The following is a 119,924-nucleotide window of genomic DNA, read 5'->3' on the forward strand; positions in this document are numbered from 1 at the left end:
GCAAGTGCAACCCGATTTCATGTTTATCAACAAAAGTGGTTCAAACTTCATTTAGACACAAAATATCACACTCATCATATAGTATATGCTAACCGGTTCATCATTGTGCATATTAGAATCATCATAAACATCAAGAACAACATGTAATCTCTAACCATAAACATCATCTTATTCATGCATCACAAAACACAACAAAAATCAACCATAAACATGATAGATACTAACCGGTTGGTGATGTGTGTGTGTGTGTCGATCCAAAGTTCCAAATCCGAGAGTTCTTGTGCCAACCGAGTGGATCCGAGAGTCTTGGAAATGTGTTTGTGTTCTTAAGGCTTAGAGAGAAAAGTAGGAGAGTGTGTGTGTGTAATGTTCAACAAATGGCAAGAACTAACTAAGGCATGGTATATATAGTCAAGTTCCAAGAGTGTGCACCCTTAGTGGGTTTCGAGTGGGGGTTCACGGCCCAATGGCCCAACCGGCCACAAGGTTCTCGGCCCAAAGGCCTATTCGGTCACTATTCACTCGAGACCTCTTGGTCTCGAGTCGGGTCCGTTGTTTCGTGTCGGGTTCTCGGTTCACATATAACACGTACACACATATATATATATACAATACACGCGTAACAAAGCACTTATCACATAAAAAGATTCACGTTATCATTTTAACTAGTCACATAACGTACAAGTAAGTTACAACGAAAGGTTCTAAATTTCGAGTTGTCACATCATCCCCAAGTTGAAAGAAATTTCGTCCCGAAATTTGATGGCACTCACTGAGGAAGCTAGTCAAGTTGCAAGGTTTTCCCGGTTTTCCTGGGGTGTCACATCCACCCCCCGTTGATCTGGAATTTCGTCCCGAAATTCCGTAGCTTCAGCCTCAGTAGCGTTTGTACTGTTCTCAAACAGTTGGGGATACTTTTGTTTCATCCGATCTTCGCGCTCCCAGGTGAACTCTGGACCGCGACGTGAGTTCCAACGAACTCGAACGAGAGGTATTCTAGTGCTCTTGAGGACCTTAACATCCCGGTCCGTGATCTCGACAGGTTCTTCGACGAATTTCAACTGTTCGTCGATCGTGAGTTCCTTCAGAGGAACTACGTGCGTCTCATCTGACAGACACTTCTTCAGATTCGACACATGGAAAACGTTGTGAACTGCACCGAGTTCTGCTGGTAATTTCAGTCTGTAAGCCACCTTGCCTATTTTCTCAAGGATTTCGAAAGGTCCAACGTATCGTGGGTTGAGTTTGCCGCGTTTACCAAAACGAACCACACCCTTCCAGGGTGAAACTTTGAGTAATACCCGCTCCCCAACCTGGAGCTCAAGTGGTTTCCTGCCCTTATCGGCGTATGCCTTCTGACGGTCACGAGCGGCCGCCATGCGTTGTCGTATTTGAGCAATCCGCTCAGTAGTGTCTACTACATGTTCTGGACCAGTGATCTGACTATCCCCCACCTCTGCCCAACAGAGGGGTGACCGGCATTTACGTCCGTACAATGCCTCAAACGGAGCAGCTTTAATGCTGGTGTGGTAGCTGTTATTATACGAGAATTCCACGAGTGGCAGATGCCTTTCCCAGCTGTTGCCAAAGTCGATTACACAAGCGCGAAGCATGTCTTCTAGTGTTTGGATAGTACGCTCGGACTGCCCGTCCGTCTGCGGGTGATATGCTGTGCTCATATCAAGACGTGAGCCAAAAGACTTGTGCATTGCTTGCCACAGTTCCGAAGTAAAACGTGCATCTCGATCAGAGATGATAGAGGTGGGCACCCCGTGCCTCGAAACAACTTCCTTGAGGTATATCTCCGCTAGAGTGGAGAACTTATCCGTTTCCTTGATTGCCAAAAAGTGTGCGGATTTCGTGAGTCGATCCACGATCACCCAGATAGTATCGTTTCCGCGCTGTGATCTAGGTAGGCCAGTAACGAAATCCATGGAAATTTGCTCCCATTTCCATTGTGGTATCTCTGGTTGCTGAAGTAGGCCTGAGGGTTTCTGATATTCCGTCTTGACTCGCGCACAAGTCAAACACTTGCTGACATACGTTGCTATGTGGGCCTTCATGCTAGGCCACCAATACGTGGTTTTAATATCGTGGTACATCTTGTCCGAACCAGGGTGTACCGAGTAGCGAGATTTGTGCGCTTCATCCATCACAAGTTCTCGTAAATCGCCATAGAGTGGGACCCAAATGCGTCCTGTTACATAATAAGCACCGTCTTCCTTCTGTTCTAAGCGTTGCCTTGACCCACGTAGGGCTTCAGCTCTAACGTTCTCTGGTTTCAGTGCTTCTATCTGAGCAGCTCGTATCTGCGAAGGTAGACTAGAATGGATCGTGAGTTGTAAAGCTCTTACACGCTTAGGCGTAGTGTCCTTTCGACTGAGGGCGTCTGCCACAACATTGGCCTTGCCCGGGTGATACCTGATAGAGCACTCGTAATCATTCAGCAGTTCGACCCATCGTCGCTGCCGCATATTCAGTTCCTTCTGCTTGAATATGTGTTCTAAACTTCTGTGGTCGGTGTAGATGGCGCACTTGGTTCCGTACAGGTAATGCCGCCATAGTTTAAGTGCGAAAACAACAGCTCCCAGCTCTAAATCATGTGTCGTGTAGTTCTTCTCGTGAACTTTAAGTTGTCGTGAGGCGTAAGCTATGACTTTATCTCGTTGCATCAATACACAACCAAGACCTTGAATTGATGCATCACAGTAAACCACAAAATCATCTGTGCCCTCTGGCAGTGAAAGGATAGGTGCACTACAAAGTCTATCCTTTAGATGTTGAAAAGCTAACTCTTGTGCATTTCCCCAATGATAAACAACGCCTTTCTGCGTTAGTAAGGTGAGAGGCTGCGCGATCTTAGAAAAATCCTTAATGAATCTCCTGTAGTAACCTGCCAATCCCAAGAATTGGCGAATCTCCTTTGGTGTACGAGGCGCAGGCCAGTTCTTAATAGATTCCACTTTGGATGGATCAACGTGAATCCCATCCTTGTTCACCACATGCCCTAGGAAATGGACTTCACGAAGCCAGAAGTCGCATTTCGAGAATTTTGCGTAAAGCTGTTCCTTCCGAAGGAGTTCCAGAATAAGTCGTAGATGTTGTTCGTGTTCCTCTTTGCTCTTAGAATAGATCAGGATGTCGTCGATAAAGACTATAACAAACTTGTCCAGATACGGTTTGCACACTCGATTCATCAAATCCATAAAAACTGCCGGTGCGTTCGTCAGCCCAAACGGCATGACCAGAAACTCATAGTGCCCATATCGAGTCCTAAAGGCCGTCTTAGAGACATCCTCTTCCCGAACTCTCAGCTGGTGATATCCCGATCTCAGATCGATCTTTGAATAGTAGCTCGACCCCTGCAACTGGTCGAACAAGTCGTCAATACGCGGTAGAGGATAACGATTCTTCACAGTCACCTTGTTGAGTTCGCGATAGTCGATACACATTCTGAAGGTACCGTCCTTCTTCTTCACAAATAACACTGGAGCTCCCCAAGGCGATGAGCTAGGACGAATAAAACCCTTATCCAAGAGTTCTTGTAGTTGCGTGGAGAGTTCTTCCAACTCTGATGGAGCTAAACGATAAGGTGCACGGGCTACAGGCGCGGCTCCAGGAGCTAGATCAATCTGAAACTCGACTTGGCGATGGGGCGGAAGACCAGGTAATTCCTCAGGGAATACCTCAGGATAGTCGCGTACAACGGGAAAATCTTCTAACTTCTTCTCCTTCTCTGTGGTGTCAGTAACTAGAGCCAAAATCGCAGTGTGGCCCTTTCGTAAGCATTTCTGGGCCTTAAGAAGAGAGATGATGTTCTCAACAGCACTTCTCTTGTCGCCACGAATCATGAGAGGTTCACCACCTAAACCAGGAATACGAACGACCTTCTCGTTACAAAGAATCTCTGCTCGGTGTTGGGATAACCAATCCATCCCAATGACAACGTCGAAACTACCCAAGACAATAGGGATAAGATCGATAGAGAAGGTCTGGTTAGCGAGAATAAGCTGGCAACCCTTGACTACGTGTGAGGCTTCCAAACTCTTACCATTAGCTAGCTCTACTGTGTGCTTGTCGCTCAGGGGTGTAGGAATACGCTTAAGCATCTTACTAACTTCTAGTGATACATAGCTAGTGTCGGCACCCGAATCAAATAAGACTGTAACATAAAAGTCGTCGAGAAGGAACTTACCCGTCACCACGTTGGGATCATTCCTCGCTTCACCTTGACCAATCACGAACACTCGTCCCCTAGCACCATTGTTGTTGTTCCCATTGTTACCATTCCCCTGATTGTTGTTGTTGTTCTGATTCAATTGGGGACAATCCTTCTTGAAGTGGCCTTCAGCTCCACACTGAAAGCACCCTTTGTTGTTACCCTGCTGCTGTCGCTGGTTCTGCTGAGGTTGCTGACGATTCTGGTTGACGGGGTATGCGCTTCTGCAATCCTTTGCAACATGACCAGGCTTGTTGCATCGATGACAGTTGCCCCTGGTGCATGGCCCACTGTGGTGTAGGCTACAACGATTGCACTTGGGGTGATTCCCCTTGTATCCACCGTGACTTTGACCACCAGACGACTGCTGACTGGGGCTCTTGTGATCGTCCGTCTTTCTCTGCTGAGACTGAGTTTGCACTGAAGTTGAACCCCTGCTTGAAGTTCCATCCCATTTCCGTTTATCCCCACTAGAAGCACCAGAAGTAGTTGCAGCACCTATTCGCTTCGGTAACTTGTTCTGCTCCACCGCTTGGTCGGTGAGACGGTGAGCCAACTGTACAACCTGCTGGATAGTAGTCAGCCTCGCTGAAGTCACATGACTTTGGATTTCTGGCACCAAGCCCTTGAGATAGAGTTCAATTCGCTTATATGGAGGGTCCACCATAGTAGGACACAACAAAGCAAGCTCATGCGATCTCTTAGTGTATGCCTCAATCTCCGACCCCGACATCTTAAGATTGTAGAACTCATCTTCCAGTTTGTGAATGTCGTCACGACTGCAGTATTCCTCCCTGATCATTTCCTTGAAGTTTTCCCATGGGGTGGCGTTGGCAGCAACCAACCCTAACATCTGCACTTGAGCATTCCACCACGTGAGAGCCAAACCCTCGAGAGTACCAGTAGCATACTTCACCCTGCGCGCTTCAGGGCATTCGCACATTTCGAACACAGACTCCAGTTTCTCAAACCAGTGTAGGAGACCTACTGCTCCTTCAGTGCCGCTAAAAGTTGTGGGTCGACAGTCCATAAAGGTCTTAAAAGTGCACACCGGTGCCTGAGCATACTGACCTAAGGTAGGTGAAAGAAAAGACAGAGTTTAACACACAAAGGTTGGTTCACGAGAGTAGGATCCAAACGATCCTAGAACAATTTCGGACTGCAGGATATACCTCCTGCGCGTGCAGCTGCGAGCGCTGCGTCAATTCGCTCGTTGATCAAAGCCGTCAACTGGGCTTGTGTCATGTTAACGCGTCCAGACATGGTTCTTCATAATAAAAGCAATACGTGTGAGAGAGGTTCGCGAAAGCACGATAGTAGGACAGAGTAAGTACGCATGTGTTCAAACAACAGTAGTTATACTAATCAAGCATACCATGAGCAATGTACTACGCAACTAACAAGTAGGCAATATACATACATCATATTACCTAGAACGTCGAGCCTTGCATGAGGAGCGAAGTGTCGTTGTGGACCGTTGAGCACTAAACCGGTTATAGTCTGGTTTTAACAAAAACGTTTCTCCTTTATTAAAACCAAGTTCACTATAACCAATGGCTCTGATACCAATCTGTCACACCCCCAAAATCCCACCTGCGGAGTACCACCGCTTGGAGGCGTGACTGACCAGGACCCAGCCACCAATCATACTGAACAAGCATATAAGTAATTATAAAAGTTTAACCATCCCGATTGGTGTTTCAAAACATATAAGTTTAAGTTGCAAGCGGAAGCATAAGTTTAAAGTTATAACATAAGTTCCAAAAGTTTCAAGTTTATCATGGCCTTGTAGCAATCCATGTCCCACAACGATCCTCCTCCATGCAAGCTCCAGCTAAGTACCTATGGTCCTGCAAAGCATGTAGTAACGAGTCAACAACTAGTTGAGTGAGTTCACGGGTGGGCGTTCGTTTTAGTTGTTTCGAAAACAGTTTACTTTATCTGGCATCCAGCCGTGGGGGTTACCCCATAGTTTTAAAAACGTGACCAGTTCGTTCCCAGTTACTCCGGCACTCCGGCCGTGGGGGCTACCCCATATAGTTATCAGGCATTTCGGCCGTGGGGGCTACCCCATGTACATCATCTGGCTCTCCAGCCGTGGGGGCTACCCCATGTGTATACTAGACTCGTTACCGTATCGATTGCTGACTGTAGTCATGTTTATGTGCCCTGAAAAACATCAATGTCTATCATCATTGACGTGCCCCAGATCCATTAGTTCACGCCCGTCCTCTGCGGCACGGTGTGAGGCTTGTCAGACCTAAATAGCGCTATCTAACTAATGACCCGCTCGCCATTGGCCCGGCGATTAGTCGATACAAAAAGGAGGGACTTCGTGATAGAGTTTTAGTCTAGTACGTTTATCCGTCCATCCGGACGAGGAATCACATTCCTGAACCACTGACGTCCTACCCAAGGTAGACGAGGAACCCACGTTCCTTAACCCCGTTCCCAACCCAGGGAATCCCATGCTTTGTAAAGGGTGTGAACTCACCTTGGTTTGCTCGGCAGTCAAACACAGAAAGTCAATCAAGTCGCAAGTAGTCAATAACGTCCTAACACGGATATCACGTATAATCAGATTCGAACCAAGTAGTGCACAAATGTTCAACACGTTTGGCAAGCACGTTTAGCAGTAACAGTTAACAGTCAACCGTAGCACATACGGTTCACAAGTTCAGCCCAACTACTTAGGCCCAAACACGTAAAAGCAGTTAACACAGAAGCCCATCAGTCTGGCCCATTAACTAAGGCCCAAAAAGTGTGGTCTCGAGTCGCAACCGGACTCGCAAGCATGGTCTCGAGTCATGCTGTGTGTTGATCATGGATGGTTGCGAGTCGCAACCGGTGTCGCAACCGTAGTCTCGGTTCATCATGCTAAGGTCTCGAGTCGCAACCGGACTCGTAACCTGCGGTCTCGGCTTGTCCTGTTATGGTTGCGAGTCGCAACCGCGTGGTCTCGAGTCATCACGCTGTGGTTGCGAGTCGCAACCAGGTGATTGCGAGTCGGTAGCAGTCGTTTTCAAGTTCACGTGTTGATGCAGATGTAGTCAGATTAGTGGTACAATATAATCAGGCCCAAATCCGGAAATAACCAATAGAATCCCACTAACATATTTCCTAATCAGGCTATTAGTCAAAGATGGATCAAAATCACAAGGGTTTTCAATCTTCAACTATCATTCAAAGTGTTCTTCAATATTCAAACCCATATTCAACAAGTTCATAACATATTAATCACTTATTCACCCAAAACTATGAACAAGCATCAAAACACTAAACATAACACACAACTCGGTTTTCATATATGTCCGATTTCATGGCAAGTGCAACCCGATTTCATGTTTATCAACAAAAGTGGTTCAAACTTCATTTAGACACAAAATATCACACTCATCATATAGTATATGCTAACCGGTTCATCATTGTGCATATTAGAATCATCATAAACATCAAGAACAACATGTAATCTCTAACCATAAACATCATCTTATTCATGCATCACAAAACACAACAAAAATCAACCATAAACATGATAGATACTAACCGGTTGGTGATGTGTGTGTGTGTGTCGATCCAAAGTTCCAAATCCGAGAGTTCTTGTGCCAACCGAGTGGATCCGAGAGTCTTGGAAATGTGTTTGTGTTCTTAAGGCTTAGAGAGAAAAGTAGGAGAGTGTGTGTGTGTAATGTTCAACAAATGGCAAGAACTAACTAAGGCATGGTATATATAGTCAAGTTCCAAGAGTGTGCACCCTTAGTGGGTTTCGAGTGGGGGTTCACGGCCCAATGGCCCAACCGGCCACAAGGTTCTCGGCCCAAAGGCCTATTCGGTCACTATTCACTCGAGACCTCTTGGTCTCGAGTCGGGTCCGTTGTTTCGTGTCGGGTTCTCGGTTCACATATAACACGTACACACATATATATATATACAATACACGCGTAACAAAGCACTTATCACATAAAAAGATTCACGTTATCATTTTAACTAGTCACATAACGTACAAGTAAGTTACAACGAAAGGTTCTAAATTTCGAGTTGTCACAATTTATTCATCACATTGTTTTTCAACCACTTTGTAAAATCTAACATTTGTAATTTTTTCACAAAAACATTTTTTATAGAATGATGCCGATTCCTTCTCCACGATTACCAACTTGGGAACTCCGGCAAGTCAGGTTTTTTTAGTTAAAGAGATTCACCCAAGCCTGACGGTCCTTGGGTGATTCCGAATCATCTTCACTCGGTTTTTGAACATATCTTTTTGATTTATAAAAATCTTTCACTCCTTTTACCTTCCCATCAGCTATTTTCCCAAAAATATGTAACACTTTTCCATTAAAAGCTTTTTCAGCATCAAATTCTTTCTCATCAGAGAAGAATTGATCTGAAATCTCAACCTTACCACTTTTGACTTCAATTTTCCGTTTGACAATGGTGGAAAATTTTCATCATCCATTGTTAGAACGGAATTTTCTCTGATTGGCTCAACTTGTGGGCAATTCCATCTTTAAAATTGACTCTTCTTTTGTAAAAACGTTTTGAACTTTCACCAACTTCGAAAGTCGAATTTTCAAACTTCTTAAATTTCTCTGTTGGTTGTTCCTTTTTATCAACACATTTTTCTTTCAATTTTGCGTTAGAAGAAACTCCCTGTTTTGTGTTGGTTAGCTTTGGGCAATTCCAAGCGATATGTCCAACTTCTTGAGATTTGAAACAGGTTCTTCGTTCAACTCTCTGTTCAGATTTCATCATCATATTCTTTTTCTTTTCAGCGAGAAACTCTTTGTTTGACTGTCTCCAGAATGGTTTCTCATTCTCTTCTTCCGAACTTCCTCCTGAAACAAATTTAGTTTTTGGTTTATAATTTTTCTCATTTTTATGATTTTCTAGTGAAATAAAACCTAAGCCTTTCTTTTTGAAATTACTGTTATGGTTTGGTTTCTTTCGATAATCCGAATCACAACTGTAACCCTTTTTCTTGGTTAATCTTTGTTGAACTCTTAAAGTGTATTTTTTAGGTTTTTCAGTAAGATTTACATCTTTTATTTCAGAAATATTAATTTATGTTAATTTGAAAACCTTGTTAATCATTTCAGTTTTAACACTTCTTATTAGAAATTGCTCATCAGAAAATAATTTGTCAGAATCATTCAAAGTATATGCTACTTTAAATGTTTCGTCATTCAAATTATTTTTCGACACCAGAAAATCTTTATTGTAAACCCTTTTGACCGGTGATTTCAAGCTTTTCTCTGACGAACTCGACTTTTCAGAATTAGAATCTGACTTCGACTCTTCATCCATATCCAACACCTGATCGACCACTTTCTTTAACAACTCAGACTCATGATCAGTGTCAGACGATGTGAATGTAACGTCAATGTTGTCTGGTAACTCATCAGTTGTTTCAGACTTTAACTTTATATTGACTGCCTTTTTGACTTCATCCGTAATAGATTTTCTGGGAGAATAACCTTCCCAGATCGGAGGCGGACACCTTTTATAATTTGCACTTTGTTTCTTACCAGTATCCGTATCTTCCGACTTCTTATCTTGAAAAGCTTCAAAACCTGCAACAGTTGGATAAATTCTATCAATCAAGTAATCAGAACTTGAATAACTCTGCAACAATAGTCTGATTCTTTCGTTTTCAATCTTTTCAGTCTCCAACTCCTGCTTCAACTTTGCACACTCTTCAATATAATGATTGATGGCTTTCTGTTTACTGATCACCGTTGAATTCATCATTGTCAAAGCATCTTCTACTTCTAAGTTTGTCTTTTCCAATTGGTTAACTGTTCTGTTCAGCACATCATAAGATTCTTTCACATACTTAACATCAAACAACAATTTTTCTTTCATCTTGTCTAGCTTAATATACTTCTTATCTTTCTCTTCACAATGTTTGCAAGATTCCAAACATTTCAGACAAGATTTTTCAACCTCTACTATCTTTTCAACTTCAACTATTTTCTTGACTTCAATTATTTTTTCAACTTCGATTATTTTCTCCACTTCAACAATTTTTTCAACTATTTTTTCCTCCACCTTTTCAATCACAATCGGTTCTTTATCAAATTCTATCTTCACTTCATCCTCTTCAACCTCGACTTTCTGTGTCAGTTTTTCTACAACTTTTGCCTTATCAGCTTCCATCTGAAATTTATTCTGTTCTTCAGCTACCGTTCTTGCTTCAATTTCTTCTTCAACAACCCTTCTTGCTTCCAATTCTCTCTTCAGTCTAGCAGCCCTTTTCTCTTTCAACATCTTGATTTTATCTGCAAAAAACAAATTAAAACTATAAGAATCCAATTGTCTTCTATCTTTATAAATATACTCTTCCTCATCATCAGTGTCTGCATCACTTCCTAATTCCTTAGAAATCGGTATTCTTCTCGGTCTGTTCTTCTTAGAGTTGACTGATTCTTCTCCTGAGGTTGAGTCTTCATAGATTCGAGCAACAAATGTTGTTTTTTCCCAAGTTCTGTTAGGATCCCACTTATCCCAACTAAATCCTTCTGGAAGCCTTTCATCTTCTTGGTCTATGAGACCACCATTTGGAAGTTTTTCATCTTCTTTGTCTATCAGACCATAACAAGCTCTCTTCTTTCCATCTTCAATTTTGATAGTGTTTGAGCTTGAAGATTGTTGTTGATATGGTTGTTGAGCAACCTGATGATAAATTGCTTTTCGATGATAATCATTGTTTCCAAATGGATCTTGTCTTCCGATTGCTTCTCTGTTTATACACTCTCGTTTAAAATGCCCTTTTTCTCAGCAACGAAAACAAGTAACCTTTGATTTGTCAAAACCTAGCTGAGATGTAGCAGCATCACGAAGATCATCTCTACCGGTGATTTGTTTGAATTTTTCTGCTCTTCTTAAAACACTGGCTAAACACCTCTTGATGTCCATCAACTCAAGTTCCTCAGAATCAATCTGATCATAATCCTCTTTAGTAAGCATCGGATTTTCGATTCTTCCAGCAACTAAACTTTCATACGACTCTAACACAGTAACAAGAGATGCCATGTGTTGCTTTGAAATATCTGGAGAGAAATTTTTACCATTTTGAATGTTTAATGTCACATTGCATTGCAAATTTGTTGAACTCTGTTGTCGAGAACTTGGTGTCGAGAAATTTGGATCAAAACTTGAATAAGACGAAGAATATCCACCACTCTGAGTTGTAGTGCTAACATTTGTTCCGGAAGTACCATCAGCACTAAAAGCAGTCTGAATCTTCGGACTCTAAATAGTCTCAAATTTTCTTCCTCTATAGTATAGACTAACATCTTGTTGCGCACCCGGATTCTTCATGATAGCAGTTTTCTGAACATCTAATTCATGTTCTTCAAGCTTCTGAATGAACTTACACAAATTCATATTTTCAGATTTTCGCATATGTTTTAAAATCAACAGATATGTTCCCCATTTATTCTGCGGTAGCGCATCGGCTAACTTATCAACCCATTCATCATCTTCTTTCTTGATGTCCAATCTTTTCATCTCTTGGACAAGATGACAATATCTCTCAATAGTCGTTCTTGTTGTTTCACCTTCAAAAGCTGTAAACATATCAAACGATTTTTTTAGTAATGCACATTTATTTTTTATCATATCAGCACTTCCCTTAAACTTTTGAATCAACGCTAACCAAATTGATCTAGCAGTTCCCTCATGTTGAAGCAACACGTAAATATCTTCATTTATAGCTTGTTGGAGAAGACTAATCATCATCTTTTCACTAGTGTATCTTAATTTTTCATTCGCTGTAAATTCACTTAATGGTTTTTCATTTTCAAGATTATCTTTCGGTCTAACATATTCTTTCTATATCGAAACCCATGCATCAAACTTATTTCCTTGCACCCAGTTTTCAAAACGATTTTGCCATCCTTTAAAATCCTCAATGTACATAAGCTTTGGAGGCTTTTGGAAAGTTCCCGTTTCATTTTCGATTTCAACAGTTTCGGCAACTGTAACTCGGGCAGTTGGAGCAGTAGCAAAGGCGTTGTAAAACTCGTTATCCATGTTTCGGTGTAGAAAATTCACAAATACTGATTGTTCAAACGGACTGATCAAAGTTTCAAATGATCTGAACACAATACCAAATGAACTGGACTACTTTTCAAGCGAACTGGTTCTCTAAATGACCACTTCGTGCGAAGTAATGTAATCTTGGTGTGACCTGATTCTCTAAATGACCACTTCGTGCGAAGTGATGTGATTTTGGTGGGAGCTGATTCTCTAAATGACCACTTCGTGTGAAGTGATGTAATCTTGGTGCGACCTAATTCTATTCCATGCGAACTGATCCAAATTTCATGCGAAGTGAAGGAATTTCATGCGAATTGGATGACCTCTCAATCACTTCATGCGAACTGAAAGTCACTTTCAAACGACCTGACTAAAACTCACACGAACCGGGGGTTTTTCACGCGAATTTGGACCAAAAATTCATGATTTTATCAAGTTTAATTCGAATTAAGTTCTGATTTCTTCAAGGATTGTTTAAAACTATGTTTTACGTGTTATATGTGAAAATCAAGTCATTTTAACCGTGAAAGATTTGATGAAAACGAGTAGAAGAATGAGTAGAAATCAGAATTTTAAGTTGAAAACAAGCTGAAATGGTAAGAACTCTTCCTCCTGAGCTCTGATACCACTTGTAGGATCAAGAATCGACCTAAACGAGACGATCAGAAGAGTTCTAATCCAAACCAAAGGCGGAATTCAATGATTCGGACTTGATTACAGCTTGATTCACACTAGGATTCACTTTAAATGTCTTGTATATTGATTTAAAAGCTTTACAGACCAATTGACACTTCAGCAGCACCTCTGCTCTGGAATTAGCAACATTACAAATGAAATCACAAGAGCCCTATTTATAGTTGTAGCCACTTCGCATGAACATGTATCACCGGTTCGCACGAACTGGACAACCCAGTTCATGCAACTGGTCAGTTCGTGTGAATTGGCTGATTCATGACTATTTCCAGATTTTCTCGAACTACGTGACTCGATCTAACAATTCTATTACAAGACTCGATACAAGACGAAGTCGACAGACATATGCACCAACAATAATGAATGTTAAAGTAAAAACAAAAAAAGTTAGCTAATTTTTTAGTTGCTTAAGTGGATTAATCATATAGTAATATTAATGGTATATTGTATTAACTTGTAGCTTTTAATCACATTCTCACATAAGCATTACAACATGTACTCCTCTTGATTAGATTGGTTTTTGTTTACGCATGAATACATTTCACGATTTAAACTCATGTGTGTCTACGACTCAACATTTATGGCTCGAAAGATGGAATTTGATCTAATGACCCATGCTTCATTCGCCACAAAATCCTTTCAACATTACTTCTATAAGGATCTTCCTCTCGTTTCTCTAACAAATAAGCTATGTTCTTTTCAACATCACTTTTTATCTGCAAATATAACTCTTGCAAATAATCATTGTCATTTAACATATCTTCTTTCCCTTTTGTTCGTATAGGCTTCCCGAACTTAAAGTAAAGTCGACCTGGTGGCTTCGGCAGCCATAGTGGCATATGAAATTGTTGCTTCGCAATCTCTCCTCCAACCCCCTCCCTGTCATGTAAACAAATAAATCCATAGGTAAAATATGTCATTCAATACTGCAAAATCAACCATTTGTGAAGCAAAAACCGTCACAAATTAAAGAAGACTAATGTAGATTGTTGACAAAAGTTTAAGAACATTTTTTCTTACACGGTACGACTTTTTGTTTTTCTTTTAACAAAAACATTGACCAAACTTTCGTCGCAGTTCCCTTGCTAATTTTATTGCAAATTCATCATTACTTTTGCCACTGGTTTTTTACTTTTGCCACTGGTTTTTTACTTTTGCCACTGGTTTTTTCAGACACAATACTAGCAACAAACAGTTTCGGTCATAAATACTCAGTTATGTTGTAGTGATTAGCCTAGCGGAATTTGCATTTAAGGTGGTCCTCAACCATAATGGGGTAGTCACAGTTACCGATGCAAACGTCAAATTTGGTGACGTGACTATTATGGGCCAAAAAAATTATATTTATTTCCGCATGTGAAAAATTATTTTGTTCCCGGGATTCGTAAATGCTCGAAAGCATTTTGTTAGTTGTCATATTCTCGCATTTGGTAACGATTAAAGGAACCTGGAGAGCCAAGACCAGTCCTAACGACTTCACAAAGTCGAAGAGTTATGCCTATGATGGAAGTTTTCGGATTAGGTTTTAGCAGCACTCTGGGGGATACTAGTCGGATCCTACGGGCCAGGGGACTTTCCTTATCAACTAGAATATGCAAAGAAGAAAGCAGCTTTCGTGATCTATCGAATAACCGAGAAAATTGAAAAATTATGCTTTGTGGAGGGAATTTGTTCAGTAAACGACAACATTTCTACTCCGATGAGGGAATTTGTTAAGGTTCGGAGAATTCACCAAAGAAATGGGGGATAAAAAATTTCATATGTTTTGGAATTCTTCGGTAAATTTCTAAACTCAATCATAGGTGGTAAAGTTCGTGATTTTCTGGTGATACCAAAGGGTCTGCGTGGAATGTTTTGCACAAACATATAATTGAGGATTTTAATTAATTCTCCCGCCAGCGTGAAGGGTTCTCCCGCCAGCGTGAAGGGTTATGCACGGAAACATACATGTATTAAAAGCCAACATTTGTTTCAAAACGCTGTTCACTGATGACCTGGGGAATCTTTATGAGAGCTGATAGTTCAAGGCTGGCAAGTGTAGATTCCGACTCTATCATATACCGGTTAGGTTTTTGGATCGAAAGGATCAAAGCAATGACACCTTGTAGAGGGAGATTGCTGAACTTAACGCGGATGAAGTTACAGTTGAGGGGGAATTTGAAGGATTCGGTTTTGGGTTTGATGTTTTCATTGGGATTTTACAGGGATCTGGGTGTAATTCAACTCGTTGAGTTTGCAAACGATGTGCTTGGTCAAGTTGACATCCTAAGTACTGATGTTGAAGATCCGTAGTACATTATGTGGTCGACTTCACAAAAGCGAGACAATGAGATCCGGATGTAGTTCAACTAAGCGTGCTAGTTGAGCTTGCAAATGATATACTCGGTTTAGCTGACTGTAAATGCACTTTGGGTGATAAGTTCAGGCTCTCAAATCTTCAAGGGTCTTTTATGCAAATTGTTAAAACTTTATGTTATGGTCCGAATTTTTTTTGAAGTTATTGGTCAGGACTTTGTTCCTCTTCTATAGTCCAAATTTAGGCATTTGTTAGTCAGGGTTTGTATTGTTTTGGGCTTTGGGCCTTTCTCTGTCCTGACTTTAGTAGTCAAGACTTCCCATTGTATATAAACTCTTAGTGATATGTTATACTCGGCGATTTCTTTTGTGAAAAGTTTGTTCTTCAAGAAACCCTAATCATTGTCATTGTGTGTGAATTGACGGCTACTATAACAACCCAAATGTAAACCGACACCCTCATAATAATTTTGACACCCTAATATATTTAAAATGTCTCAATATGTTTTTATATGCACCCCGTATGTGAAAACCGAGCCCAAAGTACAATATAACATATAAAATAAATTAAAAACCTTAAATATTAAGTTGAGGCGGGCCGCATAGACCCACCCCAATCACCTACGCGGGCCGTGTGAGTGTGTAACCAGACTCCGCTGAAATCCTTAGTTCATGTGGGCCACGTATGGTTCCGTTTAAGTTCATGCGGGCCGCGAGCGTCCTAAAATCTGGCAAAGCCCGGTGCGGCCACGTGGCCCAACACAGGGCAGGTCTATACGCTGACCCAGCCAAACTACGCGTTGACCCAGCATTGACGCGGGCCGCGTAAGCTTGGCATGTTCTTCACGCGGGCCGCGTGGAGACGCGATTACAGCCCTATATAAAGAGGGCAACGGGCCTTCAGTCTGTTTGTTCATTTCTTTTCTTTCAATCTCAATTTCTGTAGTAGTGTTACTATACCCGGGCATTATACCCCCTAAAATAGCGAGGTTCTGCTACGATGTACGTATTATAACCCCTAGAGACGTATTAGATACGCTGCCCGATTGATCTAGGGTTCCGTAACGGCTGTCGTGGTTCTGCCCGACGTAGTCGTTGGAATGCCGTCTCGGGGAGGGTATTACTAATGTTAAAATGGGTTAGTATACTAACACACGTGCATTTGTGTAAATTATAGATATTCACCAGGAAACCCTAAAGAATAACCTAAGACAGCAATGTGAGTCGATCCACTTTTTGTAAATATTTTGTTAATTGTTTTTACAAAACCTTACATACTTTTCCATGCGAATAATAGTTATTGAGTATTTGTAAGAATACAATTATCGTGGGTATGTTGGGTTTTTGTATACAAAATTTGTTACAACCTGGTTAAGGAGTAACATTTCCACAAGTCGGGTTCGACAGTACCAACTCGTGATAATTGATATAACTTGGAAACAAATGTAATTGCGGGATCGCCCTCAATACTGTTCACTGTGAAATTATTTTATTTAAACCTGATTAAAATGGGATTCACTCACCAGTATTTTCCACTGACAAAATGTTTTTAAAAACGCGTTTCAGGTAACAAAATGTGAAAGCCAAGTAGAAGCCAGCTGGACAGCACTGAAGGCTTGGAAAAGTGGCAATAAAGTTACCTAAGAATAAAATGGATGTTTTTATTAAATAAATAGGATTTATTCCTATAAAATGTGTGTACTGAAAACTTGGGTTTTACCCATATGTTTAATATTATTAAACGAGGTGGTTTACTCTGATTAAATATTTCCTAACTACGGTCCTGATGAAAATTTCCGCTGCCAAATTGGATATATAAAAGTGATACCACCGAAACTGGCTCACGGCCGCCCGTTCCCGGGAACTAGGGATCGGGGGCTGTGACAGCTACTGTGTGTGACGTCATTCATCATTCTCATCATTCTTGTTCTACACTTTCTTGATCCAATACCATACAATGGTGATTGCTAGGTGGATTCCACACACCTGGTGATTGTTGTCTGAGTGAGATCCTTGGGTAGGAGACCTTACACTGACTTCCTGAGTTTTGATGCTGATGATCAAAGTGCATTACTTGGTCGATTCCACAAAGATGGTTTACAGAAGATAGTTCACCAGAAAACTTTTCCAATGCAGTATGCTTTGAATGAAATAGAGTTTTTATGACAAGATCAAGACTTGATGCAGCTTTAAAGAACGGAACCCTTATCAAACGCCGGTTTGAGTATTGGAAGATCAATAGAGGATCAGTCAATGTTGCCTTGCAAGGACATTGCACAACACTCAACGCGGATATGCGTACTTTGAGGGGGAAATATGATACACGAAGCTTCATGGATTCGATGTTGTTGTGAAGACTCAAGTCAAGACTCTGCGTACCTGGATTTTCGGTAAAGGGGTGATGTAGACTAGAAAACGGGATAGAAAATCGGACCTGTTGATTCTCATAGAATACCAGGAACGGTTCTTCCAAGATTCGTTGATTTACGAAGAATACCGAAAATTGGGATTTTCACACACAAAACACACACTAGTGAATTGGGAGAGAAAAATGATTGTTCATATATTCCAAAACTGATTTGTTTTCACCCATTACATCCATATAAATAACAATGTAAATTGAAAACGGGCCTCAAAAACCACTTGGGCCAAAAGCTAGAATGAAATAAAAGTCCACCAAAAGCAATAAAAACATAAAACAATATATAACTCATAGAAATAATCGTTTTTTGGGCCCGAACGATGACCCAAACCGGACTCCCTTAGCCCAAGTTAGAGCCATTTTAGTGAATCACCTTTTGTCACACGATCTTGGGCCTCCAAATATAAGATGGCCTGCTCCTCCACACTTGGGCCCACATCAGGGGGTCTGTTAACACAGAGAAGTTGACATCAACAGATACTTACTTGACTGAAGATCGATTGCAGTTGCATTTTCAGCATTTGACACCAACGGACAAAGGGGAATTTGTTGGTGCAGTTTTTGTGTCCGATGTTGTTCAAATAGATTAGATTACATTTTATTCTAATTATGTAATAGTTAGTGGAACGGTCAAACGAATGTGTTTTGACCCGTTCGTTTGAAGTGGTCAAACGAAAGGGTTATTCGTTTGATCGTGTACGTTTGCAAGTGACCTTCCACATGAAGGTGGATTTCCATGGGAAGGTGGTGTGACTATATATACCACCCTTAGGTCATTTGCAAGCTTTTAAGGTTTTAGATTGGGGGAGATGTATGCTCTTTCGGTATATTTTGGATAGCTTAATATTGTGCTAATTTTAACGTTATGCTGCCCAAATTTATACAAGAAAGTTGTTTATCCGTCTCTAATCTTCTGTCATTGAACCTAATCATGGTTTTCGATCCGAAACACGAACTTACAGATAATATTATCTAATACCAAAATCTAAGCAGGAACACATTTCCAACACACATTGGTAACGCTAGGCTACAAGACCTTTGTTACCCTAACACAGATACAACTTAAACATTGGTAATGCTAGGCTACAAGACCTTTGTTACCCTAACACAATACAACTTAAACAAAGGTAAATGAAAATCATAAGAATTTGAAGTTCACCTCAAGTTTGTTCTCCCTTGATTAATTGTGTTCACCATGTGATTAAGAAGAGGGTTTCTCTTCATGTCGTTATAATCAACAAGTAGCTGGCAACAAAGTAGATTATACATCAACAGGTGAACATGAACGTGTAACTAATTATTTCTACAGTAAAATTCAAGTTGAATTAAGTACGTAAAGAGAATGGGCGTGTTCGATTTTACTTCTAATATGTCATCTTCCCCAACTCCTCCAAATGGTATAATGGTGGCCCCAAACTTCACTGCCATTCTTACAAATTCTTGTTTATCCGGCCAAAACAACTTGCCAGCCTCACCCTTTTAACAACAAAAGAAAGTGATTTACAATTTTGGAAGAAAAAAACTCATTTCAAGAGTCATTAATTATATGTAGTAAACTAATAATGTTGTACAAGCTAACCAATGTATCTAAGATGTGCCACATTTTTTTGGTGAAAAGGAACATTGCATCACCCTAACATATGTTACACAGTCGATTAACTAAAGATAATGTCTATCCAACGTATAAATAACATTACACCAAGTGTAATATTGAATCCCTTTATAATGATTTTCCTTTTTCCAAGAGAAATAAGAAGAAGGTGCCCGCCCCTTGAATTCCCTATTTATGAATTTGGTTTTGTTTATAATTCACCACTTGTGACTAAACCAAAAATGTTTTAAATACGACCAAATGACACTTTGCCAAACTATAAATTTGTGATGGATAATAATTTATATTGACACTGTGATCACCAATGACACTTTGCTAAGGCAATCCCAATCTAAGGGAAAGATAACTCCAATTGTCCATAACTATCATTTATGTCGTTTCATAACAATGTAGAACAATATAATTGGGATAGATATCAATTAGTTGTTCACTAGGAGCGCATACAGAGTTAGTTTTCCATTAAACTATACTTGCCCTTTGCAACGAAAGTGAGAGTAAGAGTTTCATTTGTCATATTGGCAATATGGATTATTATCAGCCAATGAATCATAGTTTGGATATATAAAAAGGTAGAGTTTTCAAGTGAAATGTGAGCATGTGTAATTTACCTTACGATGGAGACCCTCCCGTAAACCACCAGGGTAGAGTAATACGTGCGACTTTTTCGCTAACAATTTGAAGAAGTTTCTTCCAGAAACCGGAATCGAGCCACCTACCCTTAGTACATCGGCTAAGGGAATTATATAGTATTCACGTTCGACATCTATGTTAAAAAATTCCGGGTGTGTTAGACCATGAAGCGTGATTTTCTTTTCCCTCATAAACTCTGAGACAATTGGAAACACATCAAACGCCATTAGCATGTGATTACCAACAATCAACACAGGTCCTTCGTCTGGAATCCCTTCAAGACCTCTCACTATTTTCCCATTCTCCATGGTTGAGAAAATTACCGCATCTATATAAAGATGGTACCACCTGCATATGCTTCAATTTTCAGTATCACGAGAATAGATCTTGATTCTAGTAAAGCTATATGTCAAATTACCAAGTCTCTACAGGTAGGTTTTTGAACTCTGTTATACTAATAGGCAAAAAGTCTTTCAAGATATCATGCTTTGAAGAACGTCGATACATGTAAGTGGTTTTAATAGCAGTAAGAACATTAACACCACTCTCCTGCACCAACAACAAAGAAGTGAATTATTACTTTATCTTCAATGTTTTCATAACTGGAAAGCTCATCGAACTGGTCAACTTACTGGTTCAAAGGTCGGACCAATCTCGGATGACGATATAACTAATTTAAAGGTAGTTAAATATTGCATAAAGTTTACATACTATGCTAAAAGGTTATTACAACTATGTTGTAGTTATGTTACTTATATTTAAAAAAAATACAAAAATATATATTTTTTCAATTTATATACATACATATATATATATATATATATATATATATATATATATATATATATATATATATAGGATGGATTATAAGAAAACTAGTTTAAATGAGAAAACCAAAAAACTAACTAAAAAAAGCATAAAAAACATACTATTTTTTTTTGTTTTTTAATTTTTTTATATAAAAAATCGCTAGCTTTTATATATGGAAAAAAATTTTCAAAAAAAAATTAAAAAAATAACTTTTTTTGTTGTATTACACATGTGCACTATTACACATGTGTAGTACACATATAATAACATATAATGCACATTGCAGTATAACAAAAAAAAAAATTGAAAATTTTTTTATATATAAAAAGTAGCGATTTTTTTATAAAAAATTGTAAAAAAAAATTGGTATGTTTTTTAGCTTTTTTAAGTTAGTTTTCTAGTTTTCTCATTTAGATGTAGTTTTCTCATGATCCTCTCCCTATATATATATATATATATATATATATATATATAGAGGTAACACCTCTTTGTGAGAAAACTCAAAAAACTCTATCTAACTGTTACTAAACCAAAAACTATAAACCCTAAGAAATAAACTCTAAACCCCGAAAAAACTAAACCCTAGAGGCTACGTTTAAAAACTAAAAACTAAACGTTAAAGCTAAACCCTAACCTCTATAAAATAAACCATAAACCTAAGAAAAATCCAACACAAACTTTAACCCTTTGATAGAGTTTTCTAGAATTTCCTCTCCATATATTTATATATACATATATACATATATATACATATATATAATGTAAGTATCTATAGAAAACCCACTTTAATTTAGAAAACCCGGGAAACTCAAAGCTCCCGATGTTTTTTTTTTTTGAAAAAAATTACACATGTTATATACATGTTTTTAAGGGTTTTGGGCAAAAAAAATCAAAAAAGCGCCGAGTAGATATTTTAAAAAAAAAAATAAACAAGTTTTGGTGTAACACATGTTCCAAATATGTCAGATGAATGTAACATGTGTTACACCAAAACTTGTTTATTTTTTTTTAAATATCTACACGGTGCTTTTTTGATTTTTTTTTTGTCCAAAACCCCTAAAAACATGTATATAACATGTGTAAATTTTTTAAGAAAAAAAAAACATCGGGAGCTTTGAGTTTCCTGGGTTTTCTAAATTAAAGTGGGTTTTCTATACATCCTTCCCCTATATATATATATATATATATATATATATATATATATATATATATATATATATATATATATATATATATATATATATATATATATATATATATATATATATATATATATATATATATATATATAGGGTTGGGCTATATAGAAAACCCTATCTATATAAAAACACCCTAGAAAACCCAACCTCCCGACATTTTTTTTTTTGGAAAAAAATAACACATGTAATATACATGTTTTTAAGATTTTTGGGCCAAAAAAATCAAAAAAGCGCCAAGGGATAATTTTAAAAAAAATCAGCAATTTCTGACTTTTTTGCCTAACACATGTTAGGCACTGAAATTTGTTTATTTTTTTTTTTAAAAATCCCTTCGGCGCTTTTTTGTTTTTTTGGCCCAAAACACTCTAAAACATGTATATTACACGTGTTATTTTTTTCAAAAAAAAATGTGGGGAGGTTGGGTAAAAATGGGTGGAGATTTGGGTTTTCCAGAGTTTTCTACCTAAATGAGAGTTTTCTGTCTAGCATTGTCCTATATATATATATATATATATATATATATATATATATATATATATATATATATATATATATATAAAAAGTGAAAACATTTTTTAGAAGAAAGAAGAGGTTAAATTATGTGAAATAGAACTAGTTAATCTATAGAAATAACACATAAACCTCTTCTAAGAAGAGTTAGCAAACAATATAAATCATTTACATAAATAGTTTGGGCAGGATAGTCACTTAAATATTCCCACGCAAGATGGGCATTCTCGAGATGAGTCCAGCCTTAGAGAGTAAAGAAGTTAGTTGAGGTTGCACAAGGAGTTTTATGAGGGCATATGCTAATTAATCATCACATGTGATCTGAGTTAGTCTTAGTGAACCATCTCTCTCGTAAAAAATGGAATTCCGAAGCTAAATGTTTCATGCAAAAGTGGAATACTAGGTTAGCTAAGTAGGTAGTGGCGCCCAAATTGTCACAGTAGATGGTTGGTGTAATAGTTGAATGAAAACCAAGTTCTATGAGAACAAAATTGATCAATTGTATTTTTGTTGTGGTGCATGCAACGACCTGGAATTCGGCTTTGATGGTACTTCAAGCTAGTGTACTTTGACGTTTAGAGGTCCAAGATATAGGGTTGGAACCGATGAGAACAATGTAGTCAATCGTACTACCATAGTTGTCTTTATCGCCGACAACAAAATTGATCCATTGTATTTTTGTTGTGGTAGATGCAACGGCCCGGAATTTGGCTTCGATGGTACTTCAAGCTAGTGTACTTTGACGTTTGGAGCTCCAAGATATAGGGTTGGGACCAAGGAAAACAATGTAGTTGATGGTACTGTAATAGTTGTCTTTATCACCAGCCCTAATGACATCAGTGAAAGCATGCAAATTAAGGGGTGAGTTATGGCATACAAGAATACCATGATGCATTGTTCCATGAAGATACCTTAACATACATTTTAAAGTTGTCCGGTGGGAAGATGTTAGGGCATGAATGAATTGAGAGAGGCGGTTGACAGTGAGCTATACATCCGGTCATTTAAGGGAAAGGAATTGGAGCGCTCTTACAATTTTATGGTATTCAGTGGGGGGATAAGGCAAAGCACCATGTAATGTGAGAGGTTTAGAGCATGTTATCGGTGTGGAATTGGTTTACAGTTGACACTACAAGAAAAGGAGGCAACAACGGCGACACCAATAGTAGCGATAGGCAATATGCCGCCGCTATTGGTCGATCCGGAACACGGTGTCCCACAAGTAACCCAGCCACTCATTCCTATTCTTGATCCAACGGTTGGGGTATGTTAACGGCAATAGCGGCGACACTAGCAATAATAGTGGCGACGGTAGCACCAATAGCGGTGAATTTGGTCGCCTCTAAAACCCTAATATACAGTTGGACCTGAATCATGGAGTACAAAGACATCACATCATTATTTGTCGTTGCTATCGCCCCTTGTCGTCGCTATTGGTATCACTGCTAGTAGTCGATCCGTGTGAACCTGAACCTGAAAAAAGGCTGATCTTGGCCCTCGATGAGAAGATGATCCAACGACATTGCCTCTTTCCTAATTTTCCTCCCTCAAACAAACGCAATCTTCATCTTAAACCCACTTTCTTCAACATACACTCCATCTTCTCCAACCTTCAACTATACCAACAACCACCTCCACCGTCACCATGAAGCTATCACCGTGAATCTACCACCACCATAACCGCCACCACCAAACTGCCACTTGCACCACCACCGGACCGCCACCACTATCAAGATGCACCACCACCACCTTTCAAGCTCCATCAACCACCATTGTACATACACCGACGACAAGCTCCGTCAAGCACCATAACGTCAACAAGCTAAAGCTTCGGCCAGTTCTGTTTTATTATCTAGAAAATGTATAGTGTAACTTTAGGTAGAATCCATTTTATAAGATTTGAATGTTTTGATATGAGATATGAATGAAAGTTACGTATTCTTCAAATTATTAGTTGGAAATGTGTGATGTAATCTCCGTGAGAATCCTTGGTTTGAGTTTCTGATAAACAATTTATTAGTTGTAAATGTGTTGTGTAATCTACGGCGAACTTTGCTGCAAATTTTCTGGTCAACCACCAATAGCAATAGCGACGACTTAATTCCAGTGACATATGTCGCCGCTATTGGGTTATATCAATAGCGGCGACATGAAGCAGTAGTGGCGACACCAGGACCGTTACAACCAACCTTTACCGGCGACCCTTTAGCGGCGACGTGTCGTCACTATTAACAACAGCGGCGCAGATCAAGGTCTTTAACGGCGACATAGTCTCCGCTATTACCCCGTTTTCTTGTAGTGTGACCATATTGACTCGTGAGAGAACTTCATTGATGTATTTCTTTTGAGAAAGGAGAAAACCTTGAGGATGGGGTAAAACTTTAATTTCAAGAAAATTGGAAAGATTTCCAAGGTCTTTGAGAGAGAATTTAGCGGCTAGACCGTTAATAAATTGAGTAAGAAAGGAAAGAGGACTCTTGAAATAGAACTAGAAAAAAGATTTTTAGAAAAAAAAAAGATGAGTTTAAACTATGTGAAATAGAACTAGTTAATCTATAGAAATAACACATAAACCTCTTCTAAGAAGAGTTAGCAAACAATATAAATCATTTACATAAATAGTTTGGGAGGGATAGTCACTTAAATATTCCCACGCAAGATGGGCATTCCCAAGATGAGTTTAGCCTTAGAGAGTAAAGAAGTCAGTTGAGGTTGCACAAGGGGTTTTATGTTAATTAATCATCACATGTGATGTGAGTTAGTCTTAGTGAACCAACTTGGAATTTCTCTTAGGCAAAATGGAATTCCAAAGCAAAATGTTTCATACGAAAGTGGAATACTAGGTTAGCTAAGTAGGTTGTGGCGCCCAAATTGTCACAATAGATGGTTGCTTTAATAGTTGAATTAAAACCAAGTTCTATGAGAACAAAATTGATCAATTGTATTTTTGTTGTGGTGGATGCAACGGGCTGGAATTAGGCTTTGATGGTACTTCAAGCTAGTGTACTTTGACGCTTAGAGGTCCAAGATATAGGGTTGGAACCAAGGAGAACAATGTCGTCGATGGTACTACCGTAGTTGTCTTTATCGCCGGCAACAAAATTGATCCATTGTAATTTTGTTGTGGTGGATGCAACGGCCCGGAATTTGGCTTCGATGGTACTTTGACATTTAGAGCTCCAAGATATAGGGTTGGAACCAAGGAAAACAATGTAGTCGATGGTACTGCGATAGTTGTCTTTATCGCCGGCCCAAATGACATCAGTGAAAGCATGAAAATTAAGGGGTGAGTCATGGCATACAAGAATACCATGATGCACAGTTCCATGAAGATACCTTAACATACTTTTTAAAGTTGTCCGGTGGGCAGATGTTAGGGCATGAATGAATTGAGAGAGGCGGTTGACGGTGAGCGATACATCCGGTCATGTAAGGGAAAGGAATTGGAGAGCTCCTACAATGTTGTGGTATTCAGTGGGGGGATAAGGCGAAGCACCATGTAATGTGAGAGGTTTGGAGCATGTTATCGGTGTGGAATTGGTTTACAGTTGACACTACAAGAAAAGGAGGCAACAGCGGCAACACAAATAGCAGCGATAGGCAATACGTCGCCGCTATTGGTCGATCCAGAAAACGGTGTCCCACAACTGACCCCAGCCACTCATTCCTTGTCTTGATCCAATGGCTTGGGTATGTTAACGGTAATAGCGACGACAGTAGCACCAATAGCGGTGACATTAGCACCAATAGCGGCGAATATTGTCGCCTCTAAAGCCCTAAAATACAGCTGGACCTAAATCATGGAGTACAAAGACATCACATCATTGCGTTTTGCTGCTATTGCCCCTTGTCGTCGCTATTGTTGTCGCTGCTAATAGTCGATCCATGTGAAGCTGAAAAAGGCTGATCTTGGCCCTCGATGAGAAGATGATCCGACGACATTGCCTCTTTCCTGATTTTCCTTTCTCAAACAAACACAATCTTCATCTTAAACCCACTTTCTTCAACATACACTCCATCTTCTCCAACCTTCAACCATACCAACAACAACCTCCACCATCACCTTGAAGCTACCACCGTGAATCTACCACCACCATCACCGCCACCACCAAACTGCCACCGTCACCACCACCGGACCGCCACCACTGTCAAGATGCACCACCACCACCGTCAAGCTCCGTCAACCACCATTGTACATACGCCGACGACAAGCTCCGTCAAGCACCATAACGTCAACAAGCTAAAGCTTCGGCCAGTTCTGCTTTATTATTTAGAAAATGTATAGTGTAACTTTAGGTAGAATCCATTTTTTATAAGATTTGAATGTTTTGAGATGAGATATGAATGAAAGTTATGTATTTCAAATTATTAGTTGGAAATGTGTTGTGTAATCTCCGTGAGAATCCTTGGTTTGAGTTTCTGATAAACAATTTATTAGTGTAAATGTGTTGTGTAATCTCCGGTGAACTTTGCTGCAAATTTTTCGGTCAACCACCAATAGCAATAGCGGCGACTTAATTCCAGTGACATATGTCACCGCTATTGGGTTATATCAATAGCGGCGACATGAAGCAGTAGCGGCGACACCAGGACCTTTACCGTCCAACCTTTACCGGCGACCCTTTAGCGGTGACATGTTGCCGCTATTAACAATAGCGGCGCAGATCAGGGTATTTAGCGGCGACATATGTCGCTGCTATTACCCCATTTTCTTGTAGTGTGACCATATTGACTCGTGAGAGAACTTCATTGATGTATTTCTTTTGAGAAAGGAGAAAACCTTGAGGATGGGGTAAAACTTTGATTTCAAGAAAATTGGAAAGATTTCCAAGGTCTTTGAGAGATAATTTAATGGCTAGATTGTTAATAAATTGAGTAAGAAAGGAAAGAGGACTCTTGATGTTACAGACTTTATACCTTTGCAGACTAGCTTTTTGTTATGAATTGAGGATCCAATGTTGCTGGCTTGTGACACGAGATGACTAAGTTTCCATGTGAAGTCATCGATAGTATCTAAGTCTTTCATCTTCAAGGGTTCATTCAGGTGTTTCTAATTTAGCCTCTTTAACCAAGCCAGCTCCCACCAATCGAGCCTTTAAGTCTTCCCATATATATTTTGCTTTCTTATAATGAGCAACCTGAGTTCTTCGGACATTGCTTGAAGAGATACGTGATAGCCATTCTGTTTTCTTCGCATCTACTTCACCTTCTGATTCGAGCACTTCCGTGATTCCATAAACATCAAATATCGTTGTGATCTTTACCGCCCAACTTGTAATATGTGTTAACTTCAAGATCGGGCATTGAAGTGTCATTGATGCCCCCCCCCCTTTCTTTAAACCGACATGGATTCGGTGTTCTTGCTTTTGTCAGCAATTGATCTTATCTTCTTCCTCCAACTCTAATATGATTATCACACTACTATTAGAATTCTACATTTACTTAGTGGGATCGTATTTTGTTGGTGCACTTGTGTCTGTACTTTGTCTGTATTCTGTATGATATAAGACGATGTCCTTTGTTAGTCTTGTAAGTTTGACCAAGTCAACCATCCTCCTGGTTTGACTTGGACAAACAGTTGGTACATGATTGTAACATGTCTGTGTCGAAGGATGACTCATCGAAGGATAGTTTAGATCCTTCGATGAGCTCGAAAGATAAACCTTCGATGGATGATGATGGACCTCGATAGATCATCCTTCGAGATATATTTAGATCCTTCGACAGGTTTAAGGTTGATAGATGATCCTTCGATCAGTCTACCTGATCCTTCGGACAGACAATCTGTGTTGGGTATATATACCCATGTAGTGTGTTCACTTCACGAGAGACTGGTGAAGAGACAAGCAAGATAGCACAGACAGATAGAACACACACACACTGTTTTAGAGGGTTTTCAAAACACATTTGTAAACATAGCTTTGTAACCGAACCTTTCATACGTATTAATACAAGTGGTGTTAATCGGTGAATATTGTGTGTCTTGTGTTTGCGCTTGTTTCATCTCGGTTTGCACTCTAGCTTGGATTCCGCACTTGCTAGTGTGTTTCACATAACAAGGTTAAGGTTTGACCTCATCCTCCGAGGGACCTACAAGTGGTATCAGAGCTTTGGCTCTTTTCCTTGTTAAAACCGAGTTTATACAAGACTTTGGAGTGTTTGGGCACATGGTTTAGCACTCGTTTTTAGTGTTTTTCTCGCATTTCTTGACGTAAAAACATGTTCTAAACTAACCGGGTGTATTAAAGGACGGGTTGGGTAACTTAAAAACTTGTTTTTAAGAAACTTGGTGATTTCCGGCCAAATTCCGGCTTACTCCGGTGACCGGTTTCTGGATAAGGACCTTCCATTTTAAGCATATTTTATTGGTCAAATCTGGTTTGGTAGAAAAAGTATGGTCTGAACATACCTTTCTGCCGAAAGATTTCTACCAACCCATCACCTTTTCACCAACCTGTCACTTTTCGTGTCAGCTGTGTCAGTTGAGATCGAAGGATATCCTTCGAAGTCGAAAGATCATCTTTCGATCAAAGGAGGTTCGACAGATAATCATCCTTCGAACATCCTTCGAAGTCTGTGACTTATCTTTCGATCCAAGGAATATTTTCGAAGGATATATTGTTCGATCTACAGTTCATATTCGAAAGATAAGGATCCTTCGCATTGGAGAATCTTTCGAAATCAATTGTTCGAAATTCAACAGTGATCTTTCGAACACTGTTGATCCTTCGAACAAGTGTTGATCCTTCGAACAAGTGTTGATCCTTCGATCTTGGTCTGTTTAGATTTAACAAGTTGTGTTTTTCAGGTCTTTCGATCAAGGATTGGATTCTTCGGCTGGCTGTTATCATTCGAGATATTCATATAGAATTTATTTTTCTTATCAAACATGAATCCGAGTTGGTGGGGAACTCCGGCTCCAGATAGTGGAAAATATACAAGTACGGGTTCAACCCCCTCATGGTGGGGTACACCGGCTCCAGATAGTGGAAAGTACACAAATACAAGTCTATCTCCTTCATGGGCCGAATCTCCGGTGTCAACATCTTCGCAAGCAAATGCCATATCGACAGGTCAATGGGCATTAGTATCAAATCAAACTCCGAGTATTCAAAGTATCTTATTGAGCGAGAGCGAAACCGGAAGTTTGAATCGACCTCCTAAGTTGATGCACTTAAACGAGTATCCGAGTTGGGTTGATAGATTTCGTACATACGTTCTTGGTCAAAATACCGAACTGTGGATACGTTTCACTACAGATTTCGATCAAGCTATAGAGGTTGCTGCTTCGGATACTGCTACGTTTGCCGATCTTCCTGAAGATCAAAAGAAAACGTATGATCTGGAAAAGAAAGCATACGCCATTCTCACTCAGGCGTTAAGCAAAGATATCTACCACCAGTTTGTCAGTTTCAAGACAACGAAGAAGTTGTGGGACGGGTTGAAAACCAGAGGAGTAGGGAATGAAGCAACACGCCAATTGCGTCATGATCTTCTCAAGAAAGAATTTGACGGTTTCACGTGCATGCATAAGGAGTCTTTGGGAGACATGACAAGCCGGTTTTATCACTTGCTTACAGAGTTGAACAATTTTGGAGTAGCGACAACTACAGCAGAGGTGGTGAAGAAGTTTGCTGATGCATTGCCTCCACAATGGAATAGTTTCTTGGAAATCTTGAAGTATAACGGAGTTTTGAGAACTACAAACATCAACGACTTCGTGCAGCTTTTGGAAAACAAGGATCATGAGGAAACCTTAAAGGCAAAAAGAGTTCCAGTGCCACAAAATCCAGAAATGTATTATGGAACTTCCAATTCTTCGTCTGCAAGAACCGGTCCACATGCTCCACTTCAAACGGCATTTGTCACAAGCACGGATATGTATGGCAATCCAGTACAAGTTCCTGTTAAGCCAGCTCCCACCACAGACATGTATGGAAATCCAATACAACCACCTCCTCCTCCTCCTGCTCAACAACAAGCGTGTTATGGAGGGACATCATCTGCTGGTCAGCAATCAAAACCCAATACAGTACAGCTCGACACTTCAAGCTTCTCTAAGGTCAGTGTAGAAGTAGCAAGGGAACACATGGAGCTGCTTAACACTATAGTGAGCGCGTACTGTGGGTTAGTGGAAGGTCAGATTGGCAACATTAATCTGACCCAAGAAGACTATCGGCAGATTGATAAGGAAGAGATGGACTTGATGGATATCAAGTGGGCCTTCGCTAGTGCTGTAAGAAGGGCAAAGGATTTCATGGAAAGTACTGGCAGAACCAGCTTGGAAAGCAAGAAAGACACCAAGTATGGGTTCGATAAACAGGCAGTAAAGTGCTTCAACTGTGGTGAACGGGGTCACTTTAAAAGGGAATGTACAAAGCCAACACAGCATGGGAACCAGAATCCCTTCAGAAACCAAGGCAACCAGCAGAACCAGAACAGGAACAATGAACGTACATTGATACCTGTCAACAACCAGAGTCAAGCTGGAACATCAAATGCCAACAGGGCACTTGTGGTTCAAGTGGATGAAGGTTGTGACTGGTCAATCCAGTTGAGTGGTGATGCTCCAGATGGAACAGCATGTTTTGCTGAAGTGGTTAAGAATTTAGTTCACACCAGTGGTGGAGAATCTTCCGCCAATGGTGGTGAATCTTCTGAGGATGAAGACTCTTCGGGATATAGCAGGAGTTCAGATGAAGAATCCTCAAGTTCAGGCGATGATCATGTGGGTGAGACATCAAATGCATCAATCGATGCAGATATTGATGAACTTTTGGATGAAGCTGAAGCAGGAACCCGAAGAAGATCTATCTTGGTGGATCAAGCTGCTTATTCTTCGTCTTCTCTCCATTCAGCCTTTATGGCTAATGTCGACAGTTCATCAAGTCAGGTATGTGTCAATGAACCCACTGCTATTAATTGTGATAATTGTGATAGTTTGCATGTTAAATGTGCTGATTTAGAGGCAAACATGTCTGAGTTGCAAGGCAAACATGATGCTTTACAAGCTAGTTTGTTTGACTTGCAAGACAAACATGTTTCTTTGAATGCCAAGTGGTGTGAATTGCAAAGCAAACACGAAGCTTTGCAAGAGAAGTATGATGTGACATTCATCCACAATCAAAAGTTGACCGTGGAACTTTCAAAATGCACTGAAGCCAATATGTTCTATGAAAACCATGAAAAGGAGTTTAAATCGGTAATTGAAAAGTTAAAGAAATATAAAACCGAGCTAACTAAAATGGTTTCCAGAAAACAAACTGACATAAATTTGTATATATCTCGCCTTGAGACTATGCAAAAAGAGATGGCTTGTGTGAAAACCGAAAGTGAGGCGATCCAACTTAAGCTAGACAGTTATTTGAGCTCTAGCTATGTGTTGGATCACATCATTGATGTTCAGAAAGAGAAACGGGATGTCACATGCATAGGTTATAAGAAATGTCCACCACCAGTGAGACACAATTATGATGCAATGCCTGACGAGGAGGATAGAGTGTTCTTTGAACCATCTGTTCCTCTAGATGTAAAGGAGTTTGCTACAGGGCTCGGATACAAGAAAGAAGTATCATCAGATTCAGATGTATCAGCAGATACATGTGTGTCTTCTGCTGAACTGAATCAGGATCCTCCAGTCATTACTGAGGATGCTGATTCTTCTGATGATGAATCTGATGATGCTGTCCCAGCAAAGTCTGATGCGGTAGTCAAAAATGAGGACATACCTCTCGAGAATCACATTCTATGTGAGCCTTCTACCAAACCCGCTAAGACTGTTGCAATCGAGTCCTCGTCTGAAAAAGAGTCAGAGAGTGTGAGTTTGCTGTACACTCTTGTTGGTGATGATAAAATCTACTCTGACAAAGATTTTCCTATTAAGAATGTTAATCAATCTTTAATAAGTAAAGTCTTTGAAAATTCGACAAGTAAGTTTTTAGGAAAGACAGGACCACGTGTTACAGTTACACAATGTCCTCCTATTCCAAAGGCCGAAATTCGAAAACAATATGGCAATAAGAAACTACCAACAGTGCAAAAACAGCAAAATCACACCAAGCCAAAAGGAAAATCACCGGCTCAAGCACAAAAGAAGCCGAATCAAAAGAGGAACAAAAATGTAAACTTTGTGAAATCGACGGGAACGGACAAAATCGAAACGTTTGAAAACAAATCTAACTTAGATTTTGTTAAGAAAGCAAATGTACAGAAAAGAAATGAACCAGGTAGTTCAAAACCTAGTACCTCAGGATCACAAAGTTCCTCATCATCGGCTAGACAATCACATGATACTTCGGGGTTTGTTGAACGAAGATCATGTTTTGAGTGTGGAACAATTGGACATATAATTCGAAACTGTCCATATCTTCATAAACAAAAAGGCAAAGTTGATGTTCCCCATGGCCAAACTGACCGTAAGCAATCTGTTTCTGCAAAACAAGATCCCCGACTTGTAAAAGAAAGGGAAATGAAACAGAGACGCCAACAGGTCAAGAAAATTGAAAAGGCGATTAAAACCGATGTGGTTAACAAAACAGCTGTTTCTGTAAAACCAGACAATTCAAAAACTTCAGACACAACAATGAAGTTAAAATTTTAAAGAACAACACTGGTAAAACAAAACAGACCTGGAAACCAAAAACGGTTACTGAATCAGGGGGACCATCACAATTTACCAATCATCAAAGACAAGAAGTTATTGTTATTGATGAAAATGGAAGACCCAAGACCACAATGGCTTGGGTCCCCATCTCCAACTAATTGATTGAGTTCATGTGCAGGGTGTTCCAGGAGGAACTATCAGTAGTCATTGGATTGTTGATAGTGGGGCATCCAGGCACATGACAGGCGACATGAAGCTTCTCTACGACGTCAAATCTATTAGAGGAGGTTATGTTGCATTTGCTGGAGATAAGGGTGGTTATATTACGGGTGAAGGAATGATATCCAACGGGATTGTCAGCTTTGACAAGATCAACTTTGTGCAACAACTTGATCACAATCTTCTTAGTGTTTCTCAAATTTGTGACAAGCAATTCTCAGTACACTTTGATGCTAATGGATGTTATGTGCTGAAACCCGGCTTCAAAATTCCAAAAGAATGGATTCTCTTGTCAGCTCCAAGGATAAATGATTTGTACGTCCTTGATATGAGCCAAGCTATTACTACGTCTGCACAAGCAACTTGTTTCGTTTCCAAAGCCACAGAAAAAGACTCTATCTCTTGGCACAGACGAATGGGTCACATTCACTTACGCAAAATGAATCATTTGGTTTCAAATGAATTGGTGAATGGTGTTCCTCTTAAAAACTTCCATCTTCAAGACGTCTGTGTTTCGTGACAGAAAGGAAAACAGACGAAGAAACGACATCCTACTAAGAAGATCAACACGGTGGCAGTTCCTCTTGAACGTTTGCACATGGATTTGTTCGGTCCTGTCAAGCACAAGAGTATTCGGAATGATCAATACTGCCTCGTGATTACTGATGATTATTCAAGATTTTCTTGGGTGGCGTTCATGGCACACAAGAGTGAAACCTTTGGTATTATCAAAAACTTGATCATTCAGATTGAGAATTTGTATAAGTTGAAGGTTAGGGGGATACGTAGCGACAATGGTACTGAATTTAAAAATCATGCCATGGCGGAGTTTTGCACTTCAAAGGGTATTCTTCATGAGTTTAGTGCAGCTTATACTCCTCAACAGAATGGCGTCGCTGAACGTAAGAACCGCACATTGATCGAGACTGCTGGGACAATGTTGGTAGAGTCGCAGTTGCCCATTCCATTCTGGACTGAAGCTGTGGCCTCTGCATGTTACACATTGAACCGAGTCCTTACAGTCAAAAGGCATAATAAGACCTGCTTTGAGCTTCTTCAAAAATGGAAACCAGATTTGTCTTATCTTGAACCGTTTGGAGCTCCATGTACAATCATCGATCCTAATGGAAAGTTTGGGGCAAAAGCAATTGATGGATACTTTCTTGGGTATGCCACCCCTAACTTACGAGTCTGGAATCTAGAGACTAAAAGGGTCGAGGAATGGTCTGAGGTCAGAGTACAAAGGCAAATGTCCTGGTCAACCTTGGATGTTTGAGTACGATGACTTTTTCAATTCGATCAATGTTGAAGCCGTTGAAGAAAGTGTTGCGGCAAGGATGTTTTTCGAGAGTGATAACGCAACAGTTTCACCGGTGGTTCGTCCAATTCTTGTCAATCAAGGACCATCTTCGGTGAACAATAATACTCTCGACAATGAGGATTTTCATGATGCAACCGAGTTGAACGAATCTTCAGAGGATGATGAATTTCTAGATGCAGATCAAGAAGCTCCAACAACAGCAGTTCATGGTACTTCAGAGGGTACTCCTCCAATGGATGCCCCTAGAACAGATGAAGCTACTGCATCATCCTCTTCGTCAATTCCGGGCATTGATTTAGTTGTTGATCTTAATTTCAACAATCTGGGTATAAATATTCCAGTTCTAGATAATCCAGAAACAAGGATTCATAATACCCATCCTCAACAAAACATCATCGGAAATGTGCAAAGTGGCATTCAAACAAGAAACATGTTGCAAAACAACAACAATGCAGGCCTGTATGCAGCTATTCGAGAATCTGGGCAACAAAACGATTGGTCTTTCGCGTGTTATGTCTCACAGGAAGAGCCAAGAACTTGGAAAGAAGCCATGAAAGATAACTCTTGGGTTGAAGCAATGCAGGAAGAACTGCAACAATTCCAGAAGCTTGGTGTCTGGAAACTCGTAGAGAAACCTGCTGGATACAAGAAGATTGGTACCCGTTGGGTTTTTAAATGCAAAAAGGATGACCGCGGAGTTGTTATCCGGAACAAAGCACGTTTAGTCGTTCAAGGTTTTCGTCAGATAGAAGGAATCGACTACAACGAAGTCTATGCACCTGTTGCACGTCTGGAAGCAATTCGGATCTTTCTGGCTTATGCCTCATTCAAAGGATTCAAGGTTTACCAGATGGACGTCAAAAGTGCATTCTTACATGGTGTGGTTGAAGAAGAGGTGTACGTCGAACAGCCTCCAGGTTTTGAAGATCCTATCCATCCCGATCGGGTTTGGTTGCTCAACAAAGCTCTCTATGGTCTACATCAAGCACCACGAGCTTGGTATGCAACCTTATCTAACTATCTGCTGGAGAACGGTTTTCGAAGAGGTCTTATTGACTGTACTCTTTTCATCAAAGAACAAGATGGAGATCTTCTTCTGGTACAGGTATATGTTGATGATATTATTTTTGGTTCTACTAATGATGTCTTGTGTAGGAATTTCGAGCGCATTATGCAGGATAAATTCGAGATGAGTGCTATGGGGGAAATGACCTTCTTCTTGGGCCTACAAGTACAACAAACTGAGTCTGGGATATTCATCCATCAGACTAAATATGTTGGTGACATCTTGAGCCGGTTCCAGATGTCTGATGCAACGCCCATTGGTACCCCACTGCCACTAAATCACGGAATTACTCCAGACTTGAAGGGTGAAGCTGTTAGTCCCTCATACTACCGCGCAATGATCGGATCTCTTATGTACCTCACAGCATCAAGGCCAGACATAATGTACCCAACGTGCCTGCTTGCCAGATATCAAGTCAACCCGAAGGCCTCACATCTTGCAGCTGTAAAAAGGATTTTTCGTTATTTGAAGGGTTGCCCTGACACCGGTCTATGGTACCCTAGGGATAATAACTTTGACTTGATCGCATTCAGTGATTCTGATTTTGGTGGATGCAAAATCGACGGCAAATCCACAACGGCTGGATGTCAGTTTTTAGGAAATCGCCTAGTCACATGGCAGTGCAAGAAGCAGACTTGTGTCGCTACATCAACATGCGAAGCTGAATACATTGCTGCCTCAAGTTGTTGCTCCCAAGTTCTTTGGATCCAACAACAATTACGCGACTATGGTTTTGAATTCCTAACTACTCCTATTTACGTTGATAATTCTGCTGCATTACAGATCACTAGAAATCCTGTGCAGCACTCAAAGACCAAACACATCGAAATCAAATATCACTTCATACGTGATTGCTTTGAGAAAAGGCTAATCGATGTTGTTAAGGTCCACACCGATGACCAACGTGCCGACCTTTTTACCAAAGCATTTGACAAATCAAGATTTGACTTTTTATTATTGGTAAACGGCATTAAGGTCAAGCAAGAGTAAACCAACATCGGAAAATCATTTTTGTAAATACCTCTGTGTTTTTAAATTTTATCTTAGTTTATTGATTTTAGGGGGAGTAAATCCAAAAATCTGAAAATCCAAAAACATCGAAAAATTTCAAAACACAAAAACAATAGAAAAGCAAAAATGAGTTTCCTGGCGAGCAAAAGAGAAAATGATAGTACATCAGTGGTCTATCCAAACCTCTTTAAACCTTAAATGAAAAACGATAAGCAGCTCTATATAAGATGTATCGGTAGGCTCACAATCATTTTAAAGTGTGCAGGGTGATATAAATCTTAAATCGACTGAAGACCAGGTGGGAACCATTCATTGGCATATGGTCTTAGTACCGAAATTTCGTTTGATAGATTGCCGAGGTTCTGAGATATTCGGTCTTTATGCTGCTTATCATCTGGGTATCATGGTTGTATCTTTTACCGAAAAATAACGGGGACGCAAGTCTAGATCTTCCATGATACTATACATACGTGTACATATTGCATTCGACCTCAATAAGTGATAAACAATCACATGTCCATATCAAATAAGTGATAAAATATCACATTTATCCGGGAGTCAAGTTCGTCTCTCTGCTGTACGGAAGTACTGACCTGTTCACGGACTTACTCCTGTGCCCTCATGTATATGAAAATCAAGTTCCTCATCAATAAGTGATTATATCACATAGGGCTTGTTTTCAAATCAAAATAAGTGAGAATCTCACATCATATACGGTCAAACAGATGATAATCGGTATACTCACCGGTAAGATGAACCCTCGTGCATACCTTGATACGGGAATGTGTCGTGATGTGGATGAACACCGGTCGGTAAGTATAAATCATACCTTAATGTATCCCCTCGCCATGATTACATCTGATAAGTTGAGCTTAAGTGGACAACAATACCGATAATCGTTATAGAATGCTTATCTTAATGTTAACTAATTGAACAACAAGAGCGTTTTGGCATGACCGTACACTGATATGATTCTCTTACCCTCGAAACTCGCAAAAAGAATGTCTGTATATATTTATTTACTGCTTTCAGTCTTTAAATTTCAGATATTCAAAAATACCAAAAAGATTTTAGATGTGTTTTAATATAAACTTTATAAAAGCCAAAAAGATTTTATTTCTTCTTTATTTTCGATCGTACGATGTTGGATCTCAAGTCTTCGTTACCTGAAACCTGACTGAAAACCGAATTGACTAAATCTTCATAAACGGTCGAAATTTGCAAGTTTTGAAAGTTAGAAACTAAAATTGATAAATTCGTTAAACTTTCAAACTGTCGGACGATGTTTGATTGAGACATGGTCATACGTGTGTCATTTGTTTATGCTAACTATATTTCAAGCAGTTGTTCTCATTACGCGTTTAGATTTCTTGCATGTGCAGATTCTAAAGGCAAGGAGAACATAGTCGACGACAAGCTTCGGAATGAAGACATGACGTGAAGGCACTCAAATGATGAAGATGATCGAGTTGCCGCTGACCATCATCAACACCACAAGGATCTCAAGCATTAATGATCAAGTCTTTCGCGAGCATAACTCAAGGGGGAGCTTATGTTAAGGGGGAGTTTGTCAACACACTTCCTACATGATACGGGTAGTTTGTTGATACACTTTCTGCTTTCAAGACGTGAAGACTTTGAAGATCCTCCGACATTGATGACTTGAAAGGACGTCAAAGACTTGAAGACACAAAGATCGAGACAAAGCTACAGCCAAGGGGGAGTTTGTTGGTGCACTTGTGTCTGTACTTTGTCTGTATTCTGTATGATATAAGACGATGTCCTTTGTTAGTCTTGTAAGTTTGACCAAGTCAACCATCCTCCTGGTTTGACTTGGACAAACAGTTGGTACATGATTGTAACATGTCTGTGTCGAAGGATGACTCATCGAAGGATAGTTTAGATCCTTCGATGAGCTCGAAAGATAAACCTTCGATGGATGATGATGGACCTCAATAGATCATCCTTCGAGATTGTTGGTGCACTTGTGTCTGTACTTTGTCTGTATTCGGTCTGTATGTAAACGATGTCCTAAATCAGTCTGTAAGTTGACCAAGTTAACTATCCTCCTAGTTTGACTTGGACAACATGATGTTTGTCTGGATCGAAGGATAGCCTCGAAGGATACAACTGATCCTTCGAGGTGCTCGAAAGATATGGTTCGACCATGGTTCGACCATTAGGCATCGAAGGATGATCCTTCGATGTCCATGCTGATCTTTCGGACACATTGTCATCGACAGATGATCCTTCGGACCATCTATCGATCCTTCGACCAAGACCTGCTATGTATGGGTATAAATACCCATGCAGTGTGTTAGTGTTAGAAGAGACGCACATTTGGAGAGTTAGAGAAACTCTGCTGGAAAACACACACACACACACTTTAGAGAGTTTGCAAACAGATTGTAAACCTTGTGCTTGTAACCGTAAACCTTCATACGTATTAATACAGTGGTGTTAATCGGTGAACTTTGTGTGTTCTTGTGTTTGTTCTTGCTTCATCCCGGTTTGCCTATTAGCTTGGATTCCGCACTCGCTAGTGGGTTAGTATAACAAGGTTTAGGTTTGTTCTCGATCCTCCGAGAAAAGGGACCTACAAGTGGTATCAGAGCCTCGCTCTTTACCTTGTTTAAAACCGGTTTGTTCAAGTTCTTGGTGTGTTTGGACACTTGGTTTAGCACCCGTTTTTGGTAGTTTTCTGCATAAAAACGCATACTAAACCTATCGGGAGTGTTCGGGGTCGGTTTGGGTAACATAAAAATCGTTTTTGTGAAACCTTGATTTTTCCGGCTATATCTCCGGTGTGTTTCCGGTGACCAGTTCTTGAAGATAAGGTTGCTTATTTTGGCAAAAATTTTTGAAAGTCAATTGTTTGGTGAAAAGTTGTTGCAGAACCATCCTTTCTGCCGAAAGTTGGTACATCAACACATCACCTTTTTCACCAACCCGTCGTACTTTGTGTCAGGTGTGTCAGAGGATTCGAAAGATATCCTTCGACATCGAAAGATATCCTTCGACATCTTTCGATTGGAGACAGCTCGAAAGATTAGCATCCTTCGAGTAGTCTTTCGAAGTCTAAGGGTTATCCTTCGTTGTTGGAATCTTTTCGAAAGTTGGTTGTCCGAAAGATAAGGATTCATCTCGAAAGATAAGGATCTTTCATTGTGAATCTTTCGAGATCAGTATTCGAAAGATATAGATCTTTCGAACTGTGAATCTTTCGTGATAATCAGTCGAAAGATAAGGATCTTTCATTGAGAATCTTTCGAAGACTTTGCTCGAAACTCAACAGTAATCTTTCGATCACTGTTGATCCTTCGAACAAGTCTTGATCTTTCGATCAGATTGTATCTTTCAATTGTTGTCTGTTTGTTGTTAACAGTTTGTGGTGTGTAGGTTATTTGTTGATTTTTGATCAAAATGAGCTGTACAAGTCCATGGGATTGGAGTTTGGACTCACGAACCAATCAAAAGTTAGTCACTGCTGCAGATTGGGCAAAGAGTATGATTCCACAGCCTTCAATCAGTGCAAGTCAATGGGCTTTGGTGTCAAAGCAAAATCAAGACATGCAGAATTTTGTGGCGGAAAGAGGAGAAGGATATGCAGCTACTACTAAGATACGCCAGGATCAGTTGAAGAAGAAATTTAAATCATTTCGTTTCTTAGAGAATGAAACACTAAATGATATAACGAATCGTTATTATCATTTAATGTGTGAAATGCGTGCTTTTGGTGTTCCTACATCTCAACAGGAAATGGTGGCACGGTTTGCTGATGCTCTACCACCAAAGTGGGGTTCATTCATTGAGCAGCTGAAGCATACGGGTACTCTGAATACAGTCAACATCTATGAATTCATTGAGAAGCTGGAACACAAGAATGACCAAGAAATCCGGAAAGCTCAGCGAGCTCTTGTTCCTAAAAACACAGAAATGTATTTGCCTGGTTTTGGTCCTTCAGCTAGTTCTAGTTCTGTTCAGCAACCGAAGCTTCAAACTGCTTTTGTGTCCAATACGAGTTCCTTTTCATTTCCTCAGTCAATAGCTGCTCCACAACCTCAATTCGATCCGAGGTCGTACATTCCTGTCCCAACACAGCCACAACCACAACCTCAAGTTTCCACAACAAAACCTCAATTTGAGCAAAGCGTCGATTGTGGTACGGACATACAGTTGGGAAATGATGATCAAACAAGAACTGCATTCTATGCTGAAATTGTCAAAAATGTCAATGATGGTGAATCTTCGGAAGATGATAACAGTTCAGGATACAGTGGCAGTTCAGATGAAGAATCCAATCTGAATGAAAGAATTGATTCTGAAGCTAATAATTTGTCGGATGATGCCAAGGAGACAAAAGATCAAAAATCTGACTTGATCGAGAAAGCTGATGCTGCATCGAAAGAAATGGAGAAGATTCTCACTGAGGATAGATCTTTCTCTTCTCAAACTGTCTCTATGACTAATGTCACAGCTTCTTCAAGTAAGGTAAAGGTTGAAACTTCTAGCATATGTAGTGAATGTGCTAAGATGAAGCATGAATGTGATGAATTGAGACGTGAATCTGAAACGATTCATAGTCACAATCAAAATTTGGTTATTGAACTGTCCAAATGCAAAGAGGCAAACATGGCGTTAACTCAAAACGAAAAAGATTTTAAATCTGTAATTGAGAGCCTAAAGAAAAGTGTTTCCGAATTGAACAAAGTTGTTTATCATAAACAAGTTAGTATTAACGATTATATTAATCTTGTTGAGGAAACCAAAAGGGAGTTAGCCATTGCCAAATGCGAGCATGATGCTATCAAGCAAAAATTGGAGAGTTATTCTAACTCCCGATTTGTGCTTGATCACATCATAGACGTTCAACAACTGAAAGGTAACGTGAAAGGTGTAGGGTATAAGGCGTGTCCACCCCCTTTGATGGACAACTATACCAAGATGCCCGATGAAGAGGAAATGCCTCGGTATGAACCCAGTGTACCTCTTGATGTTGAGGAATTTGCCACTGGGCTAGGGTTCAAACCGGACAATTCATCAGAGGGCTCATCTGATAACAAAGGAAAATCATCATGTGCTTCAAATCAAAGTCCTCCAACCATTGAGGACTGTGATTCTTCAGATGATGAATCAGATGTGAATGAACAGGATGAATCACTTGATGAGACGAAGGGAGTAGAAATTCCAATTGAGAATCATATTCTTTGTGATCCTCCTACTCCTGTCGTGCAACCTGCTGTCAAGCAAGTGATAGATCCTGTCAAAGATGTCAAGAATGATAAGAAAAGTATGTCTGCTGTTAAAAGCAATGACTTGTTGTATACTTTAATCGGTGATAGTAAAATTTATTCTGACAAAGACTTTCCAATCAAAAATGTCAATCAATCTTTGATTGACAAAGTGTTTGAAGACAATACAAACAAATTTTTGGGAAAAACACTTCCGGGAATTGCTGTAACTCAATGTGATCCAATTCCAAAGGCTGAAATCAGAAAACAATTTGGAAATCAGAAATCACCGACAAAGCAACAACCAATTGCTTTTAAGGGTAAACAACAACAACGAGCTCCAAAGCCAAAGGCTAAGGTTGAAACAAAAGGAGCTCGTTATCAAAAGAAGAGCAAAGATGTTAAATTTGTAGCATCAAAGGGTACGGATAAAATTGAGATTTTTGAAAACAAATCAAACACCGATTTTGTACAAAAAGTCAAGATTTTGAAGCGTAACAGCGATAACAATTACACCCAACACACAAACGGGTGTGATGAACGAGCAAGTACCTCAGGTTCTACAGGTTCAACATCTGCCAGCCGAACAAATTCTCCTAAGTTTGGTGAAAGGAGAACTTGTTTCAAATGTGGGAAGTCTGGGCACATCATTAAAGATTGCACAAACTTGCCCAAACCAAATTTTGTTGAAAGAACCCCCTCTGAACAAGGTCACTCACAACGTCGTCCTGTCTCTCCAAAACGTGATAAACGCACAATTAACGAGCAAGAAACAAAACAACGACGTAAAAATGTAAAGGTGATCGAAAAGGCCTTAAAACCGGAAACTGTTAAAAGGAAACCTAGTTTGTCACAACCATTAAAACCAGAAAATGTACATAATACACACTCTGGTAAACAAAAACAAACTTGGAAACCTAAAACAGGTAAAGGTTCAAGGGGAGGTGTTGTGCTTGAAAATTATCAAGAGGTTGAAATTACATTTTTTGATTCTCAGGGGCAACCCAAGTCTATGAAGGCTTGGGTCCCCCTCTCCAACTAATCTCTGAGTGAGTGTGCAGGAAGTTCCAGGAGGAACTATCGATAGTCATAGGATTATTGATAGTGGAATGTCCTTGCACAAGATAGGCGACAGAAGAAATTGTTGCCTTTGATGGAGAGAAAGAAAAGAAGAAGAAAATGTGATTGAATGATGGTGCAAAATTCGACCAAATGAAGAACGTGCCGAAAATTTGGTCATTCTGGTTCTTGATCGGGTCCGCAGGAACGAATGAAGTGAAATGTGTGTCGATGCCTTGGAGTGCATTGAATATCCGCACACCATTTCTGAAAGAGAAAGTCACAGACCTTCGCTGGTGCAATATGGAAGACCAGCCGGACCCGGAGGTTTACGACCTTGTTGCTGTCAAGAGATTAGTCAGTAGCTACAAAATCGACTTTGAAGTCCACACCGGGTGGATATCAAGTTTGGGAGAACACTTAGATTCCTTGCAATGCATGAAACGGTTGCAGGATACGGTTTTTGAATTTCTAAATCTCTCCTATGCTTGTCGATATTTAAGCTACTTTGTGAATTATTATTATCTCGAACAGCACTCTTTGACCTGACACGTTGATCTCGAATATCATCTCACACGTGATTGTTTCTTTGTGAAACTCGTCAATGTTGTCATGGTCCGCACCGCTTACCGACATGCCAATTCACTTTTCCAAAATTTGTTAAATCTTTTCGGATAAAACTTAATTTTGGTAAACGGCATTAAGGTCAAGCAAGAGTAAACCAACATCGGAAAATCATTTTTGTAAATATCTTTGTGTGTTTTTAAATTTGTCTTAGTTTGTTGATTTTAGGGGGAGTAAATCCAAAAATCGGAAAATACAAAAACATCGAAAAATTTCAAAAACACAAAAACAGTAGAAAATCAAAAATGAGTTTCCTGGCGAGCAAAAGAGAAAATGATAGTACATCAGTGGTCTATCTAAACCTCTTTAAACCTTAAATGAAAAGCGATAAGCAGCTCTATATAAGATGTATCGGTAGGCTCACAATCATTTTAAAGTGTGCAGGGTGATATAAATCTTAATCGACTGAAGACCAGGTGGGAACCATTCATTGGCATATGGTCTTAGTACCGAAATTTCGTTTGATAGATTGCCGAGGTTCTGAGATATTCGGTCTTTATGCTGCTTATCATCTGGGTATCATGGTTGTATCTTTTACCGAAAAATAACGGGGACGCAAGTCTAGATCTTCCATGATACTATACATACGTGTACATATTGCATACTGCATTCGACCTCAATAAGTGATAAACAATCACATGTCCAAATCAAATAAGTGATAAAATATCACATTTATCCGGGTGTCAAGTTCGTCTCTCTGCTGTACGGAAGTACTGACCTGTTCACGGACTTGCACCTGTGCCCTCATGCATACGAAAATCAAGTTCCTCATCAATAAGTGATTATATCACATAGGACTTGTTTTCAAATCAAAATAAGTGAGTATCTCACAATTTATACGGTCAAACAGATGATAATCGGTATACTCACCGGTAAGATGAACTCTCGTGCATACCTTGATACGGGAATGTGTCGTGATGTGGATGAACACCGGTTGGTAAGTATAAACCATACATTAACGTATCCTCTAAACATGATTACATCTGATAAGTTGAGCTTAAGTGGATAACAATACCGATAATTGTTATAGGATGCTTATCTTAATGTTAACTAACTGAACAACAAGAGTGTTTTGGCATGACCGTACACTGATATGATTCTCTTACCCTCGAAACTCGCAAAAAGAATGTCTGTATATATTTATTTACTGCTTAACTTTTATTGTTTTTCTTTTAAACAGTTTCGTCGTTTGGTGCATATCAGCACGACATTAGCGGTGATGTCGTTTGATAACACTCAAAGGATATTAAAATTGTTGTCTTTTAATTTCAAAAACACACCTAAAATCTGTGTTTTAATATAAACTTTATAAAAGCCAAAAAGATTTTATTTCTGCTTTATTTTCGATCGTACGATGTTGGAGCTCAAGTCTTCGTTGCCTGAAACCTGAACGAAAACCAAACTGACTAAATCTTCATAAACGGTCGAAATTTGCATGTTTTGAAAGTTAGAATTTAAAATTTGAAAAATTTATTAAACTTTCAAACTGTCGGACGGTGCTTGATTGTGACATGGTCATTCGTGTGTCATTTGCTTATACTATGTTCCAAGCAGTCGTTCTCATTACGCGTTTAGATTTCTTGCATGTGCAGATTCTAAAGGCTAGGAGAACATGGTCGATGACAAGCTTTGGAATGAAGACACGACGAGAAGGCACTCAAAAGATGAAGATGATTGAGTTGCCGCTGGCTATCATCAACACCACAAGGATCTCACTTCATAAAGTTAAAGTATTTCACGAGCATAACTCAAGGGGGAGCTTATGTTAAGGGGGAGTTTGTTAACACACTGCCTACATGATACGGGTAGTTTGTTGATACACTCTCTGCTTTCAAGACGTGAAGACTTTGAAGATCCTCCGACCATGAAGACTTGAAAGGACATCAGAGTTTTGGAAACTCGAAGACCAAAGACTGTCGAAGTTCGAGACAAGTCTACATCTATAGAAGATAAAGACAAGATAAAGACAAAGCTACAGCCAAGGGGGAGTTTGTTGGTGCACTTGTGTCTGTACTTTGTCTGTATTCGGTCTGTATGTAAACGATGTCCTAAATCAGTCTGTAAGTTGACCAAGTTAACTATCCTCCTAGTTTGACTTGGACAACATGATGTTTGTCTGGATCGAAGGATAGCCTCGAAGGATACAACTGATCCTTCGAGGTGCTCGAAAGATATGGTTCGACCATGGTTCGACCATTAGGCATCGAAGGATGATCCTTCGATGTCCATGCTGATCTTTCGGACACATTGTCATCGACAGATGATCCTTCGGACCATCTATCGATCCTTCGACCAAGACCTGCTATGTATGGGTATAAATACCCATGCAGTGTGTTAGTGTTAGAAGAGACGCACATTTGGAGAGTTAGAGAAACTCTGCTGGAAAACACACACACACACACTTTAGAGAGTTTGCAAACAGATTGTAAACCTTGTGCTTGTAACCGTAAACCTTCATACGTATTAATACAGTGGTGTTAATCGGTGAACTTTGTGTGTTCTTGTGTTTGTTCTTGCTTCATCCCGGTTTGCCTATTAGCTTGGATTCCGCACTCGCTAGTGGGTTAGTATAACAAGGTTTAGGTTTGTTCTCGATCCTCCGAGAAAAGGGACCTACAGAGATATATTTAGATCCTTCGACAGGTTTAAGGTCGATAGATGATCCTTCGATCAGTCTACCTGATCCTTCGGACAGACAATCTGTGTTGGGTATATATACCCATGTAGTGTGTTCACTTCACGAGAGACTGGTGAAGAGACAAGCAAGATAGCATAGACAGATAGAACACACACACACTGTTTTAGAGGGTTTGCAAAACACATTTGTAAACATAGCTTTGTAACCGAACCTTTCATACGTATTAATACAAGTGGTGTTAATCGGTGAATATTGTGTGTCTTGTGTTTGCGCTTGTTTCATCTCGGTTTGCACTCTAGCTTGGATTCCGCACTTGCTAGTGTATTTCACATAACAAGGTTAACGTTTGACCTCATCCTCCGAGGGACCTACATATTTGTTGGCCTATAAACGTTGACATCAAAAAGAAAACAGTTTATTATTTAGTATTTATTGATATATTGGGTCAGTTGTGTAAATAATTCTAAAGTCTAGGGGTATTATGTTTGTATATGTAACATATGTATGTGTTAGTACGTAAAATTCTCTGAACATATATATTCATTCAGTGTGTGCAAGTGTGTGTTTATCGAATTCTATCAGTATTCACTTGCAAGAACAACCCATTGATCTTTTGGTCACCACTTGATTTGATAAGTCCTCTTCCAAACTGCTATTGACCAATTTCTTCCTGGATCAAAAAATTGACCTCCTGTTACTTGCTAGAAACAACCCTCTAGTTTTTTTTGGATTTGACCAAAACCTCTACTAAAGAACTGCTTTTGATCAGCTACTTAAATTTACATCCTCCTGTTTCTTGACCGGTTTCTCATTTATCCGTTAATAAATATTTTTTTTTGGAACTTAATTTTTTTCACCAAGTTTTTCTTTAATTAAAATATTTTTTTCCTTTTTTAAAACTTGGATATGATATTCTTTTACATACAAAACTTTCCAGCTTAAATCCTTTAAATTTTAATGATTTTACTTTTCCTCTAAAATCCCTATAATCCCCATATGACTTTTGGTCAAGGATTCAAAATCAAAGCAAACTTCTCGTTATCCTTTCTTTGTTTCCTTTCTGTCACAAGTAATTTCTACCGTCGCCTAAATTTGCTCACAGCCAACTTTTGATTTCCTTCAACTTTCGTCTTCGTTTCTTCCTTGGATCCAAACTAACTACACTAACATAGGTTTCTAACTAAGTTTAACTAAACTAACAAGATCAAATATTAAACAATAGTATTCAGTAATTGGGAGATGAACTTGTAGTTTTCTAGATAGATTTTTTGTGCAACAAGTTAGGCACAATAAACATCTTTTCTGCAAATTGAGGACTTGTGCAATTAGATATGTTAGTCCAATCTAATAGGTTGATTTGGTTTGACTCAGTTCCCATCTTGAGCTTTTGCTTTATCTGCTTCTTATTCTTAGCCTAGTATTTTATGAAAACAAAGGTCATTACTTGATAAGAAACACGCATAATTTTTCCTAACACGTATTCACTATCATTAAATCGTTACTCTTTTAATGTCAAGAGGTGCAAGAATAAGTGTTAATACCAATAGGATTGTATGCCCATTTTCCTCGAAGACACGCACATCGCAGTGTTTCAATATTCTAAAAAGCCTCTGGGCCTCATTTTTACTTGGCAATATGTTGTCCCTGCCACTGAAATGCAAATAGTGTAGAAATATTAAATTTCATAACTCATACGAATTCATAAATGCCTAGAGAATACAACTTTAAGACAGGGTCTTGGCAATTGTGAATTGTCAATTATTAGGCTCATAAATGTATAATGAAGAGGATCAACTATGATATCAGCATAAGAAAAAAACCTAGCAAGCACAAGTACTTGAGATGTAATAGCATGGAGACGAGAATTAGCATAGGCAGCAGCTGACTGAACAAGCTTCAACCTCCATGTGAGAGTGTCTTTGGGTAATATTTTGAGCATCACCTAGCAGGAGAATTATAAAGATAGGAACTGGATGGAGAAATATTTATTATCTATAGTAATTCAAACAAAGTAAAGAAACACAAGATAAAACAAACCATATTAGATGATCAAATGGGTCAACTTTACTAGATAACTATTTACTTTCAAGAGGTAGACCAACTCCCCCGACGATGCTCACTCAAACAATTGTTGTTCATAATGAAATAAGCATGCCTATTACATTCTCAAACTCTTCTATATGATAGTTAATAATAATCCCAAAACTATAGTTCCGTGACTAAGGGTCAAGTTATTCTACAAAGTCTTCTAATTGTAAGAAGTGTAAGAAGGATTTATAGAGTGACAAGTGTCTAATAACCTAAAACTAAACCCACTACATCACCACCAAAAACCTAAACACCCACCCCCCACCCCCACCCCCCCCCCGGCAAAAAAAAAACAAAAAAAAAAACTATACCTCACAAAAAAACCCCCAAAAAACCTAAACCCCCCCCCACCCCCCAAAAACCTAAAAAAAACCTAACCCCCCCCCCCCACCCAAAAAAAAAAACCTAAAAAAACCTAACCCCCCCCCCACCCCCCAAAAACCTAAAAAGAAATCTAAAAAAAAACTAAGCACCCACACCCACCCCCACCCAAAAACCTAAACCCCCACCCCCTCGGCAAAAAAAAAAAAAAAATTAGGGTGGGTGATGGGGGGGGGGGTTTAGGTTTTTGGTGGTGGTGGATGTTTAAGGTTTTTTTTTTTTTTGTAGTGGGTTTTTTTGTGTAGTGGGTTTTTTTAGGTTATTGGACACTTATCACTCTATAAATCCTTCTTACACTTCTTACAATTAGGATCCTTTGTATTTGATCCTAATCCCCGTGACTAATATAGCACCTAAACAGTAGACCTGACCAAGATTCACACTCCTATAAGCCAAAGAAAAAAATGAGTGATATATGGTTCCAACAAGAAGAAACAAGGCATCCACGCTAGGTTTTACATGGTATAAAAGTAGCAACGACAATTGCTATGATCAAACAGAAGCAACAATAATTTAGAGTATTATGTAACAACTGACTCCTCATAGCAATCAATATTGTCCTTTTCTCAAGTCCTACCCCCGCGCGCACGGGGGGAGCAAAAAATTGACTTTCGAAACTGCAATTTGATTGAACTCGTGCGTGCCCGCATGTCCTGCGGACACGAATGCGGCTCCAAAACCCGGGCCCGCGTGAGGCCAGTTTTTGCTCAGACTCGTAACTGTTATTCCTCGTTTTAATGATCATCATTATTTTCAGTTTTAAACTGTTATGATTTTGCTGCAATGATAATGAGAATACAGTTACCGTTTTATGGCTATAAAACCGAACCAAATGATTCATTTCAAATACACTACAACAGTTTCTCCTCTCTTAATCTCTGCAACATTGTTTCTTCTGTTTATTTTCAGGCAAGTGATAAGTCCGGCAGTACGCTGCTTCGAACCGGCGTACCCTGGGAACAAATGGCGAATCTGTTTAAGGAAATTGTGTCAAACACAAGCCCGGTTCACTCATCTGTTATTGTTTTCCTTCCTGTTTCAGTTTCTGTCAAATTCTATTTGTGCCTTTTTACTAACAAACTCAAACAGACTTATTTTACTAATTGTTTCTGCATTCTGTTTATTTTCATAATGGAATCCCAGCCCATGTCTACTGTTGTTTCTGCAGTCATGACTGTTGTCATGACTTCCGCTGTTGCTGTCACAACCGGCCTGGTTGCACCGCTGCCTAACGCAGTCTCGCATGCTGAGAAACCTGAGAAATTCAATGGTGTGAATTTCAAACAATGGCAGCAAAAGATGTTCTTTTATCTGACCACGTTGAACCTAGCAAGGTTCTTGACTGAAACTAATCCCATGTTGATGAAGGGGATATGGATACTCAATCTGTGAGTGCGATTCACGCTTGGATTTTTTTAGGATTTCCAGTGCCGCAACTTTATTTTGAATGGTTTGGTGGACACATTGTATCATGTGTATTGCAAAGCCAAGACTGCCAAAGAATTGTGGGAGGCTTTGGATCGCAAATACAAAATAGAAGATGCGGGCACTAAGAAATTCATGGTGGCTAAGTTCTTGGACTTTAAAATGATAGACTCTAAAACTGTCATGAGCCAAGTCCAAGAATTGCAGGTTATCCTTCATGATATTCATGCGGAAGGAATGATGCTCAGCGAGACATTCCAAGTTGCTGCAATGATCAAAAAATTGCCACCAAGTTGGGTTGATTTCAAGAACTATATCAAGCATAAGCGAAAGGAGATGACCATTGAAGATCTTGTTGTTCGTCTTCGGATTGAAGAAGATAACAAAGTGGCCCTAAAAAAGATTGATGGCCCTGAAACTGTGAAGTCCAATCTTGTTGAACATGGCCAATCTTCAAAGGGAAAAAACAGTGGAAAGGGTGGAAAGAAAAGTCATGGGAAACACTCCAACCTTGGTCCTAAGGGAGGAGTTGGGAAAAAGAAGTTCCAAGGAACTTGTTATAATTGTCAAAAGCAAGGCCACAAAGCCAGCGAATGCAAGCTTCCTAAGAAGGAAAATGCTCGACAAGTGAACATGGTTCATGAAGTCGACAACCTTGTTGCCATGGTCACGGATCTCTCAATTTTGGTGACTGAAGTTAATTTGGTTGGGCAAAATAACAAGGATTGGTGGGTTGATACGGGGGCTACCCGTCATGTGTGTTCCGACAAAAGCCTTTTCAACACCTTCAAGGAGGTGACTAATGGCGAAAAGGTTTTTATGGGAGACTCCGCCACCGCAAAAATTAAAGGCGAGGGTAACGTGGTTTTGAAGATGACTTCTGGAAAAGAGCTCACAATGTCCAATGTGTTGTATGTTCCATAAATTCGTAAGAACCATGTGTCGAGTGGCAATTGAACAAGTTTGGGTTCAAAATGGTGATTGAGTCGGATAAGGTCGTGTTGACCAAAAATGGTATGTATGTTGGTAAGGGCTATGCCCTCAATGGAATGTTTAAACTAAATATAATGGTCATGAATGCAATGAAAGAAAACGCTACTAGTTCTACTTACTTGATTGAGTCTTCTAATCTTTGGCATGGTAGACTAGGTCACGTAAATTATAATTCCATTCGTCGTTTAATTAAACTTGACTGCATACCAATATTCGATATCGACTCAATTAATAAAAGTGAAACTTGCGTAGAAGCAAAACAAACGAAAGCGTCATACAAAAAGGTCAAACGAAAACGTCATACAAAAAGGTCAAACGAATCACTGAACCCCTCGAGATGATCCACACTGATGTGTGTGATCTAAAAGCAATTCCTACTCGTGGTGGAAACAAGTACTTCATCATGTTCATTGATGATAGTACAAGGTATTGCTATGTGTACTTACTTAAGAGTAAGGATGAGGCTATTGATAAGTTTATCTTGTTTAAAGCCGAAGTTGAGAATCAACTAAATCGGAAGATAAAAATCGTAAGGAGCGACCGAGGAGGTGAAAATGTTTCACCTTTTATTGATGTGTGTGCGAAAAATGAAATCATACATGAACTCACGGATCCTTACTCCCCTCAATCGAATGGCATAGCGGAACAGAAAAATCACACATTGAAAGAAATGATGAATGCCATGATGATAAGTTCTGGTGTAAACCAAAACATGTGGGAGGAAGCGATCTTATCGGCAAATTATGTGTTGAACATGATACCCCAATAAGAAAAAAGATGTAACACCATACGAATTGTGGACGAGAAAGAAACCACCATATAAATACTTGAAAGTGTTGGGGTGTCTAGCCAAGGTGGTGGTCACACCACCAAAGCGGCTACTAATAGGACCCAAACAATGGATTGTGTATTTATTAGATACACTCGTCCTTATGGTCCTTATCATTTTCTAGTGCATGATTCTAGGAACCCTGGAATATGCAAAGGCACCATAATAGAATCTAAGGATGCATCATGGTTTGAACATGTGCTCCCATGCCTAGATAAAGGTGAACCGAGTTTCACGAGACAAGTTGAGGAAATTGTTCCTGAAGGTGAGGTTGAAAATGATGAACCTCGAGAACAATCTAAGAGTGAGGAAGTTGAAATCAGGAAAAGTAAAAGGCAAAAGACTGAAAAGTCCTTTGGCCCTGATTTCCTTACCTATATGGTAGAAGAGGAACCTCAAACATACCAACAAGCAGTGAGTTCCTCAGAAGGACCTCATTGGAGGAAGGCCATCAAAAGTGAGATAGATTCTATCTTACAAAATCATACATGGGAACTAGTGGATCTTCCTCAAGGATGTAAACCACTAGGATATCGATGGATCTTCATGAAGAAGATGAAACCAGATGGAACCATCGATAAGTACAAGGCAAGGTTGGTTATCAAAGGATATAAACAACGAGAAGGTTTGGATTATTTTGATACATATTCGCCAGTTACGCGAATAACATCCATCAGGTTAATGCTTGCCATTGCCGCCATTAGAAATTTGGAAGTTCACAAAATGGATGTAAAAACAGCTTTCTTGAATGGAAATCTAGAGGAAGAAATCTACATGGAGCAACCCGAAGGCTTCACAGCTATTGGGCAAGAAAATAAAGTGTGTAAGCTTGTAAAATCCTTGTATCGATTGAAACAAGCTCCAAAACAATGGCACCAAAAGTTTGATCATGTCATGCTTGACGTTGGATTCAAAATCAATGAATGTGACAGGTGTGTGTATATGAAGGACACATCTGAAGGATATGTCATTTTGTGTCTATATGTAGATGATATGCTCATTGCTGGAAGTGATGACAAAATCATAAAATCTACAAAGAACATGCTAAAAGCAAGATTTGACATGAAAGACATGGGTCTTGCGGATGTGATTTTGGGGTCAAAATCACGCGAACCCAAAGTGGACTTGTTTTAAGTCAATCCCACTATGTGGACAAAATTCTTGAGAAGTTCAATGCAAATGACTCTAATGAAGCTAGAACTCCACTTGACACAAGTCAACATCAAGCCAAGAATAGAGGTGAACCCGTAAACCTGTTGGAATACTCAAGAATTATTGGTAGCTTGATGTATTTTATGAGTTGTAGTAGACCAGACATAGCATACGCTGTGAGCAAGCTAAGTACATACACGAGCAACCAAAGTTCAATGCATTGGAACTGTATCACTTGGTTGCTTTGCTACTTAAGATACACTCGAGAATACATGTTGCATTATAACAGATATCCAGCAGTTATAGAAGGACACTGCGATGCAAATTGGATATCTGACACGAATGATTCCAGAGCAACAAGTGGGTATGTATTCACACTTGGAGGTGCAGTGATATCGTGGAAATCATCAAAACAAACGGTTATTGCTAGATCCACGATGGAATCTGAGTTCATCGCTTTAAATAAAGCAGGTGAAGAGGTAGAATGGCTACGTCAATTTGTTGAGGATATACCAAGATGGCCTAAGCCGACATCGGTCATTTGTATACATTGTGATAGCCAATCGGCAATTGGCAGAGCTCGTAGCACAATGTATAATAGTAGGAACAGACACATCAGGCGTAGACATAATACGATACGACAACTAATCTCTACAGGAATTATCACTGTTGACTACATGAGGTCAAAGGATAATATCGCGGATCCGCTAACAAAAGGCCTAAGTAGAGAGTTATTTCATAAGTCGTCCATGGGAATGGGACTGAATCCCTTGAAAAGTTTAAGTTCATATGATGGAAACCTAACTCAATAGACTGGAGATCCCAAGAGTTGAGTTCAATAGGAAAACCTAATTGTATGAATGAGTAAGGTCACTGTGGGGGATAATCCTACATAAATAAAAGGGAGCTTATTATAAAGTTTAGTAAACTTCCTAGTCCATTCCTAAAAAGTGACAAGTGTAAGGCTAAGCCTATGGCTTTTAATGATTCGACGAAGGTAACAATACATAGTGAATCATTCACCTATGTGCATGGTTGCAAAAGTCGCTAGGCGCTCCTTAGTCGGTCGAACGGGGAGTTAAGAGTACTCGACATAGGCGGAGAGTACTCGGGAAGTACTCGGACATGTTAAATTATAAAGAAATTAGTTTTTGGAAATTAAATATATGTCTATTAACATAAATTTACTAATATTTATAACAAATACGTGAAAATGATATTCCTTATTTAATATGATAGTCATATAAATTATGTTTTGTTATTTTTTAAGTCAAACTCGGCCCGATTTGACCTACTAGATCCGATTTTGGCCGAGTTTGACCGCGTTTGATCGATTCCAAGTAATTAGGCGGAGTTAGAGAAAGTCGCCTCGGCAGCATACCTTGTAGCGACTACTCGGGGAGTACTCGGCCTTGGAAACCTTCTTTTACAACCATGCCTATGTGAAAGAGAATTGGGGTCGCTTCGAAGGGTGTTGTTGGGGCACAATACCTAATGGCTCTCGCAGAACCAGGCTCATGTTTATGACCATAACGAACATAACTATAAGGACTTGACTTTGTCAGGGAGAGTCTTGTGTGAAGTGCATTGTCATCTACACAAACGGCAGACGAGTTCAAAGACATCGAGTTCTACTCAGAGCTAGTGGGCTAAGTGCATTTCATGAGCGAAGGTTCAAAGGGTAACACCTACCTATCGTATGCAAAACTCAACTTCTGAAATGTAATATGGAATTATGTTGTTTCTGAGATCAAACTCCATTCATGTGGGGGATTGTTGGAAGTTTTGGTGTGAATGGAAAGTCTCAAGTGGTAAAACCACTTTGTCCCACATTGGTGTGGGAACAAAAAGAAAAGGCTATTTATAAGGAAAAAGTTTGACCAAGCAATTATAGTCTTATGACATGTTTTACCACAAGTCCTACCCGCACGCGCAGGGGCGGGTGCAAAAAAAATGAGTTTCAGAACTAGAATTTGATTGAACTCGTGCGTGCCCGCACGTCCTGCGGACACAAATGCAGCTCCGAAAACCCGTGCCCGCATGAGGCCAGTTTTTGCATAAACTCGTAACTGTTATTCTCGTTTTTAATGATCATCATTATTTTTAGTTTTAAACTATTATGATTTTGCTGCAATGATAATGAGAATACAGTTACGGTTTTATGGCTATAAAACCGAACCAAATGATTCATTTCAAATACACTACAACAGCTTCCCCTCTCTCAATCTTTGCAACATTGTTTCTTCTGTTTATATTCAGGCAAATGATCAAGTCCGGCAGTACGATGTTCGAACCGACGTGCCCTGGGAACAGACGGCGAATCTGTTTAAGGGAATTGTGTCAAACACAAGTCCGGTTCACTCATCTGTTATTGTTTTCCTTCCTGTTTCACTTTCTGTCAAATTCGTATTTGTGCCTTTTTACTAACAATAGGAACCAAGTGTTTGTGCCTAGAACCAACAACCAACCATCTGTAGCAGCCTAGTTCCTACCAACAGAAGCCAATCATTGGTGGTAACCAAATTCGTACCAACAGAAGATAAGACTAGGACTAACGCTAACTAATTACCAAAATTAATTGTCAACTAGAAAACTGTTTCATAAAGCATTGTGATGTTTGATGTTCCAATAAAACTTTGGGTTGGTCCGCTGCCTATAGAACGCTATTGTTGGTCTATTCCGGGGGAACAATAGAAACATATATACTAGTTCTTGAGGAAATTAACTACATATAACCTACAAAAAAGGGTAAATGAGAATTAACTAGGTTACCAATTCTATGGGTTAGCTAGATATATAGCTTCCTTACTATAATAATGAACTGAATAGTATTGTTAACAGTCTTTGTTTCATATAGCTAACAAAGAAGTAAACTAAAACAATCAGAGATAAAGATATAATTAAGCACCAGAAGATGATTCTTACAGAAATGAGTGGTAGATCTTTACAAAAACCAGCAAACATTTGCCAAAGAGATTCCACATGATTTCTACCATAGCTTTTAATCATTGCCATCTTTATATAATCACCTGAAAGGAAGAATTGAAGAATAGTTAGTTAATTAAAAAGATATATAGCAGTGAAGGCCCCACCATTACACATCATTCATCTTACATTGTAGATATGAAAAGTATTATAGAAGCATAGTTCAAATGCAAGTTTACTGTGTAACCATTCAGATACATATTATTAAAAGAATTAGAGGCATTTAACAGTTGAGAGTTAACTTAAACAGTAACCTACAAACAAGGGGGCTCATGGCATAAGGAAAGATCCCATAATATTCTTCAGGCAAATCCTCCAAAAGTGATGGTAGGAAGTTCAATGGTGACCTCTCATAAGCAGTTGCTGAAATGCTACAATAGCAATTACCATCAGACATGCATACAAAGTGGAATAGAATAATAACACATCCATGAAACTGCCATTACCCAATACATAAATATAGGAAAAACATGTAAAATGGTTGACCTGGATTTGCTAGTATAAGTATCAAGTCAACTGTAGGATTGCGAGCAGCGACGCAAAGTGCTAAGGCTCCGCCAAAAGATTCTCCAAGCAAATAAATTGGCTTATTTGGGGATAAAGTGCGCTCAATCATCACAATTTCTTCCACAATATGAATCAAACCTTCATGAAAACAAGGCGTTTAGAAAAATACATACTGTCACAACTTGCTAAAGAGATATTCAAAGATATAACTTGTAAGTATCTGAATTTTTACCAAATACTATGGTTTGATCTCATACATATAACTCTCCAAGAAAATAAAAGTTATCCTAAAAGCTTGCAGGTTATAGAGAAACTTTGGTGTAACCAGTCTTATAAAGCTATGAGATCAACTAAATAGTATGGAAATTTAAGCAATATAAGAAATAGTTCAGCATAGGGATGGCAATAGTTCATCTAATGCGAAACTTTTTTTCCATACCCCAACCCGGCCCAATACCCGTCGGATGTCGGGTATACCCGTCCCAAATGCTTCGGGTTTCGGGTATACCCGTCAGACTCGGGTATTTTTGCCATCCCTACTTCAGCATATATGCTAGAGAAGATGATAACCTTCCAATGATGTTCGATCCCAAACTGGAATATGCAAGCATTGAACATTGTAAACCCTGTCATTCAAGATGAAAAATATCATTGTAATATCAAACCATTTAAAGAACATGAAGATAGTCTACCAAAGCACAGTCTTCTTAGATGCTTGTTAACAAAATGAAATTTCATGCGTAAAAATTGATATGGTATAATAACTTGTTCTTTACTCATCAACATATAAAATGATAAAACGTTTTGTAGATCAAGACAACTCACTTCCCAAGAGTTTTCTCATGTATAACAAGGCCGGCTCCGGTCCCATCTATCCCTAAACAAAGTATCACACCAATAAGGACATACCAAACGAAATTTAAGGAACCCTAAATAGATAAACCACACATTATTGTTAATTGAGCAAAGACAAAGATCCATACAAACTTTTAAATTTGTGGAAATTTAGTAGCAACCAAACACAAAATAAACACTAATTACCAGGTAAATACAAAAGAACTGGAGAATTTTTAATAGGTTTGCCACATGCCATGGGGCAGAACCACCTAGGAGGCCCCCCATCACTCTTAATCAAATTCATGGCTATTTCAATGCCATCATCAGTGGTTTGAGTCCCAAAACCGTCATCCCAAAGTACTTCCAGTTCTTCAGGAGCGTCTTGCTTACTCTTTTTTCCTCCAACATCACATTCAGCTACATAGGCATCCTTCTTGTTAACAGAAGAAACACCACTGATCACAACTGATTCCCGTGATTCGTTATTACCTACACTCCTAACAAGAACACGCGAACGCAGCCTATGTTTTTCATTTAGATTGCAAAGGAATGATAATGGAATACCGGAATGCGTTAGAGTCAAGGTCATTAGGATTGTAAGAATATTAGGGAAAGAAATATGCTGTCATGCTAAATGCGAAATTGTCTATTTAACAACCTCACTAGCAAGATATTAAACCAAAAGGGAAAGGTCGAACTTGCGTAACCAACTCAGCTTGGAAACAAAATGAAATGCAGATTTCATGCATCATTCCATATGAATGACATAGAGATATATCACAAAGGTAGGTGAGAAAACGATTACTCATAAGAATTTGAAACTGGAAATGTGATGCTCACAGACTCGAAACGCCGCTTAAGAAATTGTATATAAACAAACAAGAGCATCAAGAATTAAATTGTACTCTTAATTTACTTATTTAACTATACTTTTTAATTTTTCAAATATTCATAAGCTTAAAGGATTGGATATTAAACTATATTTTTTAAGGAACAGATTTCAACAAATATTCAAAAATATACATCAAAAACACCCAACCAACTTTTATATTTCGTATATACCAAATATAATGAACGTATTCTCTCCGATATTTGACTTGACGGATCAATATTTTTGTTTTATGGAATTAAAAAATTAACCAAAGGTATTTCTGTTTTTTTTTTCAAAACTCCGAAGGTTATATTTGTCATCCATCCTATTTTTTGTGAGATATGGTAAAAGCTAAATCTTAGAACAAAAATGCAATGTTTTCTGATACGAATTGAAAGGATGAAACTGACTGGAAATAAACTTGGGTTCCTAACATTACTGAACCTACAATACATGGAATGAAAATGCAAACTAAACTACCCGGCTTATAATGCTCATGCACGCTTTGCTAGCTTGCAACAAAGCAGTGGTTGTTGACCCATTCAATCCAGGAGTCTAGTGGTATCCGTCTTGCTCTTGGTGGGTCAGGGACTCAGGTCTTGCCCACGGGCTGGGTAACGTAATTGACATTCATGAGAAATACAAGCAGAAAATTGGAACAGGTGTTGTTCCCCTCAAATTAAATAAAATAATTAAAAAAGTAAAAAAAAAAAAAACAGTTCTGTTTTGATTCCTTACTCGTTCAAATCATTAATCTTGAGTTTGCTAATCTGGCCTGTATTTTTTTCCTTTTGTTTCTATCATAGTATATGTTGATTTCCTTTCTATGCATACATTAATTCGTAATTAAGAGTTCTTTTAGATCCCAAAATTGTTTTTTAACGACAATCTAATTTAATCCAATCCTAATTCTACACCATTGTCCACTATTGTAACACCCCGTGTTTTCGAATGTGAAAGTCAAAGTCAAAGTCAAAGTCCAAGTCAACTTTGACTTCTTTGACTGTTAATGTTTCTTTTTGCTTTTTGTGTTATGTGGAGTAAGTGTTGTCTAAATAAAATGATCGAATGATTACTCAATGCGACCGATTTACGACTGTGAATAGTAGGAAGTAACAATGCGATATTTAATCAATCAATAATCAAGCTAATCGACTCATCAATCGAACTCAAGACTCGAACTACGCGAAACTGGTGCGGTAATACTTACGTGTGTGTGTGCCTTATGTGTTACTTGTGCATGTTTACTTTATGTTTTGTGTGGTATTCAATCGAATCAATCGAAACTCGAATCGAAACTCGAAATTCAATCGAACCCAATCAAAACCGATGTCGAATGGTGAATTACAGATGATTGTATGTTAGATATAGTAGTTGGGACTGAAAGTAATTTGACTAGGAACTCTATCGTATTCGTACCATCGTCCATCGAAATCGAAATATCGAAAATCGTCGCGAAACACTCGAAAAGGGCTGCTGATCGAACAGGAAACACCCTGATCGAACAGGCCAGCCGATCGAACATGCTGTTCGATCGAGCAAGCCACTCGACCAGAGATCCTGGCCGATCGGTTGACACTTTCCTCTTTTGGAGCCTATAAATAGGGTTGTCATTGTCATCTTTACCACTTTTGGAAAGCTCTGACCGAACCAGCCCTTGTTCTTCACCTTTTCTCAGATTTCTCTCAACTCCGGTAAGTTTTCACTCTAATTCTTGTACGTTTTTTATCATTACACGATTCTACACCTTTCTATCTTTCAAAACTTGATTTCTAACCGTGAAATCACCAAGATCTAAGTGTTCTTGGATGATGTCATCATGGTGTTCTTGAAAAACATCATGTTTTGGCCTCATTCAACCGTGAATAGCTTAGATCTGACCGATTTCCGCATAAACAAACTAAGAATTGTAAGAATCTTAACATTTTCATGGTAAAAAGGATTGAAAGAAGGATTTCCAACTTTCTTTCAACTCTTTTACACTCAACACCTTAAAACCGATAGAAACGGAGCTTGAACCAACCAACTAATCATTCTAACAGTCAAGAGGTTCAAGATTCGGATTCTATCTACGAGTTTCACCGATTTCGGGTTAAACGCTAAACTACTGATCCGAACAAGTTCACCGGCCGGACTTGGGTGATTCCAGTCTAAACCGGTGAAGCAAGTGAGGACCCACGTTCTATGGTTCAACTCGTTGTCAAAATACCTCAAAATCATATCAAAACAATCAAAACAGCCAAGTGGTAGACGAAAGGCCGACCAGGTCAGAATTGCTGGCCGAACGGCTAGGCTGTTCGAACGAACAGCCCAGCCGATCGGACATACCAGTCGATAGACCGGGCCAGCCGATCGGCTAGCACATGGTCCCACACTTTTCAAACATCATGAAGTATGCTATTGACGAAGTATGCTACTCGATTGGTAAACATTACTCTTCGGATCATGAGATACTATGCTTCAGCACTTAATCGATTCTACTACTCGATCGAGCGACATCCAACTGAGGAACCACTATCGAAGTGTATAATCGATCGGTTAAGCCGGCCGATCGAACAGGCCGTTCGATCGATCGACCTGAAAGGTAAGAACACTTCAGTGTTCTCAAATACTACAACTACAACGAAAACTTCAAAAGTTCAAACCATCATACACAAACACATCAGAGGAAGAAACAATCCACTCGAATGGTCCAGCCGATCGAGCCTACCGGCCGATCGAACAAGACTGTTCAAACGGACTTTCAAACCGGACGAACAGCCCGTTCGATCGAACCTGCTGTTCGATCGACCAGGCTATTTGATCCATTTACACTTTTTTGCATTTCCGCGTTACTCATCGTTATGCTATCGAACTATCCAGTCTAACCCTACTCTCAGCGCTCCCTTCAATCCATAATCAACCACTGTGAGTATACTCGAATCTCTTTTTGCTTTAGCACTTTTGGGTGTTACATACGTTACTTATCAAATCACAATCGAACGCACTATTCAAACTATTTAAACGCTAACCGATTGCATGTATTACGTGACTAAATGAATGCTTGTTGTTATGTTTACACGTGAAATGTTGTCTACCTGCCTTAGCAATGTAGTACTATAGTTTGGACTCAGCACACGTTCTCACGGGGGTTGTTAAGGACAATTACTTGCATGGATTACGGTGGTAATCATATATTGCGAACTGTCTCGGACAGTCAACCCGCAGTCATTGGTATCGATAGATCCATGTCGATAATTAACATGCATCATTTCCCTCTGTATACGTGCTGGTTATGCGTAAACTATTCGAACTCTATATGCTATTATCAAACTTGTATGCTCACCTTTACACTGTGTATTGACTTTATTTTAACGTATGTGACAGGTATTTAGGATGCTTACTTGCTCCTCCTACTGTGAAATAGAGGCTAGGAAAGAGTCTAGAAACCAAGACAATTTATATTTATGTACTTAAATCTGAGTTGTCAGAACATGTTTTGTTTGAAGGATATCTATGTCTATAATAACTAACTTTATCTTATGGGTCACGGTATGGGACGTGATATTTAAACTATTCGGTAATAATAGTTGTTATGGAATTTCTTTGAACAATATGTTTCGCTCAGTGCCATGCCCCGATGATTCCGCCATCGGTTGGGGTGTGACAGATTGGTATCAGAGCCATAACTATAGGGAATTAGGCTAGACACGACCTAGTCCGGGTCGCTGTCTTAGAGACCTAGACTATAGCTAGGAACCATCAGACCAAGTTTATGTGCTTTATTCTGCAATTCTTCGTTATCACTGCACCCGAATTTCCAGTTTAAGGTCAAGCGATTCAGTCAGGATTAGGTGTGAAAACTGCAAACTCCCGACTAAATTGCCTGACTTATGATGATTTTATCCATTTATTCATGCTTATCCTGATATTTTCACTAACATACGAGGAGAATTATCCAAAATCAGGAGTGAAATCCCCATTTTGATGAAAAATTTTTGTTAGATTTTCTTAAAAACGAGGAATTGTTAAGCCAGGGGTGAAACCCTAACCTTGACAATTTGTTCCGAACTTTATTGCATCTCACCAAAGCTTCGACGGACTCCAACGACCTGAACTCACAAGTATGACCTAGGGAATGCGTGTAGAATGCCCAAGAATCGAGGCAGAAACACGACCTCTAGAGTCGAAAGTGACGACAAGTCCACTGTGAATAGTCGAACTGCTTTAGGTAGTCGATGTCTAGTAGCCGCAGACAATCTATCTCTCGATTTTATTCGATTCTGAGAACCGCTATCGCGTACTCTGATGACTCGTTGATTTTATATGTTTATGTGTGCTTTATCCGTTTACATCTCTGGGAAGTTATTCGATTTTTGCCACCATTTCGAACAACACACACGACTCGCATTGCCGTTTTGTCTCAATTCGATCTCCAGTTGCTGCAATCTAGACGATATTATACTATGCTATGCTATACGACTAAGATAGGCTATATTATACTATGCTACCCGATATGCTCTATGTGATCGCTACACGAACGACACTCGACCTTGGAAGGATAGGTTTCTGTTTTCTAACTGCTTCTACGCTTAAATGTGTATGTGTTTATGTCCTTCTGTGCTTCTGTGCTTCTGTACTTCTGTGGTTATGTGGATTTTGTGCCTTGGGTGTCTATGTGCTTATATGTGGTTGTGCCTTGCTCGTGTTCCTGAGCTTTAGTAGTCTAGACGTGTGAGGTGAGATTCGATTTCGCTGTGTTGAGTCCTGTGACGATGTCTGTTGCAGATCATGTCGTCGTCTGGATCCCGACACCACCTGACTCGTCATGAGAAGAGAGATAAGCGTCTCGCCGCCATCATCGCCAAAAGTGTAGCAAAGGCTGTGAGCAACGTTTTTGAAAACTCCAGCAAGTCGTCTGAAGAATCGCGAACAGACGCTCCCAAAGATGCAAACAAGGCTGCTTTCAGTTTCAAGCAATTCAAAGCATGCGGACCCAAAGAGTTCACCGGAGAAGATGGCCCTACTGCCATGTTCCATTGGTTCGACTCAGTCGAAGTCACTCTGCGCCAAAGCGGATGTCCTAAAAATCTCCGCACTCTCAATGCTACAGGCGTCGTCCAGTCCCGTGCTCTAGACTGGTGGACGGCCGAACGGAACAAACGCGGAAATGATGCAGCTTACGAGCTAACATGGGAGGAGTTGAAGGCAATTATGATCGACGAATTCTGCCCTCCTCATGAACGCCAAAAGCTGGAGGACGAGTTTTGTACCATCAAGCAGAAGGATGGAGACAACGCTGCTCTCACTGCTCGCTTCAAGCAGCTTAGCATCATATGTCCCGATCAGGTCAAGACCCCAGATCAAACCATCAAGAAGTACATTCGAGCTCTGCCCGATTGTGTAGCCGACTTTGTTCACGCCGCCAAGCCAGCAACGATTGAAGAGACTTACCTACTCGCTGCTGAGGTCAATGACAAGCGAGTGAAGTCTGGCTTTTGGGATAAGCAAACCAAGTCTCTGCACCAAGCCACCGCAACAGCATCCACCGACACCGCCACTGCTTAATCCTCCAAGTCATCAAGAAGAAAGAAGAAGCACAACAACAACAGCTCCAGCAACAAGAGCTGCGCTGCCGCAACAACTGCTGCTCCTCTACAAGTTGTACCAGCTCAGCAGCAACAGCACCACCGCTCAGCTCCAGTGATCAATGCACCGCCAGCAAAGCGTGCATACACAGGCCCTCACCCGCTCTGCCCGACATGCTCGTATCATCATCCAGTGGGTCTAGCCTGTCGTTTTTGCGCTCACTGCAACCTTTACGGTCATTTCACTGTGAACTGTCGCTTTGGTCCCCGTCAAGCCCCAGTGCAAGCTACTGTCAACCAAGCTCTGCTCCCTGTCCCTCAAGGCCAACAAGCAGCTCAAGCACCTGCAGTCAATGCTCGAGTCTGCTTTGCATGTGGTGATCCTAACCACTTTGCAAACAGGTGCCCAAACAGGGTGGTTAAGCAAGAGCCCCAACAGCAACAACAGCAGCCTCAGCAACAGCAGCAAGCAGCCCATGCTCGAACCTTCAACATCAATGCCCGTCAGGCTCAGGCGGATAACAACGTGGTTAATGGTACGTTCCTTGTTAATGGTATTTATGCATCGTGTTTGTTTGATACTAGAGCCGATAACTGCTTTGTGTCATTTGAATTCGAGAAGCTCCTTAGTCGTAAGCGCTCTTATCTGTCCTCGTCATTCGAAGTTGAAGTCGCTACTGGAAGAATTGTCGCCGTTAACTCTGTTCTCCGTGATTGTACTCTCGACCTCAACAATCACATCTTTCCAATCGACCTTATTCCGATGCAACTCGGAAGTTTTGACGTCATAGTAGGCATGGACTTTCTTCGAGAAAACCATGCTGAAATTGTGTGTTTTGATAAGATGATTTGATTCTCGCTCGCAAACGGTGATCTTCTATGTGTATACGGTGAAACAGCGTCGAAAGGTCTCAAGCTCATGTTATGTGTACAAGCCAGCAAGTATCTCCGCAAGGAATACCGAGCCTTCTTGGCCAACATTGTAGTAGCGGAGCAGGAAAAGAAAAAGAAAGCCGAAGTCAAAGATGTTCCAGTGGTCCACGAGTTTACTCAGGTGTTCCCTGATGAACTTCCTGGACTACCGCCAAGTCGTGATATCGACTTCCGTATTGACCTTGTTCCTGGGGCTAACCGCGTTGCCAAAGCTCCTTATCGACTCGCTCCATCTGAAATGCGGGAACTCTCGAATCAACTCCAGGGATTGCTTGAAAAAGGCTTTATTCGCCCGAGCACCTCTCCTTGGGGCGCGCCAGTCCTTTTCGTCAAAAAGAAGGACGGGTCGTTCCGGATGTGCATCGATTATCGGGAGTTGAATAAGCTAACCATCAAGAACAGATACCCTTTGCCCCGAATCGACGACTTATTTGATCAGCTGCAAGGTGCCCAATGTTTCTCGAAGATCGATCTGCGTTCAGGCTACCATCAATTGTGGATTCAAGGGGTGGATTCAAGGGGAAGACATCCCCAAAACCGCTTTTCGAACCCGATATGGCCATTATGAATTCGTTGTTATGCCTTTTGGTCTAACTAATGCACCCACGGTCATTATGGATCTGATGAATCGTGTGTGTAAGCCTTTCTTAGACCGTTTCGTCATCGTGTTCATTGACGATGTCTTGATCTATTCCAAATCGAAGACCAAACACGCGCAACATCTACGTTTGGTTCTCGAGTTACTTCAGGGGAACCAACTCTATGCCAAGTTCTCCAAGTGTGAATTCTGGTTAGAGGAGGTTCAGTTTCTGGGTCACATCGTGAATAGTCAGGGAATACACGTCGATCTCGCGAAGATTGAAGTCGTCAAAAGTTGGATTACGCCTAAGAACCCGTCTGAAGTTCGTTCTTTTCTCAGACTAGCGGGCTATTATCGACGATTTATTGAAGGATTCTCCAAGATCGTTGTGCCGCTTACCGCTCTTACTCATAAAGACAAGCCTTTTGTGTGGGGAACCGCACAAGAGACTGCCTTTCAAGCCCTCAAGCGGATGCTTTGCAACGCTCCTATTCTCACGCTGCCCGACGGAAACGACGATTTCATTGTCTACTGTGATGCTTCCAACCTTGGTCTTGGTTATGTTCTCATGCAGCGAGACAAGGTTATAGTTTACGCATCTCGACAGCTCAAGATCCACGAGAAGAACTATACAACCCATGACCTCGAGCTAGGCGCAGTTGTCTTTGCATTAAAGATTTGGCGACACTACCTGTATGGTACCAAGTGCACGATCTTCACTGATCACAGGAGTTTACAACATATCTTCAATCAGAGGGAACTTAATATGCGTCAACGCCGATGGGTAGAACTCCTCAACGATTACGACTGTGAGATTCGTTATCACTCAGGCAAGGCGAATGTGGTTGCCGACGCGCTCAGCAGAAAGAGTTATGTGCTCAGTATCCGAAACGTTCAAGCCCAGCATAACCTCGAAACCCTCATCCGTGAAGCTCAACATGCTTGCTTTAACGAGCGTACATTGAAGAAAGAAAGGATCTATCACGATGGAGCTCAGCTTGTAAGCAAATCCGATGGGATTTTCTACTATCTGGACCGAATTCGGATCCCTAAGCGGACCGAATTGCGAAAGATTATCATGAATGAAGCCCACAAATCCCGATATTCTATTCATCCCGGCGCTGATAAGATATACCAGGACCTGCGTTATAAGTACTGGTGGCCGGGCATGAAACGGGACATCGCTCTTTACGTTGGAAGTTGCTTAACTTGCGCAAGAGTCAAGGCTGAACATCAAAGACCTTCTGGCGTACTCGAACAACCGCCGATACCTATATGGAAGTGGGAGAGTATAGCTATGGATTTCATAACGAAACTCTCGGCCATGCCATCAGGTCACGACAGTATTTGAGTTATAGTTGATCGTTTGACCAAATCAGCCCACTTCTTGCCAATACGAGAAGACTACAAGGTGGAACGACTAGCCCAAATCTACACCGACGAGATCATTTGTAATCATGGTACGCCTTACGACATTATCTCAGACCGGGATGCTCGGTTTACCTCGAGACTGTGGGAAACATTTCAAGCAGTGCTTGGCACTTCGCTTAATTTGAGTACCGCATTCCATCCTCAAACCGACGGACAGACTGAGAGAACGATCCGTACTCTTGAAGACATGCTTCGTGCGTGTGTCATAGATTTTGGTGGTAGTTGGAACAAACCCCTGCCATTAGTGAAATTCTCGTACAACAATAGTTACCATGCCAGCATCCAAATGGCACCATTCGAGGCTTTGTATGGAAGGAGATGTCGATCGCCTATTGTGTGGCACGAGATCGGTCACTCGCAACTAACCGGTCCCGAGATTCTACAAGAAACGACTGATAAAATCCACCAAATTCGAGACAACTTGGTGAAAGCTCAGAATAGACAGAAAAGTTATGCCGATAAAAGACGCAAGCCCCTTGAATTTGACGTTGGCGACTACGTGCTCCTAAAGGTATCCCCTTGGAAGGGTGTAGTCAGATTCGGCAAGAAAGGGAAACTAGCGCCTCGATATGTGGGACCTTTTAAGATTCTGGAAAGGATCGGAAAATTCGCCTACAGACTCGAACTACCGGAGGAACGCAGTAACGTCCACCCGACTTTCCATGTGTCTAACCTCCGAAAATGCCTAGCTGATCATGATCTAATCGTACCTCTCGACGATCTTCAGGTCAACGAAACCTTACACTTCGTGGAAAAGCCTGTCGAAATCATGGATCGCCAAACCAAGCAACTAACGCGCTCACGCATCCCTATCGTGAAAGTCCGATGGGAAGGCAAACGAGGCGCGGAGTTCACTTGGGAACTCGAAGGCGACATGAAGGCCAAGTACCCGCAACTGTTTGAATAAAGATCTGAAGCGTCAAATTGTTAAACGTCTCACGGATGTGCAGCTTCGAGCCTAATTTTAGGACGAAATTCCCTAAACAAGGGGAGGCTGTAACACCCCGTGTTTTCGAATGTCAAAGTCAAAGTCAAAGTCCAAGTCAACTTTGACTTCTTTGACTGTTAATGTTTCTTTTTGCTTTTTGTGTTATGTGGAGTAAGTGTTGTCTAAATAAAATGATCGAATGATTACTCAATGCGACCGATTTACGACTGTGAATAGTAGGAAGTAACAATGCGATAAAGTTAATCAATCAATAATCAAGCTAATCGACTCATCAATCGAACTCAAGACTCGAACTACGCGAAACTGGTGCGGTAATACTTACGTGTGTGTGTGCCTTATGTGTTACTTGTGCATGTTTACTTTATGTTTTGTGTGGTATTCAATCGAATCAATCGAAACTCAAAATTCAATCGAACCCAATCAAAACCGATGTCGAATGGTGAATTGCAGATGATTGTATGTTAGATATAGTAGTTGGGACTGAAAGTAATTTGACTAGGAACTCTATCGTATTCGTACCATCGTCTATCGTAATCGAAATATCGAAAATCGTTGCGAAACACTCGAAAAGGGCTGCTGGTCGAACAAGAAACACCCTGATCGAACAGGCCAGCCGATCGAACATGCTGTTCGATCGATCAGGCCACTCGACCAGATATCCTGGCCGATCGGTTGACACTTTCCTCTTTTGGAGCCTATAAATAGGGTTGTCATTGTCATCTTTACCACTTTTGGAAAGCTCTGACCGAACCAGCCCTTGTTCTTCACCTTTTCTCATATTTCTCTCAACTCCGGTAAGTTTTCACTCTAATTCTTGTACGTTTTTTATCATTACACGATTCTACACCTTTCTATCTTTCAAAACTTGATTTCTAACCGTGAAATCACCAAGATCTAAGTGTTCTTGGATGATGTCATCATGGTGTTCTTGAAGAACATCATGTTTTGGCCTCATTCAACCGTGAATAGCTTAGATCTGACCGATTTCTACATAAACAAACTAAGAATTGTAAGAATCTTAACATTTTCATGGTAAAAAGGATTGAAAGAAGGATTTCCAACTTTCTTTCAACTCTTTTACACTCAACACCTTAAAACCGATAGAAACGGAGCTTGAACCAACCAACTAATCATTCTAACAGTCAAGAGGTTCAAGATTCGGATTCTATATATGAGGTTCATCGATTTCGGGTTAAACGCTAAACTACTGATCCGAACAAGTTCACCGGCCGGACTTGGGTGATTCCAGTCTAAACCGGTGAAGCAAGTGAGGACCCACGTTCTATGGTTCAACTCGTTGTCAAAATACCTCAAAATCATATCAAAACAATCAAAATAGCCAAGTGGTAGACGAAAGGCCGACCAGGTCAGAATTGCTGGCCGAACGGCTAGGCTGTTTGAACGAACAGCCCAGCCGATCGGACATACCAGTCGATCGACCGGGCCAGCCGATCGGCTAGCACATGGTCCCACACTTTTCAAACATCATGAAGTATGCTATTGACGAAGTGATGTTCGATCGAATATGCTACTCGATTGGTAAACATTACTCTTCGGATCATGAGATACTATGCTTCAGCACTTAATCGATTCTACAACTCGTTCGTAGTATGGGGTGCCACCCGATCGAGCCTGCTACTCGATCGAGCGACATCCAACTGAGGAACCATTATCGAAGTGTATAACCGATCGGTTAAGCCGGCCGATCGAACAGGCCGTTCGATCGATCGACCTGAAAGGTAAGAACACTTCAGTGTTCTCAAATACTACAACGAAAACTTCAAAAGTTCAAATCATCATACACAAACACATCAGAGGAAGAAACAATCCACTCGGGTGGTCCAGCCGATCGAGCCTACCGGCCGATCGAACAAGACTGTTCAAACGGACTTTCAAACCGAACGAACAGCCCGTTCGATCGACCAGGCTATTCGATCCATTTACACTTGTTTGCATTTCCATGTTACTCATCGTTATGCTATCGAACTATCCAGGCTAACCCTACTCTCAGCGCTCCCTTCAATCCATAATCAACCACTGTGAGTATACTCGAATCCCTTTTTGCTTTAGCACTTTTGGGTGTTACATACGTTACTTATCAAATCACAATCGAACGCACTATTCAAACTATTTAAACGCTAACCGATTGCATGTATTACGTGACTAAATGAATGCTTGTTGTTATGTTTACACGTGGAATGCTGTCTACCTGCCTTAGCAACGTAGTACTATAGTTTGGACTCAGCACCCGTTCTCACGGGGGTTGTTAAGGACAATTACTTGCATGGATTACGGTGGTAATCATATATTGCGAACTGTCTCGGACAGTCAACCCGCAGTCATTGGTATCGATAGATCCATGTCGATAATTAACATGCATCATTTCTCTCTGTATACGTGCTGGTTATGCGTAAACTATTCGAACTCTATATGCTATTATCAAACTTGTATGCTCCCCTTTACACTATGTATTGACTTTATTTTAACGTATGTGACAGGTATTTAGGATGCTTACTTGCTCCTCCTGCTGTGAAATAGAGGCTAGGAAAGAGTCTAGAAACCAAGACAATTTATATTTATGTACTTAAATCTGAGTTGTCGGAACATGTTTTGTTTGAAGGATATCTATGTCTGTAATAACTAACTTTATCTTATGGGTCACGGTATGGGACGTGATATTTAAACTATTTGGTAATAATAGTTGTTATGGAATTTCTTTGAACAATCTGTTTCGCTCAGTGTCATGCCCCGATGATTCCGCCATCGGTTGGGGTGTGACAACTATGGAACTCGAACCCTTGACCTCTTGGGGGTGGATACTATTTTACACACCTAGATACGGCTAGGCCAAAGGCCCTTTGGTTAGATCCCAAAGTTGTTAGTTCAAGTTCCATGAATTAATGAAACCAAAGGTGTCATTCTCATGCCAAAATCATGAATAAGTAAATCGAACTTTTTATAGCAACATACAACACATGTGAATAACTAGGTTCATGGCTCAAAAGATGGAATTTGATCTAAAGAACCACAATTCATTAGCCACATGAATCTCTCAACAATACCTCTGTAAGGATCATCCTCTCGCTTTGTTAACAAATAATCGATATTTTTTTCCACATCACATTTGATTTGCATGTATAACTCTCGCAAGTAATTTTTGTCATCTAGCATATGTTCCTTTCCTTTTGTTTGTATGGGCTTCCCGAACAAAAAGTAGTATCGACCTGGTAGCTTGGGCAGAAATATAGGAATATGGAGTGGTTGCTGAGCAATCTCTCCTCCCATCCCCTCCCTGTCATCAAAGAAGATCACCCAAGTGATCATTAGTCAATCCTCATATCCAAAATGCATGTCTTAAAATACAATTTAGCTAAATGCAAGCATACCCCCTAATTTGATTTATTTGTGAGAAAAAGAATTCAAAAGCGAATTTAAAGGCGTCTAATCTACTCTAAACTACTCCTAATCTAGAGAGAAAGTAATGTGTGAAAATGAATTTGTTTCTCTTAATGTTTCAGTACAATGACCAATTTTTTCATGCTAGTTAGCCATCACTATAAACCACCTAACTAACTCAGTAACTAATGTAATTAACTTTATTTTATTTATTCTAACACAAATAGTGTCAAGTATATATTCACCTCAGGTTTGTTCTCCCTTGATTATATTCATTCACCTTCTGGTCAAAGAAAGGGATTTTCTTCATGTCGTTATAATCAATGATTAGCTGGCAACAAAGTAGATTAACTAGTGAGCATCAACATGAAATAAGTTAGGGATCAATAATGAAGTCGAAAACTAGTTTGTTCAGGAAGATGAAGTTATGTCAAGTATATCTATAAAGGGATTGAGTATATTGTTACTTCTGATAGGTCATCTTCCCCAACAGCTCCAAATGGTATAATGGTTGCTCCAAGCTTCACTGCCATTCTTACAAATTCTTCTTTATCAGGCCAAAATAACTTATAAGCTTCACCCTGTTAAACACAAAAGAAAGTTATTAATTAAGACACACTAGTTTCTTTAAGTGAGAAGAAGTAACACACCTTGCGATGGAGCGACTCGCGTGCGCCGCCAGGGTAAAGTAAGGCATAGGAGTTTCTTGATAACAATCTGAAAAGGTTTCTAGGAGAAACCGGAATTGCACCAAGTATCTTCACTGCATCCGTGTATGGAATCATAATAAATTCATCTTCAACACGGATCTGATAAATTTCTGGATGGGCTAAACCATGAAGTGTGATTTTCTTCTCTCTCAAAAACTCTAAGACAACAGAAAAAGCATCAAATCCCCATAACATGTGATTACCAACTACTAATACTGGCCCTTTATCAGGAATCCCTGCAAGACCTCTCACAATCTTTCCATCCTCCATTGTTGAAAACACTGCTGTACCGATACAAAGCCGGTACCACCTGCATTGCATCATATCTTAATATACATCATATGTTAATTATTCAATCAAGCTTACAAGGAAAAACAATTGTGACTTCATTAAATTACCAATTTTCCAGTGGTGAAGTTTTAAACTCTGTCATACTAATAGGCAAAAAGTCCTTGAATACATCATACTTAGAAGAATGGCGGTACATCTGAGTAGTTTTGATGGTAGACAACAAATTAACACCACTCTCCTGCACACGAATAACAGAGAAGCTCTATTGCAGCTACTTTACCATAACCTCTTTAATTTTTGGACTCAATGAGATTGATAAGTTAATACCAGTAGAATTGTGTGCCCGTTTCCCTGAAACATGCGTACATTGCAGTGCTTCAACAATCTTGAAAGCCTTTGGGCTTCATTGTTACATGGCATGAAGTTATCCTTCCCACTGAAATCCATATATATTCGATATTTTAGATTTTGGATTCCATAAAGGCATATTATTAGAGATAAACTTGGGAAAGGGATAAAATTATCTTTTAACTTGTATCAACTGTAACCTTAAAAAAATCATCAATAATACAGTTTTCACTTGTGGTGAATTTTTGAAAACAGTGTGCATATGATTTCAGACATACTTATATGTCAACGAATGTGGCACGTGGCACGTGCGAAAACTGAACTTTGATTTGCATAATTAAAAGAAGAAGGAAACCTAGCAAGCACAAGTACTTCAGCTGTTATAGCATGGAGACGAGAATTAGCGTAAGCAGCAGCTGATTCAACTAGCTTCAACTTCCATGTAAGAGTGTCTTTTGGTAATATTCTGGCTGCCACCTATCCGAACAAGTATGAAAACTACAATTAACATAGATGATAGGAACCGCAGAGAAGTATATTAATATTGATATTAAATAGTAGCTGAAAAACCAGTCGTTCTTACTGAATGAACAGGTAGATCTTCTGCAAGATTGCCAAACAAATGCCAAAGAGATGATGAATAATTTGCATCACTGATTTCAACCATTGACATATTTACAAAATCACCTGAGTACATAATTGAAAAGTTGACTTGTTGATGAACCAAATTCGAATCATTAGAAAACCAATGAAGATCATAGTAACTTCAAGTTTGAATTGGTTGACAGTAACCTACTTAGAAGGGGGCTCATAGGCAGATCCCTCAAGAGTGACATTAAAGGTCGTTCAAGCGTCGTCTCATAGGAAGTTGCTGAAATTAATATAATGGATATAATAGCAATCACTATGATCACTACTATAAAACTAGGCATTTGCAAACGAAAAAATATGATCAAAAACTTTGTCACCGCGACAAAATTTAGATTGTCACAAAATTAGCGACAACATATTCATAGCTAGCCTCTTAATGAGACCAAACAGCAGTTGTAAAATAATTGCAACCTTTGCCACCGTTTAAATTTAGTCACGAATTAGTCCCGAAAGTATTAAAAAATAAATTCTAAATAGTGGTCGCAAATACGCGAAAATAAAATAAAACAAAAATATACTTTGGTCGAGAAATTGTAAAAAAAATAAAGCTGAAATTAAAAATATTATTTGGTCGCAATAAATTAGATGTCACAACCAGGTTGCAAATATGTGAAAATAAGAAAAAAAAAATTGGTCGCAAATTTGTGAGAAAAAATAAATAAAAATAAAATATTATTCGCTTGCAAAATTACTAAAAGTATAAAACTAAAAAATTAAAAAAAAAAATAGGAAACAGGCTGACCTGGGTTTGCTAGAATGAGTATTAAGTCAATTGTAGGATTACGAGCAGCCACTGCAAGTGCTAAGTTTCCTCCAAAAGAATCTCCAAGTAAATAAATTGGTTTATCTGGGGATGTAGTATGCTCAATCCTCACAATTTCTTCCACAATTTGAATCAGACCTTGGGGAAAATAACATTGTTTATGTAACTACTTTATAGTTAGTAGATGGAATAATTTAATGAAACGTTACATTGCAAGAGATGATGATGATGATGATGATGATAACCTTTTAATGGTGTTCGATCTGAAGCCGGAATATGCAAGCATTGAACCTGAAAAACCCTGTCATTGAAGAAACTTGTATTTAAATAACACCTTTTCAAGAAGTTTATTCTACTAATTAATATTATGATAACCTAAGCTAGTTGGAGGACTCCTTTCACAAGCGTGTACAAAAATTAATATGTTTATGTAGCTTTTGAGATTGTTATTTACTCATTTACATATCAAAATGATAAAGATCTATTATAGATAAGTCATAAGTGTAACTCACTTTCCAAGAGCTTTCTCATGTACAACAAGGCCAGCTCCAGTACCATCCATTCCTACATTAAATATCACACCCAATTAGGACATAGCAAAAGATCTTTTAGTATCATTAATAAAATAAAACTAAAAGATAAATTTAACCATAAACACATACCTTTCAATGTGTTGTACCGGTAATCCATAATTCAGTTAAATGGATTATGATTTTACCCATGACCCACCCAATCTTGATTAATGGATTACGTGATGTTGCTTTTTGGTTCAACACGATTTTGCTTTTCTAGCACAAACTTTACCGCGGTGTGACCAGTGACCTTTTCGTTCACTTTTACAAGTTTACGCATTTTTTTTTCTTTTGGTAAAGTGTACGTGAATCCTAGCGTGTCCAGGTCTTATTGGGGGAATCAGAAACCTTGTAAAAAAGAGACAGTGTAAAAAGAACAAATTGCATAAAAAGTTCAAATAACAAAGTAGAAATCAAGTTAAATAGTGATTTTGACATTTTAAAATCGTAGAAAAGGTTGATACCGGGTAGAAAAGGGTGGAATCACATAAGCATAACGCGTAGATGCTAAAATCGCATAACAAGTTTCAGTTTTTAATTACTTATCGTTACAAAACTCGTGTGATTCAGTAAATCGTTAAAGAAAGAATAGGAAGTGTCAATTTGTATGGTTTTCTGTCAAAATTAAGCTAGTCAAAGACTATGCATGTAACAGTTTGATCAAATACACCATTTTCTTAAATTTGGTTGCTCAAAATAGGTGTTGACAAAAGACCATCTTCTTAGTATGTGTGTAAAGTGTAATATCCTATTTTTAGTATTTACAAGGATATGATATAGCCTATAGCACATAAATGGACAAAAATACCAGCTAATTACCAGGTAAATACAAAAGAACAGGAGAATTTTTTATGGGTTTGCCACACGCAACCGGGCAAAACCACCTAGGTGGCCCTCCATGATCACTCTTAATCAAATCCATTGCAATTTCAGCATAATCCTTAATGGTTTGAGTCCCATAACCATCATCCCACAAAGGCTTTAACTCTTCAGGATCCACATTTTGCACACTCGTTTTTCGGCCATCATTATAAATAGCATAACTCTTCCTATCAACACCATTGGTCCTAAATAATTCTGGAGTAACTCTTACTGCATGCTCACTAGCTACACTCGTAACAAGAACACGCGAATATTGCAGCCTATGGTTTTTATTTAGAGTGAAAAATGGTGAGGATGGAACATTGGAATTGCTCATATGAAGATTTAAGGTCATTATCTACAAGCAAATTGTTCCAAAGCTCAAAAAAAAGAATATTAAGGTTTATCTCTAAGATTCAAGCAATTTTAGGACAAGGGTGCATGTTGCGTATTCAACTAAGCTGATCCGAAAAAATGAAATGCGTGTTTCATGTATCATTCAGTTTGAATGACATAATAATATGTAGGTGGGAAAAGGTACTTGTTAAAATATATATCTCCAATTCAATCATCATCATCACCATACTCAGTAAATCCCAAAAATAGCAAAACGAAGGCAGGGTCTGAGGAGTGTAGATGTAGACAGCCTTATCTCTACCCCGTAGGAATAGAGAGGCTACTTCCAGTGAGACCCCCGGCTCGATTGTAGTTTTACTACGGTGTAGATGTAGACAGCCTTACCTCTACCCCGTAGAAATAGAGAGCCTACTTCCAGTGAGACCCGACTCGATTGTAGTTTTGTAAAACATTATTTGTTGCATTTTATTTTTGGATGAGCTTCTCTATAGACCAGGAGTGAACCAAGTGAGAGAAAAGAGTTATTGGGCTGCATCTATCAGGGCTGTTTTGCTGTTGGGCCTTAGCCTAGTCTCCTTGGGGTTGTTTTGTGCTACTGCCAGCCCCTTTATCCTTTATCACAGAATCAAGCTGATGGATTGCAAATAAACTAGAAACAGGCAGGATATTATATAATACTCCAATTTGTATCATTTCTAGGCTATGAAGGTTGTACCTTCTGCTTAACTAGTGTTTCTTTGAAAGAAACATTGCTTTTCTTTTACACCTCATACCCCCAAACTCACGCATACACGTCTACAGAGAGTCAGGACGGCGTCGCATCAGAGAGAGAGAAGCAGGATAAAGAGAGAGACCTCTGAAAGGGAGAGGAAGTCGGCCACCCCAACTTGACGAAGGGGGTGATTGTAACACCCCAGTGTTTCGAAAGTCAAAGTCAAAGTCAAGATTGAAGTCAAAGGAGGAAAAGATTGCTAATTGCGATCTGTCTCTCCTTGCTCAATCTCTGTTTTGACTTCTTTGACTCTAGTTAGTCTATTTTATATTTTACGTTAGTTGTATTATGTGGAGTAATTAATTACAATCGCAGTAATCGAATGTTTATCGATACGAATCGCCTTCCGACTGTGAATAATAGGAAGTAACAATGCGATAAAGTTATTTAAACGCTAATCGAACTAATCAAATCAATATCGCGCTCGCAAATTCGAATATCGCATTTGTGGTAAGTGTTATACGTGTGTGTGCCTTATGTGTTACCTGTGCATGTTTATTTATGTTGTGTGTGGTAGTCAATCGAATCGCAATCGAATCGTCATCACAAAACGAATACGAAATAAGGATGATTGTATATTGATATAGTATGATAATTAGTGGAGAAGAGATAGCGCAAGATATGAATGGTTGGGATTAAAAGTAATTTGAATAGTAAACTCTATCGCATTCGCATCACTCGCAATCGACATCGAAACAGCAAAACTCGTCGCACCGAATACTCAACAAAGGCGACCGATCGATCAGGCGACCAGCCGATCGACCAGTCGTTCGACCGGACAGGCTGTCCGATCGAGCTGTCGTCCGATCGGCCAGCCCTTTCCTCTTTTGGAATCCTATAAATACCCCTTGTCACTCTCCAACTTACTACTTTTGGCAAGTGACGTCCGACCAGCTCGTGTTCCTCACTTTTCTTCAGATTTCTCTCGATTCCGGTAAGATCTCGCCCTAAATCTTGTACTTTCTTGATCTACACGCACTCCTACACCTTTCTATCTTTCGAATCTTAACATTTGACCGTGAAATCACCAAGATTCAAGGTGTTCTAGGATGACGTCATCATGTGTTCTTGAAGAACTTCATGTTTTGGCCTCAATCCACCACGAACAACTTAGATCTAACCGATTTCCACATAAACTAACAAAGATCTTTCATAGATCTAAACATATTCACGGTGAAAAAGGATTGAGAGAATGTTTTCTAACTTTCTTTCAACTCTTTTACACTCAATACCCTCAAAACCGATAGAAACGGAGCTTGTGCCGACTTACTAATTATTCTGGTGGTTGTGTGGCCAAGATCCGGATTCTATCCACGAGGTTCACCGATTCCGGATTGAACGAGAAGCACCGTCACGAACCGTTCACTAATCGGATTTGGGTGATTCATGTCCGATCAGGAGAACCAAGTAATGAAAAGGTTCCTATCGTTTAACTCGTTATCAAAATGCCTCGATAAAACGAAAAACAATCAAAACAACCAAGTGTGAGACGAACAAGACGATCAGGACGAGGTACTGTCTGATCGGACTGCTGTCCGAACGGAGAGTCAGCAGAACGACTGATCAGCCGAACAGCTAGCACTTGGGTCCCACACTTAACCAATTATTAACTAAAGTTTGAGTATTGAACGAACTGCTAACCGATCGGACTGCCATCCGATCGGATTACTCTTCGGATCATGAGATACTTAGGCTTTAACACTTAATCGATTTTTCAACATGTTCAATGCGCTAGGAATGCCACCCGATCGAACTACCGTCCGATCGAGTGACATCCTGCTGAGAACTTGTTCTCGCTGAAGTACCAGCCGAACGGGTTGCCGGCCGATCGAACGACCGTCCGATCGACCGACCTGAAAGGTAAAGATACTTCAATGTTTTCAAATGCTACAACAAAAACTTCAAAAGCCAAACCATCATACACAAACACATCCTACTCAAAGGAAGAAACAATCCACTCGAACAGTCATCCGATCGGACTACCGTCCGACCGGACAACTGTCTGAACAGACTGTCACGCGCATGGCCTGGCGACCGATCGGACAAGCCATCCGATCGACCAGCTGACTGACCCATCAACACTTGTTTCCGTTTTACGCGATACTTATCATTGTACCATCGAACTATTCAGGGTAATCCTACTCTCAAGCGCTCCCTTCAATCCATCAACTGTTGTGAGTATACTCGATCCCTTTTTGCTTTATGCACTTTTGGGTGTTACATACGTTACTTATACAAAATCACAATCGAACACACTACGCAATACTTTAACGCTAACCGTTACCGCATGTTATACGTGACTTAATGAATGCTTGTTTGTCATGTTTACACATGGAATGTTGTCTACTTGCCTTAACGACGATAGTACTATTGTTTGGACTCAGCCCCGTTCACTCGGGGGTTGTTAAGGACAATTATTTGCATGGATTACAGTGGTGATCATGTATTACGAACTGCCTCGGGCAGTCAACTCGCAGTCACTGGTATCGATAGGTTCATGTCGATAACAAACATGCATCGTTTTCCTCTGTGTACTTGTTGGTTATGCGTAAACTATTTCGAACTCTATATGCTATTATCAAACTTGTATACTCGCCTTTACACTATGTGTATTGATTTTTATTTTAACGTATGTGACAGGATCTTAGGATGCTTACCTGCTAGGAAAGCGAGGCTAGAATAAAGCTCTAGAGGCCAACAAATAGTTGTCTGTACAAATGAAATCAAGGATCTCTAGAAGCAGATAAACAATTGGGCTATTTTAAAAATCTGAGTTGTTGGAATAGAACTATTTGCCTAGATTTTGTCAGTAATAATTTATTTACCTTTTGAGACATGGTATGGGACATGTTACTTTAAATTGATTGGTAATGATAATTGTTATGGAGACTTCTGGACAATCTGTTTCGCTCAGTGTCGTGCCCCGATGATTCCGCCATCGGTTGGGGTGTGACAGATTGGTATCAGAGCCATAACTATAGGGAATTAGGCAAGACACGACCTAGTCTGGGTCAAAGTCTTAGAGACCTAGTCTATAGTTAGGACCCATAGACCAACTCGTGCATGTCCGGTAGGGATTATGTATAAGCTTACTGCTATCTCTCGTTATTCTCGCCCATGCTACACTATCACTGCACTCGAATTTTCAATAGTAAAGAAGCGATTAAGTTAAGAATAGGTGTGAAAACCGCAAACTCTCGACTAAAATCTGCTTGATCAACCCGCATTCTTACTTACCAACGGGGAGAATCACACCAAACCAGGAGTGAAATCCATATTTTGATGAATAATCTCCTCTATTTTATTAAAAAATAGGAATGGAATTTTTAAGCTAGGGGTGAAACCCTAACCTTGACGACTTGTTCCGACCCTTACTTGGTTTTACAAAACTCTCACCAAAGTCTCAACGGACTCCAACGACCTGAACTCACAATATGATATGACTAGAGGGATGTGTGCTGGATGCCCAAGAATTGAGGCAGAGGCCCAATCCTGAAAGTTAAAATGTGAATGACAAGTCCTTGAGAATAGTCGAATCGCTTTGGGTAGTCAATGTCTAATAGCTGCAGACAATCTATTACTCGATTTTTATGTGTTTCGATTCTGAGCCCGCAACTGTTGACTCTGATGACTCGTCGATTTTATGTGTTAAGTGCATTTATCTGTTTATGTGTTTAAATTTTGGGACCTATTCGATTTTTGCATTCGCTTCGATCGACACACACGACCCGCATTGTTCTTCTATCTCAAAACATTATCAAATCGTTACTACTATAAGGAAACGTCGTACGCTATGACGCTCGCTATACTATACGCTTATACTATAAATAATCGCTACGATAAACGCGATCGCTACCTTCGAACGCTCGCAGACTTTGAATGATAGGTTTCTGTATTCCGGCTGCCTCTATGATTAGATGCGTATGTGTTTATGTGTTTATGTGCCCTACGTGCTTACATGCTTATGTGCTACTGTATTTATGTGAATCTGTGATTTCGTGCCCACGTGTTTATGTAATTATTCGACTGTGTTCCTGAGCTTTAGTAAGTATTAGACGTGTGAGGTGAGATCCGATTATGATGTGTCTGAGACCCATGACGATGTCTGTTGCAGACAATGTCAACTGGACCGTCATCAGGATCCCGTCACCCACCACTTTCTCGCCAAGAAAAGAGAGACAAACGTCTTGCTGCTATCATCGCTAAACAAGTAGCAAAAGCTGTGAGTGATGTCTATGAGAACGTCAGCAAATCATCTGAGGAGTCGCGAACCGAAGCTCCTAAAGCTACCCCCAAATCTACCTTCAGTTTCAAGCAGTTCAAGGCTTGTGGGCCAAAGAAATTCAACGGTGAGGAAGGCCCCACAGCGTTGTTCCAAAGGTTTGAATCCATTGAGGTCACTCTACGACAGAGCGGTTGCCCTGATGACCTCCGCACTCTAAACGCTACTGGCGTCTTCCAGTCACGCGCACTAGACTGGTGGACGGCCGAGAGGAACAAACGAGGGAATGATGTAGCCTACGGTCTGTCGTGGGACGAACTCAAGGAGGTCATGCTGGAAGAATTCTGCCCTCCTCATGAACGCCAGAAGTTAGAAGATGAATTCTGGCACATAAAGCAGAAGGATGGTGAAAATGCTGCTCTAACTGCTCGATTCAAGCAGCTCAGCATTATCTGCCCTGACCAGGTGAAGACTTCTGACATGGCAATCAAGAAGTATATCCGAGCCCTGCCTGACTGTATTGCAGATTTCGTGCAAGCGGCTAAGACTAAGACGATCGAAGAGACCTACTTACTGGCCGCTGAAATCAACGACAAGCGGGCAAGGCTGGTGTCTGGGATAAAACTTCGAAGCACCTGCATCAAGCAACCACCGCCGCTCCAACTACTGAAACCGCCGCCATCAACCGTCGAAGTCCTCACGCCGAAAGAAGAAGAACAACAACAGCAGCTCCAGCAACAAGAACTGTGTTGTCACTACCACTGCTGCTCCTCTCCAAGCTGTACCGGCCCAGCAGCAGCATCATCACCGTCCAGCTCCAACCACTTATGCACCACCTGCCAAGCGTGCATACACTTATCGTTTCTGCGCCCACTGCAACATGTACGGCCACTTTACTGCTAACTGCCGTACTGGCCCTCGCCAAGCCCCAGCTCAGGCCACTGCTTATCAAGCTCTACTCCCAGCCCCGCAAGGCCAACACGCGGCTCAGGCACCCGCGATCAACGCCCGAGTTTGCTTCGCATGTGGTGATCCCAACCACCTTGCGAACATGTGCCCGAACAGGGTGGTGAAACAAGAGCCCCAGCAGCCGCAGCAGCAGCAGCAACAAGCCGCACGCGCCAGAACGTTCAACATCAATGCGCGTCAAGCCTAGGACGACAACAACGTGTTCAATGGTACGTTCCTTGTGAATGGTATTTATGCATCGTGTTTGTTTGATACTGGAGCCGATAATTGCTTTGTGTCGTTTGAATTCGAGAAGCTCCTTAGTCGTAAACGCTCCTATCTCCCCTCGACATTCGATGTTGAAGTCGTTACCGGAAGAACTACTCTTGAGCTCAACAATCACATCTTCCCAATCGACTTTATCCCGATGCAACTCGGAAGTTTCGACGTCATAGTAGGCATGGACTTTCTTCGCGAAAACCATGCTGAAGTTGTATGCTTCGACAAGATGATTCGATTCTCGCTCACGAATGGTGATTTGTTGTGTGTCTATGGCGAAACTGCTTCGAAAGGCCTCAAACTCATGTCATGTGTCCAAGCTAGCAAGTATCTCCACAAGGAATACAGAGCTTTCTTGGCTAACATTGTAGTAGCGGAGAAGGAAAAGAAAAGGAAGACTTAAGTAAAAGACGTTCATGTGGTCCGTGAATTTCCTCAGGTGTTCCCTGATGATCTTCCTGGATTACCGCCAAGTCGTGATATCGAAATTTGTATCGACCTCATTCCTGGAGCCAACCGTGTTGCCAAAGCTCCTTATCGACCCGCGCCGTCCGAATGCGTGAACTCTCAAATCAACTCCAGGAATTACTTGAGAAAGGCTTCATTCGCCCGAGCACCTCTCCTTGGGGCGCGCCAGTCCTTTTTGTCAAAAAGAAGGATGGGTCGTTCAGGACGTGCATCGACTATCGGGAATTGAATAAGCTAACCATCAAGAACCGCTATCCTCTGTCCCGCATTGACGATTTGTTTGATCAGCTACAAGGTGCTACGTGTTTCTCAAAGATCGATCTACGCTCAGGCTATCATCAACTACGCATTCAGGAGGAAGATATACCCAAAACCGCCTTTCGCACTCGTTACGGCCACTATGAGTTCGTTGTTATGCCTTTTGGTTTGACCAACGCACCCGCGGTTTTCATGGATCTGATGAATCGCGTGTGTAAGCCATTTCTAGACCGTTTCGTCATCGTATTCATCGACGATGTCTTGATCTATTCCAAGTCGAAAGCCGAACACGCGCAACATCTACGTTTGGTTCTCGAACTACTCCAGGGGAATCAACTCTATGCCAAGTTCTCCAAGTGCGAATTCTGGCTGGAGGAGGTTCAATTTCTGGGTCACATCGTAAATAGTCAAGGTATTCATGTCGATCCCGCGAAGATTGAAGCAGTTAAGAGCTGGATTACGCCTAAGAACCCGTCTGAAGTCCGTTCTTTTCTCGGACTAACAGGCTATTATCGACGATTCATCGAAGGATTCTCCAAAATCGTTGTGCTGCTTACCGCTCTTACGCATAAAGACAAGCCTTTTGTCTGGGGAACCGAACAAGAGTCTGCTTTCCAAACCCTCAAGCACATACTCTGCAATGCTCCTATTCTCACGTTGCCCGACGGAAACGATGGTTTCATTATCTATTGTGATGCTTCCAACCTTGGTCTTGGTTGTGTTCTTATGCAGCGGGACAAGGTTATAGCTTACGCATCTCATCAGCTCAAAATCCACGAGAAGAACTATACAACCCATGATCTCGAGCTAGGCGCGGTTGTTTTTGCATTAAAGATTTGGCGACACTACCTATATGGTACCAAGTGTACGATCTTCACCGATCATAGGAATCTACAACATATCTTTGATCAGAAGGAACTTAATATGCGTCAACGCCGATGGGTAGAACTTCTCAACGATTACGACTGTGAGATTCGTTATCACCCAGGCAAAGCAAATGTCGTTGCTGACGCACTCAGAAGACGGAGTTATTTGCTCAGCATTCGCAATACCCAAGCCCAACACGATCTCGAAACTCTCATCCGCGAAGCCCAGCATGCCTGTTTTAATGAACGCACCTTAAAAAAAGAGAGAATCTATCACGATGGAGCTCAGCTAGTGAGTAAATCAAATGGGATTTTCCATTTCCTGGACCGAATTTGGATCCCTAAGCGGACCGAGTTGCGAAAGATTTTGATGGATGAAGCCCACAAATCCCAGTATTCTATTCATCCCGGTGCCGACAAAATGTACCAGGATCTTCGCTACAAGTACTGGTGGCCGGGCATGAAAAGAGATATTGCTTTCTATGTTGGGAAGTGCCTGACTTGTGCAAAGGTCAAGGCTGAACATCAAAGGCCCTCTGGTGTCACACCCCGATTTTCGGTTTATGCGAAAGCGTATGGCGAGGTGTGACGAGAGCAGCAATCGTTACAATCAATCTAGTAAACAACATATTTGAAACATAGAAGATGTTCATCCATACATTTGATTCGAAACCATAGTTTACATTACATATGTCTTGTTTGAAACTTGAAACAACTTTAACTACATTATTAAAAGTTCAAAACATAACAATCGAAGACGGATGAAATCACAAAAGCTTGCGTTCTTGATAACCATTTGAACATATTTTTCCAAAGCCGTCCACTAATCTCCTGTAATACATGTTAATTTTGAAAACGTCAACAAAAGTTGAGTGAATTCATGTTATTTTGTTTTCGCATCAAATGAGTCTCCAAAACACTTGAAGTAATAAAATTCGTTTTTGTATAGTATGATAAAAAAAATTGTATGATCATTAGTGTGTTGCAAGGACACTAATATGTATGCCGAATAGGAGGCAACCAAACCTTGACAATTTATCGTGTGTGTCAATGACACTAGTTTGGACACAAAGGCACTCTTGACGATCGTGGTTATCGTTGTCGTTAAGAGTGGGGCTTGCCAAAACCCAAATAGATCTATCCGTTTGTTCCTCGGTACTTGTTTATTCATTAATGGCCCCTTTATTTTAACACCTATCCGCATGTGATCAAAATAGTTTCATCGTATTATCATACTATTTGTAACATGTATACATCCCCGAAGTTTAAAACTATAAACATTCAAAGTAAAAGGGGAAACATAAACTCACAGATTTGCGTTCCGTGCAAATCTCTATTCGATTCTTTGTTCGTGGTTCGATTCTCGACCTACAAGTGTTCTAATCTAGTTAGACACTTAGGTTTATGTTTATCGTGCAAATATTCTATCTTGTATTTTGTTTTTGTGTTTTCGTATATATATATAACTTCCTTGTATATATATTTATTCTGTTTGATTTGTGTTTGAACGGGCTTAATTTATGTTTTATAATTTAAGTCCATTTTGGATATTTGGTGCTTATGGGCCTAGCCCAAATAACTTTGTTTAAAAATGGGTCAAGCCCAAATTAATTTGTAGGAGTGGGCCTTAGCCCAAAACATTTTATAAAAGTAGGCCTAGCCCAATTTAGTTTGTAATTGTGGACTTAGCCCAAATAATTTGTGTAAGAATGGGCCTAGCCCAAATTGTTTTCTAAAAAAAAAAAACATATCTAGTCCATAATAATTGTAAAGATTGGGTTTTTTAGCCCAAATAGTTTGTAAAGTGGGCTTTATCCCAAATTTGACTAAAAATATATTATTAGTCCATTGTTTTATAAAAGTGGGCCTAGCCCAAATTTTATTTATGAGAAATGGACCTTAGCCCAATTTTAACTTATGGACTATTTTCTTTATTTACAAGACTTTGGGCTAGTCAAAATAATAATAGTAATACTTGTATTCTTATAAAAATCTAGTTTTTATAAAAATTATTACTTATGCCATAATTAAACCTTTTTAGTGCATAAGCTTTTGTGACGGCTTGTATTTTGTTATAGTCGTTTACTACATGTCGGTTTGATTTATTCGTATCGTTTGTCCTGTTTGTGTCGTCCGTCTCGTTTTTACCATTTGTTTTGTTTGTGCCATTTTAGTTTGTCCAAAAGTCCATATTCTCCAATAGTGTCCGAATTTGTCCATTTGTGTTTTCGTGTCCAAGGATGGACATTTTATTTTGTTTTTCAAGTTCATATATATATTTTTGTAATTTTTATGGATGTGTATCAATTTTTCGTTTGTTCCTACTTGAACTAACATATGATGCACACATCAAAAATATATATACTTATGATACTTGATGAATATTTTGTAAGTACACATTTTATCCAAAAATATATACTTGTCATTTTTATTTAGAAATTTTTTTTATAAAACATGGATTTATGTCTTTGTCCAAAATTTGTTTAACCATGTTCAAGATCTCAAATGTTTGTTTTAGTTACATACTTCCTTGTTTAACAACTTTTAAAACATAACAAAATTTATAAAAATTTTGCCATAGTTTTGTTTGAAATATGGATTTTTCCCCAAGTTTATACAAAACTTGTTTTCAAATTATTTCAATACAAAACACCATCAAGTATCAATATCTATCAAAATTTGTCAACAAAAGTAGCATGAACATGATATTGTTCTTAACTTTCCCAAAAAGGAAACTTTTTTCCTTATTTTTGCAAAAAAATTTGTAGAACGATATTTTATGAAAAACTCTTGTTTTAGATGTCATACAATGTCATTTGAAGCATAAATATGTATTCAAAACGTTTACTACCAACATATTTCTTGATTTTGATCCTTTCCAGGAATGAAAACTTTATTCAAGAAATATTTCAAAAAATTATTTTCTTCGTTTTAAATGTTTTCTTACATATTACTAGCATGCATGTTCATAAAAAATTTCATGTTCATCACTTTGTTGATGGATCTTGGTTGATCCTACATGCATGTATGTAGATCATATTTTTGAGTAAAAATAACCAAGATTCAAATTTATTAGGCTAGATTTCTCCAAGTTCATCTCTTAATCATAGAAAAATCATGTTTAAAAATAATGATTTGTAGTTGTTTCTTGTTATTTTTCAACTGGGTTTATGATGAACTTGTAAAAGAAATCAAAAATAAAAGTGAAGCTAGTATGTTATTCTTACAATTTTGCTAGAAAATATGGATTAAGATGAGAAAATCTTGGTGATCTAAGGGCTTCTAGTTCCACCAAAATGCTCCAAATAGCTTTACTTATCTTCCTAGTATCTTGTTTCATCCATAAACCTCCATATGAGCATGATTTACTTATGTTTGAGATTTGAAAAAAAAAATGAAGATGGTGATGGTGTTCTAGCCGAAATTTAGAGAGTGAAAGAAAGGATTGAAAAGTTTTTGTTTTATTGGAAATATGAAATTGGTGGAGTGTTGGAGATGTTTTGTTTTAATCATGTTCTTACCCCACCTCACACTAATCATCCATTTTAGAGTTCCAACACATCACAAATTTGATGAGTGGGCTTAAGGGGGACCCACATATGCCGTGAATAGGCATGGGAGCAAATGGGTTTTGTATTTTTTTTTAAATCTTGTTTAATCTATAAATTTTAGGAACTTTAATAACTTTGATATTTTATATAAAAATATCTACAAGGGTTTAAGCTCTAATATTTTAAAGTAGTGTGACACTAGGTAAAACTAGTTCACCAAAATTTTTAGTTTGTAATTAGGGTGAAAAAGTCGGTTCGGGTCCTGTACCGGGTTAAATACTGACACCGTGTTGTGCTTAGATAAATACATGACAAAAATTATTTTTGCACATGTTTTATCATCCAAATAATTAATACAACTTTTTAGACTAAAAATTTTATTATTTTTGACACGGTTCCGGTACCGGCTTTGCTGACTGGCAGTTTACTGAACTAGGCGTGCAGCTTAACGCAATAAGATTCGATTGCGGATTTTGTGTCGTTTTTGATACCCATTATATTATTTATGTCAAATAATATTTATTTTTGGGTTTTCGGACAGTTACTGTTTTGTTCTGCGGAATGCTGTACATTTCCGTAGGATTGCTGTATTTTTCTGCGGACTTGGACAATTTGGTTTTTAATTGGAATTTTGTAAATGATAAGGCACATATTATTTTTAGACAAAGCTTTTTATAGAATATTTGTGTAGACATAATTGTATGTCTTGTTTTCATTGTGTCAGACTGTACCACGACTAGTACTGACAAGTATCGTTTATTCGCATTCCTATTGTTAGTGTAGGATATTGTTTCCAATCAGCAACGGATTTGTTATCATATTTCACTATGATTTTTGTAATTCCTAGACTTTTAAGACTTTAATTAATTAAAATCAAGTCGTATACGCGAAAATAAAAATTTTAAATAGTTGTTCAGGTTGTACGGAATTTCCGGAATTTTGCCGTTTGTCACATTCTCCCCTTGTTAAAGAAAATTTCGTCCCGAAATTTTAAGCTGCGTCACTTCTTTGTTGGGACTTTCTTAAAAAAATGAGGGTACTTCTTTTTGATTTCTTCTTTTCGTTCCCATGTGAACTCGGGTCCTCGTTTCGAGTTCCATTGGACTTTGATTAGTTTGATTCGACTTCTCCTCGTTTTGTGAATCTTTGAATCTAGAACCTCAACAGGTTCTTCGATGAAATGGAGTTTGTCGTCTTCATGGATTTCGTCCGGGGGAATGATAAGTGATTCATCCGTAAGACACTTTTTCAAATTCGACACATGAAAAGTGTCGTGAACGTTACTGAGTGTTTCAGGCAGCTTTAACTTGTAGGCGACGTTTCCAATCTTTTCCAAGATCTCATAAGGTCCTATGTATCTCGGGCTAAGCTTCCCTTGCTTACCGAATCTAGCTACGCCTTTCCACGGCGAGACTTTTAGCAACACCTTGTCTCCAACCTCAAAAGACAAAGGTTTGCGACATCTATCCGCGTAGCTTTTCTGTCTGTCTCGAGTCGCCTTGATACGGTCTCAAATCTTAAATATTTTATCGGTAGTTTCTTGAACTAATTCAGGACCTAACATTTGTTTGTCGCCTAGTTCTGCCCAGCATAGCGGAGATCGACAATTACGGCCATATAATGCTTCGAATGGTGCAGCTTTAATACTCGTGTGATAACTGTTATTGTATGAGAACTCCACTAAAGGCAAGTGAGTATCCCCATTTCCACCTAAGTTCATCACACAAGCACGCAACATATCTTCTAAAGTTTGAATTGTGCGTTCACTTTGGCCGTCAGTTTGGGGATGAAAGGCCATGCTCAAATTTAATTGGGATCCAAAGGCCTTTTGAAAAGGCTGCCAAATCCTTGATATAAAACGACTGTCTCGGTCAGAGATTATCGACAAAGGTACACCATGTCTTGCTACAATTTCTCTGAGATAGATTTCAGCTAACTTCTCGGTACTATATTTCTCACGGATAGCCAAGAAGTGAGCTGACTTGGTTAATCGGTCGACGATTACCCAAATCATGTCGTGACCCCGGGAAGTTCTGGGTAATTTAATTATGAATCCATAGAAATATGTTCCCATTTCCAGTTAGGGATTTCGGGTTGTTGTAGCAATCCAGAAGGTTTTTGGTATTCGGCCTTAATTTTAGCACATGTTAGACATTTTCCAACATATGTCGCAATATCACTTTTGATATTAGGCCACCAATAAAATTCCTTGAGATCGTGATACATCTTATCTGCTCCAGGATGTGGATGTAATGAGTATTTGGATTTATGAGCCTCATCGAGTATTAGGCCTCGAAGACCACCAAAATAAGGAATCCAAATTCTATTCATGAAATATAAGGCTTCGTTCTCTTTAGACTCTAATTGTTTTCCATACCTCTAAGCATTTCTGCTTTGATATTTTCCGATTTTAATGCTTCTTGCTGAGCATCATGAATTCGAGAGGTAAGATCGTTATGAATTGTGAGCCTTAAAGATCGTACACACAAAGATTTAACTTGTTCTTTCCGACTTAATGCATCCGCGACAACGTTCTCTTTGCCCGGATGATATTTGATCTCGCAATCGTAGTCATTTAACAATTCGACCCATCGTCTTTGGCGCATATTTAACTCTTTCTGGTTAAATATACGTTGAAGACTCTTGTGATCCGTGAATATCGTGCATTTGGTACCATAAAGGTAATGACGCCAAATTTTAGTGTAAATACCACTGCACCTAACTCTAGGTCATGTGTGATATAGTTCCTTTCGTGAATCTTTAACTGGCGTGATGCGTATGCAATATCTTTCTCCCTTTGCATCAACACGCATCCTGACCCTTGTCGTGAGGCATCACAATAGACTACTAAATCATCCGTTCCGTCTGGGAGTGATGGAATTTGTGCATTATAGAGTTTGTCTTTAAGCAGTTGAAAAGCTGCTTCTTGTTTCTCTCCCCATTCAAATTTCTTATCTTTTTGAGTGAGAGAAGTGAGGGATTGTGCAATCTTCGAAAAATTCTCAATGAATCTTCGATAATAACCAGCCAATCCTAGGAATTGACGTATTTCAGTCGGTGTCTTTGGTGCACTCAAATTCTTTATGGCCTCAATTTTGGATAGGTAAACATGTAGGCCTTTCTTGTTGATCACATGTCCGAGAAATTGGACTTCGCAAATTCAAAATTCGCATTTTGAAAATTTCACATACAGTTTCTCCTTTTTCAACAACTCAAGAATAGTTCTAAGATGGTGCTCGTGTTTACTCTTGTTTCGTGAATATATCAATATATCATCGATAAATACTATCACGAATTTGTCGAGGTAAGGCTTGCACACGCGGTTCATTAAGTCCATGAACACTGCTGGTGCATTTGTTAAGCTAAAAGGCATAACAAGGAACTCGTAATGACCGTAGCGAGTTCGAAATGCCGTTTTTGGATTATTTTCTTCTTGAACTCTGAGTTGATGGTATCCTAATCTCAAATCGATCTTCGAATAATAGCTTGATCCTTGAAGTTGATCGAATAGATCGTCAATTCTCCGTAATGGATACCGATTCTTGATTGTGAGTTTATTCAACTCTTGATAGTCTATGCACATCCTAAAAACTTCCATCTTTCTTTTTCACGAATAACACTGGAGCTCCCCAAGGTGAGTGGCTTGGTCTGATGAAACCCTTATCCAACAACTCTTGAAGTTGTGTGGACAGTTCTTGCATTTCTGAAGGAGCTAATCAGTATGGAGACTTTTCCACGGGTGCGACTCCTGGAATTAAGTCTATTCGGAATTCGACTTTTCGTTGTGGAGGTATTCCCGACAAGTCTTCTGGAAAGACTTCAGAGAATTCCTTCACAACTGGAATTTCCTCAAGTTTTAGCTCCTTGGCCTTCTTGTGAACAATGTGCGCTAAGAATGCTATACATCCTTTTCGTAGGCACTTTCGGGTTTTCATACAGGAAGTAATTTGTAACGGTATTTCGTTTTTCTCACCATGAACAAGAAGTTTCTCGTTATTGCGAAAGGGGATTCGAATGATCTTGTCGTAAAATACGACTTCGACTTGGTTGGTGGATAGCCAATCCATTCCAACTACAATATCAAAACTACCTAGTTGAACGTGTATTAGGTCAATTTTGAATTTTCGTTTTCCTAGTTCTAAGGAACACCCTTTAACTAATTTATCGGATTCAATCACCTTTCCATTCGCTAATTCGATAGTGAATGGAACATCTAGTTTAGTTGACTTTACTCCAAGCATATCTTTAAATTCTAAAGATATAAAACTAAAATCTGCACCGGTATCAAATAAAATAGAAGCGAAATGATCGTTGACAGGGAACGTACCGGTGATTACGTTGGGATCCTGTTGCGCTTCTTTAGCTCCAACCACAAAGGCTCGTCCACGGCCTTGTTTTCTTTGGGACAGTCCTTCCTAAAGTGTCCCATTTCACCACCGTTATAACAACCGTGGTTCTTTCTCGTCTGTTTCCATTACCATTGCCTCCATCTTTCTTGCCTTTGTTTTTATTCCCTTTGTTGTTACTCCAACAATTTTCAGTGCGGTAACCCATTTTGCCGCATTTATCACACTTGATGGTTCGGCATCCACCATAGTGGTGATATCCACACTTGTTACACTTAGATGTATTTCCATTATATTTCTTACCACTCATTTACGTTGTGGCAACGAATGCCTTGGTTTTCTTAGTCGTGGGGATTTTCTTATGTTTGTCGTTCGCTATAGAACCTTTCTTGAAATATGAATACTTTCTCTTATTGTTACTCGAAGTAGACTCCACATGCGTCTCCTTTTTCACCGCACCTTTATTCAGTTTTCCCATCCTTACTACATCCTCATAAGACATATGGCAAGAGTTATAGCCTAAGTAATTCTCAATATGGTTCATCCAGTTCCGCCATTGTTTGTAGTGTGGTTTGCTTCGTGTTGTACGATTGCTTCTGCAACTCGCTGGTTCAGTAGAGCATCAAGCTCAGCTCGTGTTGTAGGTAAGGTTCCGTTTGGGCTTAAAAAGTGTTACTTCGTTCTGGTGCCATGATCTTCATATATATATATATATATATATAATATATATCGAAGAGATTAGACATGAACGAAAATAATAACATATCGTCACGCACTATGATCATAAGGTCAAGATAGATCATAATGATACTTATGCAAATCTTTCGCACCATATTCATCACATCGTTTCAGGGATGTAAAACAAATTACAACAGTGTGTTAATAAGAAAATACCAACTTATATATGTCATGTCACCTTTTTACAATTATTTTAGTGATGAAAACAAAAATAATCTCGGAGTTACATCGCTTCGGTCGATACACCACATATAGTAATATATAAAATAAGGTGAAGTCTTTTCTTCACATTGTTCCTGATTGATATTAAGTCTCCAAGTCTTCAACAGTCTTTAGTCTTTCACAAAATCGGGTATACTTCCCAAAAGTTAGTAATTGAACATAACTACCGTGGTGTGGGATGTGTAAGTGAAGACTTAGAAATTAGACTGTGAAGGCACGTAACCTCCTCCTCGAGCCTAAAAATGTGCCTAATGGTGGCAGTCGAGTGGTTCTCAAGGGTATGAATGTGTTCCTCAAATGATAGAGGTGCTTTGTGGAATGTAGAGTATGGAGGTACTGATAGGGGAAAAATGATAGTAATGGGCCATTCCAGGGGAGGTCGAGTAGCAGAAATCTGAGTCTTAAGATCATGGACTCATCGAAAGGGAAAAGTAAGATGAATCTTGGAAGATAAAACTCATAGTTTATAATAATAAGCGGAAAATGGCATGGAAGATAACGATTAGATGGGCTCATGTCCGGTAGTGGAGGTTGAGAATGTGCATCGGAATAGTAAGGTGGAGAGTCGTGGGTGATAGGATGTATGTGTTGTCCATATGCCTTAGCAGAACAACCATCTGTTTAGGAGGGGAAAACCAAGCAGTTACCTCTATCCTTACAGTATGTATTCCATACTCTATGGACCTTGGTCGTCCAAAGTAAGGAAAGTCCTTCGTCGCATTAACTCATGTGACGACGAATACATTGGTATTGGTTGAGCTCAACGAATTCCAACAAAGTTGTTATGATTTCTATAGATGTCGAATGGAATATGGTAAGAGACTTGCGCCATGGATCGTGCCATATTACCCTTTGAGACAAAACAAATGTCAAATAACGGATTTTATCGCAATAACTCCAATAAATATGATAAGGTGTTATAGGCACCGTGAGATTAATCCAAATGTTGGAGTTTTAGAATGTTTGAGGAAAATCCTTCCTGGATGGTTTTCCTAATTTGTTTGCTTAGATGACTTGTCTCAACTGACTTGTGAGATAGATCGGATGCTAGGCACGAATTCAATACGTGTAGTTTTTAATGTACTGTGGGGAATCATAGTAATCACCTTAGTTAGCGTTCTAAGAAATGGAAAAATTGAATTCTTAAGTAACAACTCAAGAATTTTGAACAGGTAGTGATCATTAGTCTGACCTGCAGGGCCCACCAGGATTCCCATCCACTACAAGTTATTATTACGTGGGCCCCCGTAATAATAAATTGCCTTGTATGGTCACCCTAGCGTTCCCTCGTTCAAAACAGACGATCAGTCGGAGAGGGGGACATGATTGTCTAATTACCTTTAACATAGAATGGACCTTCATGATGGTCCACACGTTAATACTTGTAGCCATCGCTTGCGAAATGGCACGAATTTAAGAAATAAAAGTAAGAGGATTCATAACAATAATGGCTGAATGGGTACCTTCAAGATGAGTGTTTCATCTTCCTTGTCTTGACAAGAATGTCACCAATCATGATTAATATGAACCATAGGGACCTCGTTCCTACTAATAGAGTATTCATCCAAGGCTACCACCTCCACCTAATTGTCATCATCGAGGTCAGGCATTTTCCGTATCTGAGGGAAAACAACCATCTTTTATGGAATGTCGAGCTCAGGGTTTCACTTAGGGACTATGCCCTACCATGAGCTCATCAACAGATGCGAGGTCAATACGCTTGTTATGAGAGTCCAGAATAATAATAGAATTTGAATACTAAGATATCATGGTCATGGCAAAATAATCCGTACAACGTACACATGTGAACAACTTATAAATAATCGATTTCTGGACAATTGTACTTTTGTTTTCATAGTTGTTTAAATCGTATATCGTTTCCAGTTCGACTTATTGTTATCGTGTCTAAACCCCATAGACTTGTACCAAATAAACTAGTCTTTGGTATCATCGTTTCGAACTATCGTTTAATACTATCACATAGTATCCTTGCATTATCGTTTTGTATTAGTGGACGCTTTGTAAAAATATAATGTAGAACGCTTGTTGTAAAGAACATCGTTTTGAAATTGTAGACTAGACTCAAAAAGAATCTTAGTTCACTACAATTGATGCTCTGATACCAGGTCTGTCACACCCCGATTTTCGGTTTATGCGAAAGCGTATGGCGAGGTGTGACGAGAGCAGCAATCGTTACAATCAATCTAGTAAACAACATATTTGAAACATAGAAGATGTTCATCCATACATTTGATTCGAAACCATAGTTTACATTACATATGTCTTGTTTGAAACTTGAAACAACTTTAACTACATTATTAAAAGTTCAAAACATAACAATCGAAGACGGATGAAATCACAAAAGCTTGCGTTCTTGATAACCACTTGAACATATTTTTCCAAAGCCGTCCACTAATCTCCTGTAATACATGTTAATTTTGAAAACGTCAACAAAAGTTGAGTGAATTCATGTTATTTTGTTTTCGCATCAAATGAGTCTCCAAAACACTTGAAGTAATAAAATTCGTTTTTGTATAGTATGATAAAAAAAATTGTATGATCATTAGTGTGTTGCAAGGACACTAATATGTATGCCGAATAGGAGGCAACCAAACCTTGACAATTTATCGTGTGTGTCAATGACACTAGTTTGGACACAAAGGCACTCTTGACGATCGTGGTTATCGTTGTCGTTAAGAGTGGGGCTTGCCAAAACCCAAATAGATCTATCCGTTTGTTCCTCGGTACTTGTTTATTCATTAATGGCCCCTTTATTTTAACACCTATCCGCATGTGATCAAAATAGTTTCATCGTATTATCATACTATTTGTAACATGTATACATCCCCGAAGTTTAAAACTATAAACATTCAAAGTAAAAGGGGAAACATAAACTCACAGATTTGCGTTCCGTGCAAATCTCTATTCGATTCTTTGTTCGTGGTTCGATTCTCGACCTACAAGTGTTCTAATCTAGTTAGACACTTAGGTTTATGTTTATCGTGCAAATATTCTATCTTGTATTTTGTTTTTGTGTTTTCGTATATATATATAACTTCCTTGTATATATATTTATTCTGTTTGATTTGTGTTTGAACGGGCTTAATTTATGTTTTATAATTTAAGTCCATTTTGGATATTTGGTGCTTATGGGCCTAGCCCAAATAACTTTGTTTAAAAATGGGTCAAGCCCAAATTAATTTGTAGGAGTGGGCCTTAGCCCAAAACATTTTATAAAAGTAGGCCTAGCCCAATTTAGTTTGTAATTGTGGACTTAGCCCAAATAATTTGTGTAAGAATGGGCCTAGCCCAAATTGTTTTCTAAAAAAAAAACATATCTAGTCCATAATAATTGTAAAGATTGGGTTTTTTTAGCCCAAATAGTTTGTAAAGTGGGCTTTATCCCAAATTTGACTAAAAATATATTATTAGTCCATTGTTTTATAAAAGTGGGCCTAGCCCAAATTTTATTTATGAGAAATGGACCTTAGCCCAATTTTAACTTATGGACTATTTTCTTTATTTACAAGACTTTGGGCTAGTCAAAATAATAATAGTAATACTTGTATTCTTATAAAAATCTAGTTTTTATAAAAATTATTACTTATGCCATAATTAAACCTTTTTAGTGCATAAGCTTTTGTGACGGCTTGTATTTTGTTATAGTCGTTTACTACATGTCGGTTTGATTTATTCGTATCGTTTGTCCTGTTTGTGTCGTCCGTCTCGTTTTTACCATTTGTTTTGTTTGTGCCATTTTAGTTTGTCCAAAAGTCCATATTCTCCAATAGTGTCCGAATTTGTCCATTTGTGTTTTCGTGTCCAAGGATGGACATTTTATTTTGTTTTTCAAGTTCATATATATATTTTTGTAATTTTTATGGATGTGTATCAATTTTTCGTTTGTTCCTACTTGAACTAACATATGATGCACACATCAAAAATATATATACTTATGATACTTGATGAATATTTTGTAAGTACACATTTTATCCAAAAATATATACTTGTCATTTTTATTTAGAAATTTTTTTTATAAAACATGGATTTATGTCTTTGTCCAAAATTTGTTTAACCATGTTCAAGATCTCAAATGTTTGTTTTAGTTACATACTTCCTTGTTTAACAACTTTTAAAATATAACAAAATTTATAAAAATTTTGCCATAGTTTTGTTTGAAATATGGATTTTTCCCCAAGTTTATACAAAACTTGTTTTCAAATTATTTCAATACAAAACACCATCAAGTATCAATATCTATCAAAATTTGTCAACAAAAGTAGCATGAACATGATATTGTTCTTAACTTTCCCAAAAAGGAAACTTTATTCCTTATTTTTGCAAAAAAATTTGTAGAACGATATTTTATGAAAAACTCTTGTTTTAGATGTCATACAATGTCATTTGAAGCATAAATATGTATTCAAAACGTTTACTACCAACATATTTCTTGATTTTGATCCTTTCCAGGAATGAAAACTTTATTCAAGAAATATTTCAAAAAATTATTTTCTTCGTTTTAAATGTTTTCTTACATATTACTAGCATGCATGTTCATAAAAAATTTCATGTTCATCACTTTGTTGATGGATCTTGGTTGATCCTACATGCATGTATGTAGATCATATTTTTGAGTAAAAATAACCAAGATTCAAATTTATTAGGCTAGATTTCTCCAAGTTCATCTCTTAATCATAGAAAAATCATGTTTAAAAATAATGATTTGTAGTTGTTTCTTGTTATTTTTCAACTGGGTTTATGATGAACTTGTAAAAGAAATCAAAAATAAAAGTGAAGCTAGTATGTTATTCTTACAATTTTGCTAGAAAATATGGATTAAGATGAGAAAATCTTGGTGATCTAAGGGCTTCTAGTTCCACCAAAATGCTCCAAATAGCTTTACTTATCTTCCTAGTATCTTGTTTCATCCATAAACCTCCATATGAGCATGATTTACTTATGTTTGAGATTTGAAAAAAAAAATGAAGATGGTGATGGTGTTCTAGCCGAAATTTAGAGAGTGAAAGAAAGGATTGAAAAGTTTTTGTTTTATTGGAAATATGAAATTGGTGGAGTGTTGGAGATGTTTTGTTTTAATCATGTTCTTACCCCACCTCACACTAATCATCCATTTTAGAGTTCCAACACATCACAAATTTGATGAGTGGGCTTAAGGGGGACCCACATATGCCGTGAATAGGCATGGGAGCAAATGGGTTTTGTATTTTTTTTTAAATCTTGTTTAATCTATAAATTTTAGGAACTTTAATAACTTTGATATTTTATATAAAAATATCTACAAGGGTTTAAGCTCTAATATTTTAAAGTAGTGTGACACTAGGTAAAACTAGTTCACCAAAATTTTTAGTTTGTAATTAGGGTGAAAAAGTCGGTTCGGGTCCTGTACCGGGTTAAATACTGACACCGTGTTGTGCTTAGATAAATACATGACAAAAATTATTTTTGCACATGTTTTATCATCCAAATAATTAATACAACTTTTTAGACTAAAAATTTTATTATTTTTGACACGGTTCCGGTACCGGCTTTGCTGACTGGCAGTTTACTGAACTAGGCGTGCAGCTTAACGCAATAAGATTCGATTGCGGATTTTGTGTCGTTTTTGATACCCATTATATTATTTATGTCAAATAATATTTATTTTTGGGTTTTCGGACAGTTACTGTTTTGTTCTGCGGAATGCTGTACATTTCCGTAGGATTGCTGTATTTTTCTGCGGACTTGGACAATTTGGTTTTTAATTGGAATTTTGTAAATGATAAGGCACATATTATTTTTAGACAAAGCTTTTTATAGAATATTTGTGTAGACATAATTGTATGTCTTGTTTTCATTGTGTCAGACTGTACCACGACTAGTACTGACAAGTATCGTTTATTCGCATTCCTATTGTTAGTGTAGGATATTGTTTCCAATCAGCAACGGATTTGTTATCATATTTCACTATGATTTTTGTAATTCCTAGACTTTTAAGACTTTAATTAATTAAAATCAAGTCGTATACGCGAAAATAAAAATTTTAAATAGTTGTTCAGGTTGTACGGAATTTCCGGAATTTTGCCGTTTGTCACATCTGGCTTACTCGAACAACCCCCAATCCCTATGTGGAAATGGGAGAGTATAGCTATGGACTTCATAACCAAACTTCCGCACACGTCATCAGGTCACGACAGCATTTGGGTTGTTGTCGACCGTTTGACCAAATCCGCCCACTTTTTGCCAATATGGGAAGACTACAAGGTGGAACGATTAGCCCGAATCTACACCGACGAGATCATTTGTAATCATGGGACGCCTCGTGATGTGAGTAAAATGCAACATATAAATTACATCAAATGAGCCATAAAACTAACCCTTTTTAAGTACTAATGTTGGAAAAAGTGTACTTTTGTCTTCCTTTTGTATTTTCAGGGTTAAAAGAGCTTAAATGAACAAAAGAAGCAAAAATGCAGCCAAATCCAACATAAATACAAAGAAAAGGAAGAAACGTGGCATGCCCGACTCCTCGACAGCATCTCCCAAAGCAAAAACAAGAAGAAAGCTGAGCATGGGGTTGTGCCCAGCTGAGCATGGGGCTGTGCCCAGCTGAACATGGGGCTGTGTCCAGCGGACACGGGGCGTGTCCAGCTCAACACGGGGCCGTGCTCAGCGAGCACGGGGCAGTGTCCAGGATGGTCAGCCCTGGCAGAAAAGACAAAGTGATAGAAGCTTCTATTGCCCACCACGGGGCCGTGCCCAGCGGACACGGGGGCGTGGTCAGAGTGCTGCAGGTGCATTTATTGTAATTGCGAATTACAATTAATGAAGAGAGAGAGTGTCAGACGGGCACGGGGCCGTGCCCAGGCTTCTGTTCAGCCTATAAATAGGAGTGCTTGGAGCCATTTCAACTCATCCCTTGGCACACCACCTCTCTCACACTTCATCCACCACCCACCACCACCAAAACACCATCATCCACCACCATCATCCATTGTCCATCGTAGAGTGTGTGAGTCGTCTCGGGATCCAAGATTGATAGTAAGAGTTCTTGACAATCAAGGCCATGTTTGCCTAAGTCTCTTACATCACTTAGTGAAGACAAGTGTTTAGTATAATACTTTTTATTTTTAATCTTTTGCACTTTTTATTTGGTTTTGTATTAATGACTTTAATAACTAGTTACTTATGTTGAAGGTGATCTTTCCTTATCGTTTGTCCGTGGTGTCTTGGCGTTATTTTACTGTCTATATAAAATAAAAGATTTTCACCATTCATATCTCCACGGTCTATATGGAGGTATGTTGGCTACCTGGTCGGGGGTTAAGGGAACGGTTTGGTAAGGGTCTTGCCCTTGTTCAGCGTTTAGAGGTCCTGCTTGGGACCTGGGTCAAATTTAGTAGGATCTCCTTCAATGCCCATAGGTATTGGATGGCGGGGATCCAAACTCTTTGACCCCCTCATAAGTTAACTACTATTAATACTATAACCCGGCTATTTAGGACTGTATCCCTGCTGACTCATACTACTTAGCCGAGGGTAACGTCACCGCCGAAAGCGGGGCCTACCACAATTTGCATTAATAACTTAATTCATTATCTTTCAATAAGCCGACCCTTTAGGATTGTATCCTTGCTGACTCAAACTACTGGGTTGAGGGTAACGTCGCCTTCAAAAGAGGGGCCTACTACAATAACTAAGATAATCTCTTAAACAAGTGCAAAAGTGCGAAAATAATCAAAGGTTATACTAACACACGTGTCGGATCCAAGTGATTCATCTTGTCTATCTGTTTTTATTTTATTTTATTTTTCAGCATTTAGTTAGTTTTTATTTTTCTTAGTTTAAAACATTTTTCTCACTTTTTGATTTGATTAGACGTTGAGGATAAACCGGTATTAAAAGCTCTTGTGTCCTTGGACGACCTCGGTATCTTACCAACACTATACTACGTCCACGATGGGTGCACTTGCCCATATGTGTGTTTAGTGTTAGTAAATATCGTGTTTTATAAATTTAAAACTTGGCTAAAAGTGTAAAAATGGGCTAAAATATATATCTAAAATATAACACACTTCACGCGCATCAAGTTTTTGGCGCCGCTGCCGGGGACACAAGGATTTTAAGAAAGCTTAAAATCAACGGCCTAATCAGTTTTTCAAAACCTATTCAAAACGCGCGCACATTTTTCTGCATTTTAGTTTAGTTTGCATTTACAGTAGCCTGAACACGGGGCCGTGCTCGCTGAACACGCCCCCGTGCTGCATATTTTTAGTTAGATACCCAGATACAGAGTCTGAACACGGGGCCGTGCTCACTGAACACGCCCCCGTGCTCAACGTGACCAGTAACTTTAATTAAAACGCCCAGATACAGACCCTGAACACGGGGCCGTGTTCACCAGACACGGGGCCGTGTCCAGCTTCTGTTTCTGTCTTTGTTTTTGTTTTCTGGTCCTGAGACTCAGTTGTGGTCTGCTGAGTGATTTTTATGGATCAATACTCAGGAGATTACAACTACACCTATGATGAGGATGATTATAGGGGTAATTATTGCACTAATTGTCGTAACGCACGCTCGGTTCAATATAATACTTCATATCAACCATCCAATTCATACAACCATTATGAAGAGCCCAGGTACGAGCCATCAACTTCATACACATCCTATGAAGACCAAAGGTATGAACCTCCTTCCTCATACTCATATTTTGATGAACCAAGGTATGAGCCTTCATACTCATACTTTGAAGATTCAAGATATGAGCCACCACCTTCATACGCTTATTATGAGGAACCATGGCGTGAACAACCCACCTCATATGAGTACTATGAAGAACAAAGTTTCGACCCTTATCCATCATATACTTACAATGAAGAACAATGGTGTGAACCATCTACTTCATATGAGTACTATGAGGAGCCAAGGATCGAACAATCGGATTCAAGCTTTGAGGATCCAAATTCTTTTTCTCTCACCGAAGTGACTAATAGGATATTAGAACAACTTAAAACTATCGAACGTTATATAAAGGAATCTCGCGCAAGGGAAGAGGAATCCCGCGCAAGAGAAGAATTAAAAAGTAATAATAACGTAGAGATAGTTGAAAGTATCAAAATGGAAGAACAAGAAAGTGAAAAACCGGCACATGAGTTAAACAACGAAAAAGGTGAGTCCGATAATGCTAAAATTCAAGAAGAGTCTAATTTTGAAGAAATTAATCTCTTGTCACCTACTTTCGAAAATCATTGTTTAGTAACCCCACATGCTAAGTTTTTAAAAGAGTTAAACACTAGTGCTAAAATCAAAGACTTAGTAAGTGTTAAGTTAACTAATGATCAAACCTCGCTAATAAAAGAAGATCCTTTTGAAATTAACATTACACCGGTTCCATGTTTCTTTCAAAATTCCTTTATTAGTAATATCACCATTGATAAAGATCTTTGTGTTAACATAATGCCTAACTACATTTTCGAAAAATTAAGTATTAGTGATTTTGCTCCACTTCAAATACCCATTTTTCTATCTAATCGGAAAATCATAAAATCAATCGGTGTAGTTGAGGATATCTTGGTTCAAACAAATCAAATGGTAATCCCAACCGACTTTGTCATCCTTGATGAAGCTCCTCTAGTGTTGGGACGACCTTTTGTAAAAACTCATGAAGCTTTGAAAAACCGGAAGTACAACAATCTACCTCTTCAATTAGGGGCATTCAAAAGGAGCATAGATCTTGAGCGCTCAATGAAATATCCTTTTGGCAATAATGACCCCCTAATTAAAGATGAGCCAGAACCACCCGATAAGGAGGGTCTAGCCAAGGACCCTTATAAACGTGGCGCACCACGGAGGCATTCCGCGGAACTATCCGTAGTTTAGTTTAGATTAACTTTTATGTTTTCTAGTTTAGTTTTTAATTTTCAGGAATAAAACACACTCGGGATGGTGAAGGATGCTAAGGGAAGCTTGAACCAACACCCCATACATAAAAACAGAGCCTCTCGACAATTTTTCTTCATTACTGCAAGTTCAGCACGGGGCCGTGCTCACCCAACACGCCCCCGTGCCCAAAAATCTGCAGAAATGCCCAGTTCAGGTACCTGGACACGGGGCCGTGCTCACTGAACACGCCCCCGTGCCCATCCTTCTGTTTACTTTTGGTACTGGCAGTCTGGACATGGGGCCGTGTTCAGCCAACACCACCCCGTGTTCAGCTACCCAGTACCATAAAATCTTGTTTTTAACCCACTTTTACACATTTTAATCAACCGAAAAACTTATTTTTGGGACACATTGAGGACAATGTGTAATTTAAGTGTGGGGGGATGCTAAAACCTTGAATTTTGCAAGTTCTAATAACAAGCCTTACACAAAACTCTATTGGAACCGCTAATCACCCCAAATTTTTTCAAAAACTTTTCATTTTTTTTACTTGTCTTGGTTTAATTTGGGAATAACAAGTTCTAAAAAGGTTATATTTTTATAAATTTACAACCGATAGCGTCGTGATAAAAAGAACCAAATAAGAAGATTATGAAACGGCATGACAATCTTAGTTAAAATTTGATTATATATACTTGATCACATAAAAACCCATTCCCACAAAAGTGAGTTTTGAGCCTTTATTGAGCATACAAATATACATCTTTAAACTAAATGCTCATTTTTCGTTTCTTGTGTGAATAGCCGCTTGGTTCTTACGACTCTAGAACTTGCCACGACGATACATTCCCGGTCCTTACCAACTTAAACCCGAGTAAGTAAATGATGGAGGCATTAGGACTAACCCCTTTTTATTTCTACACCATTAATTTTCCTTTTTTTTACCACCTACCCAAAAATCCCCCTAGTTAACCCCTTTGAGCCTAAACCTTTTCGTTTCTTTCCCCAAAACAAACACCCTTTACCCACCAAAACCTTTTTCATTTTAAACCCTTTATTTTAGTAACAAAGCTCAGTTTTCCTGTGACACAAAAAAAAAAGAAAAAAAAGAGATGAAGTTAGCAATAAACAAACAAGCTCATCAAAAGAAATCTTGTTTAAAAAATGCTTCAGTAGAATAAAAAAAAAGTGAAGAAAAAAAAAAGAAGAAAAAAAAACAAAGTGTTTTACGAAAACTGACGCTTTTTACGCTTTTCGCCCTTTTACTAACCACTAACCCAACCACCCACCTTTAGCCCAAGCCTAACCCTTCACCCAAAAAGTCCTCTTGATATTTACAAAGGTATAAAGTTAAAAAGGAGGAGGATTGATTGCTTGGCAAGCTTATGGTAGGAATAAGTTCCATGCCGCTCTCGAGTGATTCACTAAAAATACACCTTCGGCCGAGTGTTGAGTGATCCCCCGTGAGGTATGTGAACTTGTATATAAATGAAATTTTAAAAAGGCATGTTATGCCCAAATAAGTAATTTCTCTTATGAAACGTTCTAAATAAATCACATCGAATAGGATTGTAAATAGTATAAAAATAAAACCCAATAAAGATCTTGGATTCCCGACACTCAAGACAAGCCCAAAACCTTCTCTTCTACCCATTCCATTTGGGAGTGTAAGCCACATATTAAAGAGTTTTGCTTGAGGACAAGCAAAGATTCAAGTGTGGGGGTATTTGATGTGAGTAAAATGCAACATATAAATTACATCAAATGAGCCATAAAACTAACCCTTTTTAAGTACTAATGTTGGAAAAAGTGTACTTTTGTCTTCCTTTTGTATTTTCAGGGTTAAAAGAGCTTAAATGAACAAAAGAAGCAAAAATGCAGCCAAATCCAACATAAATACAAAGAAAATGAAGAAACGTGGCATGCCCGACTCCTCGACAGCATCTCCCAAAGCAAAAACAAGAAGAAAGCTGAGCATGGGGTTGTGCCCAGCTGAGCATGGGGCTGTGCCCAGCTGAACACGGGGCTGTGTCCAGCGGACACGGGGCGTGTGACAACTCGAAATTTAGAACCTTTCGTTGTAACTTACTTGTACGTTATGTGACTAGTTAAAATGATAACGTGAATCTTTTTATGTGATAAGTGCTTTGTTACGCGTGTATTGTATATATATATATGTGTGTACGTGTTATATGTGAACCGAGAACCCGACACGAAACAACGGACCCGACTCGAGACCAAGAGGTCTCGAGTGAATAGTGACCGAATAGGCCTTTGGGCCGAGAACCTTGTGGCCGGTTGGGCCATTGGGCCGTGAACCCCCACTCGAAACCCACTAAGGGTGCACACTCTTGGAACTTGACTATATATACCATGCCTTAGTTAGTTCTTGCCATTTGTTGAACATTACACACACACACTCTCCTACTTTTCTCTCTAAGCCTTAAGAACACAAACACATTTCCAAGACTCTCGGATCCACTCGGTTGGCACAAGAACTCTCGGATTTGGAACTTTGGATCGACACACACACACACATCACCAACCGGTTAGTATCTATCATGTTTATGGTTGATTTTTGTTGTGTTTTGTGATGCATGAATAAGATGATGTTTATGGTTAGAGATTACATGTTGTTCTTGATGTTTATGATGATTCTAATATGCACAATGATGAACCGGTTAGCATATACTATATGATGAGTGTGATATTTTGTGTCTAAATGAAGTTTGAACCACTTTTGTTGATAAACATGAAATCGGGTTGCACTTGCCATGAAATCGGACATATATGAAAACCGAGTTGTGTGTTATGTTTAGTGTTTTGATGCTTGTTCATAGTTTTGGGTGAATAAGTGATTAATATGTTATGAACTTGTTGAATATGGGTTTGAATATTGAAGAACACTTTGAATGATAGTTGAAGATTGAAAACCCTTGTGATTTTGATCCATCTTTGACTAATAGCCTGATTAGGAAATATGTTAGTGGGATTCTATTGGTTATTTCCGGATTTGGGCCTGATTATATTGTACCACTAATCTGACTACATCTGCATCAACACGTGAACTTGAAAACGACTGCTACCGACTCGCAATCACCTGGTTGCGACTCGCAACCACAGCGTGATGACTCGAGACCACGCGGTTGCGACTCGCAACCATAACAGGACAAGCCGAGACCGCAGGTTACGAGTCCGGTTGCGACTCGAGACCTTAGCATGATGAACCGAGACTACGGTTGCGACACCGGTTGCGACTCGCAACCATCCATGATCAACACACAGCATGACTCGAGACCATGCTTGCGAGTCCGGTTGCGACTCGAGACCACACTTTTTGGGCCTTAGTTAATGGGCCAGACTGATGGGCTTCTGTGTTAACTGCTTTTACGTGTTTGGGCCTAAGTAGTTGGGCTGAACTTGTGAACCGTATGTGCTACGGTTGACTGTTAACTGTTACTGCTAAACGTGCTTGCCAAACGTGTTGAACATTTGTGCACTACTTGGTTCGAATCTGATTATACGTGATATCCGTGTTAGGACGTTATTGACTACTTGCGACTTGATTGACTTTCTGTGTTTGACTGCCGAGCAAACCAAGGTGAGTTCACACCCTTTACAAAGCATGGGATTCCCTGGGTTGGGAACGGGGTTAAGGAACGTGGGTTCCTCGTCTACCTTGGGTAGGACGTCAGTGGTTCAGGAATGTGATTCCTCGTCCGGATGGACGGATAAACGTACTAGACTAAAACTCTATCACGAAGTCCCTCCTTTTTGTATCGACTAATCGTCGGGCCAATGGCGAGCGGGTCATTAGTTAGATAGCGCTATTTAGGTCTGACAAGCCTCACACCGTGCCGCAGAGGACGGGCGTGAACTAATGGATCTGGGGCACGTCAATGATGATAGACATTGATGTTTTTCAGGGCACATAAACATGACTACAGTCAGCAATCGATACGGTAACGAGTCTAGTATACACATGGGGTAGCCCCCACGGCTGGAGAGCCAGATGATGTACATGGGGTAGCCCCCACGGCCGAAATGCCTGATAACTATATGGGGTAGCCCCCACGGCCGGAGTGCCGGAGTAACTGGGAACGAACTGGTCACGTTTTTAAAACTATGGGGTAACCCCCACGGCTGGATGCCAGATAAAGTAAACTGTTTTCGAAACAACTAAAACGAACGCCCACCCGTGAACTCACTCAACTAGTTGTTGACTCGTTACTACATGCTTTGCAGGACCATAGGTACTTAGCTGGAGCTTGCATGGAGGAGGATCGTTGTGGGACATGGATTGCTACAAGGCCATGATAAACTTGAAACTTTTGGAACTTATGTTATAACTTTAAACTTATGCTTCCGCTTGCAACTTAAACTTATATGTTTTGAAACACCAATCGGGATGGTTAAACTTTTATAATTACTTATATGCTTGTTCAGTATGATTGGTGGCTGGGTCCTGGTCAGTCACGCCTCCAAGCGGTGGTACTCCGCAGGTGGGATTTTGGGGGTGTGACAGATTGGTATCAGAGCCATTGGTTATAGTGAACTTGGTTTTAATAAAGGAGAAACGTTTTTGTTAAAACCAGACTATAACCGGTTTAGTGCTCAACGGTCCACAACGACACTTCGCTCCTCATGCAAGGCTCGACGTTCTAGGTAATATGATGTATGTATATTGCCTACTTGTTAGTTGCGTAGTACATTGCTCATGGTATGCTTGATTAGTATAACTACTGTTGTTTGAACACATGCGTACTTACTCTGTCCTACTATCGTGCTTTCGCGAACCTCTCTCACACGTATTGCTTTTATTATGAAGAACCATGTCTGGACGCGTTAACATGACACAAGCCCAGTTGACGGCTTTGATCAACGAGCGAATTGACGCAGCGCTCGCAGCTGCACGCGCAGGAGGTATATCCTGCAGTCCGAAATTGTTCTAGGATCGTTTGGATCCTACTCTCGTGAACCAACCTTTGTGTGTTAAACTCTGTCTTTTCTTTCACCTACCTTAGGTCAGTATGCTCAGGCACCGGTGTGCACTTTTAAGACCTTTATGGACTGTCGACCCACAACTTTTAGCGGCACTGAAGGAGCAGTAGGTCTCCTACACTGGTTTGAGAAACTGGAGTCTGTGTTCGAAATGTGCGAATGCCCTGAAGCGCGCAGGGTGAAGTATGCTACTGGTACTCTCGAGGGTTTGGCTCTCACGTGGTGGAATGCTCAAGTGCAGATGTTAGGGTTGGTTGCTGCCAACGCCACCCCATGGGAAAACTTCAAGGAAATGATCAGGGAGGAATACTGCAGTCGTGACGACATTCACAAACTGGAAGATGAGTTCTACAATCTTAAGATGTCGGGGTCGGAGATTGAGGCATACACTAAGAGATCGCATGAGCTTGCTTTGTTGTGTCCTACTATGGTGGACCCTCCATATAAGCGAATTGAACTCTATCTCAAGGGCTTGGTGCCAGAAATCCAAAGTCATGTGACTTCAGCGAGGCTGACTACTATCCAGCAGGTTGTACAGTTGGCTCACCGTCTCACCGACCAAGCGGTGGAGCAGAACAAGTTACCGAAGCGAATAGGTGCTGCAACTACTTCTGGTGCTTCTAGTGGGGATAAACGGAAATGGGATGGAACTTCAAGCAGGGGTTCAACTTCAGTGCAAACTCAGTCTCAGCAGAGAAAGACGGACGATCACAAGAGCCCCAGTCAGCAGTCGTCTGGTGGTCAAAGTCACGGTGGATACAAGGGGAATCACCCCAAGTGCAATCGTTGTAGCCTACACCACAGTGGGCCATGCACCAGGGGCAACTGTCATCGATGCAACAAGCCTGGTCATGTTGCAAAGGATTGCAAAAGCGCATACCCCGTCAACCAGAATCGTCAGCAACCTCAGCAGAACCAGCGACAGCAGCAGGGTAACAACAAAGGGTGCTTTCAGTGTGGAGCTGAAGGCCACTTCAAGAAGGATTGTCCCCAATTGAATCAGAACAACAACAACAATCAGGGGAATGGTAACAATGGGAACAACAACAATGGTGCTAGGGGACGAGTGTTCGTGATTGGTCAAGGTGAAGCGAGGAATGATCCCAACGTGGTGACGGGTAAGTTCCTTCTCGACGACTTTTATGTTACAGTCTTATTTGATTCGGGTGCCGACACTAGCTATGTATCACTAGAAGTTAGTAAGATGCTTAAGCGTATTCCTACACCCCTGAGCGACAAGCACACAGTAGAGCTAGCTAATGGTAAGAGTTTGGAAGCCTCACACGTAGTCAAGGGTTGCCAGCTTATTCTCGCTAACCAGACCTTCTCTATCGATCTTATCCCTATTGTCTTGGGTAGTTTCGACGTTGTCATTGGGATGGATTGGTTATCCCAACACCGAGCAGAGATTCTTTGTAACGAGAAGGTCGTTCGTATTCCTGGTTTAGGTGGTGAACCTCTCATGATTCGTGGCGACAAGAGAAGTGCTGTTGAGAACATCATCTCTCTTCTTAAGGCCCAGAAATGCTTACGAAAGGGCCACACTGCGATTTTGGCTCTAGTTACTGACACCACAGAGAAGGAGAAGAAGTTAGAAGATTTTCCCGTTGTACGCGACTATCCTGAGGTATTCCCTGAGGAATTACCTGGTCTTCCGCCCCATCGCCAAGTCGAGTTTCAGATTGATCTAGCTCCTGGAGCCGCGCCTGTAGCCCGTGCACCTTATCGTTTAGCTCCATCAGAGTTGGAAGAACTCTCCACGCAACTACAAGAACTCTTGGATAAGGGTTTTATTCGTCCTAGCTCATCGCCTTGGGGAGCTCCAGTGTTATTTGTGAAGAAGAAGGACGGTACCTTCAGAATGTGTATCGACTATCGCGAACTCAACAAGGTGACTGTGAAGAATCGTTATCCTCTACCGCGTATTGACGACTTGTTCGACCAGTTGCAGGGGTCGAGCTACTATTCAAAGATCGATCTGAGATCGGGATATCACCAGCTGAGAGTTCGGGAAGAGGATGTCTCTAAGACGGCCTTTAGGACTCGATATGGGCACTATGAGTTTCTGGTCATGCCGTTTGGGCTGACGAACGCACCGGCAGTTTTTATGGATTTGATGAATCGAGTGTGCAAACCGTATCTGGACAAGTTTGTTATAGTCTTTATCGACGACATCCTGATCTATTCTAAGAGCAAAGAGGAACACGAACAACATCTACGACTTATTCTGGAACTCCTTCGGAAGGAACAGCTTTACGCAAAATTCTCGAAATGCGACTTCTGGCTTCGTGAAGTCCATTTCCTAGGGCATGTGGTGAACAAGGATGGGATTCACGTTGATCCATCCAAAGTGGAATCTATTAAGAACTGGCCTGCGCCTCGTACACCAAAGGAGATTCGCCAATTCTTGGGATTGGCAGGTTACTACAGGAGATTCATTAAGGATTTTTCTAAGATCGCGCAGCCTCTCACCTTACTAACGCAGAAAGGCGTTGTTTATCATTGGGGAAATGCACAAGAGTTAGCTTTTCAACATCTAAAGGATAGACTTTGTAGTGCACCTATCCTTTCACTGCCAGAGGGCACAGATGATTTTGTGGTTTACTGTGATGCATCAATTCAAGGTCTTGGTTGTGTATTGATGCAACGAGATAAAGTCATAGCTTACGCCTCACGACAACTTAAAGTTCACGAGAAGAACTACACGACACATGATTTAGAGCTGGGAGCTGTTGTTTTCGCACTTAAACTATGGCGGCATTACCTGTACGGAACCAAGTGCGCCATCTACACCGACCACAGAAGTTTAGAACACATATTCAAGCAGAAGGAACTGAATATGCGGCAGCGACGATGGGTCGAACTGCTGAATGATTACGAGTGCTCTATCAGGTATCACCCGGGCAAGGCCAATGTTGTGGCAGACGCCCTCAGTCGAAAGGACACTACGCCTAAGCGTGTAAGAGCTTTACAACTCACGATCCATTCTAGTCTACCTTCGCAGATACGAGCTGCTCAGATAGAAGCACTGAAACCAGAGAACGTTAGAGCTGAAGCCCTACGTGGGTCAAGGCAACGCTTAGAACAGAAGGAAGACGGTGCTTATTATGTAACAGGACGCATTTGGGTCCCACTCTATGGCGATTTACGAGAACTTGTGATGGATGAAGCGCACAAATCTCGCTACTCGGTACACCCTGGTTCGGACAAGATGTACCACGATATTAAAACCACGTATTGGTGGCCTAGCATGAAGGCCCACATAGCAACGTATGTCAGCAAGTGTTTGACTTGTGCGCGAGTCAAGACGGAATATCAGAAACCCTCAGGCCTACTTCAGCAACCAGAGATACCACAATGGAAATGGGAGCAAATTTCCATGGATTTCGTTACTGGCCTACCTAGATCACAGCGCGGAAACGATACTATCTGGGTGATCGTGGATCGACTCACGAAATCCGCACACTTTTTGGCAATCAAGGAAACGGATAAGTTCTCCACTCTAGCGGAGATATACCTCAAGGAAGTTGTTTCGAGGCACGGGGTGCCCACCTCTATCATCTCTGATCGAGATGCACGTTTTACTTCGGAACTGTGGCAAGCAATGCACAAGTCTTTTGGCTCACGTCTTGATATGAGCACAGCATATCACCCGCAGACGGACGGGCAGTCCGAGCGTACTATCCAAACACTAGAAGACATGCTTCGCGCTTGTGTAATCGACTTTGGCAACAGCTGGGAAAGGCATCTGCCACTCGTGGAATTCTCGTATAATAACAGCTACCACACCAGCATTAAAGCTGCTCCGTTTGAGGCATTGTACGGACGTAAATGCCGGTCACCCCTCTGTTGGGCAGAGGTGGGGGATAGTCAGATCACTGGTCCAGAACATGTAGTAGACACTACTGAGCGGATTGCTCAAATACGACAACGCATGGCGGCCGCTCGTGACCGTCAGAAGGCATACGCCGATAAGGGCAGGAAACCACTTGAGCTCCAGGTTGGGGAGCGGGTATTACTCAAAGTTTCACCCTGGAAGGGTGTGGTTCGTTTTGGTAAACGCGGCAAACTCAACCCACGATACGTTGGACCTTTCGAAATCCTTGAGAAAATAGGCAAGGTGGCTTACAGACTGAAATTACCAGCAGAACTCGGTGCAGTTCACAACGTTTTCCATGTGTCGAATCTGAAGAAGTGTCTGTCAGATGAGACGCACGTAGTTCCTCTGAAGGAACTCACGATCGACGAACAGTTGAAATTCGTCGAAGAACCTGTCGAGATCACGGACCGGGATGTTAAGGTCCTCAAGAGCACTAGAATACCTCTCGTTCGAGTTCGTTGGAACTCACGTCGCGGTCCAGAGTTCACCTGGGAGCGCGAAGATCGGATGAAACAAAAGTATCCCCAACTGTTTGAGAACAGTACAAACGCTACTGAGGCTGAAGCTACGGAATTTCGGGACGAAATTCCAGATCAACGGGGGGTGGATGTGACACCCCAGGAAAACCGGGAAAACCTTGCAACTTGACTAGCTTCCTCAGTGAGTGCCATCAAATTTCGGGACGAAATTTCTTTCAACTTGGGGATGATGTGACAACTCGAAATTTAGAACCTTTCGTTGTAACTTACTTGTACGTTATGTGACTAGTTAAAATGATAACGTGAATCTTTTTATGTGATAAGTGCTTTGTTACGCGTGTATTGTATATATATATATGTGTGTACGTGTTATATGTGAACCGAGAACCCGACACGAAACAACGGACCCGACTCGAGACCAAGAGGTCTCGAGTGAATAGTGACCGAATAGGCCTTTGGGCCGAGAACCTTGTGGCCGGTTGGGCCATTGGGCCGTGAACCCCCACTCGAAACCCACTAAGGGTGCACACTCTTGGAACTTGACTATATATACCATGCCTTAGTTAGTTCTTGCCATTTGTTGAACATTACACACACACACTCTCCTACTTTTCTCTCTAAGCCTTAAGAACACAAACACATTTCCAAGACTCTCGGATCCACTCGGTTGGCACAAGAACTCTCGGATTTGGAACTTTGGATCGACACACACACACACATCACCAACCGGTTAGTATCTATCATGTTTATGGTTGATTTTTGTTGTGTTTTGTGATGCATGAATAAGATGATGTTTATGGTTAGAGATTACATGTTGTTCTTGATGTTTATGATGATTCTAATATGCACAATGATGAACCGGTTAGCATATACTATATGATGAGTGTGATATTTTGTGTCTAAATGAAGTTTGAACCACTTTTGTTGATAAACATGAAATCGGGTTGCACTTGCCATGAAATCGGACATATATGAAAACCGAGTTGTGTGTTATGTTTAGTGTTTTGATGCTTGTTCATAGTTTTGGGTGAATAAGTGATTAATATGTTATGAACTTGTTGAATATGGGTTTGAATATTGAAGAACACTTTGAATGATAGTTGAAGATTGAAAACCCTTGTGATTTTGATCCATCTTTGACTAATAGCCTGATTAGGAAATATGTTAGTGGGATTCTATTGGTTATTTCCGGATTTGGGCCTGATTATATTGTACCACTAATCTGACTACATCTGCATCAACACGTGAACTTGAAAACGACTGCTACCGACTCGCAATCACCTGGTTGCGACTCGCAACCACAGCGTGATGACTCGAGACCACGCGGTTGCGACTCGCAACCATAACAGGACAAGCCGAGACCGCAGGTTACGAGTCCGGTTGCGACTCGAGACCTTAGCATGATGAACCGAGACTACGGTTGCGACACCGGTTGCGACTCGCAACCATCCATGATCAACACACAGCATGACTCGAGACCATGCTTGCGAGTCCGGTTGCGACTCGAGACCACACTTTTTGGGCCTTAGTTAATGGGCCAGACTGATGGGCTTCTGTGTTAACTGCTTTTACGTGTTTGGGCCTAAGTAGTTGGGCTGAACTTGTGAACCGTATGTGCTACGGTTGACTGTTAACTGTTACTGCTAAACGTGCTTGCCAAACGTGTTGAACATTTGTGCACTACTTGGTTCGAATCTGATTATACGTGATATCCGTGTTAGGACGTTATTGACTACTTGCGACTTGATTGACTTTCTGTGTTTGACTGCCGAGCAAACCAAGGTGAGTTCACACCCTTTACAAAGCATGGGATTCCCTGGGTTGGGAACGGGGTTAAGGAACGTGGGTTCCTCGTCTACCTTGGGTAGGACGTCAGTGGTTCAGGAATGTGATTCCTCGTCCGGATGGACGGATAAACGTACTAGACTAAAACTCTATCACGAAGTCCCTCCTTTTTGTATCGACTAATCGACGGGCCAATGGCGAGCGGGTCATTAGTTAGATAGCGCTATTTAGGTCTGACAAGCCTCACACCGTGCCGCAGAGGACGGGCGTGAACTAATGGATCTGGGGCACGTCAATGATGATAGACATTGATGTTTTTCAGGGCACATAAACATGACTACAGTCAGCAATCGATACGGTAACGAGTCTAGTATACACATGGGGTAGCCCCCACGGCTGGAGAGCCAGATGATGTACATGGGGTAGCCCCCACGGCCGAAATGCCTGATAACTATATGGGGTAGCCCCCACGGCCGGAGTGCCGGAGTAACTGGGAACGAACTGGTCACGTTTTTAAAACTATGGGGTAACCCCCACGGCTGGATGCCAGATAAAGTAAACTGTTTTCGAAACAACTAAAACGAACGCCCACCCGTGAACTCACTCAACTAGTTGTTGACTCGTTACTACATGCTTTGCAGGACCATAGGTACTTAGCTGGAGCTTGCATGGAGGAGGATCGTTGTGGGACATGGATTGCTACAAGGCCATGATAAACTTGAAACTTTTGGAACTTATGTTATAACTTTAAACTTATGCTTCCGCTTGCAACTTAAACTTATATGTTTTGAAACACCAATCGGGATGGTTAAACTTTTATAATTACTTATATGCTTGTTCAGTATGATTGGTGGCTGGGTCCTGGTCAGTCACGCCTCCAAGCGGTGGTACTCCGCAGGTGGGATTTTGGGGGTGTGACAGGGCGTGTCCAGCTCAACACGGGGTCGTGCTCAGCGAGCACGGGGCAGTGTCCAGGATGGTCAGCCCTGGCAGAAAAGACAAAGTGATAGAAGCTTCTATTGCCCACCACGGGGCCGTGCCCAGCGGACACGGGGGCGTGGTCAGAGTGGTGCAGGTGCATTTATTGTAATTGCGAATTACAATTAATGAAGAGAGAGAGTGTCAGACGGGCACGGGGCCGTGTCCAGCGGACACGGGGCCGTGCCCAGGCTTCTGTTCAGCCTATAAATAGGAGTGCTTGGAGCCATTTCAACTCATCCCTTGGCACACCACCTCTCTCACACTTCATCCACCACCCACCACCACCATAACACCATCATCCACCACCATCATCCATTGTCCATCGTAGAGTGTGTGAGTCGTCTCGGGATCCAAGATTGATAGTAAGAGTTCTTGACAATCAAGGCCATGTTTGCCTAAGTCTCTTATATCACTTGGTGAAGACAAGTGTTTAGTATAATACTTTTTATTTTTAATCTTTTGCACTTTTTATTTGGTTTTGTATTAATGACTTTAATAACTAGTTACTTATGTTGAAGGTGATCTTTCCTTATCGTTTGTCCGTGGTGTCTGGGCGTTATTTTACTGTCTATATAAAATAAAAGATTTTCACCATTCATATCTCCACGGTCTATATGGAGGTATGTTGGCTACCTGGTCGGGGGTTAAGGGAACGGTTTGGTAAGGGTCTTGCCCTTGTTCAGCGTTTAGAGGTCCTGCTTGGGACCTGGGTCAAATTTAGTAGGATCTCCTTCAATGCCCATAGGTATTGGATGGCGGGGATCCAAACTCTTTGACCCCCTCATAAGTTAACTACTATTAATACTATAACCCGGCTATTTAGGACTGTATCCCTGCTGACTCAGACTACTTAGCCGAGGGTAACGTCACCGCCGAAAGCGGGGCCTACCACAATTTGCATTAATAACTTAATTCATTATCTTTCAATAATCCGACCCTTTAGGATTGTATCCTTGCTGACTCAAACTACTGGGTTGAGGGTAACGTCGCCTTCAAAAGAGGGGCCTACTACAATAACTAAGATAATCTCTTAAACAAGTGCAAAAGTGCGAAAATAATCAAAGGTTATACTAACACACGTGTCGGATCCAAGTGATTCATCTTGTCTATCTGTTTTTATTTTATTTTATTTTTCAGCATTTAGTTAGTTTTTATTTTTCTTAGTTTAAAAAATTTTTCTCACTTTTTGATTTGATTAGACGTTGAGGATAAACCGGTATTAAAAGCTCTTGTGTCCTTGGACGACCTCGGTATCTTACCAACACTATACTACGTCCAGGATGGGTGCACTTGCCCATATGTGTGTTTAGTGTTAGTAAATATCGTGTTTTATAAATTTAAAACTTGGCTAAAAGTGTAAAAAGGGGCTAAAATATATATCTAAAATATAACACACTTCACGCGCATCACCTCGCGACATCATCTCTGACCGTGATGCTCGATTTACCTCGCGACTGTGGGAAACGTTTCAAGCTGCTCTTGGTACTACGCTTAACCTGAGTACCGCATTCCATCCTCAAACCGACGGCCAGACTGAGAGAAGGATGTGTACTCTTGAAGACATGCTCCGATCGTGTGTTATAGACTTCGGTGGTAATTGGGATAAATACCTGTCGTTAGTCAAATTCTCGTATAACAACAGTTATCATACCAGCATCCAAATGGCATCATTCGAGGCTCTATATGGAAGAAGATGTCGATCGCCAATTGTGTGGCACAAGATCGGTCACTCGCAATTAACCGGTCCCGAGCTACTACAAGAAACGACTGACAAAGTCCTTCAAATCCGAGACAACTTGTTGAAAGCTCGAAGTCGATAGAAAAGTTACGCCGATAGACGACGCAAGCCCCTTGAGTTTGACGTTGGCGACTACGTACTCCTAAAGGTATCACCTTGGAAGGGTGTGGGCCGCTTCGGCAAGAAAGGGAAACTAGCGCCTCGATATGTTGGACCTTTCAAGATTCAGGAAAGGATCGGAAAAGTCGCCTACAGACTCGAACTACCGGAGGAACTTAGTAACGTCCACTTGACTTTCCACGTGTCAAACCTTCGAAAGTGCCTGGCTGAGCATGATTTAATTGTACCTCTCGATGACCTCCAAATAAACGAAACACTACACTTCCTGGAGAAGCCTGTCGAAATCATGGATCGCCAAACCAAGCAGCTTAGACGCTCGCGCATTCCTATTGTGAAAGTCCAATGGGAAGGCAAACGAGACGCAGAGTTCACTTGTGAACTCAAAAGCGACATGAAGGCGAAGTACCCGCAGTTGTTTGCTACGGCTTCGGCCTAATTTCGGGACGAAATTCCCTAAAAAATAGGAGGCTGTAACACCCTAGTGTTTCGAAAGTCAAAGTCAAGATTGAAGTCAAAGGAGGAAAAGATTGCTAAATCCCTGTTTTGACTTCTTTGACTGTAGTTAGTCTATTTTATATTTTACGTTAGTTGTATTATGTGGAGTAATTAATTACAATCGCGGTAATCGAATGTTTATCGATATGAATCGCTTTCCGACTGTGAATAATAGGAAGTAACAATGCGATAAAGTTATTTAAACGCTAATCGAACTAATCAAATCAACATCGCGCTCGCAAACTCGAATATCGCATTTGTGGTAAGTGTTATATGTGTGTGTGTGCCTTATGTGTTACTTGTGCATGTTTATTTATGATGTGTGTGGTAGTCAATCGAATCACAATCGAACTCAATCACAATCGAATCGCCATCGCAAAACGAATACGAAATAAGGATGATTGTATATTGATATAGTATGATAATTAGTGGAGAAGAGATAGCGCGAGATATGAATGGTTGGGATTAAAAGTAATTTGAATAGTAAACTCTATCGCATTCGCATCGCTCGCAATCAAAATCGAAACAGCAAAACTCGTCGCACCGAATACTCGACAAAGGCGACCGATCGATCAGGCGACCAGCCGATCGAACAGCCGTCAGACCGGACAGGCTGTCTGATCGAGCTGCCGTCCGATCGGCCAGCCCTTTCCTCTTTTGGAATCCTATAAATACCCCTTGTCATTCTCCAACTTACAACTTTTGGCAAGTGACGTCCGACCAGCTCGTGTTCCTCACTTTTCTTCAGATTTCTCTCGATTCCGGTAAGGTCTCGCCCTAAATCTTGTACTTTATTGATCTACACGCACTCCTACACCTTTCTATCTTTAGAATCTTAACATTTGACTGTGAAATCACCAAGATTCAAGGTGTTCTAGAATGACGTCATCATGTGTTCTTGAAGAACTTCATGTTTTGGCCTCAATCCACCAAGAATAACTTAGATCTAACCGATTTCCACATAAACTAACAAAGATCTTTCATAGATCTAAACATATTCACGGTGAAAAAGGATTGAGAGAATGTTTTCTAACTTTCTTTCAACTCTTTTACACTTAATACCCTCAAAACCGATGGAAACGGAGGTTGTGCCGACTTACTAATTATTCTAGAAGTTGTGTGGCCAAGATCCGGATTCTATCCACGAGGTTCACCGATTCCGGATTGAACGAGAACCACCGTCCCGAACTGTTCACTAATCGGATTTGGGTGATTCCTGTCCGATCAAGAGAACCAAGTAATGACAAGGTTCCTATCGTTTAACTCGTTATCAAATACCACGATAAAATGACAAACAATCAAAACAACCAAGTGTGAGACGAACAGGACGATCAGGACGAGGTACTGTCCGATCGGACTGTTGTCCAAACGGACAGTCAGCCGAACGGACAGTCAGCCGAATGGCTAGCACTTGGGTCCCACACTTAACCAATTATTAACTAAAGTTTGAGTATTGAACGAACTGCTAACCGATCGGACTGCCATCCGATCGGATTACTCTTCGGATCATGAGATACTTAGGCTTTAACACTTAATCGATTTTTCAACATGTTCAATGCACTAGGAATGCCACCCAATCGAACTACTGTCCGATCAAGTGACGTCCTGCTGAGAACTTGTTCTCGCTGAAGTACCAGCCAAACGGGTTGCCGGCAGGTCGAACGACCGTCCGATCGACCGACCTGAAAGCTAAAGATACTTCAATGTTTTCAAATGCTACAACAAAAACTTCAAAAGCCAAACCATCATGCATAAACACATCCTACTCAAAGGAAGGAAGAAACAATCCACTCGAACAGTCATCCGAATGGACTGTCACGTGCACGGCCAGCCGACCGATCGGACAAGCCATCCGATCGACCAGCTGACCGACCCATCAACACTTGTTTCCGTTTTACGCGATACTTGTCGTTGTACCATCGAACTATTCAGGCTAACCCTACTCTCAAGCTCTATAGACCAACAAATAGTTGTCTGTACAAATGAAATTAAGGGTCTCTAGAAGCAGATAAACAATTGGGCTATTTTAAAAATCTGAGTTGTCGAAATAGAACTATTTTCCTAAATTTTGTATGTAATAATTTATTTACCTTTTGAGACATGGTATGGGACATGTTACTTTAAATGGATTGGTAATGATAATTGTTATGGAGACTTCTGGACAATCTGTTTCGCTCAGTGCCGCGCCCCGATGATTCCGCCATCGGTTGGGGTGTGACAGTGATAACGGTGGCTTATGGCTGAGGCCTTTATTCTGACAACCAGATTGGCAGCGATGGCGGCTAGGGTTCCAGTTTAGGGGTTTTGAAACCAGATCAACGCTGCTTATTAGGCTTCACCACGAATTCAGCTCACCTATTAGGTATGAATTTTACCCTGTTTTGTTATTGATTGTGGTTTACTCTGTTGTCTGGCTTTGGCAATATCTTTTGTTATTGAAAGCAAGTCCAGGTTTGTTGAAAATTAGGGTTATAAAGTTTAATTTGGTGATTTGTAGTGAAATTTGAGTAAAATTAGGAACAAAATCTATGTTTCAAACTCTCAATTTGATTGAAACTAATAAGAGATTTATTGCAGCTTCATTTGATAGTTTAGTGGTGGCTATGTGTAGTTTTTCAAAGAATGATAATTTATATTTGACAAATTGTGTGCTTCACATATTCAGTATGTTTCAGCTAATTCAAATTTTAAGATTACATATACTTGCAAAACTGGAAGCATATGGTTCATCACTGTAAATGATGACATTTGTTATGCTACTTGAGTATAATGGAGGAATGACAGCCAACGTACAAGCTAAAATATACGTTCCTACTTCCATGATGGATCCAAACAAGTAGAATGTTATGTGGGACCCCTATCATGATGACCAAAACAAGGGCTTCAAAGGGTCCGAACAAAGGTTCATTTCATGTGATAGTTTCGATCAGATCGGCGGCAAATAAAGGCGGTAAGCTGGTAACTGACGATTGGGGGGCTTTTGTGGGAGTGGCAATGAGTTTTGGCTCGACACCGTCGACTCACGATAAGTTAAGGTCACATGTTCTAGGGTAGCGCTCGGGCAGATGTCCTACTTTGTTTATGTTCAATCAAGGTTGTTTCATTTTCTCGTCACCAATGCTCTTGATTCAACTTCTTCAGAGATAATCATGACCAAGTGTTGTATGTTATTGGAGGGTGCGTGAGTTATGTTTTTTTTTTTTTTTTTTTGCTA

At 40.0% G+C, this 119,924-nt stretch overlaps 2 protein-coding genes and 1 long non-coding RNA gene across 9 annotated transcripts; all 3 read right to left on the reverse strand.

The window, feature by feature from the left end:
- Positions 1-13,437: 13,437 nt before the first annotated feature.
- LOC110899428 (acyltransferase-like protein At1g54570, chloroplastic) lies at positions 13,438-58,098 on the reverse strand. Of its 5 annotated transcripts, none has more exons than XM_022146316.2 (13): positions 57,607-58,096; positions 57,391-57,442; positions 57,136-57,191; positions 56,545-56,703; positions 56,317-56,421; positions 55,999-56,102; positions 48,026-48,147; positions 47,747-47,855; positions 20,333-20,463; positions 19,893-20,262; positions 19,035-19,148; positions 18,832-18,917; positions 13,438-13,834 (listed from the first exon to the last, which is right to left on the reverse strand). In XM_022146316.2, exons 1-13 carry the CDS (start codon positions 57,989-57,991, stop codon positions 13,534-13,536), a joined length of 2,094 nt encoding a protein of 697 aa, XP_022002008.1. In that variant the 5' UTR covers positions 57,992-58,096; the 3' UTR covers positions 13,438-13,533. The 5 variants fall into 5 exon arrangements, 3 of the variants coding, with proteins under 3 accessions (XP_022002008.1, XP_022002009.1, XP_035838429.1); XR_004877831.1 differs by having other exon boundaries at positions 13,698-13,834; positions 19,006-19,148; positions 57,607-58,091; XM_035982536.1 differs by lacking the exon at positions 13,438-13,834 and adding an exon at positions 17,822-18,119 and having other exon boundaries at positions 57,607-58,093.
- Positions 58,099-70,687: 12,589 nt separating this feature from the next.
- On the reverse strand, positions 70,688-86,981 carry LOC110901778 (acyltransferase-like protein At1g54570, chloroplastic). Of its 3 annotated transcripts, XM_022148561.2 has the most exons (14): positions 86,723-86,981; positions 84,806-84,863; positions 74,405-74,456; positions 74,138-74,193; positions 73,872-74,030; positions 73,275-73,349; positions 73,062-73,165; positions 72,834-72,955; positions 72,458-72,566; positions 72,238-72,368; positions 71,780-72,149; positions 71,597-71,710; positions 71,375-71,460; positions 70,688-71,025 (listed from the first exon to the last, which is right to left on the reverse strand). In XM_022148561.2, the coding sequence occupies exons 3-14, from the start codon at positions 74,452-74,454 to the stop codon at positions 70,725-70,727; spliced, it is 1,677 nt and encodes a 558-aa protein (XP_022004253.1). In that variant the 5' UTR covers positions 74,455-74,456; positions 84,806-84,863; positions 86,723-86,981; the 3' UTR covers positions 70,688-70,724. The 3 variants fall into 3 exon arrangements, with proteins under 3 accessions (XP_022004253.1, XP_035838430.1, XP_035838431.1); XM_035982537.1 differs by lacking the exons at positions 84,806-84,863; positions 86,723-86,981 and adding an exon at positions 75,284-75,770; XM_035982538.1 differs by lacking the exons at positions 73,275-73,349; positions 84,806-84,863; positions 86,723-86,981 and adding an exon at positions 75,284-75,770.
- Positions 86,982-94,576: 7,595 nt separating this feature from the next.
- LOC110903273 lies at positions 94,577-97,426 on the reverse strand. Its single transcript, XR_004877833.1, has 2 exons — positions 97,168-97,426; positions 94,577-94,772 (listed from the first exon to the last, which is right to left on the reverse strand). It is a non-coding gene; the product is annotated as an uncharacterized LOC110903273 (long non-coding RNA).
- Positions 97,427-119,924: the final 22,498 nt, after the last annotated feature.

Source organism: Helianthus annuus, chromosome 13, assembly GCF_002127325.2.
Source record: "Helianthus annuus cultivar XRQ/B chromosome 13, HanXRQr2.0-SUNRISE, whole genome shotgun sequence".
NCBI classification, from domain to species: domain Eukaryota; kingdom Viridiplantae; phylum Streptophyta; class Magnoliopsida; order Asterales; family Asteraceae; genus Helianthus; species Helianthus annuus.

Excerpts from the sequence above, each read along its gene's own strand:
- LOC110899428 (XM_022146316.2), bottom strand. The coding sequence starts at position 57,991 with ATGACCTTGACTCTAACGCATTCCGGTATTCCATTATCATTCCTTTGC. Across the intron at positions 57,192-57,390 it reads CATGAGAAAACTCTTGGGAA|GGTTTACAATGTTCAATGCT; the intron begins GTGAGTTGTCTT and ends CTTGAATGACAG. Across the intron at positions 47,856-48,025 it reads CAAGTACTTGTGCTTGCTAG|TGGCAGGGACAACATATTGC; the intron begins GTTTTTTTCTTA and ends TTTGCATTTCAG.
- LOC110901778 (XM_035982537.1), bottom strand. The coding sequence starts at position 75,680 with ATGACCTTAAATCTTCATATGAGCAATTCCAATGTTCCATCCTCACCA. Across the intron at positions 72,369-72,457 it reads ACGGGCACACAATTCTACTG|GAGAGTGGTGTTAATTTGTT; the intron begins GTATTAACTTAT and ends ATTCGTGTGCAG. Across the intron at positions 71,461-71,596 it reads GGGAAGATGACCTATCAGAA|CTAATCATTGATTATAACGA; the intron begins GTAACAATATAC and ends CTTTGTTGCCAG.